The sequence below is a fragment of the Pleurodeles waltl genome, chromosome 7, assembly GCF_031143425.1.
Source record: "Pleurodeles waltl isolate 20211129_DDA chromosome 7, aPleWal1.hap1.20221129, whole genome shotgun sequence".
Taxonomy (NCBI): Eukaryota; Metazoa; Chordata; class Amphibia; order Caudata; family Salamandridae; genus Pleurodeles; species Pleurodeles waltl.
This window is the reverse complement of record NC_090446.1, coordinates 657,046,937-657,191,115: the sequence shown is the minus strand read 5'-3', so window position 1 is coordinate 657,191,115 and position 144,179 is coordinate 657,046,937.

Sequence of the window (144,179 nt, the reverse complement as noted above, 5' to 3'; positions counted from 1 at the left end):
TATAAGCAAAGAGAAGGCTTGGCAAGAGGATGTCCCACTTACACCTCATGGCCTCAGGGAGGCCAGTGATCATGTCTTTCAGTGTCTTGTTGAACCTTTCAACAAGCCCATTGGTTTGAGGATGGTAAGGGGTGGTAAACTGGTAGCTTACCCCACACTCATCCCACATGGACTTCTTGTATGCTGACATGAGGTTTGTGCCTCTGTCAGACACAACCTCCTATGGGAACACCACATGGCTAAATATCCCCATTAGAGCTCTGGTCACCACCGGTGCAGTCACTGTCCTTAGAGAGATTGCATCTGCATAGCGGGTGGCATGGTCCACCAAAACCAGGATAAACCTTTTGTCTAGGGAAGATTTGGGATCCAAGGGACCAATGATGTTGATGTCCACCCTTTCAAAGGGGGTGCCAATGCTGGGGAGTGGGATAAGGGGGCCTTGAGCCTTTTCCCTGTCTTCCCACTAGCCTGGCAGGTTGGGCAGGACCTATAGAAATTATCTGAGGCTACCCACATTTGAGGCCAAGAAAACTGGGTGACAAGCCTGGCAAAGGTCTTGTCTTGCCCCAAATGTCCTGCCAGGGGGATGTCATGAGCCAGCCCCAGTAGGAAGGCCCAGTAGCACTGGGGGACCACCAGCACACGTGCTGCCCCAGCAACCAGAACCTTAGGCTCAATGTAGAGAAGATCATTCTCCCAATATATGTGGTGATCTCCAGAGGCTTCACCTGCTGCTTGGGCTGAGGCCTGTTGCATCAGACCCTCGAGAGTGGGGCACTCTTTCTGCGCTTGGCAGAATTCCTCCCTGGTTGGCCCCCCCTATACCCACCAGCCGGCAAGTTCAGGTAGGTTACCCAGGGCAGCAATGTCTTCCCCAGTTGGCTCATGGGCCTCCTCTTCTGCGACCTCGGCAACCACCCGGGAATATCTGGGGCTAGTTTCCCGCACCCTTTGCCCTTCCTCTGTGCAGCTGTTTGAGCCATTGTTGCAGGCTCCAGACGCCCTTGACTCCCTTCCCGGGCAGCCATGGACCGTGTGGTCATTCAGACCCATTCAGGCACACCTAACATCTCCAGGTGGGATCTGAGCTCTACCTCCTTCCAGGTAGTGTGCTCAAGATCATTGCCTAACAGACAATCTACAGGCATGGCAGGACTCACAGCTACTTTTAGAGTACCAGAGACCCCCCCTACTCAAAGGGAACCGGAGCTAGCAGAGGTCGCTCTCGCAATTGTCAGCAACTATGACCTGCTGGAGTGTATTAGGGATGACCTGCTCTGCTGACACCAGCTGCCCCTGACAGTAGTTATACTGGATCATGTGTCAAGCAGAGTCTCCACACTTTGCCCATTAATGGTGACCCACTGCCTATACTTGGAACTATTGGCAGGCATGTGTGCTTTTGGCACAATTTCCTCATCTCCCAGGGACACTAGTGATACCTCTAACAGGTGCTCAAACCTAACTGGGACCATCTCCATCCTGAGTGCTACACTAGCCAACCATGCCCTCCAGTCGTGGGCTGTGCCCTCTTGGGACACTGGGAGTCACCCTAGGAGTGTCCATGTCTCAAGCACTCAAAGCATTGGGGTATAAACTTCCCTTTTTTTAATCAAAGTACTTTGGCTTCTTCTCAAATTCAGGCGGGGACTGGTTACAACCTCCGCCTGCCCAGGAATTGTTTTGGGGGCCTTTTGAGAACTCCTTATTTTTAAGTTTTTCTCCCCCCTCTTTCTTCTGGTGGTAACCCTTCCCATATTTGTGGGTGTCCCACCCAGGAACCTTCTTGGACACTCTGGTGCTAACCCAGAGGTCCTCCTCCTCAGCAAGCTTTTTAGGATCAGTCAGCTTACTGTCAACTAGGTGCTGGCACAAGCCTGTAAAGCAAACACCGAACATATGCTCTTTCAGGATCAAATTATATAACCTCAAATAGTCATCTACTTTACTGCTCCGCACCCATCCATTCAGTGCCTTACTGGAGAAAGCAAAAAAGTCTACCCAGTTCTGTGTGGAGAGTTTTGTGCTGTCCCTAAACCTCTGACGGTATTTCTCAGGTGGCAGCCCAAACTTGGCAAGTAAAGCAGTTTTCATGGGTGCATATGTGTTTTGATCCCTTCGATCCAATGCAAGGAGTATGCCCCTCCCCACAACTGGTACATACCACCACAAGGCTGTCCCCAGCAGCCAACAACTTATCAATGTCATCTCCCACCACATATTTGGGTATACAAACCTTCCTTTCCCCAGCAGGTCCTTCATGTATGCTGCAACCATCACTGCTGGACTCAGACTGCCTCGCCTTGATATCCAGCTCTTTGAGACTCAGTTCATGAGCCAGAAGAATCTTCACAGCCAAAGCCATTTCAGCCTCAGCTTGTTTGGCTTCTCTCTCTGCTTTCTTTTCCTCTGCCTCCATGTTTAACTTTGCCATTTGCAGTTGAAATTCACTCTCCTCCCCCCTTTCCTCTGTGGACAGGCCATGGCTAGAGACACTGAACCCTGGTTCAGCAGGGGGCACAATTCCAGGGGTAACAACCTTCACTGCTGCCAAAAAATCATCTTAGGGGCCATCCTCTGGCCCCTCCTTCTCCGTATTCTCTTCCGAATGGGCTTCTGCCCAGGCCCTCAGCACCTTTTGGAATTCCTCCTTTCTGGAGGCACCCCGGGCAGGTACTCCCATCCCCTTGCAGAACCCCTTCAGCTGGTTAACAGTGTATGTCTCCAGCTTGGCTAGGTCACAATCTTCAGCTCCTGCTTGAGACCCAGTCAGAGACATGTTGAATGAGGATAAAGTTAAAATGTCAGGTTGAAAACGAAATTGCAGAAAAATATAAAAAATCAAGTTGACCTTCAACTGTGGGTAGGTAGTGAACACGTAGCTATTGTATGTCACTGCACTAATACAAGTCCTATCCTCACCGCTGATCACCAATGTTAGAAACTGGGTCTTCGGTTGGCACTCATGTTACCCCCTGTCCAAGCAAGGACCCTCTCTCTAGTCAGGGTAAGTCACGCACAATCCAAGTTATCCTGTGTCCACCCTCTGGTAGCTTGGCACTGAGCAGTCAGGCTTAACTTAGAAGGCAATGTGTAAAGTATTTGTGCAATACATCATGCAATAACACAGTATAAACACCACAAAAATACACCGCCCAGGTTTAGAAAAATATAGAATATTTATCTGATTAAGTGGAGGTCAAAATGATCAGGATTTGATAAATACACATTGAAATATCACTTGAGAAAATGATAAAAGGAGTCTTAAGTTCTTAGCAGCAATAAGTGTCTCTTGCAAGCACAAATTACTTTGTTTGCATCCCAATTATCGCAGGGGACAACAGAGGAGGAGATGCATGGAAAATTGGGAGGTGTGCGTCTGTTTCTCTGGGTGCACACAGATGATGTGTTGATATTTTATATCAGGGGCCACAAGGAAGCAAGGGCCTTGCGTCGATTTCAGGCATGTGGACTTGGATCCTCTTTGGGTTGTGGGGTACTTGTATGCCCCGGGGACGATACGGAGAAATCCTCGGCGTGCGGGTCAAGGTCACAGGAGCTGCAATGATCCGGTGGGTGATGCAGGGAAATTTCTGTTGCACGGCAGGCACTGCATCGATTCCGCTTCACAGGAAGTTGGTCTGTGTTGGCCCCGTTCAGCAGTGCATCTATCTAGTGGGCTGTGCGTCGAAGTTATGGTCGCAATGCTGGTGCTGCGTCGATCTCCACATGGGGAGCCAGGCTGAGTCATTTCTGTTCGGCGTGCAGTGATTTTCTCATCGCTGTGCAGGCTGTGTGACAATTCCAGCAGGTTGTGCATCGATTTGTCATCGCACAAGGAGTTCTTTGGAGAAGTCTTTTTGGTCCTGAGACTTCAGAAAACAGGAGGAAAGCTCAATCCAAGCCCTTGGAGAGCACTTTTCAGCAGAGCCAGAGATCAGCAAGGCAGCAGGACAACAGCAAGGCAGCAGTCCTTTTCAGCAAAGCAGTCAGGTGAGTCCTTTGGGCAGCCAGGCAGCTTCTCTTATCAGGTTGCAGGTTCTGGTTCAGAGTTCCTTTCCCAGTAGTTATCTTGTCAAGAAGTGTCTGAGATGGTAGCACCAGAGTCCCTGGTTAAATGCCCAAATGTGCCTTTGAAGTGGGGAGGCTTCAAAGAGTGGCTTAGCAGTGCACAAGGTCCCCTTTCAGTTCCATCCTGTCTGCCAGGGTCCCAGTAGGGGGTTTGGCAGTCCATTGTGTGAGGGCAGGGCACTGTCATTTGACTTGTAAGTGTTAGGCCCTCCTCCTCCCAGCCCTGGAAGACCCATTCAGTATGCAGATGTGTGCAGTTGTGAATGAGCATCTTGTGTTTGGGGTTGTCTGAGTGAAATGCACAAGGGAGCTGTCAACTAACCCAGCCAGATGTGGATTTTAAAGCACAGAAGGATTTAAGTGCAGAGAAATGCTCGCTTTCTAAAAGTGGTATTTCCAAAATAGTAATATTAAATCCAACGTCACCAGTCAGCAGGATTTTGTATTACTATTCTGGCCATACTAAATATGACCTTGTTACTCCTTTCAGGTCAGAATCTACTTCTCAGACAGTATATGAGGGTAGCCCTAATGTTAGCATATGAAAGGAGCAGGCCTCACAGCAGTGTAAAATGAATTTAGGACTTTTACACTACCAGGACATATAAACTACACAGGTACATGTCCTGCCTTTTCCCTACATAACACCCCGCCCTTTGGGTTACCTAGGGCCTACCTTATGGGTGACTTATATGTAGAACAAGGGGAGTATAAGGCTTGGCAAGTACTTTTAAATGCCAAGTCGAATTGGCAGTGAAACTGCACACACAGGCCTTGCAATGGCAGGCCTAAGACATAGTTAGGGGGCTACTTATGTGGGTGGCACAATCAGTGCAGCAGGCCCACTAGTAGCATGTAATCTGCAAGCCCTGGGCACAGGTAGTGCACTTTTACTAGGGACTTACAAGTTAATTAAATAAGCCAAATGGTAAGAGCCAATGTCACCATGTTTTAAGGGAGGGAACATATGCACTTTAGCACTGGTTAGCAGTGATAAAGTGTGCAGAGTCCTAAAACCAGCAAAAGCAGTGTCAAAAAGTGGAGGGAGGCAGGCGAAAAGTTGAGTGTGACCACCCTAAGGCTGTCAGGTCTAACAGGATCCCTGAATGTTTCCATTTCAACAGTAGTGTAGGGTTCAGGCCCATCTAGAAGACAAAAACACAGTACATTGCTCTGTGAATTAAGGACACGTACACTGTGTACATCTGAACCACAGTACCTTGCCTTCACAAATGTGAATTTAAGTCTGTAAGTTGAACATGTAGCAAATCACAAAGTTGACATGGCTTAGTGATAAACATAGGTATGTCAGGTTGCAGTGTTTATGGATAATGTCAGGAAAATCATGTCTCATGCACAGAGAGTGCGAACAAAATTCTAAACCATCACTCTTTACCTAATGGTGCAAGGGTGACTGCCTTTGATGGCTAAGTGAACAGAATGACTTGACATATTGTACTTGCACAGTATCAATTTAAATGAAATTTCTTAAATCAATACATGTTCATAACAATGCTAACCATATCAGACAGTAGCCATTACATGTTACTACTTCACAGAAAATAAACATTGACCATTCATGCCCTGTACAGGCTCGTTAATGGATTGTGACCAATTTAAAAAAAACATGTATTTGGAATTGTTTTGTGTGCACTAAACAGTCTGTTGAACCTTTGGCGTGATGACATATGAGTGTGCTCCCCTGCAACATACATAGAGGGTGGCTGACACATTTTAGAGTCAGTAATGACCTGGCGTGTCAGGAGACATCACTTCCTGCACAGGGCTGGTGGGTCCCCAAGCACCACTGGGCCTCACATGCACTGCATGGTCTGTGTGGGCTAGTGCCAGGCCACTGTGAACATGACTCTGTTGCATGATTAATTTTCTTAACAGAGTTAGGTTGTAGCATATTATACTAACCCAAAAACAAATATGACCATATGATCATAAAAGCAGTGACAGATTTTTTCTAAGGCGAGCACAAAAAATGATACAAAATGCAATTAAAAACACAAAAATACACTTTTGGGACACAACAGGGACAGAACAGACATCAACAACACCAGAAAACTCTACAACTCTCACTACCAAAGAACAAACACCTCCACCAGCCAGCACAGACACAAAATTGTTAGGCAAAGTGAAAGTAACTTCACACTTCCTGGTTTGCTGCATGGCAGAGCCATTGCATCTTTTCCTGGGAAGATGTGTCCCATTTTCTACTCATGCGTCATTTTTTTAATACATAGTTGAAAATTTAGGCAACGCATAAATTACGCACAACGGATGCCTATGCGCAGTTCATCATTTTTTATGCATTAGCGTGGATTCATGGCTTGTGTGCAATGCGTAGGGTGCAATGCATCATGCAAGAGGCTAATGCATGTAATTTAAATGATGCAATGGGCCAATTGTGTGTTCTACAGTGTTGTGTATTTTACAATGCAGGTAAATACTCAAAGGGATCAGCTATTTTGGTCAAATTTACTGGGCTGGCATGCTTAATGACTAGGAATGTATTGCATGTGTGTGTTAACAGTGCACATATGTGTGAGTCTTTGCTCTGATGGTGCAGACAGTAGGACACACAATACATATCTGTGAAATATACTGACATATTGTGAATTATTGAGACCTTGACATTATTTACATGTCTTACAGTTTGTATCATGCTTGGCTGGATGTAGTTAGCAGTGAAGATTTTTTTTATTTTTTTTTATTTCCACAGACATTGCAGTCCTATGCAAATGTGACACACATGTCAATACATGATTGAGGCACAACTTAAGGAACATACTATCTTTCTGTATTCCTGACATAGGATGTGTTATAGATGCAATACACACTCAGGGAATTGCATACCCTAGCTGCTTCAGCCAGTCAACAGTCTATGTGGCATCTTGGTCACACATTGACTGACTAGATATGTAAGGTATGTGATTAGGCCTACATGACACCGGTTGATATGTGCAAAACAACATTTACCATACAGAAATGACCAACAACCACCACATAATTTTGTGGGACACAAACATCTGCTGTCTAGGCTTAGTGTCAGGAACAATATGTGTAGCACATGCACTTTAAAAGTGTTTGTTGAGTAGCCAAAACAACAGTGATGGCTTCCAAAGTGGTATATGTTTACCATTAGCATGCATCACATTATTTGGCAATAGAGAGCGATTTTGTGAACTTAGAATGGGTAGCTATTCACACCAGATGCTCACCTGGTCAATTAATGATACATTATGCCACTCTAACCTGGAATGTGTTAGTGCATGTTACCTTGACAGAAGTGATATTGCATGTAGTGATACCATCACATCTATTGATTTTTATTGAGCAGTGTCCTGTGTGTTTACTAGCACACATAAATGGTGCTATAGGAGTGACAGCATTGCTTTATCGGAGTGAGACACACCAACATGGTCACATACATCCCAGCAGGTAACAGTTGCATCCTTGCCTAGTGGGGCAAGTGTGCCAGCATTGGTCCTAGGTATCCAATCCCGGACTGGCACGTATAAGGAATTCACATTCATATGTGTTATGTGAGATACCACAATGATTTTGTTGTGTGCTTACAAATATTGATGTAGCATATGGTGACTCTATAGGTTGCACTGTGTTCCCATGCACAGCATATGTTCCTCTGTTCACAGTCATTGGACTATGAGTACACTATACTAGCCTCCACAAGTGTAAGGCAGTGCAAATTTCTATATACACAACATACACCCATGATCATTGCGTACTGTTTACATTTGCACACCCTTTGGAGTGTGGTAAAATGTCTGACAGCAAACAAAGTCACAACATGTCCAACTCTGCCACCTTGCTAGCTTTGTTTGGTGTAAGTCTTCCCAAAGCACATGTGTTGGCACATGTTGTTGGCATGCACACATAATTTGCTACACATGATATTGTCCTGCAGTATTTGATATATATAGCTACATAACTTTGTGATGTGATGGGCTACAAAATATTAGGTGAGGTGTGAGATTGCATACACAAAGGTAGTGTTCATTATTTTATTGCAATTTTAAACACTCTTTAAAAAGTAAATATGTTAGTGTCCATCAAGCTACTTCATGCATCTGTGAAACAGTTATGGACAATGTTGTTTCTTCAGGGGGTACTGACAACTGTGGGTACATTTTGTCCTTGAGCCCCATCTGCATCCTCATTTTCATCTGGGCCTTCCCAGACCTCACGGCCCTCATCCCATGAGACATTTGTCTGTACCAATAGGTTGTTCACTACACAGCACACATGGATAATTTGGCATACTGTAGGGGGGAGTAGAGCAATATCCCCCTGGACATGGTGAGGCAGCGTAAGTGAGATTTCAGTGTTCTGAAAGTCTACTCTACTATACCCTTTGTCCTGCCAAGTGTGTTGTTGTAGTTGCGCTCTGCCTCGGTCTGGAGGTGTGCAAATGGGTTCATGACCCATGGCTGCAGACCATATGCTTGGTCATCTGAAAAGACAGGAAACAAAAAATTAGTCAATTCTCATAATGGTTGATGGACATGTCTGTTATGTGTACCAAATGACTCATACACATTTCCACCAGTATGTGACCTGCACTGGGATTGAATGGCATACATGCCCTTTCCTTTTTCATATAACTGACACTGAACTACACATGCAATTATGCTGGCATGTGTGATACACTTACTAGTTTGAAAAGTTTGTCTTGGCAATAGCATGAACATAGTGAGTCTTTACTGATATGGTGATGAGTTTATCACTAGGGAGACACTTCTCTCACACTTCTCTATTGTGTTGAATTTGGACTAATCTTGGCATTTCGGCCCTACTACATATCTTACATTTGAGTAGTTAACCGGTGCATATGATGTGGTCCCATTTGTTCACACAGAATTGGATGCAACAGTAGTAGTCACCATTGTTCAGTAGCTACTGCCATGGATAGATGAGTGAGTGCATGTCAATATGGGATATTGTCTACACATAGCAGTGCATTGGGTCCACTATGTTGACAGGACACAATGGCACAGAACTATAGGAATCATGCACTGTACAGTGCAACCAGTAAATTATCAGAACCGCACTCCCTCAATAAGTAAGGGCAGTGTAGGACATATTTTAGTCCATCAGGACAGTCCTAAGGTTTCAAGCTAAAATGGCACACAATAGGCTGCATAGCAGCAAGACAGACACATTTGCAACATGGTGAATGTGTAGCTGCATTTCCTGTGAGTTGTACTTTGTGCTTACGCGACTACCTTCCTGCACAGTATGAACCCTTGGAGGCCTGACAGTATATGTATGTGTGCTACAGAATGCACCACACATAGGTGGGAAGAGTGTTCATGATAATGAATGTTCATTTTCAGCAGGACACATATCTGGGGAGGGCAAATTATTTGAAACATTTTACAGTTTAGCTGGTGTTAGATACATGATATGCCTCATGACCATCATAGTTACATGTAGATACAGACAACAGACATAGAACCCTTCCCTCTACACAATGTTGTAACACAGCATTTTCCAAACCATTGCATTGCTCAGGATCTTTACACCATTGCAAGAAACACACAGTGGCTTAGCAGGTCTTAACATGTGTGACATGCAGGGTTGAATTGATCATGTGCCATGGTGTATGGTGCAAGTATGAGGCAGGCCCCTCCTTCATATGCATTTTCTTAGTCACCAAACACAGAGATGTCTATTTTATCATACATTATTTACTTTTATTAGGTCTGTCATGTACTTCAGATGTACTTACCAACCAGTAGGCCATTCCAGTATTTTCCATTTTGTAAGCACCCATTGATAATGGAGTGCCTGAAAATTTAGGCATCATGAGCACTCCCAGGGTAGTTTGCAAACACATTGACGAACATCCCCAGATGGTCCACTAGTCCCTGTACGTTGAAGGAATATGTGTGCTTCCTATTGCAGTACAGGTGGGATTTAGCTAAACGAGGCACAAGTTGCACATGTGTGCAGTTCATTGTCCCCAAGACATGTGGGAATCTAGCTATGGCATAAAAGCCTTGCTGTACTTCCAGTCGCTGCTGCTATGTGTTGGGGAACATGATGTACAAGGGTGTCAGGCTGATGATGGCATCCAGGATGGAGGATAGGAATGCTTAAAAGGATGGCTGTGAAATTCCTGCACTCTGGCTGCGGTGCTTTGGAATGACCCAGATGCCAAAATGTGGACAACTACTATGAGCTTGAACTGCAGAAGGATGTTGGTACACCTCTGTGATGTTGCCTGCAGCCTTGGTGAAAACGGGTTCAGGAGCTGTCCTGAGCCTGAACTAGGTGATGACCTCCTCCTCCCTGAGGTCCATGAGGGTAGTCTTTTGGCAGTAGACACGCTCCCTTCTTCTGTGCTGCCTACGTGGTGGTGATGGTGGTCTTCTCGCTGCTGTTAGCTAAAGCATTAGCACCTCCATGGCACAATTGAGTTTGCCAAAATGCTTTGAGTATGTTCTGTTTATACCCCAGTGCCAATACATAATTTTTATGCCTGGGTTGCCGATGTTCAGAAATGTTGACACATTTTTGGCTATGCGCGCTGCTTGCCAATAATGCATTACTTTTGCATGGACTTGTAAATATCACTGGGTCTGTCCCACATTGGATTCTATGAAGGAACGCCCATCTTGTAAATATTATAGTCACGTGATGCAGCTGGTTCAGGCACCGAAAAATTCTGATGCAGGCCACCAAAAAGTGACACATAAGTTTGTAAATATGGGGCACAGAATGTGCAGCCGCTGCATCAAAGAAAAATGGCACAACAGGGACACAGGCTCATTGTAAATATGCCCCTATGTGTTTTCACTATGGATATCTATTTTTAAGGTATGTGATTGGTCTCTCAGAAGGGTCACGAGATTGCACAATTATACATTTTGTTTTGATGAGTTGTACAGAGTTATTTTTCACCTGGTCAGTTATTATTGAATGATATTGTTTAATAATGAAGTCAGTACAGTATGTACATTGTAATAATTATTTTGTTTGGAAATGAAAGGCTCTCATGAGACGATTGTAGGAGCCAAACACACAATACCCTGTGAAGGCTAGGAAGGTGCTGTACTTCCTGTCTGCCTCCTGCGAAGAAGATCGTACATTTACAATTACATTCATAGCAGTGTATGTTTGGCATTTTGAAGAACGTAAGACAGAAGAAGTTTTGTTTAAAGTAGAAAAACGTTTGAGGTATTGTTACATTCGAGATATTAAGAAAGTTCTCTGTTTTTAATGATCTTGCAGGCCTCTTGGGAAACACCCGTGAGATGTCTGGGAGAGGAGGGACATCCCAAGGAAGGATTGTGATTGGTTCATATGGATGTCTTTATTTAGAAAAGAAATAAGATTCATTCCTTGTTGCATCATTTTTCTGTGATTACACCTTTTTGCCTACCTCTCTGACTTTGCTAATTTTCTGGGATCAGAAAGTCATCTTCTGATTCAGAGGCGAACCCTACTCCTATTCCTGCAAGTCAGCCACCTCAGCCACCAAGAAAGTCCTTGGTATGACAATTTTTTTCAGATGAGTTCTGGTGGGAAGAAAGTGTCTGCCAAATTTCTAATGAGAAACGTATGCAAACTAATTGTTCACAGTGGAAGCCGGAATAAACAATATTCCATGAGTACCACTGGGATGTGATGGCATTTGAGAGTTATGCATCCTGAATACCTTGCCTTGGCTGAGTTAGCACATGCAGCAGAGTTTGATATCTCCTCAGCAGCATCCGCATCTTTTCAACCTGGTGACAGTGGTGGTCATTCTGACCCTGGCGGTCTTTGACCGCCGGGGCGGAGGACCGCGGGAGCACCGCCGACAGGCCGGCGGTGCTCCAATGGGGATTCCGACCGCGGCGGTAAAGCCGCGGTCGGACCGGCACCACTGGCGGGGTCCCGCCAGTGTACCGCGGCCCCATTGAATCCTCCGCAGCGGCGCAGCTTGCTGCACCGCCGCGGGGATTCCGACCCCCCCTACCGCCATCCAGATCCCGGCGGTCGGACCGCCGAGATCCGGATGGCGGTAGGGGGGGTCGCGGGGCCCCTGGGGGCCCCTGCAGTGCCCATGCCACTGGCATGGGCATTGCAGGGGCCCCCGTAAGAGGGCCCCTACATGTATTTCACTGTCTGCTGTGCAGACAGTGAAATACGCGACGGGTGCAACTGCACCCGTCGCACAGCTTCCACTCCGCCGGCTCGATTCCGAGCCGGCTTCATCGTGGAAGCCTCTTTCCCGCTGGGCTGGCTGGCGGTCTGAAGGCGACCGCCCGCCAGCCCAGCGGGAAAGTCAGAATTACCGCCGCGGTCTTTCGACCGCGGAACGGTAACCTGACGGCGGGACTTTGGCGGGCGGCCTCCGCCGCCCGCCAAGGTCAGAATGAGGGCCAGTGTGTTTGCCGAGGTACTCACTGTCCAAGCAGATAACAATCCAGCATATCTGAAACAAAGCCCATTTCAGATTCTTATGTAAGGAGGTAATTTTTTCTTCTGAGACAAGCAGTGGCACATGGGACAGACTTGTCCACGCTCACAAACACCCATCTAGGCATTAACCTTTTTTTAAAACATTTGTTCTACATTTTTCTCCCCTTTGTTTCAAAGGAGGTTTTTTTTTAATTACCAGTTTCTTGTTTTTGTTATTTCCCCTTTCAAAAAGGAAAAACAAAAACAGTTAAAATGTTAACAAAACAATAAATAATACAGTTGTTCAAAATATTATTTGAAAAAGCCCTTTTCAGAGATACCCTGTACTTTCATTATGTATTTAGTTTGTATTATGTACCCCTATTTTTTCTTCTTGGTGACTCTCGTAAGGCACTCACAAGAGCTTGACACTCCTACAGAGCATAGGATATTCTTGCAAGTGTCTTGTAAGAGTCAAGCGCATAGTCCTCTGTGTCCACCGCGGGGACAGTGTTTACTGGTTTGCATTTGCGAGTTCTCACAAGACCAAACTTTTATAATAGAATGTGCATTTTCACTGAACATATCTTTTGCAACAGTATTAATTTATATGCACCACATTTTTCCTACTTTTTGTAATACAATCTCATGAGACTCTTGCAAGATTGTAGCTTTTTAAGTTGCATAATGTACACTCTGATTCATTACAGTACATGCAACTTTTACTTCCTTCTAGGATTTTAGGAAAAAGTGACCACTCCAATTCCATCTGTCTACAGTATGGAAGCAGTATATAGTAGGGAGTGATGAGAGACTAGACTCTTTAAAAACACCTCACCACAGAATAACCACTCTTCATGGTAGGTTATAAAAGGGACTGGCCATTTCACTAAGACCTCTCCCCAGGACAATAAGAATGCACAATACTGTGTGAGGAAAGACTGACCTCAACACTGAGAACTCTCTCTTGGTTGAAGAGTGTGTGTATCAGGATATAGGAGGAAACTAGCCTCTATACGGAGACCTCTCTCAGATCACAGGTGTATGTAGCAGAGTGTGAGGAAGTAATGGCCTCTCAGCTGAAAGCTTTTTCTGGGATGCCGGGTTCGTGTAGTAGGGTGTAGCAAGAGACTGGTCTCTATCATTAGATCTCTCTCTTAGATGATGGGTATGGGAAGTAGGGTGTTGGTAGAGACTGGCCTCTCTTCTAACACATCTCTGCTGAAACATCTCTGTTGAATGACAGACGTACAACTATGATGCAGAGAGAAATTAGGATCTATACAGAGAAGTTTCTCTTGGATGACAAGTATACAGATGAAAGTATAGATAGACTGCTGTGTCAGTTCAGATATCTCCGCAGAGTAATACATGTGCTCTCTTTGCTCATACTACTCTTTATAATAATGAATGTCATTAGTAGAGTATAAAATTGGAGAATCCATGGTTGTTGACAGCTATGTCTTGGACAACAAGTGTGCATATTTGAATGTGAGGACATACTCACCTCTCTCTCGGTCACCTACTTATGGGGACAGGCATGTGTACTAAGGTGTACACCTCTGCGCTGAAACTTCTTTCCAGAGTGGCAACCATATGCGCTAACATGTACAACAGAACTGCGATCTCTACCAGCTGACAATAGTGCGTAGTATACTATGAGGATGCATTCGCCATTGTGCCAAAACCTCCCTTTTGTATAGAAATCTTAAATTTTACAGTGGGAAGAAGCACCAATTTCTTTACAGTACCTTGTACATACTTATAAATCAAGCAGCATGGTTACACTTCTGGAAGCTGGAACTGCCACTGTAAGTCAACAGTGCAATGCTGTAATAATATTAAAATATTTGAAAGCTTTTAAGGAAAGAAATCCATAACAACTTTAAACTTTTTATTGCAAAATCAATTTAACAACATTACAAGCAAAAACAACCATATTAGCAAACTATAACAACAACTGTAAAAGAAACAAAACAACAAACTTAATAACTCTATAACATTTTTTTCTCACTCCGGCGCCAACACCTTCTCTCTTTTTGATCCCTTTGTGTACTGGATTTTGATGTATGTAGATCTTCTTTTCCTTTGTTACAGCCACCACAGCCTGTCAACAATATCTGCTTCAATAGTCATTTTCTGGCAGGTTAGTTGGCAAAAGAGTCATTTAAAATAAAATACAATTTGCTAAAAGGTGTTCAGCAGGGAAATTAAAAACAGTCACTGTGTTACACTATTACAGAAATCTACACCTGCTGAAGCAGATATCAACTCTCCTTTTCTAAATAAAGTATGTTTCTACTGTTTAACTAAGCAGATCAATTTCTCATCAAAAACAAGTACAGCTACACAGAACCAGCTTCTTCAAGGGCTGCAAATGTGGCTGTTGGCAGTAACAACATCAGCTGTGCAATTAATTTTCTTTCCTGGCTTTCCACACAGTTACTGTTTCCTCTTTCTTTCAAAGTAAAACATTTTCTCCATATACTTTGTGACATGATACTTCTGTTTTTCAAAACATCTGTTTTCCATTTTCCACCTAACAAAGACAGAGAAAACTGAAAGTTACATACTGATCAATACTTGGCGCCCGAGTAGATGCACACCATTGGAGCTCCTCTGGCTGTACATACACTAGGGCAGAATTAATGGCCTCAAAGCCCCCCATCAGCACCTTTTGTAATCGAAGACCATAAATAAGCAGTGGGGGACCAATCCAATAATAAAGCATTGCCGCTCTGCTGTGAAAGCGAGCAGCAGAAGAGATAACATCTAGGTGCCAGCCTGATATGGCAGCCGCTTTGCAGCGTTATCCTCCTGGATGGCCTAAGGCTGAAAGGTGGGGAAGACGGGATCTCAGGAAACACAGTCATACACCGTTTGCCTGGTGTGACCCCTGATTGCTGCTAAAGTGACTCCGGCACCTAGGACAGTGGCACAACCCATGTGCGCCGGGTGAGGGCCGAGGAGCCTGTCCTCGCTTTTGTAATCCAAATCAGAGGCGGCCCTGTTTGAAGGAGGCATGGGAGGCATGGGGGGGCCATGGGGGGCCATGAGGGGAATGGGGTGGGTGAAGACGTGCCCTTGGGAAGGAGAGAGGTGAGTGGGCAGCACACCACATTGGAAACCATAGTTTGAGCAGCAGCAAGGGAGGCACTGTTACAGCCCCTGGGAAGAAGGACCTCAAGCCCCAGCCCCACCTTCTGAGGAGCAAAGGTACTAGCGCTAGCATCGCATGTGCGCCAATACCCTCTTCTGCTTTAATCAAAATTGCCTGCTGCTCCACACAGACTGGGGACTTCAGGGTGATGTTGGAAAACTAAGAGCATCACTACTCCTGGAATTGGTGCCTGGAGAAGAGGCAGCTGGTAGAACCTTGAGTGACTGCACAGTGCACCACGCATCACAGGGTGCCCCTTTCTTTAGTGGAGGCCTGTTGTCACCTGACTCCAAGAGGAAGCCCAGTTTCTCATCAGAGGAGGAATGGCAGGAGGTGATGCCCAACAACGTCACCCAGTACAGTGTGGTGGGGGGCCTCTGTGAAATCCCCCCACTTGCTTGCTAGCCAGGCACTGTGGATCTGATACCTCTGGGACACCCCTGTGGTACGTCCTTCACACATACGCCACCGCCATTGCACCAAGCCTCACCTTCATTGTCAGGAGGGCATACTGTTCACTTGGAAGGACCCCCCAGTCACACGCCTGCACCCCTGTTTGCACAAGAGTGGCTTTGGAGCCTGAGCTGCATTCTTCCATCCCTGCTGAGACTCTCCTCACCAGCAGGTCTTCCAATCACAGTGGTAAGAAGGATGCCACCCTGAAAGATATGTTTGATAAATCCCATGCTAAGAAAACTGACCAAAGCGTCAAAGCTGCACACCCACTCCCTGTGCCTCCCGAAGTGGAACTGAAAGTGGTGGATGATGCTCCAGTAACTTGGTCTTTCCTCAAGCACTTGTTTGGCACCCTGAGGGAAGATCGGGCTAATCTCAAGACATTGCGGCAGATGTCAAAGCACTGAAAAAAGTCTCTAATGAGCTGGGCCATTGGAACAAGCGGGGGACTTCAGTGACGAGGAACTGAAAGCACACAGACAGGAATTCATGACACTCAGGGACAGAAACACAAAGCTTCTCTATTAACTGGAAGACTTGCAAAACAGGACTTGGTGATCCAACATTCAGATTGAAGGGGTCCCGTTGATGGGGGGCTCTGGAAGCCTGCAATCCTATGTTCTTTGTCTGTTCCACCATGTACCAACTGATCTTGCATACAAGGACATAATATTGGACCATGCACATAGGGCAGGGCCCCCAGCTAAATACTCTGGAATGCTGCAGGACATACTTACCTGTTTGCACTCTTATCGCCAAAAGGAGATGATTATGGTGGTGGTCTGTGACAAGAACACTATTGATTTAGAGGGCAACAATGTCTGGTTGTACCAGGACCCATCCCCGATAACCCTACAGTGTTGCAGTTCACTCCGCCCCTTCACAGAATTCCTCAGGGAGCAAGGGATTGGCCACAAGTGGGGACACCTGTTTAGATTGACATTTGTCTGCAATAAAGAAACAAGGAGTGCCAGAACGCTGGAAGAAGCTCGCTGGCAGGAGGAGAGAAGCACCGCCTACCTGCCGAGAACACTGACAAAACCAAGAGGAGTACGCAGGCCTCCTGGCCACCCAGGAAACAAGTTCTGAAGCCTTCAGGCACTGAAAGCCATAAAGGGAGAGCCACTTGCGTCAGCTGCAGCAACAGGTCTCCAGACTCCGATTGATGAGCTACTAGCCTTGAAAAATGTAGTGTTTACTGGACCATTGCAGCCAGCCTTCATTTGATTACTGCTCCTTTCCTTAAGGCCCCAACTAGTGCACACAAACGCATATCTCAATGATTAAGATCCTAAGCCTTAATGTCTGAGGATTTATTGTCCAACCAAAAAAGTCCAGTTGGTTTGACTGCCAATACTTTTCCTCAGGGCCAGGGAAGAGGGCAGGGGTCACTATATTACTGGCCACTCATTTTCTAGGTACCAACCACCACAAAGTTCTGAAAAACTCTACAAAGTGACGCAGAGCAGCGTTTTTTCTCTCGCTAGCCAACATTAAGTTGGTGAGCGAGAGAAATCGCTAAGTTGGTGTCAGAAATGGCTTCTCTGGTTGGCAGTCAGTTTGTACTCTTTCCAAGAAGGGACCCTCAATCTAGTCAGGGTAAAGGAGAAACACACCTTGGTAACCCCCCACTGATGGTAGCTTGGCAGGAGCAGAAAGGCTTATCCCTAGAAGCAATGTGTAAAGTATTTGTACCAACACACAGAGTAATACAGTAAAAACACTACAAAATGGACACCACACCAGTTTAGAAAAATAGGTAGTATTTATCTAAATCAAACAAGACCAGAATGACAAAAATCCAACATACACAATTCAAGATATGAATTTTCAAAAATAATTTGGCCCACATTTACACTTTTTTGTGCCGCATTTGCTTAATTTTTTGTTGTGAAAGTGGAGCAAACATACAAATTACAATTATATTTTCATATCTACAGAAAACAGTGAGAACGCTGTTGTTACACAAAGTACCTTGTTTGCCTCAAAATAAAAGCTGCTCAGGCAAGCCTGAATTGGAAAAGTCAGCGATGCATCAATTCCTTACTCGCAAGTGAGGCAGTGCGTCATTTCCTTTTCCGTTCGGATCGGCGATGCGTAATTTTTCTCCCTCACAAGAGAGCGATGCGTTGATTTCTGGACAGGCACCTTAGATCCGGGCAGGCATGGTGTCCACTTTTCATGCCCAGCGATGTTGCACGGTGTCTGGAAAACACGCTGGTGGGGTTTGCGTTGTTATCAGCAGCCGCTAGGACATGTTGTGCATTGTTTGTCCAGCCATGATACATCGATCTTCCAGCCCCGAAGCAGGCGGAGCGTTGATTTCAGCCGTGAGGCCGGCAGGGCATCTTTTATCAGCCACTTTGCAGATGGTGCATCAAAAATTTCCACACACAGTGGTCTGTGCATGGATTTCTATCCTCTTCCATCAGCCTCACCTTTCAAGGGCCCAGGGACCTGATGGGGCACCACTTGGCAGTGCAGGAGTCTCACCAGAGAGTCTAGGTGCTGGCAGAGGAAGTCTTTGATGGCCCTGAGACTTAAACAACAGGAGGCAAGCTCAACTCAAGCCCTTGGACATTCTTCTCAAGCAGGAAATGCACAACATAGTCCAGTCTTTTTGCCCTTTCACAGGCAGAGCAGCAACTGCAGGATAGCCCAACAAAGTACAATCACAGGCAGGGGCAGCACTTCTCCTCAGTTCTTCTCCTTGGCAGAGGTTCCTCTTAAATCATTGAAGAAATCTGCCTTTCAGGGGCTTTGGGTCCACTACTTATACCCCTTTCTGCCTTTGCCCATGCCAGGCTCCAGACTCACACCAGGGGGATGGAGACTGCATTGTGAGAGGGCAGGCACAGCCCACTCAGGTGTAAGCGACCACTTCTCCCTCCACTTTAGCACAGATGGCCCATCAGGATATGCAGGCTACTCCCCAGCTTTCTTTGTCAGCCTGACTCAGACAGGGAATCCACAAACAGGCAGAGTCACAGAACTTTACCAAAAGATGTATCTTTAAATTGTGAGTTCAGAGACATCAAACTCCATATTTCTATCTAATCCCAAAAGGAAACTGCGCTTAGAAGTGATTTAAAGGCATGCCCCAGGTTAACCTATGAGAGAGATAGGCCTTTTAACAGTGAAAAACAAATTTGGCAATATTTCACTGTTAGGACATGTAAAACACACCAGTATGTGTCCCATCTTTAACATACATTGCACCTTGCCCATGGGGCTACCTTAGGCCTACATTGGGGAATGCCTTACATGCATAAAAAGAGAAGGTTTAGGCCTGGCAAGTGGGTACACTTGCCAGGTCAAATTTGGGAGTTTAATACTGCACACACAGACACTGCAGTGGCAGGTCTGGGCCATATTTACAGGTCTACTCAGGTGGGTGGCACAATCAGTGCTGCAGAGCCACTAATAGCATTTGATGTACAGGCCCTGGGCACCTCTAGTGCACTTTATTAGGGATGTACTAGTAAATAAAATATGCCAATCAGTAATAAGCCAATTACACAAACAATCTACACAGGAGCACTTGCACTTTTGCACTAGTCAGCAGTGGTAAAGTGCCCAGAGTACCAAAAACAGCAAAAACAGTCCAGCACTCAGTCAAAACATGGGAAGCAGAGGCAAAAAAGACAAGGGAGACAACGCCAAGGATGAAAGGGCTAACAGTTGGTGAGCGAGCTTTCTGAACACTAGCGGTGATGGTAGGCCGCAACCGCTTGTGATGAGAAAGCTGCTGCTCATGTTGAGAAAGCTTCTGCTCATGTAGAAAGTCTACTTGAGTGGCAAAAAGAAGTTAGAGCCCTCTAACGTATTGTGTGATGCTATTCATGCTGATCAAACAGCACAGGAGAAACTCCTGCACTTAAAATCAGTGTTCTGTGAGCAGCTGAGTTTAGACACTTTGCAGAGTTCTGCATAGCAGGGCTCCGCAAACACCACCCAGGCCTATTTAAGAGTGACGAGGACAAAAGCAAGAAGCTAGTGATAATAGCAAAGAAAGAAGGGATGCGTGCATGAGAGTCTGTAAGGTCTCCGAAAAGGCCTGAGCAGACTTGCATGGAACTGGGGAACCAAGTTCAAGTCCTGTCCTCAGCTCAACATCCTTTGATTCTGGCCAAATCACTTACTTCCCTTGTGCCTAATAAACTGTCCTTGTGTAATGTAATCTGGTGGTGCTCATGAAAAGCACTCTGATACCTTTGGGCCAGGTCTCCGCTATGTAAAACTGCAAAGGGGGAGAGGGAGAACACCATGCAAAGGAGAAAAGGGTGTAGGGCTACTAGTAACAGAAGTAAAACACGGCAAAGACCCAAAAAGAAAGGAGCACAAGTTTAAGTATTGCATACAATAGAGTAAAAATGTTCAACCAATAAATTTTAAAGAAGGGCTTACAGAATTATTGGGGCCGAGACGAAGAGGGAAGTGGTAAGAAAGGGGTCTAGGGAACAGAAGGAAAGAGGAACACAGGAAAAAAGTCAAATAAAAGAGAGAAAAATGATGAAGGCCCCTTTCCTATCATTCAAATGGGCTTCACACACCCACTCACACACCAGATCCATACAGCCGCTCAAACATCCACTCACAGACCCATACAGCCACTCACACACCCACAAAACCACTCACACACCCACTAACAGACACACACAGCCATTGCACACCCATAGAGCCACATAAAAATTCACACGCCCATTCACAGACACATACAGACACTCATACACCCACATAATCAGTCACACACATACTCACAGACCGACACAGCCACTCAAATACCCACTCACAGACCCACACAGCCCCTTACACACCCACTCCCTGACCCATACAGTGTCTCACACACACTCATCAACCCTTACAGCCACTCATACACTCACTCACAGACCTATATAGCCACTCACACACCCACTGACATATTCACATAACCACTCACACACACACTCACATCCACACATACCCACACAGCCACTCAAACACCCACTCTGAGACCCACACAGCCACCCACACACCTACTCACAGACCCACACAGTCACTCACACACACACTTACAGACCCATAGAGGCAGACACCCACTCACACATCCATACAGCCACTCACACACCCATTCACAGACCCATACAGCCACTGACACGCCCACTCACTCACCAATACAGTCACTGATACATTCACTCATAGACCCAGAGAACCACTCACACACCCACAGAGCCACTCACACAACCAATGTTATAGTTTAGTGTGTTTTATTAATACAACTTTATTTGAAAACATAATATGCAAATTCAGGCAAAAAATAGAATAGAGTTAGGAAATCTATTTAAAAAACATACAACTTCACTAAAAAAACAAATGTTTTTTAGGTGTTATAGTTTCAAATACCACTACAAAGCCATAGAAATTCACTGAAATAAACAAAGGTTACTCGAACATTATAGTTTGGCTTAGATTTTATATCCACAAATTTAGAAATACAGCAGTTATAGTTATCTGACCTATGTATAACTTGCACCCACACAATGCACTGTTTCTGACCCCACTTTTACATATGGCATCTCAAATGCTATCACTGATGACATCATACAGCAAAGTAAACTTCATAAAATACAACTTTCAATTCAAATTAATTACAAGACACAGGTGAGAGACAGATACCACAGAGCTCACTGTAACCTGATCAAATGCTACACACACTTATCACCTAAGAGACACTTCTCAGTGAATAGTCCTGTTTCTTCTGAACCACTACTCTAAACAATAATGAACATTGTAAACCATTTGCCCACACTGGCTAGCCTTTTGCAAACCACAACAACTCTATAAGTGAGCCTGGAAAAAGGTTTTAGAGCAATTGTCAGATATGCAGAAACCACTAAAACAAACAACCACTACAGAGGTCAGAACATATAGGCCACTGTGCCACAAACCACTTGTAAAACTATTCTTCATCCTGGAGTAAGGTGTGAGCACAGAGGAGAGTCTGTTGTAAATGTGTACTACACTGAGCCATCACACTAGAGAAAGGTTTTAGCGAACAGATGAATTTATTGCAATCTACAACTACAGTCATTCATCACAAGGAGAGAGGTCTAAGGAAACTGGTATGTATGTCATAAAACAGAAATATACACAGCCATCATTGTAGAGTAAAGTCTCAATGAACAACTTTGACTATTGTAAAGCGCTAACATACATATAAATATACATTGGGAGAGAACATGTGTCAGTGTAGAGACTGGTTTACTAATAAAAAGTACACCTGTTTTAAAAAAAGGATAACAGATGAGATGACATATCTTAGAAATAGTATCACTCATTAGTATGCAGAGAAAGATTAGAAATTTAAGTTTTGCAGTAGCTTGGTATATACCTTTAAGCCTCAGAAACCTTTACGAAACACACTCACTGAATGAAGTCATCCGTGATATTATCAGTGATGTAATTTAAGATGTAATCAGTGGTGTTATTAACCATGTCATGAGTAATGTAGGATATGAGATTGCTGTGTAGCCATTTTAGCTATAAATTTATACACGTTATTTTAGCAAACTAGGTCTACCGCTGTGCACTTTAACCTAGATATGTTTTATTTTAGCTTTGTTATGTTATTTTAACATTAGCCACATTTGCGGTCTTCTTTTATTTTCTTTATCTAGCTGTTCTTCGCCTAGGTCAGCACTACATGCTTAAACAGGACATTTCTTTAACTCAGTGCTTTTCTCAAGGCTGCAGTAAGATAGGTTCCCGGCAAAAGTGGAACGCTTTGTCTCCAATGTTCACAGAAACATACACACTCTTACGTGGGGAACCTTTTTTGGAACACCAGCTGTTTTATTATAAAAACACTACTTTGACCCAGCCAGATGACCATGGCTGAATGCTGATTGCTTTGCTACAGCTGCTTATGTAGACTACAGGCCTCTTCCTCAGGTATGAGGGATGATGTCTTCCCAGGGGAAACCTGAAGGGCAGAATTAGAACTTGATAGAGCGTTACGACCTAATAAATTACCTGTATCTGAACGCTCTTAGGCCGATGAATCTTTTGACCAAGTGGGGCTCTCCTCACCCGAGAGTAATCAATTCGATCAAATCAATAATCAATAACGAACATAAGCAATGCCCTGATCAACATAACACTTCACAATTAATCCAGAATACATTTCGACGAAACCATGACCTTTCGGTCATGAATAATCACACCAGTTTATTGCAAAGTTAGTGAATTTATTTCCCTATATTAACAAAGCTAGCACAATATAAACATGTCTCAACACCAAATGATATACGTAAATGAACATTAATAGCTGTCCATAACGACGAAACAGATGCAATCTATGCAGCATTTGAATAACAATGCATTCGATAATAGCAATGCAAATCACTAAAACTATAATCTGTAATGAGCTAATAGCATACATTGGTCAGCATAACAAGGTCTCAAATTGCATCGTGCGACAGATGAATCCTCATCTATCCTCAAATTAGCATCTGCATGTGGGACTTCATGCAAAAAACAATTTAGCAACATTAATTTGGAAAACTCCTAACTAGGGCTCTTATCAAAAATCAGCAGTTGGTTACCTAAAAAGAACACAATGCAATTGTACAATTTCCTTTCATATTTACCAAATCCAATCAGCATTCAAGGAAGTCTTCGTCTCACAGGTACCAGTTTCGATCAGCATGGGACGGGGCAAAGGGGCAGGGTGGACGGGGCAATTGCCTCTCAGCGGCAAAAGGACAAAACTATTACTTCATGCACAGGGACGAATCAAAGTTAAAGTCTCTAGGGCGAGAATTACTTAAAGTCTCTTTCTCTCGATTAGAGAAAGCATCAAAGTCTCTTTCAAAATGGCGTCGCAGCAAAGTGGGCCATAATGGCTGCAATGTCATGCAAAATGGCGGGTATGGGCGATGTCCAATAATAGCTGCTTTCCTCTCGTGCACCTGGTTTAAATAGACAACAGTTCAAATCCAGCAGGGTCTTCCATTGGAGGGTTCATAGGTTGGCTTCAAATTGTCCAATCAAAAACTACAGTTCACAAGCTTCTACCTAAGCATACATTATCCTTGGAGTCGGGAACGTAAGTTGCAACATATTTTACCAATTAACTCACTTTCAGAGCGTCCATTGTCTGCACCTGCAGATTGACCTTGGAGCAAAGAAGAAGATGCCAGGCTGGCACGAAACCTTAAAGATAAGCATGTGAACGATCCCACTGGAAAAGTACAGCTTCAAGCAAGAATACACTTTTATTAGCACGTTGGAAAAATACGAGCATCTAAACCGTGAGACAGGCAACTAGGCCAAAGCCTCCACTAAAGTCATGCTAAGCTAAAACATTTCTAACAAGCAAATCATAGCACACGTTTACGATTATGTCAGATTCGTGCAATTCTAATACATCACGTTATATAAAGCACGCTTATAAATGTTGGCAAACTACTCTGAGGGCACATTTGTCCCCGAACAATCTTTATTAGTTCGGTTAAAGTCACACTTGATTATTGCAGTGCTACGTATAAGCGCTAATAAATGTAAAACCTTCATTTCTGCGTCATCAATCCCTCCTCTGATGACTACTTGTCATCACACAAAACTATTCCCACAAATTTTATTCCATTAAAATTCTGTCAGTTCTCTTTGCCTTTTAGTTCCCCTTGTTCTTGCTTTGTATTCTTCTGCCATTCTTTTCATCATTTTCTCTTCCTTCCTTCTTTTAATTCTTGCCATGATCATTATTATTCCCCTTTTTATTCCCCAAATTCCAAAAATACAAATCAGTACTATTAGTATTCCCTGTATTATTTTTAATAATATTCCATTCCAAATGCCACCAAGCCAATTTCCCACTGAAGCAATTCCCTTTCCAACTTTCTCCCACACTCCTGGTTCTTTCAATTCCTTCAAGTCTGCACTCTCTTTTGTTAGATTTGCAAGCATAATTTTAATTTTCACACTGTTGTCTGGAATATACGTACAACAGTGACGCGCACCAAGCATTTTGCAAACGCCGCCATCCTTTGCTAAAAGAATGTCTAGGGCAAGCCTGTTTTGAAGAGTCATAGCTCTTTCCGCTGCAAGTTCAGGATCTATCAGGATTATAGCACCTGAAAACTTTGTCAACATGTTATCCACTATAGTAGACAACTTTCTTATTTTGATGGAATTCAACACAACTCCCAATGAAGGAATCATGGCTCCAAATATATCTCCTACCACAGCAGCTGCGGTCTCTCTTTTCTGGATACGATGAGATCCAGACGTCTTTGGAATCACTGATAGGTCATCCAGTTGATAAACCTTTGGGAACACTATACCCAAATAACATCTCCCCCACCATCCCTTTGGAAGACGATAATAGGCATTATGCCCACAAATGTAATATACACCCGGTATGACAGGGTCAAGTCCGTTCAGCATGAATGTCCATTTGGCCTTAAAGATAAACGTATGTTTGCATTCACTCGCTCCTACAAAAATGTTGTCATAATAAGATTCACCTCGATATATACAAAACTTCCCTACATGCCAAGCATCTAAAGCTATTCTCCCTTGTGTTTTTATTGCGGCAAAATCATAATGATCTACTGAAGTCCTCTTATGTAGCTCTTTTTCTAATTTCGCATTCATTTGTGCCCTTCTATCATCTGTGCGATCTAAAAAGCTTATTTCTACTGCAGTGAGCGAGCAGGTAAGATTTTCCCTATGTGCGTGAGCTGTTTCAAAAGGTTGCATTGGCTCGAAAAATTCCCTCATTATTTTAGCATCCCAATCTTTAGCAATCTGGCTTAGCTGTGTAATTATAGGAACATATGCAAAAGTAACATCATAATTTGAGTAAAAATACTGTATGTTGGTTTGACCATAAAATCTAGAAGTTACTATACTACATGTAATCCCATATGTAAGAGGCATGTGATGATAAGTCACCCCTTCCTTTACCGATGTCGGTATCTGTGTACACACATAACAATCTTTCGCATCCATAGTCTCAACATATTCTGTTAGCAAGCGATAGAAAACATTATACGAAAGCTCCTTCTTATCATGCAAGTGTCTCTCATCTAATTCTAGTCTTTTCAGTGCGGTTAGTTCAGTGACAGCAATAGGAGCAGAAGTAGAAGCATCAATTTTCTCATTCTCACTCTTACCACGCGTTGCAAGCACTATTGCCATTATTATTAGTACACATGCAGTTATCAAGCCTATACACACATATTTACAATATTTCATTCTACTGTTCTGCGTCATGATCTGTATAGAATCAGAGAGCTAGAAGCACCTATAAAAAAACGATTTAGCAATTCAGTTACAAAGCTGAACGAGCGCAATGTTCACACAGTTTTCTTCAGGAGACCAGTCACTTATCGGTTAGCAGCATTTGTCTCAATTCGGCAATAACTCAGTCTCTCTTTTTTTTTTTCAGTTAGCAACGTTGTCTCAAATCGGGTTTTAGAGTCAATCAGGTTTTCAAAGTCTTATCAAGTTAGCAAATGTCTCATCCGGTTTAGCAATGTCTCAGCTGGTTGTATCACGTTAGATTATAGCAAGCAATGACATTTATCAGTTTTTCAATCAATAGTGTCCATAAAACTTTTCTTTTCTATTGGTATCTCTTCTTCTTCGTTCTCGAGGCTAAGAGATACAAATTCGTCAGTCCAATCGTCATTGACTACATATGCCCATTCTGGACCGGAATATCTCCTATTTGGTATTCTTTTCCTTTTCAACTTTGCCTCTCTCTTTGATTCTGCCTCACTGGTACTTTCCTCTTTGGTCAAGTCTTTTTCTTCACTTGATGTCGGTACCACGACAGACACTTCCTTTCTTTTCTCTTTCACTTTTGGCCCTTCACTGTCGTTCAACGTTTCTCTCGTTCTTACTTTTACTGGTGATATACTTGGTCTTTTCTTTGCACTGTGTCCACTTGATGGACCTGCGATCTCCCCTGATGAAGTTTGAACAGTTTCGTTCTGTTCTGCCTTGTCCCCTCCCTCTGGGGAGCCAATCACGTTTTCCTTTTCTTTCTCTGTACCGTCTGCTTCTGGGAAAGCCCTCCTCTGATCAGGCTCTCCTGCTTCTTCACCTCTTTCGAGCCCTTTGTCACCGTTACTTTCGTCAGGCTCTTTGTCACTTTCAGCTGCTTCAGGCTCTTGGTTACCTTCAGCTGCTTCAGGCTCTTTGTTACCCTCAGCTGCTTCAGGCTCTTTGTTACCTTCAGCTTCTTCGTCACTGTCTGAGGTTTCTCCTTGGTCTTCCCCAAGTGAATCGGTTGCTTCGTCCTCAGAGAATATCTCTCTCTCCTCTATTTCTGCCTGTTCGCTTCTAGTTCTGTTTTGCTCTGTCTCAGCGCTTGGCACTTTGTTATCAGGAACTGGCAGTTTCAGCGCTTCAACTTCCTCATCTGTGGGACACAACACTTTCTTTGTAATACTGGCGTGAATCCAGTTGGGAACTCCCGCACACTTCACAGCGGTAGTTGTCGTCAGGATCACTTGGAAAGGGCCTTTCCAACGGGGTTCCAGACACGACTTCCTCACGTGCTTCTTTACCAGGACCCAGTCACCTGCTTTCAGTGTGTGTCCTGGACCTTGGATCGGTGGCAAGGTGGTTGCTTCCACCTGGTGAGAGAAAGAGCGAACCACGTCAGCCAGACCTTTGCAGTAGTCTAACACCATATCATCTGTAATATTCAAAAGCGCGTTTGCGGGAACTGCAGGAAGTCTCATGGCCCTGCCCATGAGAATTTCGTGCGGGGACAATCCAGTCTTTCTGTCAGGGGTGTTTCTCATTGACATTAACACCAAAGGCAATGCGTCAGGCCATTTCAAATTTGTCGATGCACATATTTTCGCCATTCTTGATTTCAGTGTACCATTCATCTGCTCCACCAGTCCTGATGCTTCTGGGCAATAGCTACAATGCAGTTTTTGCTCAATGTTCAGCGCTGCGCAAAGTAACTTTATCACCTTGTTATTGAAGTGACTTCCCCTATCTGATTCTAAAGAGATCGGGAATCCGAAACGTGGTATTAACTCCCTCAACAATAGTTTTGCAACTGTAAGGCTGTCATTTCTACGTGTGGGGTATGCCTCAATCCAGTGACTAAAAATGCACACAATCACCAACACATACTTCAGACCTCCATGCACAGGCATCTCAATAAAGTCCATCTGCATTCGGCTGAACGGGCCACCTGCCCTACCGATGTGGCTCACGTTCACAACCGTTCCCTTTCCTGGGTTCATCTGTTGACAAATGACACATCGGTGGCAGACTGCTTCTGCAACTTGACGGAATCTGGGGTTAAACCAATCAGTTTTGAACAATCTTATCATGGCATCTCTCCCTAGGTGAGCCTGCCCATGATAGAACCGCGCAAGCTGCGATAAGAGACAATTTGGTAAGACAAATTTTCCCTCACTTGAAACCCATATCTCATCTGGTCTTTTTGTACATTGTGCTTTAATCCAGGAAACTCTTTCATCCTCCCTGACGCTATTCTGTAATGCTTTTAGTTCATCCATTTTATCCACGACCTTCAAGGCAAAAGCTTCAGCTGGTTCGAGCTCTGGCTCATTTATCGAATTCCATTCATCCCTGAGCAATATACAGTTCAAGGCACAAAATCTTGCGACTTGATCGGCATATGCATTTCCCAGGGAAACGTAGTCCTGTCCTTTTGTATGAGCACTACACTTTACCACTGCAATTTCGGCTGGCATTTGAATGGCGTGTAACAATTCCCTTATTCTCTCCCCGTTTTTCACTGGGGACCCTGAAGAAGTCAGGAAACCTCTCTGTGACCATAGTTGCCCAAAGTCGTGCACAATTCCAAACCCATACTGACTATCAGTGTAAATGGTAACCTTCATCAATGCAGACAGTTGACATGCTCTTGTAAGGGCTACAAGCTCTGCTACTTGTGCGGAATAGACTCCTTGAAGCCAGGACGCTTCCAAGACACCTGTGACAGTACATACAGCATATCCTGCTTTCAATATTCCCAATGCATCTCTTAAACATGACCCATCAACAAAAACAATTTGGTCATTTTCATCAAGCTTAGTATCCTTGATGTCAGGTCGGGGTTTTGTGCAAAATTCAGTCACCTGAAGGCAGTCATGCTCGACGTCTTCAGCGTTCTCAATTTCAGCATTTTCACCAGGAAGCAAGGTTGCTGGATTCAACGTAGTGCACCTTTTCAGCTGCACATTCGGTGAGCCCAGAATTATTGTTTCATACCTTGTGAGTCTTGCTCCAGTCATGTGTTGCGTTCGGGAGCGGGTCAAAAGTATCTCAACTGAGTGAGGGACCATGACTGTTAATGGATGTCCCATCACTATTCCTTCACTCTGAGTGAGGCTGATACCAACTGCTGCTACGGCGCGCAAACACCCAGGAAGTGCTGCTGCGACAGGATCCAAAGTAGCTGAAAAATACGCTACTGGTCTGTTTATGCCACCATGGGCTTGGGTCAAGACAGACAAAGAACATGCATCACGTTCATGACAAAACAATGTGAAAGGCTTTGTGTAATCAGGCATACCTAAAGCTGGAGCCCTGCACATGCATTCTTTCAATTCAATAAAAGCATCCATTTCATCTCCTTTCAGCTCAATTTCATCCAATGCATCCTTCTGGGTCAGTTTCAATAAAGGCTTTGCTAGAGTTGAGAAGTTGGGAATCCACTGGCGACAGTAGCTCACCATCCCCAAAAACTTCCTCACCTCCCTCCTCGTCTTTGGTGGACTCATTTGAAGTACACTTGTTATTCTTTCCTTCATTATTCTCCGTGACCCTTTCTCTATTTGGTGACCCAAGTATTTCACTTTCTTCTGACAGAACTGCAACTTTGTAGGAGACACCTTGTGTCCATTCCTTCCCAGATGGTTCAATAGAGCAATGGTGTCGGCTGTGCAGCCATTTTCTGTCTTAGATACAATCAGTAAGTCATCAATGTACTGAACTAGAGTAGACTCGAATGGCAATTCTAACACTTCCAAGTCTTTCTTTAGAATCTGATTGAAAATTGACGGTGACTCGGAAAACCCTTGAGGAATTTGACACCAACTGTAAACTCTGTCTAAGAATTTGAAACAAAAGAGAAATTGGCTGTCCTCGTGAAGAGGCACCGAAAAGAATGCTTGTGACAAGTCGATGACTGAGAACCACTCGGCATCGCAAGGGATTTGAAACATTATCACAGCTGGATTCGGTACCACAGGGCAGCATTTGACTATGATGTCATTTATTTTCCTCAAGTCCTGCACAATTCGGACCTTTCCACTCGGCTTTATCAGTCCCATGATTGGTGAATTACATGGACTGCTTAACACTTCTTTCAGTACTCCCTGTTTTACAAACTTGTCAATGAGTTGGGCGACTTTCATGAGGGTGTCTTGTGCCATGTGGTATTGTGGGGTCTGGGGAAAGGTTACATTGGGTTTTACGGTCACTTTCACTGGTTCCACTCCTTTCACCAATCCCACCTCTTTTCCTGTCATATCCCACACTTCCTTTCCGACTGTTTCCCGTAATTCAGCTGGAATATCTTCTTCAGTTATCATCGGAAGAAGGTTAATCAGAGGATATTTTTCATCGACAATTTCCATCTCGTCCCCTTCTACACTGTCCTCTTCTTCCCCATCACTGCTCGTCTGAATTCTGATTCCATCGTACGAACACATAATCGAACATCCCAATTTGCACAATAGGTCTCTCCCTAACAGTGCTATCGGGCTTGAGTCACATACCACAAAATTATGTAACCCTTGATAGTTACCAATGCTGACTGGTATTGGATCTGTGATTGGGTTTGTCAGGTACCTGTTTGCTACTCCCACTACCTGAACTGTTCTCCCTGAGAGTGGCAAATTTGGTACTTCAATGCTCCTAACAGTTGAACGTGTGGCTCCTGTGTCAACCAAGAATGAAACTCGATGACCCATAACTCTTCCCTCCACATACGGACCCTTTTGATCAACTTCCAAGGATGCTGCAAGCACACAATTTCCTTCCTCATCTGAACTTTCACTCTCCCATGCATCGTTTATTCCATTCTCACTGTGTAATGGGAACTGTTGTACTGTGCCATTTGTACTCATCACCTGACTCGAGACCTGTGGAGGAAGCATCACTTGCTGCTGACCCATTGGTGCCAAAGGTATTTGCATTTGCTGATTAGGTACCATTGGTAACTGCTGTTGCATTGGCTGCATTTGCGTCATCTGCATACGGGGCATCTGCATCTGCTGCGGCTGCATAGGCTGTAATCCCTGCAGCTGATTTATGGTCTGAAAATTTGGGTTTGGACCTCTCATTTTCGGTCCCCTCATTGTCTGGAATGCATTGACATCATTGTTTTGCTGACCAACACCTGCACCTTCCTGCACCACCATCGGGCACTCGCGTTTCCAATGACCGACGATTCCGCACACGTGACACGGCATCACCTTTTTCATTGCCTGCACACCATTCGGAATCACAACAGTGTTCAAATCCGGACCATTACTCCCAAAACCTCCTCTGCCTCTACCTCTCGCCTGTGGCTGAAACACCATATTTCCCTGCGGTTGCAGCTGCGGCTGCAGTACCTGCTGTTGGAACCCTTGCAACCCTTGCAAACCTTGCAGACCTGTCTGAGCTGCCTTAAGTTGCATCACCATCACTTTTTCTTTCAACCTCTTCTGTTTCCCCTCAATTTCATCGCTACAGTATTTCGCATAATTCAACACCTCATCAATCGGTTTCGACTGCCAACAAATCAAATGCGACTTTATCATCTGACTTATCTCTGGTCTCAGCCCTTCCACAAATCTGAACACAAAATGAAGCATGTCCTTCGCCTCTATTGTTTCCGTGCCACTGTAGTTCTTAAACGCCTTCAACAACCTCTCGTAGTAACCATGAATCGACTCTTTAGCCTCTTGGGCAGTTCGATCAATCTTCTGCCAATCCACATTTTTCGCGGCAACCTTCGTCTTCAAATGCTCAATCACCTTATAGTACAAGCTCATCACCATAGGTGATGGTGCACCCGTATCCCTGTCTCTCTCTGGTTCACTTGTCGGCCAACCTACAGCCCTTTTGCAGTCTTCCCACAAATCTGCCGGAACCACAATCTCAAAGAGGGTGTTCAGGTCTTCCCAAAGACATTTTGCAAGCTTCACAAACCTATCAGTCTGTTGATACCATTCAATCGGCTTCTCTCTCAGTTTGGGAAAATCATCCGTAAAAGACTGAATGTCTCTTCTGTGCCACGGTACATGTATTAATTTTCCCCCTGCTGTCTCCCTCATTGGTAACATGGTTATTGCATCACTACTCTGTGGTCTTTTCTCGTTGTGCTCTGGGACACTGTCTTTCTTCTTTTCCTTTTTCTTTGTCCACCTGCTTTCCCATTTGTCTAAGCACCTCCACACTTGTGCACTCTGCAACAATTCTCTAAGGTGCGTTTTCATGCCTGCTGACCTCATGTGTTCAAAGTCTGTGGACCTGAAATCCAATCTATAGCTCCTGCTCAAGTGTTTTGTCTTGTCTATGTCAATCCCGTTTTTGTCAGCTATTTCTTGCAAGCTTCTATGTACCTTGTTCACTTCTCTCGTAATCCTGGGACACAGATACCTCAGCTCTTCTTCCGAGTAGGACTCTAACCTATTCACCCCCATAGTCCCTTCCACCAATTCTTCTGCTTCCATGTTCAACCTGATCCTATTCAGATAGTCCTCTTCTCCCTTCCCACTGGCTGAGCTTTGTGTAGAATTTAGACTGTTGAACCACTGTGTCAGCTGTTGCGCATTCAGCCCCATCAATGTAGCATTCACATCAACTGCCATCGATGGTTGCGGCAACTTTTCAGTGTGCGATGATAGCGGTATCATCAATGGGGGACTCGACCTCACCACTGTTGACTGAGCACATATGGGACTAAACTCCATCAAGGACCCAGATCCAGTTGGCTGAGCCGCTATCGGAGTTATCTCTGGAGTGTGTTCTATGCACCTCCTTTCCGTCCCATTCTGCACCATTGATCCTTGACCGCTCATACCTGAGTTAGGCTGAACGTACAAAGGTACCGGTGGACCCACAGTAATGGGTAGGGATATCGCATCTGGGTTCTGTCCATTCCCCATGTTCTGAGGCATGTTCATTCCCACATTATGGGTCATCATTGCCGGCATGCCCGTCTGACTCCCTGTCATCTGAGCATGTGCGGTTCCCCCCTGCATCTGCTTTTGAGGCATCAAAAACTGAGTTGATTCAGCTTGTGCCAATGTTGGGTTGTGACCATTCTGTACTCCCATTACGGTTGGATCTAGAATCATTCCCGTACCATTGTCACTGCTGTAGTACCTTGGGACCTGCGGCTGATAATTTTCTGCTTCTTTCAATGTAGGCACATCTGGATATATTCTCCTGACCTGCGGTATCTGCGGGGTGAACAGTAAACTCGGGTCCTTAGATCCCGATGGCGTTTCTGAACTCTGAGTTTCATTATTCTGTACCGGTGCCGGAGGGGCAGAACTGGTACTTGGACCTTGTCCATTCTCTGCATAAGGCGGTGGACGGTCATTCAGCAATTGCATGATGAACTCCTCATCATCTGACTCGTCCTCCCTATCTTTGGAACACCTCCTGTTTGTCTTGCAGGTAGCCTTCTTGCCTGTCGCCTCTTCTTCTTTAGCAATTGCGGGAAACAATTTTATCCCCTGCAATATATCTGACCTCCACACCTTCTGTGCATTATCCCACCTAGCGTCCGCTAGTGTCTTTTCTGCCTTTCTTATCCTGGTCTCGAACTTCTTTTGCTGTTGCTGTCTAGCCATTAGTTCCCAAATCGCTAGAGCCTCAAACTGTGCTGGCCTTGGAGGTACCTTCATGTCGTACATTGCGAATCTCAAATTCTCTAGGATCCATATATATTGAATGTCCCATGGATTGGGAACGCTACGCTCCCATGTTTCTCTGTCAGCTTGTGCCATTGCTTTAACCAAAGGCACGGAGCTACCCCCCTTTCCTCCATTACAATGTAAGCTGGTGTACCTTCGGGTGGCGTCTCCTCTCCTACGCTCGCTTTAATGTAAGACTCCCCCTTCATCGCACTCTTTAATGCTTTAAAAAATTTCATTTTCTCGTCTTTTATTTCGCAAAATTTGTAATCAGTAGGTGACTTTAATTCCCGGAATACTCTTCGCTTGCCTTTCCCCCTTCCAATCGAGTCCCACGGACTGCGTCCAATCCGTGCGCAACCCTTCTCTACAACCAACCTATCCCAGCGCGGCTCCTAGTGACGTCACACTCACACACACTGCGGCTGACAAAGCCTCGCGGCTTGTCCTCCTTCACTCAGCTCCTCTCGTAACAACTTCTAGCATGTATCGCGAGCAACCAAAATAATAATAAAACAGATCTGTCGGTTTACTACAGGAAGGGTAACACAATCGCTTCAGGACCTTAGGGATTTTTCGCTAGCCTCGGCAGTTATTCCATCTTTCTCGGTCCCCACTTTCGCAAGCAAATCTGACCCGCAGACCTACTCTCAACTTGTCAATGATCTATTCTAGTGCACTTAGAATTTGTCAAAGCCCGAAGTCGAAGTTTCTTTCACTCCCTTAACACACGTACCGACTCGTTGACCACGCCCGATCAACCTATTAAACTGCCCAGACCACAACATAAAACAAGTGTCTCATACACTTTTCAACATACTCCGGAGTCTCTTGACCTCGCAGGGCCCGTCTCAACAACAACAACCACGTGGACCTTTTTCTGCACAAAGCGCCACATACACATGAAGTTCAACGACTTCCCTACTCTCACACTCGGAGTCGCACCTCCGCTATTCTCTATGAAGTTCGACGACTTCCCTACTCCTACACTCGGAGTCGCACCTCCGCTATTCTCTAAAATCCTCGCAACCTTTTCACACAATCTGCGGCAATAAGCTGTGCAAGCACAAAATTCTAACTTCACTCATACCATCACTAGTACCGCCGACGCTGATCCCACACCTCCATTCTCTCCATTCGCAAGCTCCGAGATCCCGGGAAAGTCGCGGGGGACTTAGCCCATCATCATTTTCTCAATCTGTTTTACCCAAGAAAATCTAATTCAACTTCTCGAGTGGGGTCCCAAAGAGCGTAACCGTTAATTCAACACCATGTACCTCTCGAATGGGGTCCCAAAGGGCGAAACCGTTAATTCAACACCATATACTTTAAGAGTGAGGGGTCCCAAAGGGCGTAACCGTCCTCTGCTACCATCAACTGATAGAGCGTTACGACCTAATAAATTACCTGTATCTGAACGCTCTTAGGCCGATGAATCTTTTGACCAAGTGGGGCTCTCCTCACCCGAGAGTAATCAATTCGATCAAATCAATAATCAATAAAGAACATAAGCAATGCCCTGATCAACATAACACTTCACAATTAATCCAGAATACATTTCGACGAAACCATGACCTTTCGGTCATGAATAATCACACCAGTTTATTGCAAAGTTAGTGAATTTATTTCCCTATATTAACAAAGCTAGCACAATATAAACATGTCTCAACACCAAATGATATACGTAAATGAACATTAATAGCTGTCCATAACGACGAAACAGATGCAATCTATGCAGCATTTGAATAACAATGCATTCGATAATAGCAATGCAAATCACTAAAACTATAATCTGTAATGAGCTAATAGCATACATTGGTCAGCATAACAAGGTCTCAAATTGCATCGTGCGACAGATGAATCCTCATCTATCCTCAAATTAGCATCTGCATGTGGGACTTCATGCAAAAAACAATTTAGCAACATTAATTTGGAAAACTCCTAACTAGGGCTTTTATCAAAAATCAGCAGTTGGTTACCTAAAAAGAACACAATGCAATTGTACAATTTCCTATCATATTTACCAAATCCAATCAGCATTCAAGGAAGTCTTCGTCTCACAGGTACCAGTTTCGATCAGCATGGGACGGGGCAAAGGGGCAGGGTGGACGGGGCAATTGCCTCTCAGCGGCAAAAGGACAAAACTATTACTTCATGCAAAGGGACGAATCAAAGTTAAAGTCTCTAGGGCGAGAATTACTTAAAGTCTCTTTCTCTCGATTAGAGAAAGCATCAAAGTCTCTTTCAAAATGGCGTCGCAGCAAAGTGGGCCATAATGGCTGCAATGTCCTGCAAAATGGCGGGTATGGGCGATGTCCAATAATAGCTGCTTTCCTCTCTTGCACCTGGTTTAAATAGACAACAGTTCAAATCCAGCAGGGTCTTCCATTGGAGGGTTCATAGGTTGGCTTCAAATTGTCCAATCAAAAACTACAGTTCACAAGCTTCTACCTAAGCATACATTATCCTTGGAGTCGGGAACGTAAGTTGCAACATATTTTACCAATTAACTCACTTTCAGAGCGTCCATTGTCTGCACCTGCAGATTGACCTTGGAGCAAAGAAGAAGATGCCAGGCTGGCACGAAACCTTAAAGATAAGCATGTGAACGATCCCACTGGAAAAGTACAGCTTCAAGCAAGAATACACTTTTATTAGCACGTTGGAAAAATACGAGCATCTAAACCGTGAGACAGGCAACTAGGCCAAAGCCTCCACTAAAGTCATGCTAAGCTAAAACATTTCTAACAAGCAAATCATAGCACACGTTTACGATTATGTCAGATTCGTGCAATTCTAATACATCACGTTATATAAAGCACGCTTATAAATGTTGGCAAACTACTCTGAGGGCACATTTGTCCCCGTACAATCTTTATTAGTTCGGTTAAAGTCACACTTGATTATTGCAGTACTACGTATAAGTGCTAATAAATGTAAAACCTTCATTTCTGCGTCATCAAACTTAACATGCCTTGCTCTAACGTAGCCTAGGTAGGATCTATCTTTTCAAATTCTAGTGACAATATGGTAGCGTTATTCTTGTGTTTTACTCTCCTTGTCACAACTGAGAGAAACGGATGGGATCTGAGTGACCACAATTCCCCTGAGGAGTCATTTATTTCATGCACCTGTTGCCCTAATCATCCCCGCTCTTGAGTGGAGATGAGGCACTGCTAGTTAGCCATAACAAACCCGGATTAGGCTGATAGGTGTCCCATAGTGAGGGGTCAGACTCAGTGCCCCTCAGTACAGATGATTCTGCTGCTCTAATCCAGTAGTCTCAAACCTATGTGATAAGGTCATAAGCAGTGTATTGCTGGGGCGTAAGTTATAGTTTTATGTGTGTGACATCTGAGACTTACTATAAAGTCCCTGCAACCTTTTTTTCACAGTGAATTTCTAAGGTTTTTTTAAAATTCTATTTCCTAACTATAACATCCCTGTAACCTTTGTTTTTTAGTGAATATATACATGTGCATATGACCACAAAACAAGTTGAGAATACAGAATGTGATGTGGTTTTAGTAAAAAAGACCCTGGTGTAATAGGAGAATAAGATCACCCATTTGCTCTAAAACATACTTATCCATTAGGTGGCTTAGCGAGTCAATGGCATGCTTAAAACATCTGGTATAGTTTGCCTTGCTTTAGAGGTTGATACACTCAGTACTGACAGACCGGGTAATGGTGACACCTGGTATTTACAGAGTTTATAAAATAACCTTGGAAATAAGTACTGAATAAAAAAGTTATATAGTTAATAAGCTTGAACATCAGCTTCTGCATACATCGCTGTATTTACCTCGGTTATAGGATGGGCATCCAAAAGCAATGGCCGTAGAAATATTTTCCAGAATTCCAACGGGACAGCGTGCCTCACAGAGGTAATTGTCTTGTTACTAAGCGGGCCATTTCCCTGCCTGTGACTTTCTGATTATGATGTTCAGCACTGAAATGCCCTTTCAGAAAGGCATTGTAAGTAGTGTAAACACACCTTGATATTTATGGAGCTGAACAGATTGATCTCTTTAAAGGTCGGAGTGATATATAAACACGCATTCCCCTGTAGTGTAAGCCTGTGTCTACGGCAGCTGGCACATTCAAGGTTTTATTTCAACTGAAAGAGCTTATTTAAGGAGAAAAGGTATTCATAGCCATTTTGTGAACCCTTACTCCTACCTTACGCTTACGGATGAGTGGATATTAGGTGATCAGTGTTAAAAACCACCGGCATCCCCTTCTGGTGAGCGTTGTCCAACAAAAATGTAAATTCAACTATAACTTTCTAGTGCAAGATTGGCTTACAATACTTTAGTCTTCAGTGCTTCATTTGTAATTAAAAATGTGCAGGTGCCCATACCCAACCTCTGAAACACACAGCTGCTTCAATTAAATGTGTGAACACAACATACTGAGGCAGCGTAATCCTGAAGCCATCTCGGGTCTCTTCAATCCATTTAAAGCCACTCCCTGCCCCTTCAGCTCACTATTGCCGCTTCTGCTTTCTCCCATTGTGACGCATTTTCGTTTATCTCTTCCTCCGTCTTTCCAATGTGTGTCTTTTGCTCACAATAAATGCTTGAGGCAGAAAAGTGAGGGCCAACCCTTCAAAAATAAGTGTTGGTGCTCTGCAAGCAAACAACAAGCACAAATTAAGCACTTGGGTCAAGATTTATACTCTGTTTGCAGTGAACTAGCGTCATTTTTTATGCTTATTCATCACAAACTTAACTCCATATTTATATTTTGGTGCTAGACAAGTCTAGCACCAAAATATTGGAGCTAAAGTCATTTTTGGGATGTGTGAACCTACCTTGCATAAATGAGATGCAAGGTAGGCGTACCCGCCCAAAAAATGACTCTACGGCCCTAGCACCTTATTTATCCTCCCGTGCAAAAATGGTGCACAGGAGGGAGGCAGGCCTAAATAATGGTGCTCAAAGCAGGGTCAAAGCAGGTGTTAGGTGACCTGTGGACCCATTTCCATGGTCAAACACCGTGGATAGAGACCACAGCTGCCCTAACCAAGCCCCAAGTACACTCCCACCCACACCAGAGGGACAACAGACTTTGGGGCACCCCATCCCAGGTAAGTATAGGTAAGTAGAGGTAAGTATTTTATTTTTATTTTTTAAGTACCATGGGGCCCTGAAATGGGCCCCCATACATGGCACTGGGTGTAATGGCCATGCCCAGAGGACCCTTGTCCCCTGTGCTGTCCATTGGGGTGGTGGGCGGACTCCTGTCTTATATAAAAGATATAAGTGTATAAATAATGTGGTATGGATGGTTTTGCATCAAGAAATTATACTAGGCTGGTTAGAGTCATCTTTTTTTACTCTAACCAGCCTAACATCAGTTTTTGGTGCAAAACACCCTTCTCCCATACCTCATTTTCGATTACGTCAGCCCACCTTTTGGGTCGGATTGCACCAAACCATTCATTTAGCGCTCGGCTGGCGTATAGAATGGGTCAAGCTATACTGTTTGACACAAAACTGCATTTGAGCAGTTTTGCGTCAAAAAGTGTAAATCTGGGCCTGAGTCTTACATGTTTTCTCGAATTTGACTTTAAGCAAAATATAACCCTGAAGATGTTCAGACGTTTTCTCCCAGGAGCACATCAGTATTACTCCCAGCGGACAAAATATATTTGCAGAACCTTCATGGCCAAGGAAAAACTGTCAATTATATATATCGATAATATATACTTATTTATGCAAATTCAAACTAATATTAGCAGTTTTTCTAACAGTTAATCTTACAAATAAGAACACAATAAACAACAATGTGTTTCATGTATACTGATAATTTATGTGTCATTCTTTTTAATAGTATGTTTATTTTTCTTTTCTTCTTTTGCATTTTTGTGGCTCTTTCCTCACTGATGTGTATTATTTCTAGGTTTTGATCTGTACTTTTTAGTGTCTGGATGCTTTAATCCTTTCCTGGAAGCACTACGAAAAGAGAACACCTAAATGCTTTAACAATTCACTACATAGCTCAATGAGATCTTGCATATGTTGCAGGGAACTGTGAGCAGCATGAAGGTCAGGTGGTGAAATTATAACAAGAAAGAAGTAATCTTCTTTCCAAGGCCAACAAAATGAGAACCGTTGTGCTGGGAAATTATAAATACTGGAATAAACAATTAGAGATTTGGTACTCAATATGATTCGTTATTAATCTCATTGTAATCTTCATGGGTTAATCTTTTTTAATCATCTAATTGAGACGGCAGAGAACATTTACCAGGCAAGTTTAGCAAATAGCTGCAATCCTGAGAGATAGGCCTTCCACGTTGACAAAAGTACCTATTAAGTGGCAGCGAGTACCCATTTCAATTAACTGAACAGTCTTTCTGAACATTGTGTGGCTTTTTCTAATTCCAAGACAGCTTTTAATCATAATCAACTTCTGCAAATCTTGTTAAAACCTTAAACACGCCCCAAAAATGGCATTGAGCATGGCAACAACATGAGGTAAATAAAACCGAAGGATTTATAGAAATTTTCTAAAGGTGCGGAAAGAACAGCTTCCTTGCAAAATCTCTGGAATTGAGTTTCAAGGTGTACAGTACATAGTGGAGAAATGTTTCACCCATAGAAAATTTTTTGAGCCCCATCCATCAAGCAATATAGAGAGGAAAACCTATGTTTTCTGTGAAAAAAAAAAAATGCCGTCATTTACTGTCTGTTACGTATTCATTAAAGGGTACCTGACAGGTGTAAATGGTTTACTAATTGTACGCCACAACTGCATGTAATTATGCAATAATAAACCCAATGCAAACAGCAGGGAAAGGGTGTATACAAGTAGTGCGGCTTGTGAGTTAGTTGACACTGGCAAACTTGTGAGACGGTTGGTGTTCACAAAATCACCTCTGACACTTTCTCATCCTAGAAATTAGATTTGCTCCATCAGAGGTCTGGAGTAAAACTTCTTCCAGGATGGGAAGCAAAACAGAAGCTTCCAAATTTTGTGGGGATATGAGTAAGGGGTTTCTCCACTGGAATTTTTTCCATGGAGAAAACAGAAAAAGATAGAAAACATGGACAGGATAGGAAGCGTTTTTCCAGTGCTGAGATCGGCACACCCCTCCACGGTATGGAACAGCAGATGTCACCCGACATCTTTACTTTAGTTGGTAAGTGCTTATTGGCCTGCCACCTACTGGACCAGAATCAATTGAGCAGCCTCTGACTCATCTCCCTTCTTTCCTATCCAGCCAAAGTATTTAGAAGGCCATCAACAGACAACTCACAACCCACCTCGAACTTTACCATCTTCTATACAGTACTCAATCAGGATCCAGGAAGAACCACAGCACCGAAGCAGCATTCATCACAGCCACTGATGACAGTTGAATCATGAAGTGAGGAGAAATAGCTGCCCTCCTCCTGCTCGACCTCTTTGCGGCCTTTGACACTGTCTTTCATAACGCCCGCATCAGAAGACTCCACAAGATTGGCATACAAGGATCCGGTCTCAAATGAATCTGTTGCTTCCTCACAGGAAGAGGTCAAAGGGTCAGGCTACCCCCCTTCACATTAGAGATGAAGAAACTGATATGCGGAGTTCCACTGGGATCATCCCTCAGGCGCTTCCTTTTTTAACATATATATGAGACTGCTAGTCACCATCATCCAATCACAAGACACCACTGTCATCTCTTACGCAGATGACACTCAGCTCATCCTTTCCCTGATGGACAAAACATTCAATGCCCAAACCAACTTCACCAACTGCATGACCATGGTAGCAATGGCAGAGGAGCGTCTTCCCACTGGCTAAGAGCCAGCAGCTGAAAAATAAAACAATATTTCATTATGGTTTTATTTTTCTGCTGCTGGCTCAACCAGTATGTGTAGTGAGGGGTAGGGCTGGGCATTGGGAGAGGCTGGGGAAGAGGAGTGGAGTGCATTAAGTGTGCATGTGTGTTTGGCCAGCCAATGTAGACAGGCCAAACACTGATGCGCACTTAGGTTTCTTCAGCCTGGCTGTGTTGCGCAGCCAGGCTGGAGAAACTGCACAGTCCACAATGGACTGTTTGGGTGGCAGAACAAGCGTCTCAGACCACCAGTCTCATAATCGGGCCATTGGAATATTCTAAACAGTGCTTAATTTGTAAATCAAAACGTGCTGGTTCTCCTCTAAAACACGTGGCTGTTGCAATTAAGAGTGTGAACACGGAATACTGAGGCAGAGTAATCCTGAAGCCAACTCGGGCCTCCTCAATCCATTTACAGTCACTCCATGCCCCCTTCAGCTCACTCTTGCAGCTTTCTGCTTTCTCCCATTGTTATGCTTTAAAGTTTTTTTCTTCCTCTGTATTTCCCATTAGTGTCTTCTGCTCGCAGTAAATGCTTGAGGCAGAGGAATAAGTGCCGGCCTCAAAAAGAAGAGCTGGTGCCCTCTACCAGAAACAACAAGCACAAACTAAGCACTGACTTTAACATACAATCGGAGGCAACGAGACGACTCTCTGCAGCTACATTGTGTGGCTTTCACAGGGACTGTTTTTAGTGGCCCATGCACGTCTCTGAGGTCGATAGGTCCCGCGATAGTTAAACAATCTGATTTCTTGGGTTGAAAAGGAGTGTAAAAGATGAATACTCCCAGGAAGTTTCACTGTAGGAGTTCTACTTATTAAGTATGTTTGAACATGTATGAGTGCTCACACATGTGCTTATACGTGTATGTGTGTGACTTGCTTGTTCATGAAAGAACAAAAAATGTCAGATAGAAGACAGGAAGGACAGCTAGGTGAGGCACCTGCAAGAGAGAAAACAAAACCTGCTTCTCCACATGATAGCAGCTCCTGTGATTCCCAAGAATGTTCATAGTCCAACATATCTCATTGGTTGTGCTTTGGGTGTAGGGCTTGGTTTATTTGTCCAAAATGGGTGCTCCTACGGGGTGCTGTGTTCTGTGCTCATATAGGTACAAACGTGGCCAATGATATTGTACACTGGTTTGGCCTGGCCAGTAGTGATGGTAAAGATGACTGCACAAACAAAGGAGTACTGTGCAGGAAGCTGGAATTTCATTAACATAAGAAAAACTATTGATGAGTAGAGCTCAAGTCCCAGAGGTGCATGTGAGAAGGTGAAAATTGTTAGAGCAAAGTAGATGGGATTACAATGCCTTGCAGCTAGAAAACAGTTTGGATAATGGTACAAGTCACAATCTGTGAATAATCACCAGGATCACTAGGAAAGGTTTACTTAGAGCAAAACTAATTTTCAGGGATTAAAAAAACGTGGAGGAAATATTATGTTACCCACATAGAAAGAAAATGTTTTTGTTTAGAAAATAAAATAAAAACATACAATTTCTCAGATATTGGGCCAGATGTAGGAACACAGCAAATTGCAACTTGCAATTTGTGAGTCCGAGCGACTCGCAAATTACAACTCGCAATTTGCAATGCCGAAAGGTGTCTCAGACACCTTCTGCAACTCGCAATGGGGTCGCAAATACCCACCTCATTAATATTAATGAGGTGGGTCGCAGTTTGCGACCCCATTGCGAGTATGGGCACTCACGGGGATGGTGGCCTGCTGGAGACAGCAGACCTCCATGTCCGTGACTGCTTTTTAATAAAGCAGTTTTTTTTTCTATCTGCAGCCCGCTTTCCTTAAAAGAAAACGAGCTGCACTTAGGAAAAAAAACCTAAACCTTTTGTTTCGGTATTTTTCAGAGCAGGCAGTGGTCCATAAGACCACTACCTGCTCTGAAAAATAGTTTTTGTGATCATTCACAAAGGGGGAGGGGTCCCATGGGGACCCCTTCCCGTTTGCGAATGCGTTACCATCCACTTCAAGTGGATAGTAACTGCGAGTTCATTGAACTTGCATAGCGTTGCAAATCACAAATAGGAAGGGAACACCCCTTCCTAGTTGCGAGTCAGAAACGCATTTTGCGAGTCGGAGCCGACTCGCAAAATGCATTTCTGCATCGCGGAGAGGCTTTTGCGCCTCGCAAACGGCGTTTTTCGCCGTTTGCGAGTCGCAAAACCCTTGCTACATCTGGCCCATTGTTCCTTCATTGTGCTCTTATTATTTGGGGCTGCGGAGATGTCATATCTTTCTTCCTCAGGCCACACTAGTCCAACTGGTGCAGATCCTTCCTCTACAAGGAAGAGTATTCCAATTTCTTTTTAGAGCACAGGAAAGAGAAATTCAATGTTTCTATAAACAGGAAAGAAGGAAACATTATTTGTTTGCTACATCAACTCTGCATTTTGCGGGGTGAAAGAGATGGCAGGAACGGAAAAGAAAAAACTATCAACGTCTTTGCGTTGATTTCAGCTTGTTGAGAGGAACAGCATGCACGAGTTTGCAAACATGCATTTGGTTACAATACGTGAAACACACAAAAGGTGATGGGAGGAATAATTGAAATTTGCCTAACCACTGGCAATTGCTTTGGATAGCAGCCCAACGCGCATCGTTCTTTTGCTCATCACTCCACCTCAGTTGGAATCCAGCTATATGCAAATCAGCCTTGACCCTGCTCCATATGGAAGCTTAATGAGGACAAAACAAAGATTATGCTGCTGGTTAGCAATCTTAGCTATCCCATTTCCAACCCTCTTCCAGACTACCTATTTGATCAGCCTAGTCCCAAAGAGTCAATAAAGAGCCTTGGTGTATGGCTCAGAATGGGATTGACTATGGATCATCATGCAAAAAGCTTGCCGCCAGCCGCAATGGCACTCTGAATGTGCTACGCAAGGTCCTTCATCTACTTCTGGTCACTGCTAGATGGATTACTGTGCAGGCTCTTGTGCTAGCCCGTTTTGATTTTGGGACTGCTTTGTTCCTTAGCTCCCCATGCTATGTCATCAGGAAGCTTCAGACTGTACAAAATGCTGCAGCTCACCAGCTGATGACTTAACACATGCCAGCCTTCAAGGCTCTGAGAGACCTACATTGGCCCCCGATGGAGTGCTGAGTACAGTGTAAGACCCTCTGCAATATGAACAGGGCTGTTTACAACAAAGGCCCCTCCCTGCTACATTCCCTTGGGTGCTCATATCTTCTGGAGAGAATTCTTTGTTCTTCCTTTGCCCATTTACTAAAGGGCCACTGAGTCCATAGGGCATACTGGGGTGGCCGTTCCAGTTCTTACCTGGTCCCCAGACTCTGGGACACTCTGCCATTGGAATTGTGCTTTTTGAAGTACAAACTTTCCTTCCACAAAGACTTGAAGACTTGGCTTTTCAACATCTGAACCTGTAGCCACTCTCCAACCTTCTCTTTGTCTTCGGCAGCGCTGGGAGGCCTTCGGGTAGCCATGCCCTGTTTAAGACTGCAAGAATACAATAGAATAGAATACGGGAACAGTCCAGCCTGAACTGCCACACCAGGTCCTCCCTGAAGTGGAATTGCCAGTGGTTAGACAAATTGCAATTTGCAATCATTCCTCCCATCACCATTTGTGTGTTTTGGTTATAAAAAAACATGAACAATTTCAAGCAGTTCGGTAGCAATTCATTAGTAATCAAAAGAGAGCTCTCCATTCCTCCCAGTATGACACCATCTGGGCATGTGACATAGTTGCTGAACAAGAGATAGCTTCTGCGGCCTACCCCAACCTCTGATAATCCTATGTTGCATTTAGAATTGTGTTTGTAATCTATGCAGCCGACCACCCTTGGGGGCTGTGGTAATCATGTGTATGCTGGTGGCAATTGGGTTCTCCAGAACTCCACCTGATCTTTCTCCATGCTTCCCTAACTTACTCTTTCAAGGCTCTTCTAAACTGTCACATCAGAATGTGAGTGGCAGAAAGGTTGCATATTTTAACATCATCAATCAATTCACACTGAGACCGAGAAGGCCATTTGTCTTGGCCTGCCCACACACCTTTAGGTAAATGGGTTAGATATGAGGCTTCCTATGGATCTGGGGACCAGGCACACAAGGTCCCCTTGCTGCCCAAGGCCCATTCAACTAAGGGCCTACTTGATGCTGAGAAGGGGGCATTTGGGAGCTTCCAAGATCTGGCAGATCCCTTGGAGTGTGGGCCCAAATGGTGCAGAAATTTGTTCCACTCTGCAGCCTTCTTTGCATGAGCTTTGGAACCATAAGCTAGATGGCAATTGAAGCAATGTTCGAAGGGCTGACTGTTTACACTGCCCATCTGTCAGTATTAAGGCACCTCAAAGTAACATTGGGAAATGGTGCACAGCATAGTGTTATGTTCACCACAATAATATCAGGGTCACACCACTAGATCCCCTTAATCCCAAAAGGAGATCCACTCTTTTCAGAGGAAAAAAGACTGGTGGGCTTATCTCACTCCTCTAGTGAGTTGTGCTGTAGTAGATGGAGACAAACCTGTCTGAGAATTGCTTGTCTGAAGGTGATGATAAATGGTTGGTATTTTACTGTCATATGAATATTTATTTTGAAGTATTTGTTGACAAATCATGTGCGCCAGAATGATCAATATTATTATAAACAACGTAGCAGATAATATGCAGTTCGAGGCAAATATTAGCTAGGGCCCAATCATATTTAGTCATACATTTCTAACATGTTAACAAGTTAGACTTTTCCATTCCCAAAGTGTCTAAATGCTGTCTAGCATCTACCCTAAATGGCTGCATGTATTTACCAAGCCTAAAGAATGCCAGCCAAATCTTTTGCTGTCATCAGTCCCGCAGTCAGAAATTCAGCACTTCAGCATCCCCAAACAGAAATTGGTCCACGTCTCTAACTCCGCCTCTGCACCTGTACCTTTCATATATCTATTTTCAATTATGTCTTATGGAGAAAGGAGAATTCACCCATGCTGAGCTACTGCTTTGCTGCAGAAATGTGCAAATAATGCCCCTTTACTGAAGCTAAGAAAGATAATGCTAGTCCTATCTTCCAAGACAAATCTCTACTAGGTCATCTTTCATTACAAAACACACACCAGAGAAGCAAAGAGTTTTCCTTATCTGTCTTGTCATTTTGAACAATGGCAGAAATCGTGACGTTTCTAAACTGAAAACATGGAAATCTTGTTTGCTAACATTACCATTTAAGCAGTCCTCTTTTCTAGACCCTTACCCTATTGTATCCCTGCTCTAGCATTAAATGCAGTCACGTTTGATTAGTCAGCCTGTCTTGCTAGAACCATGCATTATTATTCAAAGAAAGCCCTGCCTCACACAACACATAGGCTCCCTGACAAACTGCTTGCAGCTTGTGAAGATCACATGGTAAGATGTAGCTATCTAGCTGAGTTGTTTGTTCCTTTGGAATTGCAGTGCCGCTTTTTTAAAATATTTTTGGAAAACCATGTACGGCAGGTCAGGTCCCCAAATGTTGGCATTTTTTCAAGCCCTGGAGAGAACAGAAAGTACCACAAGGCAGAGTTTATTTTCTTTGATTATTTCTCAAAACTTTATAGTGGTGGGCAGGCCCTTTTATGGCAGTACACCTTATTTTTAAAAAATACCCTCCTAATATTCTTCTTATAGTGGCTCATCCTTCATGGACAAATCTGAGTGACTATATACCAACATAAGTACATAAGTAGGCTCGGCCAAAATTTTAATTACGCTGGCATGATTCATGTAATTTCAGGAATCTTGCATTACACTTGTTACAAGAAATTCAAGGAATGACACCATTACCCAAGTTCATGTAATTATGTGCGATTCGTGGCAAAAGTTTGGCATAAGGACACAGGAAGAACACAAATGGCCAAAACACCAGCAGTTGTTGCTTGTAGCACTGGTTTTTGTCGTTCAAAGTCATAGTCATAGTCATAAAATCTGTAGTCGGTCCAAATATTGATCATAAAAGTACATACAATATAAATAAATAATAAAACAAAATATATTTTAACACTGTATCATTTGTTAAAAATAATCTCCAAAATCAATTAGGTGCCATAATATTTGTATTCTTATTGCTGTCATAATACAAATCACAATGGAAAAATAGATTTCTGGTGTAAACAGATTGCACATAAATAAGGCCATCTTTATAACTTGTAAAGTGCTTATGCTTTAAAATAGGGCAGAGGAACTGTGTCTGCTCAAGGAATACAATTTACAAAAAAGCTTAAAATGAACAGTTGATTGTAATGTCATGTTATCACATGGGCAAGGAGAGGAAGAAGTCACTCTCAATCGAGCTACAAGAAAGGCAACTAGTAGTAATCCATAAAAAATAAGAATTCAAACAGGAGTATTTCAAATCTGAATATAACAAACTATAGAATCCATTTTGAGGGACCTTGCAATTTGCCTTTCTTCTCTATAAGCTAAAAAGCATTTCTTGACCCTATCCTTCACTTGGGGGCTTATTTTCCATGGAGAATCAAAAAGAGAACACATACCAAAGTTGTAAAAATGTAGCTTCACATAAATCAGCCATCGGATTCCATACCTGTTATCCAGGGTTAGGCAATCCAAAATAATTTAACAAGAAAAACCCACCTTAGGGGTACTCCAAATCTTGATCCACAACAGCAAGGGGGCCATGCTTGTGAAATCCTCCAAGAACCCCATCCCTAATTCAAGATGAGTTCTAAAGCTTACTGTACTGGGTGGTGTAGCTAAAAGACTGCAGAGAAACTTTTTTTCTGCAACCTGTAATTTCCCAGAGCCTACACAACCCCATACACCTGTCCCGTACACACCCAATGAAAAACATTAACTTCTATATAAATAGGTAATTTTCCTAATGGGTTTACAACCTAGCCTGTTAGCAAAGCTAAATATAAGGTCTCAGGCAGTCCCCATTTTTAAAGCTCTTTGGGCAATAGGTTTCTCCCAAACGAGAGAGGTGTTAAACAATTGAAGCATGGACTTTTTAAATGATTGCCCCCAGTATAAAAACATATGATTTAACATTTCTGGGCCCGCTGGTCTCTACAAATGATTTTAAATGATTTACTTTCAATTTTAGTCTTGTCATAAAATCATCGAATCCATTTCAAAGATTTTGCAAGCCATTAGCGTTAGTGCCAGAAGAACAGCATCATCTGTGTATAACATCACTGGAATGGCTTGTACACCAACCGGGGGGAAATCTTTACTGTACAATTGTAAAAAGGTACCTAAATGGTTAATACACAATAAAAACAAAAAGGAGCTAAACCACAACCTTTTCTCACACCTCTTTAGATCCAATTAGATCTTTAACATTCCCCAGGGAGTGTGAAGCGTACCTTAGTAGATGTATCTGTGTGGAGTTATTGCACTAAATCCAAATGTCCCAGAGTTGGACTCATCAACAGGTATGCGTAGGCAGAATAGGCCACATATGGCCAGCTGTTTGGCTCAGTTTGCCAGTCTTTGGCACAATGGAAATCCACTTGCCTGAGAGTTCTCATGCTACTCGGCTAAATGTAACTCTGCATCTAGACTTGATTTTTTTCTTAGTTCACTCAATTTGCAATAAAAAAATGACATGCGTGTCCAGAACAGATTCTCTGATCATGCTCTGGTTAAAATGGGGTAGCTGGTGTTAAGGTTGAAAGGGTACGATTCAGGTGGTTTTTAGCAGAGTAAATTTGGAAAATGAAGAATGGTGTAGAGAAATAGACATAGAAATCACATATTACTTTAAAATTAATGCAAATTCAGCCCAGGTTGAGAATATCTGGGAGGCCTTTAAAGCAACTATTCCAACAATCCAACATTACTTCTAAAGAAATTGCACAGTGCAGAGACCAGCTGGCCCAGAGGGCAGCATTGGAGACAGCATTGAATATTGTGAGTATTAATGATTCACACTATAGAACTCCAGCTCATAAAGCAGCGTATCACCTGTCAAGAAGTGGCATGCTGGATTGTTATCTGACACAAAGCTATGTCACCAACTCTGCCTATCTTCAGCAAGTATATGAAGAAAGTGAGTATGCAGGAAGGTTTCTTGCATAGCTGGTATGGGAGCAGGCTTCACAAAATAAAATCGCTTTCCTTATTGAACAGGGCACACATCTTTTTGTAACGGATCCAGTAGAGAGTCATTAAGCTTTCCTTAAACACTATACAGAAGTCTACAATAAGCAACAGCAGGTAGATGCTGCCCGATTAAGGTCTTTTTAAAGCAAACTGCCGCTCCCCAGGCTAAAAACAAGTAAAGGTAAGCAAATTTACAAGATGGCCTACCAGAATAATTTTTTAAGAAATTCAGGCCAGTAGAAAACCCTGGATTACTAAAATGAACAAATCATATTCTAGAAGGGTGGAAATTTCGATGCCCTTTCGCACAGCTGTAGTAGTAAGCTTCATAAAGAAGGGTAAGGATAAGGGTAACATCAGTTATTACAGACATATCCTGTTAAATGTGGAAAACCACATTTTCACTAAATTATTAGGCAATCACATGCTGACCAGGGTAGCTTTGTGCCAGATAGGCAATTATTCACTAACACCATGTTCTCGATTAAAGCTTTAGACTATTTTACACAAAACAAAATACCAGCTCAGATAATATTTTTAGACTCTGAAAAGGCTTTTGATTTGGTCTGCTAGGAAAGTCTTTTTATCATTCTTAGAAAATGTGTCTTTCCTTCTAGTTTTATACAGATTGTAATGTGCCTGTATTGGGGCGCAATTGCACCAATAATTGTAAACTCCACTAAGGTCGGCACATGCTAAGTGGGCTGGAGCATGTGGCAGGGTTGTCCCCTGTCACCGTACTTTTTGCATTGTTCACTAAACCATTAGCGATATCTATTCACACTAATACAGAGGTGGTACAAGTGGCATGATGGCTATTAAACTCTATGCGGATGACATTGCTTTGTTCCTAGAGCCCGACATAGAAACCCAAGAAAAGGCCTTTGGAATTTTTCAAGAATATCAAGAACTTGGGGGCTATAAAATTAATAAGTCCAAAACAGAGATTTTGCTATACAACTGTGCAGCCAATACTCTACTTCCTGAGTATCGCTTGCTAATTAAAGCTAATCCTAAACGCTACCTCAGAGTGTTTGTATCTGGCGATATTAATGATTTTTATGTGCTAAATTATGCCCACCTGATTGCTAAAATTAAGATACTGTTTTCTAAATAGACCGATCTACCACTATCGGTCTTAGGCAGCGGTGCCCTGATTCGTTTGTCTATTCTTCTCCTATGCAACTTTCAGTTTGCCACCCTCCCTCTGGCCCTGCAGATACATTTCTTTAAGGAGCTCGAGTGAATGTTTTCTGCCTTTTTAGGGGCCAATAACATTTCTAGTCTGTCTCTGAGTACATTATATCATCCTATAAGGGAAGGCGGCCTCGGCCTCCCTGACTTAATGAATACTAGTTTGCAAATTTTGCAAATATTACATTCACATTCTGTAACTCCCCGAATGTAAATGTAAATTTAAGTGACCATTTCTTTTTTTTTTCATTTTTCAAGAATATAAGATTTTTGATTTGCTCAGGCTCATGAAAACCCCTAAGAAAGTGAGAGATAAGACTTTGCAGTGGCTGTTAAAGCATAAGACTCAATTATTTAAGCAGTACCATATGCCAATAATGGTGTTACCCAAATGGCAGATATACTCGATGAGGATCAACCCCTTCTACAGAAAAACATTATTTCCAAATTGGAAAGCATTGGCTTCTGCACAGTGATGAGCTTTATTCAAAGTGAATCCTGGATGGTTTGGAGTAAAGTTGAGATTAATATTAGACACTTTAAAGCTGTGTTAGAATGTTCTTATATCCAAATGCGACATTTTTGTTTTAAAGAAATTGACCCAAAAATTGTGATTTCGAGTCGAAATTCAGTGGAAGATCTGCTGGAGTTGAACTCGTAGGGCTATTAGTTGTTGGGTTGCTCTTTTTAGACAGCAAAAGACCAACATATTATATCTAAATGTTCAGGACAAATGGCATGCCAAAGAAGGTTTGCAGCTCACAGCCGCTCAGTGGAATAAGATCAACAAGTTTAATACCTCTTTACTGAAGGGTGTGAATCTTAGGGGCATGCTGTTCCATACTGAATGGCTTTTATATAGAACCCCAGGTTTCATGCATAAAGTCTATCCTCAAATTCCGACAGATGTTTTCGCTGCTCATTAGAAGAGGCGGGTGGTGGGAGGCATACAATCTGGGTATGCTCTAAAATAAGGCCACTATGGGACAAAATTGCCTGATGTTGCACTGGTATGCTGGGAATAGAACAGCAGTTGAACGCTTTAATAGCAGCACTTGGAGTCTCATCTGAAATTAAAATTAGCTCCTTACAAGCAAAACGTCTCTATATCATAGCCCTAATAGCTAGGTTGTTAGTTTTGCAGAACTGGCGCACAGAAGTGGTTCAACAATGGTGGTCTAAGCTAGGCAAAATTAAGGAGAATAAGAGGAAATGTGCTTTAAGATCTGGATCCTATAATAAATATATATGAAGCTTTGGGAAGATTTTGGATGGGGAAATCGTATGTTGTAATGGATTTTCTTTCATCGGGAAGGGTGGAGTAAATTAAGTTTGACAGGTAATGTGCAATGATAACTTGCAATGTTCTTTGACATCTTAAATTTACGGAGACAGATTGTTTTTGTCTTAGATGATATTAAACGTAAAATTCTGATTCATGAATCTTTAATGAGTAAAGACTAAGATGTTTTATGAATTTAATCTTCTAATGATTTTTTTCTGGAACTCTCTCAAAAAACAATATTTAAAAAAAACACATCTACCATTGAACTATGTAATTATTCTGCCACCTATGATCTAATTTCCCACCTTGTTATTATGCACAGTTTCCGACATTAATGTATCGTCCATCAATAATTGAAACATAAAAACTCTCCTGTTATGCAGAATAAGTTGCAGCTGTGAAATTGTACACACATGAATAAAGGTAAAACATGTAGGCTTTACTTACCAAATTTGTGCAAGAGCTCTATCGTGTCATGACTCCATATTTTGTCTTATGTGCAGAGACTTTTACTCACCGGGCAACATGACATTCCTACCCTGTGGCACCTTTCCATCTCTAGTACTCCATGGCTTCCTCCTCCCAGGAAGCCTGAACCACTGACTCTCCTGTTTTGTTGCAAAGCAAGTTTTGTCTAGTTTGCACCTGCATATATCACATGTCTATTTAGAATAGGCATGTTTCCACTGTGAATCAGTGGATTATACCATCATGCCCTTGGGGTTCTGCTGTACTTGGTATTGCTGTCAATTACTGATTGCACTTGCCACCTGCTAGGCATCATACCTATGGTTATGTAACACATGATTTTCCCCAGTGTTGGCATTTTCCACGCTTCCAGGAGGGACACATGCCTTTCTGGAACACTCTTGGCTACATGTATAAATACCTCCCTCTGAGCTTGCATTGGTGCTTGGCCTTGTACCTTGTGGTCATGTCCATCCTGCGTATGCAACGTCCCTCCACTCATATGCCAAGGCACCTTGATCTTCATGCATTCCAGTACAGTGCAAGCTTCATCCCAGCACGCATCTCTTGAGTTGCCCGGAACTTTAACGCTTCAGTCCTGCACCTCCCTTGTCCCTGCCCTCATCTTCTGAGTCTCCTGGAAACTCCAGCGTTCTAGCCTCCCAAGCCTTTCTGATGGTTCTGTAATCCGACTTGTGACATGCTTCCAGTGTCTCTCTTCTTGAGCTAAGATTCTGCCTCCTCTTGAGCTTCTTGCAGGAGCCGCCTGCTGTCTTCAAACTCTTGTGAAAGTACTGAACAAAGGCTAAGTGCTTCTCCTTCAAGGTTAGTGTGCACTAATCTTTTATAGTAGCTGAGCAGGGCTGTGTTTCAACTTCTTCAAAGACTATATACTTGTCTCCTGTTCCTTCTCCGTGATATTTTCTCCAGCGCTCCTTGCTTGCGTTCCCTCCATACTTCCTAGGTGTGGAGACTTAGGGCCTGATTTAGAGTTTGGCAGAGGGGTTACTCCATCACAAACATGACAAGTACCCTGTCTTCCATATTACAAATTCCATAGGCTATCATTGAATTGGAATACAGCGGACGGGATATCTGTCATGTTTGTGAAGGAGTAACCCCTCTGCCAAACTCTAAATTAGGCTCTTAACCTTTTCGGTGCGGGTCTCGGCCACTGGCTGACGCCCACACACCCTCCCTGGTGCGGGTCACGACCAGTGGCCGACACCAGGAAGGGTATTAATAAATCCTCGGGTGCGTCGCACCCGAGGATTTATTATTTTTTTAAAACTTCCCCCGGGAGACACGGAAGCTTCCGTGTCTCCCACCGCCCCCCACCTGCCCCTTTGTGACGTCAGCGCGCCGCGAGGCGCGCTAACGTTTCAAAGGTGTTTTCCCCATCAAAGCAGGAAGCAGCCTTGCGGCCACTTCCTGCTTTGATGGGGAAAACGGCCTTTCCCACGTTCGGAAGGCCTCGTAAGAAAGGGGAGAGTCTCCCCTTTCTTACGAGGCCTTCCTGAAAGTGTTTCCTGGCCCCCGATCGCAGCCCCCCCGGCCTAATTTTTATAAAAAAAAAAAAGGTAGGAGCCCCCTGGGGGGGTGGGGGGGGGGTGCAATCGTGCCCCCCCCCAGGGGATTTTGTTTTTTTTCTCCAAAAAATAAATTAAATAAATTAAAATAAAATGACAGGGGGTCGCCCGTGGGCAGGGTGACCCCCTGTGGGGGCAATATTGTTTTTTAGAAGTTGTAGGGTTTCCCTGGGGGCCATTTTGGCCCCCAAGTAAACCATACAACAACTAAAAAAAATAGATGTATATATAGATCTATATATATCTATGTAGATAGATATATCTAGGTACATGGATATATCTATAGATATATCTATGTAGATAGATATATATATATATATATAGAGGTAGATCTATATCAATCAAAGAGATTTATAAAGCGCGCTACTCGCCCGTGAGGGTCTCAAGGCGCTGGGGGGGGGGGGATGGGGGGAGGGAAAGGGGCTGGGAGGTTCACTGTTCGAAATGCGAGGTTTTGAGGCCCTTTTTGAAAAGAAGTAGGTTTTGGGTCTTGCGAAGGTGGGTTGAGAGGGCGTTCCAGGTTTTGGGTGCAATGTAGGAGAAGGATCTGCCCCCGGGGGTGGTGTGTTTGATGCGGGGGACAGAGGCGAGAGAGAGGTCAGCTGAGCGGACGTTTCATGTGGGGGTGTGGAAGGTGACTCTCGTTGAGGTAGGCAGGGCCTGTGTTGTGGAGTGATTTGTGTGCGAGGATGAGGATCTTGAAGGTGATCCTTTTGTCAATGGGGAGCCAGTGGAGGGGTTTGAGGTGTGGAGAGATGTGTTCGTGTCGGCGGAGGTCGAGGATGAGTCGTGCTGCTGAGTTCTGGATGCGTGTAGTTTGCGCTTGAGTTTTAGAGTGGTGCCGGCGTAGAGGGCGTTTCCGTAATCAAGCCTGCTGCTGATGAGTGTGTGAGTGACAGTTTTTCTGGTCTCTGTGGGGATCCATTTGAATGTTTTTCAGTATACGGAGTGTGTTGAAGCATGAGGAGGTAAGAGCGTTGATTTGTTGGGTCATCGAGAGGGAGGAGTCTAGGATGATGCTGAGGTTGCGTGCGTGGTTGGCGGGGGTGGGTGCAGGGCCTAGCGTGGTGGGCCACCATGAGGGGTCCCAGGTGTTTTTGTGTGGGCCAAAGAGGATTATTTCGGTTTTGCTTGAGTTGAGTTTCAGGTGGTTGGCTGTCATATATATATCACTTTTGTCAATATGTGTGTGGTTTCCCTGGGGCGAAAAGGGTCCGACTTGTCTAGTGGCAGTTTTAGTGCCATAAAGAAGCGCAGAAGGTTTATATGCCTACTGCAAAGAGCAAATCTGTATTTTATGTAAATAGCTGAGTACATTAGTAAAGTCTATGGAGAGATGAAGGGCACTTTTGCTGGGTGGTAATGAGGGAATCCGAGGAGGAGGGAGTGGGAGCACCAATAATGATTGTTGGACTGGGCGCAGGAGGTGCTAAAGACTGTGACGAATGGTATGTGACAAGGTGTTTTTTGAGTGTCTTGAAAGTACGTGCTGATTGAGGGAAGAAGTGCAGGTAAGGTGGCCTCTACTGTTGCACGTATCTCACACACACCATCGATTTTGTGACTGTCTACGTAGGCTAGTGTTTTAGAGCAACAGTTTAGCCAATAGCAGAGATGGCATCTTGATGGATGACTGCTGCCTGCACTCGGGTTATAGAGGACCGCTCTGACATAGGATCAGAGACTGAGACATCAGATACTGAGACAGCATCTGAGGGATAGGACAATGGCGCAGACTCTGGGAGTGATTTTTCAGTCAGAGGAGTCCCATTCGATAACTCCTCTTCCAGTACATTAGGAGGGAGGTGATGAGGACAGTCCTGCTGTCCCTTAGCAAGCTGTTCGTGCAACTGGGTAATAGTGGGTTAGGCCAACCCAGAGAGCAGGTGAATGCGGCGGCAAGCAGAGAGAGAGTGCTCTCTTGGGAGCTCCCCAATTTAGTTCAGCCCCAAATTCCACCACCCAAATCATATTGTGGAGACATCAAAATTGTCTATGGCAAAACAAACTGGTTTTGTAAGGCAGGCACCTGTGTTTTTGGTCCTGGATTCGGCAGCCATATAGAGAAACACACTAAACCCAAACATTTCTGGAAACTAGACATTCGGGGGAGTCCACAGAGGTGTGACTTGTGTGGATTCCCCAAAGTTTTCTTACCCAGAATACCCTGCAAAGCTGAAATGTTGAAAAAAAACTCAATTTTTCTCGCATTTCTGTCACACAAACTACAGGAATATGCTGGGATCCACAACATTCCTACCACCCAGTGACTCCTCACCTGTCCTGATAAAAACACTACCCCACTTGAGTGCCTACACCTAGTGCCTGTGTCAGGAATGGATCACCCCAGGGTCAACAGCTGCCTCACGTAAGGACCAACATTGACCGTTGTGTGATCTATTCCTGTCGCAGGCACCAGGCCTAACCACACAAGTGAGGTATCATATTTATCGGGAGACTTGGGGGAATGCTGGGTGGAAGGAAATTTGTGGCTCCTCTCAGATTCCAGAACTTTGTGTCACCGAAATGTGAGGAAAACGTGTTATTTTAGCCACATTTTGAGGTTTGCAAAGGATTCTGGGTAACAGAACCTGGTCCGAGCCCCACAAGTCACCTCATCTTGGATTCCCCTGGGTTTCTAGTTTTCAAAAATGTGCTGGTTTGCTAGGTTTCCCCAGGTGCCGGCTGAGCTAGAGGCCAAAATCCACAGGTAGGCACTGTTTTATATGAAAAAATGTGATGTGTCCACGTTGTGTTTTGGGGCATTTCCTGTCGCGGGCGCTAGGCCTACCCACACAAGTGAGGTATCATTTTTATCGGGAGACTTGGGGGAACGCTGGGTGGACGGAAATTTGTGGCTCCTCTCAGATTCCAGAACTTTCTGTCACCGAAATGTGAGGAAAACTTGTTTTTTTAGCCACTTTTTGAGGTTTGCAAAGGATTCTGGGTAACAGAACCTGGTCCGAGCCCCGCAAGTCACCCCTCCTTGGATTCCCCTAGGTCTCTAGTTTTCAAAAGTGCACAGGTTTGGTAGGTTTCCCTAGGTGCCGGCTGAGCTAGAGGCCAAAATCTACAGGTAGGCACTTCGCAAAAAACACCTCTGTTTTCTTCCAAAAATTTGTATGTGTCCACGTTGCACTTTGGGGCGTTTCCTGTCGCGGGCGCTAGGCCTACCCACACAAGTGAGGTATCATTTTTATCGGGAGACTTGGGGGAACGCTGGGTGGAAGGAAATTTGTGGCTCCTCTCAGATTCCAGAACTTTCTGTCACCGAAATGTGAGGAAAACTTGTTTTTTTAGCCACTTTTTGAGGTTTGCAAAGGATTCTGGGTAACAGAACCTGGTCCGAGCCCCGCAAGTCACCCCTCCTTGGATTTCCCTAGGTCTCTAGTTTTCAGAAATGCACAGGATTGGTAGGTTTCCCTAGGTGCTGGCTGAGCTAGAGGCCAAAATCTACAGGTAGGCACTTCGCAAAAAACACCTCTGTTTTCTTCCAAAAATTTGGATGTGTCCACGTTGCGCTTTGGGGCGTTTCCTGTCACGGGCGCTAGGCCTACCCACACAAGTGAGGTATCATTTTTATCGGGAGACTTGGGGGAACGTTGGGTGGAAGGAAATGTGAGGCTCCTCTCAGATTCCAGAACTTTCTGTCACCAAAATTTTAGGAAAACTTGTTTTTTTAGCCACTTTTTGAGGTTTGCAAAGGATTCTGGGTAACATAACCTGGTCAGAGCCCCACGAGTCACCCCATCTTGGATTCCCCTAGGTCTCTAGTTTTCAAAAATGCACAGGTTTGGTAGGTTTCCCTATGTGCCGGCTGAGCTAGAGGCCAAAATCTACAGGTAGGCACTTTGGAAAAAACAGCTGTGTTTTCTATTAAAAAAATAGGATGTGTCCATGTTGTGTTTTGGGGCGTTTCCTGTCGCGGGCACTATGCCTACCCACACAAGTGAGGTATCATTTTTATCGGGAGACTTGGGGGAACATAGAATAGCAAAACAAGTGTTATTGCCCCTTATCTTTCTCTACATTTTTTCCTTCCAAATATAAGAGAGTGTGTAAAAAAGACGTCTATTTGAGAAATGCCCTGCATTTCACATGCTAGTATGGGCACCTCGGAATTCATCGATGTGCAAATAACCACTGCTCCTCAAAACCTTATCTTGATCCCATTTTGGAAATGCAAAGGTTTTCTTGATACCACTTTTTCACTCTTCATATTTCAGCAAATGAATTGCTGTATACCCAGTATAGAATGAAAACCAACTGCAGGGTGCAGCTCATTTATTGGCTCTGGGTACCTAGGGTTCTTGATGAACCTACAAGCCCTTTATATCCCCGCAACCAGAAGAGTCCAGCAGACAAAACGGTATATTGCTTTCAGAAATCTGACATCGCAGGAAAAAGTTACAGAGTAAAACATAAAGAAAAATGGCTGTTGTTTTCAGCTCAATTTCAATATTTTTTTATTTCAGCTGTTATTTTCTGTAGGAAAACCTTGTAGGATCTACACAAATGACCCCTTGCTGAATTCAGAAATTTGTCTAGTTTTCAGAAATGTTTAGCATTCCGGGATCCAGCATTGGTTTCACACCCATTCCTGTCACTAACTGGAAGGAGGCTGAAAGCACCAAATATAGTAAAAATGGGGTATGTCCCAGTAAAATGCCAAATTTGGGTTGAAAAATGTGGTTTTCTGATTCAAGTCTGCCCGTTCCTGAAAGGTGGGAAGATAGTGATTTCAGCACCAGAAACCCTTTGTTGATGGCATTTTCAGGGAAAAAACCACAAGCCTTCTTCGGCAGCCCTTTTTTCCCATTTTTTTGGAAAAAACAAACTTTTCACTGTATTTTGGCTATTTTCTTGGTCTCCTCCAGGGGAAACCACAAACTCTGGGTACCATTAGAATCCCTAGGATGTTGGAAAAAAAGGACGCAAATTTGGTGTGGTTAGCTTATGTGGACAAAAAGTTATGAAGCCCTAAGTGCAAACTACCCCAAATAGCCAAAAAGGGCTCAGCACTCGGGGGGGAAAAGGCCCAGCAGCTAAGGGGTTAATCTTGTATATAATCTATGAACCAAATGTAGCTTTGTTTTTGTAGATCTTGGGAGTGCCCTCTATTCCAACCATGTACCATGTATAACCTTGTTTCAGGCATACCTTGTGACTGTCAGTAACACCAAACCTATGCACCAAGTGTAATCTTGTTTCTTCTATATCTTGGGAGTGCCCTCGACTTCAACTATGTACCAAGTATAACCTTGTTTCAAGTATACCTTGGGAGTGTCAGTAACTCCAAACCTATGTACTGAGTATAAACTTTTTTCTAGCATACTGTAGGAGTGTCAGTAACCTCAAACCTATGTATTGAGTGTAACAATGGGAGGGCCAGTAACTCCAAAACCATGTTCGAGTATGACCTTGTTGCTAGCAAATCTTGGCAATGTCTAACTCCAAAACCATATACTAGATTTTAACCTTTTTCTAGCAAATCTTGGAAGTGTCTTTAACTCCAAGTGTAACCTTGTTTTCCAGCATACCTTGGAAGTATCTTTAACTCCAAACCATGTACCAAATATAACCTTCTTTTCCAACGCACCTTGGGAGTGCTAGTAAACTCCAACACGTTACAATTGTAATTGCAGGAGTGCCAGAAGCTTCAATTTGTACTCCAAGTTCTTCTTTAAGAGTTTTTAGATTCTTATCCAAGAACTTGGTTATTCTGCTCTAAGCTGTGGTTTAGAAGCAAACTATAAGTGTTGGTTGCTGGTGTAAATGCTTTGATGACGTGTGTAGAGGTTTGCTGGTGCATCCATAGTAATTGCCTCTTCTTGTTGTTCCCAGGGTATTGTGTTTTCAAAGAAACATGAGGTTCTGTTCCATAAATGCCCACCTTTGAAGTCCCAGAGGGTCTCAGGAATGACACAGTTTGTATGCAGTGTAGTCACAGCGAAAGCAGAACTTTTATCACAAGTCTCTTTTATTATTTTGTCCTTTCTCCTACTGAAAGTAAGCAGATTTAGGTGTGCCTTGCCAGGGTTTTAGTCTTTCTGAGAGGGAGTGGGGGTTCACCATCGGCACCAGTATTTTGTCCACTGTTTGGAACCAGGTGAGTATGTGACATAGGGCCATATGTAGGAACACATTTTCCCATAGACACAGAATGGGTAAAACCCTTTGCTACATCTGGCCCTAAGTGAAACAACACAATTTAACACTGCACATGTAGCCTTGATAATGTTTAATAAATTAATGCTGCCTTTTGCAACATGTTAGTACTGGTACAAAATGTTAGCATATAGGTGCTGAAGAGTATGTTAGTAAAGGGATTGACAAGTGATGAACTCATTCATACACCTCACAATTATTCATAAACAGAACTTGTGACTTGCTGTTCCAAGAAGACAACCATTTACTCTTGGAGTACCAAAAAAGACTCTGCCTTCGAAGAGGCATGGAAAGTTGACAAAACCCTGTAGCTGCACTACTCTTTCTAGATCCATTAGCAGCCTTCAACACAGTTCCCTACCAAACCCTAATTCTCAAACTCAAGGAAATGCGTATTGATGGTACAATTCTTGCTTGGATCTTCTCTTCTCTTGGTAATACGGATAGCATGACATATGTGCCCTTCTCATCGACCCAGTAACAATACAAAAACAGGAGTTCTATAAGGAATTATCAACTCTTTTTTTCACTTTATAAACAACCCATCAAAAAAGCTTGTCAATAAGTTTGACCTTACCTACTACAATTTGGATTTGCTAAAATAAAATTTATGCTGGAAAACCTCAAAGACATAGGGCCTCATTACGAAGCTCGCGGTCTTGAGACCGCCAGCCTCGTGGTAGCGATCAGGACCACCGCTGCTATTGCAGACTGACTGCCACATTAAGACCCTGATAGCAAGACCGCCAGGGTTCCGCCGCCTCCGTTGGCATTGGTGATCCTGACAGGTGAACTGCAAGTGGAGGTCGCAATCAGCCAGGGCGGCGCTGCATGCAGTGATGCCCTGCTGAGTACAACCTTGTTCTCCACCACCTTTTTCATGGCGGTTTTACCACCATGAAAAAGGCTGCAGGAGAACAAGTGCAGGGGGCCACAGGGGGGCCCCTTCACTGCCCATGCACTTGACATGGGCAGTGTAGGGGTCCTCCTGCTCAGCACCATTGCAATGTTCACTGTCAGCACTGCACCAAAGTAACTTACAGTGGAACGACCTAGGAAATATAGTGCAAACAAGATGAAGGCCCACACAGTTGTAACTTTTCCAAAATTCAAGACAATTTTTATATAATTGCCATATTTATTGGCATTTCCAAACCCACATCTGACTCATGTTTAACCATGACAGTGTGGAAAAGTGCATTTAATTACCCCGTTTTTATAAGGTGTGTGATGGAAGCCAATAGATTTCATGAAGAAAATCACTGATTTAGAAATATGTTTTTGCAATTTCACTCTTTCCTTATAGCTGTGTATGGAAAATGTATACTATACAGTGTGTCAACACAGGTACTATTAGGGAAGACAGATATGCTAGGACCTGTGTTAAATACCATACATTTACGTGGGTAAAAAAAAAAAAATCATAAATAATTATTGCACACATGGAAGCTTAGCTTATCAGGTAATGAAGCTGTTCTTGTTGATAATGCCTATGCATAACCTCCGCATCCCATCAACTATGATTCTTTTTGTCAATCAACAGCATAATTGCTCCAAGCAATATGTATAATACACAATATATAGCTAGTGCATAGTTTTGTACTTTTAAAAACAAAATAGCAACGATTAATTTTATCATAATTCACAGCATTTGAGAATTAGAAGCCTTTAATGCTAGCTCGGCATTCTGGTGATAAAATGACCCCTTGCATGTATTGCATTTTTACCTGGTAGCCAGAGGTGCCTCCTCCGCAATAGTGAAGGAGCATCGCCCCCCTGGCCAAGAGCCAGGAGATGAAAAATGAAACGATAGTTGCACTATCATTTCATTTTTCATCTGCTGCCTCAGCTAGCAGTGCAGGGAGGGCAGGCTGGGTCAGGAGGTGGGAGGGGTACAGAGAGCACCCAAGTGCGCATAAGTGTTTGGCCGGCCGTCTCAGGTCAGCTAAACACACATGCACACTTAGGTTTTTCCAGCCCGGCTGGGTTTAACAGCCAGGCTGGAGAAATGGCACAGACCCCAGGGCAGTGTCTGAGCTGCAGTCCAAGCCGCTCAGACCAATTCTGTTGCTGCTTTCATGCTAGCATTAGCATGAAAGCAGCACCAGGATTGCTGGGAGCCTGTGCTGGTGTCCCATTGAATGGGACACCAAAAGAAGAGGAACGACAAGCGAGGTGCAGGAGACGGCAGTGGTGGAAGGTAAGTGTTTTTTTATTTTTTTATTTTTTGTTCTTCCCCCCGTTCCCTTCGTCTCTCCCCACCCCCCCATTGAGATAGCTACTGAACCTTTATTCTATAGTACAGATTTGAAAACACCAATATGTACAGGTGCTGAAAACCTGTCTCTTTGAGTGAAACCCTGGATTCTGCCACCTCCTGGATACCCTCAGAGGTAACAAGTCTCGCTATATGAGTTGAGTGATTATTTTTTTATTTGAGGCACCAACACAAAACGTATCTATCAATTTAATTATGGGCCATTCTCAGACAATTTCTGCCTCACTGAATTGTCTGTCCTTTAAACTTCCTTAAGACTGTGAATATATCCACCTATGGCCAACACTTACGAAATTACATACTACCAATACATTATTACAAAGCTACAAGACATGATTTGTACACACTAAAACCATCATGAAAAAAAACCATACAAGCTGCAGAAGACAATCGTCAAAAAACATATGCTTCTTATTCTTAGGGCCTAAAAGAAACATGAAAGAGAAAACATACTCCAAGTTGTGCTGTGATAAAATAGATAACAAGCATAGCCTGACTACATCCTAATTAACTGTGAAATAAAAAAATAACAGCCTGTAGAAAAAGAATCAAGAGCCACAGTGTGCAAAGTAAAAATATCTTTTCCTGGAAAGGAAACGTGTTACATTCTCAAGGAAACCTTTGTTTTAACTTTCATCAGATTTGGGGGGGTGAGCTTTAAATTTCCCAAAAATAGGACAAGCAGGGCACATGAGAGGGGCTAACGCAGCAGTGGAAAGGGAGACGAATGTGGGTTAACAGAGGTCGTAAGCGAGAGAAAACACAATGATCCAGATTTAAGATGCTCTAGCGCCACATTAGCTTCATTTTTATTTTTATGATAGTGTGGTGTTAGGCTTCAAAAATCGCCACGCCAGATTTACAGAGTGGCAAAAATGCTTTCATTGCGCCACTTTATAATCCTCTGCGCCACAATATGCCTGCGCAGGGCATAATGTATGCAAGGGGGGCATTCCCCCTTAGGGGGGACGAAAAAAATGGTGCAAAGAAATCTAAAGGATTTCTGGGTGCCATTTTTTGTGGCAAATTTTTTTTGTTTCGTAATTCTTTATTGAAAATTGTAAGCATGGAAATAGCATCATACATAACAATATAGTGTAACATAATAAGCTTTCTTCATTGGTACACCCAAAGCATTAGCAATATCCATAAACCTCAGCAGAGAAATACAATGCCATAGATTGCAAAAACTTAACAGGGTATGCATGTGCGTGTATGGTTACTAGTACGGGGCACTAAGCATATGTCAATTGGGGGAAAGGCAAATTACCGTAAGGTGTCAGGGCCGACCACAGACAAAGGGGTAGGATGAGAAACAACGCTAGGGTTTGTATCTTCAGTGAGCCCAAGTGATCAGTATTTTGCTGACCGGGTAAGGGGCCTTTTATTGTCTGGGGGTCATTGGTAGGTTATTATCGCAGCGGGGTCACAATGGTACAACAAAGGGGAGTGGGTGTTGTAGAAGGACAATATCTATCACTGTGAGCTCTTACCTTATTATGGAAAGAGAAGAGATCTTTATGCATTGGATGAAGAGAGGAGAGAAATGGAGGGTAAGACGCCTGGAAGAAAAGAAAAGGTGGGAGAGAAGAGGGTCAGAGGAGAGAGATGCGAAGGAGAGAAAGGAGAAGAGGAAGAAGAGGGATAAATGGAGGAGAGAAAAGAGCAGAAAGAGCAGAGAAAGAGAAAAGAGAGAGAGAGAGGGGAAGGAACAGAAAGAGAGAGAAAGAAAGAAAGAAAGAGAGAAAGAAAGAAAGAAAGAAAGAAAGAAAGAAAGAAAGAAAGAAAGAAAGAAAGAAAGAAAGAAAGAAAGAAAGAAAACGACCGGAGGGAGTGCAGCAGGGGTTGGGGGTGAGTAGAAGGGGGGAAGAAGGACAGAAGGAAGGAATGGGGGGCTGAGCATCTGAGCATCTAGGGGGTGGGGAGGTTATCACAAAGGGGTACTTTGTGGAGACCCAGAGGTTGCGAGGTGGGGGCTGAGAGGGCACTCAAGTGGTAAGGGAGAGGAGGACGAGGACAGGGTCTGAGTCGGAGGGGGAATACAATCAGCCATCAACATTTCGGAGGAAAGGGGCCCATGTTTGCAGAAATACCTCTGTCCTATCATGTAGGTTATAAATAATGCATTCATGGGCAGCTGTTTGGAATATTGTTGACAGCCATTCGTCGTGTGAGGGGGCAGTCGTTGCTCGCCAGTGTCAGAGAATACAAAGTTTAGCCATAGCCAATGCTGAATGCAGTAGGCAGAGTTGCGTGTGAGACAGGCCTTGGGTTTCACCAATATCATGTAAAAGGAGCAGAGTTTTTGGAAGAAAGGTCGGGAGTGGCAAGATCCCCTGCAGCATATCCCACACTGCTTCCCAGTACCGTTGTATATTTGGACAGTCGCAGAGTATATGTAGTAGGTTGGAATGTGGGTGGGGAAAGCACAAGCAATTTTCATGGGGCAGTAGTCCCCCTGCTCTAAGTTTCTGGGGCGTCCAGTACCATTTGTGCAGAGTTTTTAAAAGACATAGGCCCTCATTCTGACCCTGGCGGTCTTTGACCGCCAGGGCGGAGGACCGCGGGAGCACCGCCGACAGGCCGGCGGTGCTCCAATGGGGATTCCGACCGCGGCGGTAAAGCCGCGGTCGGACCGGCACCACTGGCGGGGTCCCGCCAGTGTACCGCGGCCCCATTGAATCCTCCGCGGCGGCGCAGCTTGCTGCACCGCCGCGGGGATTCCGACTCCCCCTACCGCCATCCAGATCCCGGCGGTCGGACCGCCGAGATCCGGATGGCGGTAGGGGGGGTCGCGGGGCCCCTGGGGGCCCCTGCAGTGCCCATGCCACTGGCATGGGCATTGCAGGGGCCCCCGTAAGAGGGCCCCTACATGTATTTCACTGTCTGCTGCGCAGACAGTGAAATACGCGACGGGTGCAACTGCACCCGTCGCACAGCTTCCACTCCGCCGGCTCGATTCCGAGCCGGCTTCATCGTGGAAGCCTCTTTCCCGCTGGGCTGGCTGGCGGTCTGAAGGCGACCGCCCGCCAGCCCAGCGGGAAAGTCAGAATTACCGCCGGGGTCTTTCGACCGCGGAACGGTAACCTGACGGCGGGACTTTGGCGGGCGGCCTCCGCCGCCCGCCAAGGTCAGAATGAGGGCCATAATTTCATTCGAGCCTCCCTAGCACCCCATTCCTGTGCTTCCAATAGGGCAGTCCAGTCTTCCATATCATATTCTACCTGCAATTGGTCTTGAGGGTGGTTAGAAGGGGCAAAGAGAATAAATGCCGGTTTAGTATGTTGTGCAGACCCGACGTCACTCCCCGGAAGGAACCCCGGTTTCCAAATAATCAAGCACCGGGGAACGCTGTAATGCCCATGGACGGGTCCCCATACGGCTATGAAGGTAGTGCGAGAGCTGCCGGTATTGCCAGGAATAGTGGCTGGGTAGTTCAAATTCAACCAATAACACCGGGAACAGCTTCATCTTCCCCTTATGCAGGAGTAGATCGATGTGTAAGATGCCCTTAAATCGCCATTCCTCTGAGTCAATCACTTTCCCCCCATTAGTAAACCGGCTTTGTCCCAGAGTGGCGAATGAGTATGAATCCGAGGGTCCACTTCTAGCTGACGGAGTTCAGCGTGACCTGCAATACTGGGTTAGCGGGTGGGAACGGAGGAGCTCTGGTGCCATAAAGCACATCTAGTGCTTGTCGCACTTGTGACAGAGTGCGTTCTGCCTCCACCAACAGTGGGGGGAACTGGTATACCTGGAAGCATGAAGGCCAGTTGAGAAAGATGTAGCGCTACTGTGTAGTGTTCCACAGAAGGTAATCCTAGTCCTTCGCATTCTCCGTGAGCAACGAGTTTAGCTCTGAAGAGCCGTGGTCTCATTGATCCCCATACAAAAACATGTATACAACTATCCACCGCTCTGAGCACTGGTTAAGGTGCGTGTAACAGTAACATCCCAAAGGCATAGGTGTATTGTGGTAAGGGTACCATGAATACAGCCTGCACCCTCCCCCAAAAGGAGAGCCCCAGATGGGACCATTTCTCAAAATCTTGTTTGGTGCGGGCAAGCAGTGGCTCCAGGTTATCCTGCACCATCTGATCCAAGCCCCTAATAAATCCCTAGGTATTTAAGGCGTGACTATTTCCAGGAAATTGGAAAGTCCGCTAGACCTGCGCACGTGGTCACAGGGGGCAGCGGGAGTGCCTCACTCTTATCCAAATTGATTTTATACCCCAATATTGCTTCAAATTCTGCCAAAATAACTATTAAAGGTGATAGGGAGTGTGTAAGGTCCATGAGTGTGATCAATATGTCGTCGGCATATAAATAACTCGTGAAGCGGCCTCCCGGTATGGGGACGCCCGCAATGAGGGGTGACCTTCGGATGAGAGCTGCCAGAGGCTTAACTACCAGGAGGAATAACAGCAGCGACAGTGGGCAGCCTTGCCGGGTTCCTCATTTAATGGAGAACATGTCTGAGAGGAATCTCCCACAATTGACCTGTGCCGTGTGCGAGTCATATAACCAACGGACTTTGTTAATGAACCCATCACCCAAACTGCAGTGTTTCAGGGTCTCAAAGAGATACTACCATTCTCTTCTATCGAAGGCTTTCTCAGCATCAAGGAAGATAGCTAAGGCCTCATCCCTGGAGTCTCTGGTGGTCTAAAGTGCGTGTGCTAGGGTACGAAGATGGTTCCTAGAGGACCGCCGGGGTACAAATCCCACCTGGGTGTGGTCAATGAGGGACGGTATAACCATTTTAAAGCAGGTCGACCAAGACTCCAGCCAATATCTTGACATCCCCGTTTAGAAGGGAAATAGGATGATAGCTGCCACACTGTAATGGATCCTTTCCTGGTTTCGGTAAAACCGCTATGGGCGCCCTATTAGAAATAGGGCTCAAGGAGCCTGTACTTTCTGTTCCCCAGAACGCTTCATATAAGGAGCTCACTGTTTCCGCTCCTGACTATTTATAGTATTCTGCCGGGAACCCGTCCTGCCCCGGGGCCTTATGGTAGGGTAGTTTGGATATGGCTTGTATTATCTCCTCCTTGCTGATCTTCCCCCCAACAGCCCTCTGCCCTCTGCAGTGAGACTAGGTATACGGGCCTCCTCAAAAAACACAGCAAGTCTGTCGTGGTCTGCCTCCGTTTCGGGGGTGTAGAGTGTCTGATAGAACTGCCCAAATGAACAAGCTATGTCCTGAGGGTGTGTGAGGATAGTACCATCCACATCACGTATGGCAGGGATGGCTAGGGCTGCTTCCTGCTGGTGTAGTTGGGCTGCTAACAGAAGGCCAGCATTTTTCTCCTTGCTCGTAATATCTACCCTTCATCCTTTGCAGTGCATACTCTTCCTAGGAAGTGTACAGAGCATTACGTTCCATTTTTGCCTTTTCAAGGTGACAGCACATGGATCGGGAGGGAGACACTGTGTAGTCGCGGGTACAAGTCACTATAATTCCCTCCAGCTCTTGCTGATGGGAACGTCAGGGCATTAGCGAGGACGGCGTCCCTCATGTCCCATTATTGGCGCCTTTGCCGCAGCCCACAGAACCTGAGGGGAAGAGACCGAGCCCTTATTTTCAGTCATGTAGGCAGAAATGTGGGAACGCAGTTAGTCCTTGCCCTGTGGCGAGCAGTATCGTGATGCCTTCAGGCAACATGGTTTATGCCCTGGAGAGGCAAGGCACAAGTCTAACCCCAGGAAAACCGGGGCATGGTTTGATAATGCGGCCTCCAGTATCCAGGATTCCCTATTCCCTGACCAAGGGAACCATTTTGTGTGAAGTGAGGAAGTAGTCCAACCAAGACTGTATCCCGTGGACCAGCGATACTAAGGTATACTCTCGACTGAGCAGATGTGAAAGACGCCCATGATCTATCAGCCCATGGTCCAATAGTACGTCACTCAACAATGCTCTGTCCACGTTATTGCTGATATCCGTTTGGTCAAGGACCACGTCTCAGGCCAGGTTCCAGTCTCCACCTAAGAGATGTTGGAAGACTCCAATCTCCGTCAAGAGACGGTTGAGATGTAGAAAGAATAAATGTTTACAGCCTGTAGGGGCATACACGGACCAAATACGGATTGTGCGATCTCCGAGTCTGAGTTTGGTGACGATGTATCGACCATCTGGATCAGATCCTGACTTGAGCACTTTAAAATGTAAGGATCGGCGGAGAAGAATCGCTACCCTGCATTTGTGCACCAAGCTTGAACCCCCCACGGACACGGTGGACTACCGCCATAGAGCACTCAACCCATCCAGTCTCAGCGCACTTTTTCTGATTCTTAGGATGATAGCTGCGTTTCTTGCAAGAGGGCAATATCTGCACGTTTGGACTGCAAATAGTATTAGACCTTCTTTCTCTTAATATAGTGCGTGAGACCATGAACATTCCATGATATGGTCGTCAGTGGGAGGGTAGTCCCCATACCTGGAGTGGGCATATGGGTCAGACTATCTTGGTTGGAGTAAGGAGCAAAGAGGGAAGTAAAAAAGGGGGGTCGTAGTAGGGATCCCACGGTCACAGTGGGGAGAGACAGACCAGTGCGAGAAAACAAAGAAAAGAAAAGAGAGGGGAAAGAGGAGAGAATGAACAAAAGAAGCAGAGAGAGAAAAAAGGAAAGTAACGAGGCTCACAGAAAAAAAGGGAGAGATAGTCTAGGTTTGCTTCGGGACAGAAAGAGGCACCTCGTGTGAGCTAATCCCTGTTGATCTGCGGGTCTAATCCTGTGAAGCCCACAGTCCGGATGTGCACTGGGAGGCACGGAACCGACGGGAAGAAAAGCTAGGGCAAACCAATACCAGAATGAGGGTGGGGGTGCTGGGAGTCAGATGGGGAAGAGGGGTAGAGAGCCGGCAGGGTGGGGAAGTGGAGGTGGGGTGCATCCTGGGGGTAAAGGCACTACTAACGAGCTCGCACATGAATTGCAGCATCATCAGCAAGGGGGGGAACGATATATGAAATGATATAAACATGCAGTGTACTGACACGGGCCAGGGATACTGATTAGCAGGTGATCCTAACTACATGTCAACAATGGGACCTTCCATATGCTCCCACCTGGATCTACGTGGGGGAGGTACAGGATGTTGATAGCCACAAAGTCGAAGAGCCTGGGGGTTACAGGGTACCATGTTTCCGTAGGGCTGCAGGGGATATTCTACAGCAGGGCAGGTGGGTGGTATTGGATGCCCAGAAGGGTTGTGCGGGAGTTGGTCCCATTTCGGAAAGTCAAGTTCAGCTTATGATAGGATTGGGAAGGGGTGACTACAGGAAAACGCTGGCGAGAGGGAGTGGTGGTGGGATAAGAGGCGAGTGATGCTGTTGGTGGAGTGGAAGGAATGGGGAAGGGGGGACTAAGGGGAGAGAGAGAAGGGGAGTGAGGGGGGGCTAATTTCCATCACATGTTGGTACCTATGTCTTGGTGGTAATATGATTTATGCCAGTCCAAGGCTAGGGGGTGTGCCACTAAAGGTGCTCTCCGGCTGTAGAAATGCCCTTACAAATGTACACTAATGAATAGATGCATAAAGATGATTAAATAGAAACAAAATCTCAAGAACATAGGAGAGCTCCTTGTGATCTCCAGTCAGACAGGACTTTGACATAAATAGTCCAGCAGGACCGAATGAGCTAACGAACACCATTCCTTACATGAGTACAGAACCCTGACCATGTAAGCATATAGCACTCATGGGATACCAGTAATATAGGCATTAGACCTGAGTCAAACAGAATGATAGATTCACTTTGACTGCTATGAGCTGGTCCTAAGTAAGTCCAGAAATGGGACAGGAGGATACCTGCAACAGGGCAATTGACACAGCAGTAACAACAGTAATAACAGTAATAACAATAATAACAATAATATGGCAGTGGAGACATATATGAGTGATATTTAGCATTTATTTGATGGACAGTCTGGTTGTCCTCAGGTGGCCATCATGTGATCCAGCGATTGCCCCTAGGAAACATGCAAGTCAGTTAGCAGGAGGCAGAGACTTCAAAGGGGACAAATTTGTCTCTGTGCAACTCCTGAGTGAGGGCTGCCACCGCTTGAAGGGCAATATCCCTGGCATCTTGAGACCTCAGTGGGTGGTCAAAAATCCTGCCATATTCGGGCCAGCTCGAAGAGTCCCAATTTATTGTTTAGATGTCTTATTTGAGACCAGAGTGCTAGGAACACTTTCTGCTTTTCATTTGTTTCACGTGAGAGGTCTGCGGCAAAATGGATTTCATGGCCTTCGTGGTTGTATGGGCCATGGGCTCTCGCAGCCATTAGCAGCTGGCGTACCTGTTCATGCTGGAGGAAGCACCCTATGATGGGTGGGGCCTTCCGGTGTTGTTCTTGTGGAAGGGGCCAATTCTATGGGCTTGCTGAAATTCCAGCCTGGGAGAAAAACTAAGGCCCGTGAGAGTAGGGATGAATTCTTTAAGGAAAGCCCTCATATCTGCACCCTCCTTGCTTTCCAGTAGTCCAAAAAAACAGACATAGTCCCCCGGCTCCTACTAGGTCCGTGAGTCCGTGTTGAAGAAATTGCAGTTCTGATCAATTGTACGGCAGGACTGCTATCCTGCTTTCGACGGCATTCAGGCAGTGGTCCAGATCTGTGACTTTATCCTGAAAACTAGCTATGTCTGCACGGATCAACTTGAAGTCTGTAGATAGGTCCGTGATCTTGGAGTCCATGGCTTCCATGCGACGGCCCACTATGGTGACTTCCTGTAGAATGCGCTCCATGGCAGGTCTGAGTGGATGTCACAGAGATGTCTGCAGGGCTGGGGCCAAGAGTGACAGCAGATGAGGCCATTGGCTTTGGTCGTGAGATAGCTTCAGAGAAGAGCAGCTGACGTGTAGATTTACCTGTCATTTTGCCGCAGGGCATCTCCACAAAGAAGAGGACTGACAGCGCTGTGAAGTCAGTCGAAGCTCAAAGTCAAAAGTCCAGCATCAGAAGGACGGCTGTGTCATGATGAGCTTGAGGGCTAGCTGAGCTCCCCAACCCTGTCGCACCTGCAGTGTGTAGCTGTGTCACCTATCTGCACTTGCTTCACTTTATGAAGGTGGGATAGGGTGACTCAAGAGTACGGAGGGCCATACATTCGACAAAGACAGCGTCAATAACAAACACAGACCACGGGTATGAGGATTGCTGGTCTGCAGGACTATGATGACTTAGAAAGGGGGGTGCAAATCGTCTGTCCGTTTGGTGTGTACCGCCCCGGATCAAAGGGTGTAGAGTTAGAGGTGCGTCCCAGCAAGACTGCCCAGTTGTCAAAGAGCCATATGTAGATCCCAGCCGCCCATACAAGGTTGTGACTCCGGTCTTGTTGAAGAAGAAGATGGGGGGCAATTAATCCCCGGGCGGGACAACTCCAGGGCAGGACTGTTTCAAATAAGGCAGGAAGAAAGAAAGGGTGCATCTCACTGCCTAGGTCCATTAGCATGTGGGAGCCATGTTTTGTTGTGGGATACAGGGGCAAGACCACTACCAGTGGGCTTCTGAGCAGGCAACCGAATCTTCCCCCAGTAGCTCCACGGTGCTCACAGTCTGTAATACCCTGGCAAAGAGGGCCAGCGGCTGTACTCTGTGCAGCCAGCCTGCGTGTAATTCACTGGATGGCAGTGTCCACACCAGGGTCCTTTGGCAACCTTTAAGGCTTCAGTGCCATCTTCTGAGGGTGTGGGGGGCAAGACACAGGAAAATCATACCCCTAGACGGACCAGAATGCGGTTTGCACGCTAATCACTTCCTCTGGTCTATTAGGGGTGTCTGTTGAGAGAGGGGGCTCCCAGCATGGTCTTTGGGCGGGTCTAGGAGTGGGTGTCCAGCTCGAGGCGTCCGGCGTGGCTTTCCATGGATCAATTCAGTCCTCCGGAAGGGGGAAAAACATTAAGGGGCACTCCAGGTCATCAGTCGGCCCCGCCGGCCGTCAATCTGTTCTCATGCATCCTCGTTAGATGAGGATGGCGTCTGGTGGGTGGAGATGAGGAAGGAAGCGAGGAGGAGAAAGAAAGGTATCCGACCCGCAGGTTCCCACAGCGCTGCGGGGACTGGCAGCCCCTCCGGGGTGAGGTGTGTCTAAAGAGGGGAGTTGCGGGCTCCCAGTGACGTACCAGCTGCGTGCGATGCCGCTCCATCGGATCTCCTCTGATGTGCACGGCTGTACTGTCGAAATCAAGCCCATGGCTGCTTTTTGTGTTGCAGGCTGCGGGCTCTGCTGCCATTCCTTGGGCCTCCCAAAGGCCCCTGCGTCACCCATTGGTTGGCCCCTACCGTCCAGGGGGGAGGGAGTAAGGGTGAGGCTCCCCCAATGTCCCATCAGCTCTGCAGTCCCCCCAAGCACATACTATGCCACGGAGCTTGGCGATCAGGCAGCCATTTTCCCCACAGCCAGACCACCCCCCTCTTTTTGTGGCATTTTTAAGCCTGAAACATTTTTGATGCTAATCCTGCAAAGCACCAAACTAGCGTCCAAAATTTTGATGTTTGTTCCGTAACTACCACCATGGTGCACCGTACTTTAAATACCGTGCACACATAGTGGCATAGGGGGGGCACTAAGGGCCGCATGAAAAATGGCACTGCATTAGATGCAGCACCACTTTTCTTAAATCTGCCCCAATATGTTGTAAAATAACCAACATTTTGGACGACTTTCAAAGCAGGGAGGGAGAGAGTGTGTGTGATTTTTGTCTGTATTTAAGTCACAATACCTGGTGGAATCCGACAGACACCTCACCATACTACGCCCCCCTTCCACACGTTATGCCTGGCGCAGGCATAATTTGGCGCAAGGAGTTAGAAAGTGGCGCAATTCAAGCATTGCACCACGTTATGAATAAGGTGCAGCGTTTTTGCCCTTCCAACGCCATATTAGCGTAAAAACAAATTATCCTAATGTGGCATTGGAATGGCACTAGGCACCCACAAATCTGGGCCTTATTTTTGACAGTTCCCCAACACAGACAGGGTCGAAGATGTGCTGTGGGAAAGGGTTGAGATAAATTCTCATCTAGGGTGGGAAAAGGAACTTAACACCCCTCTCTAGCGGAAGGACTTGGGAAAGAGGAGTTTAAATGGTGAACCGTGTTTTGCAATAGACAAATAAAACTAGTGATTGTGAGCATTGGGGGTCTGTTTTCCCATTGTAGAATTGGATAGTGCTTGAAAACATGAGGCAGGCACACACTTCAAGGCATATTCCTGTAAAGGTTTGAGTACAGGCATAGATTTATACATTTTCTTTGGCATTGGGCCCGACATATTGAAGACGTACAGGAGAATTGGGCGCAGGAATAGACTTTTAATGGCACTTGTACAGTAAAAAAAAAAAAAGCTCAAAGTGTGCACATATCAGCATTGCTAAATGAAAAAGAAGTGATGATTGGAAAGTTTGAATTCATTTAGCCACTATCAATTGCAGTGGGTTCCATTCCATTTTAACTTTTTTTTGTTTAGTGTGCTATTGCAGACAAAGACAAATCACATGAAAATCAAACTTGGCCACCCCCAAAGTGTACACTTGGACCTACAGCGCTGGTCCTAGGCTCTAGGAATAAAAGCTAAACCAACGCCTAACAAGTTTTAGCCTCTAAGCGCCTCATGAGGGTATATCCTTGCCACCTTGCATGACCCACTGGGAAAAAAACCTGATGGATGAAAGCGCTTGAATTAATCTTAGTAGCTGGTAATTGTTGCCGTCAGCGTTCCATGTTTTTGCTCAGTGTGCCTTAACTGTCATGGAGCACGTTTCAACTTTGCTGGACCTTGTCAGTGAGGTGCTCTTTAACATTCTATGTTAAGGAATAAATAGAAATAAAAGATAGGTCTATACCTAGTGTGCTATTATGAACAGAAATGATCTGTATGCATAACGGTCTTCGTCTCAACATAAAATTGAGAGCTCAATTTAATCTTCTAAACCCAACCACTGTAAACAGGAACACAGTTTATATCAAATATATTTACTGGGACATATGAGAATAAATGTACTACTGAGATAAATTAGTGATAGATTGAAATGCTGGTATTAATAGAAAACACCCTTAGTCTAAACATTGCATTGTATCATTCGTTTGCACACTGTAAATATTTAGATCATACGCAAATCATTCTTGGCCTTCCCCTAAGATCCAGCAAACACCACTAGGTTGACTCCAATCTGAACTGGAAGACAAGCAGCACCAAAGGTGCTTCAACCTCATTGACCCTCAATTTGCTATGTGGCCCGAGTCTGGGCACATTTCTGTCACTTCTCGGAGTAAAGCAATATGTGATGATTGGAAGCACTTGCAATAATGTTAAATTACCTTATCCACGTCAAGGCTGGGCAACTGAGACCAAGAAGCCTCGATAATATTAGACCTGGCTGGATCTCACGTGGCACTCCTTTGTTCAGTCTGCACTACATCCCTGTTACAAAAATAAAAGCCCTGCACTGGAGTAAGCCTCTGTATATGAGTCAACGGCCAAATAATGGAAATATGCATGAACGCTTCATTGCCTTCACACTTGATGTGCAGAGTCCCACAGGATAATACTCTCTGTCAGGATTTTTAGGATGTGTGCAAAGACTTTTGGATACCTGAGATGATCCACAGAACTAACCTACAATATATTTTCAGATAATACTCAAATATCCTATTTCATTGCTATGTTCGGAGGATAATGTGACAGTCATACAGATTGTCAGGTAAGCATCTAAATGTAAATTAATCAAAATTGTTTAGGTCTTCAGGCAGCCCAGTAAATTAATTGGTGGGCCATGTGGAATACTGCAATGAATCTATATTAGATACCCTTGGGATGAATGTAGTGATATGCACCAAGCAGAATGCGAAAACTAGAGGGGTTGCCATACTAGCTTGTAGCGGAAGTTCGCTTGACAAATTGCAGATAAATATGGTAAATGGGCTTTGGCAGAGTGTCGATATAGTAATGGGTGTTTTACTCTGTGTTCCCTATATGGCTCAGTGCTGGATGATCCAGCAGTGCTTGATTTCTTGGTGGTTGGATTAGCGGAATGGCCTGCCCCCTACATAGTATGTGGAGATTTAAACTTTAATGGATCCTGGGATGGTTTGAAGGAATTAACAAATATTAACCCTAATAGCTATTTTGGGCATAAACCTGGAGTCTTTAAAGCTCTCTGCAGCTTGCAAAAAACAAATAGGATTGGTGGATATTTGGCCAAAACTGAATGTATATAATCCTGGGTACACGTATTATTCAGCTCCACATAGGAAATTGGCCCGACTAGATTATTTTCTCATTCCTACTGAGTTGTTAACAGGGGCACATACAGAGTTATACCCACGGTTTATGTCAGACTAGAATCCGCTAGTATTAGAAATAACTGTGGAGGGTCTAAAAAATAAGAGGAGGGGTTGGACCTTTGAGAGGACACTTTTGAATTACACTGGATATGATGGAGGGGCTCGAGGCGGCGATCCGAGGGCTATCCACCAGAAAAGCCATAGGAACGGATGCAATCCCCCTGGAATTTTATAAGAACTTTAGTAACAGTACTGCTACCAGTAATGCTAGAACTTTTCACTCAGATACAACAAGTAAGTAAATCTCCCACTTCTTTGGCAACTGCTAACATAGTGGCATTTCTGAAAAAGGGGAAAACTCCGCAAAATCCTCCTAGCTCCTATAGGGCCATTACATTAATAAATAGCTCTGTTAAGATGTATTCTGAAAAATTTGCATCCAGTTTATCTACTGTTATTAGTAAATTAGTTACACAGAATCAACATGGGTTTGTCCCAGGGTCACTACGCTGTTCGATGCCAGCAACGTTGCTAAAAAACCAATGGCCGTGGCCTTATTGGATACTGAAAAGGCTTTTGGACTGGGAAGCAATTTTATTATGGCAGTAAAAGCTATTTATTGGTACCCGAATGCCTCGATACAATTGATGGGAGGTCAATCCAATATTATGCAATTTTGACAGGGTACTAGACAGGGGTGTCCATGCTCCCCGTTATTGTTCGCACTGTATATTGACCCTCTGCTCCGGCAACTAGAAAATAATCCAGCTATTATACCAGTAAGTTGATGTGACACCAAAATTCTAGCTTATAGAGAGGACATAGCTGTGGTAACAGCTAACCCAGGTGATGCTTAAAGGGAAATTGTGGCATGCAACTTTGGAGAGTTTTCCGGGTATTTACTGAATAGAGATAAAACCCAGCTGGTGGTTTATGAGTATACCACTACACAGGATACCCGAAGGGTGGACCATGCAGTGTATTTAGGGATCGACATTAGTTCTACGATTGAACAGATAGTCAATCTAAATTTGACACCAATATTAAAAAAGCTAAACAAGATGTTAGTAGGTGGAACAATCTGCACATCCATAATGGGGCCATGCAATATGATTAAACTGCTATTCAGTCCCAAGGTCTTGTATCTGTTTCAGGCAATCCCACTTGAATTCGAAAAGTCATGGTTCACAGCAATGGATCAGTTAATAACAAGATTTATTTGTCGTGTTGCAAGATCAGAAGAGCAAGCAAATATCTGACTTTACCTAGGGAGATGGAAGGATGGTCCCTACCAAATTTAAGAATATATCAACTGGCAGCTGCCTTTCAATATATGCGCCTGCTAGTGACAAGTAGTGAAAGTGTGGCAGGGGAAACGCCAAGTATTTATGAACTATTAATAGGCCCGATGTCTAATGGTGGATAGTTGCTATTGTTAGAGCCCAGCTACTATAAGAAAGTGTGGTATAAGGTATCAGATGCTGCTTTTAAATGCTGGAATCCTGGGCGAAAGAAATGAGGACTTGGTAGGTTTAACCAGTACATGCCAATTCACAGTAATCCCTCCCTCCCAGAGATATTTAGGGATAGATGCATAGCAAAGTGGAGTTTTCAGGGTGTTCAAAGGCTAAGAGATTTTTTTGAGAAAATTGGGGTGAGAATATTTGAAGACCTCCGGAAAGGGTGTGAACTTGAGCAAAGAGATTTCTTTAAATACCCACAAGTGAGAGATTTTTTATGTAAGAAAACTGGCGGGTCGGCAGGGTTTTGCAAAGAGTCCCATCCTTTAGATGATGACAGGTGGTGCTTGGTTGTCAATAAGCTCATTGTATTCAATATTTGTATCAGAGCAGCCCAACGATCTTGAGAAGTATAGCGGGAAGTGGCAAACTCGCTTAAATATCAGAGAAACTAAGTTTTACGAATCTCTTGAACTCGGTTGTGACACAACATTCTAAAACAATATACAATTTGTATTTCACTCCATCTAAAATAGCTAAGTGGGGGAGGACGGATGGAACGTACTGTCTGAGGTTTCACGCTTTCAGGGTAGATCTCATACACATGTCTGCCACTTGTATAAGATTAGATTCACTAAAAGGGAAGATTAAACATTTTTTTAAAGAGGTGGTAAAACATAATATGGAACTCTTTCTGGATATTATGGTTTTAGGAGTATCGGAAGTGCCAGGAACTGTAGGACAAAAGTCTTTTATTTTTGTGTGAATGGTTGGACCCACAACCCCCATCATTTCAACAATGGTTGGGATGCCTCCTTTAAATATGTCATCTAGAGATAGTGTTATACCAACGTAAGGGGAGAAAGGCTATATGTAAGGGACAGGTAATATGGGGGCTGCTCAGAGACTGGGTCAATTCTAGGCAGTTGGTAATTACTGAATAAATGGAGTTGGGGAATAAAAAAAGAAAAAAATACATAAATAGAGCTTGACATACAAGTGGGGGTTTATTCTGTGTTGTTTAGGATCTGTTCAGGTTAGCTACCTCCTCTGTCGATATTACATGCACTTTTTCCTTTATATGTAGGTATTTTGGCACAAAAAGTACTTTATTCTCAATATAATGTACTGTATTGTAGTGTATAGGAGTTTCTTTCTTCCCTTTGTTTTAGAAATGAATTGTTTTTCATGCATCCAATAAAAATATATGTGTATATATTTTTTTTTAATGAATTGATTTCTGTATTTCTTTTGTTTTTTGTTTAAAGCAAATTCGTGGTTAATCCATCACATATTCATTCACTCTTTCTTCAGAGTATATTTACTCAACAATCCTTTAATTCTGAATGCATGTTTTTTTAATATTATTAAATCAGGTGCTCACATAAATTAAATAGAAACCCACACTTATTATCTACTGACTAAGGAAAACACATATCCATACAAGTTGTAAAAAGTATGAACATGGTGCCATTAATTCGCAGTATGAGATTTATTAAACACAGTTTCCTCCAAATTAACTTGATTCACAAAACAACTAGTCTTCTGGGGAACAAAGTATTCAGATGTGACATATTACCCACAACCTCCTATTTAGGGTCAATTCTTTTTTTTGCAGCCTTTCCATACTTTGTATTGTAGTTCTTTACTAAAATTATGTTATGCCCCGTATTACATTCAGCCCCTTGAGTCAGAATGTGTTTGGGTTAGAAATTCAGTACCCTATGTTAGAGTAATTTAGAATATAAGGGCCATATTTATACTTTTTAATGCAAAACTGCGCCAACGCAGTTTCACGTCAAAAAATTTACCGCCGGCTAATGCCATTTCTTTGCGCCACTCGGGTGTCAAATTTATACTTTGACGCACGGCGGCGCAAACCACTGGCGTGAGTAATTTTTTTTACTCAAACCAATGCGTCAAGTCGTAAAGAAAAACGACGTTAACGCGGCGAAAATGACTGTGAGCCGATTTACAACGTCGCAAACCGGATACGTGCCATTTTTTGACGCAATTGTGTCAAAAAGTGGCACAAACACAGCAAAATGTGCTAAGGAGAGCCAAAATGGATCCCAGATGCTTGCACAGACCCCAGGAAGATGACAACATACCAGGAACCAGCCAGGAGGACCCACAGAAGACCCCGGACAGGGAGAAGAAGAAAAGAAAGTGTCACTTCAGTGAAGAGGAGCAGGAAATTCTGGTGAAAGAGGTGACGGAGCACCAGCACCAACTTTTTGTCACCTCAAAGTTGCCAATCAGTAGGAGAGAGGAAATATGGCAACAAATTGTTGACAAGATAAACAGTGTGGCAGAAGTACGGAGAACAGTCATTGAGTGCAAGAAACGCTGGCATGACTACAAGCGTAGGACCAAGGAAAAGATGGCCAGGAACAGGAAGGCAGCACTGCAGACTGGAGGTGGGAGTCCAGCACCTCAGGAGGCCCTGGACCACATGGAGGAGATGGTGGCAGCCGTCATCCCTGAGAAGATCGTCACAGGGATTCAAGGACAGTACAGCGCAGACTACCAGGAGACAACACAGATGCAGGGTAAGTCGCATTGGGAATTAAAATACACAAATGTTAGCTGTAAGCAGGGGGTGGACATACCTACGACACAATGCATGTAAGTCATGATATTCAGGGAGTGGCATGGGTAAAGAGGCACGGCACAGGGGCATGGCCCATTCAGAGGAAACCTGGGGCACAGTACTACACTACACCAACAATCTTTGCATGCGGGTATGCTGCCATGCCAAGGATGTTGGAAAGGTAAAGCCAGTCCAGGAGGGTAGGGTACAACGTAAAACTGGCCTGCTGTCACACGTCAGCTGGTATTCTCCCTACATGAACCAGGGCTCAATTAACAGTCTCAGGCCATATCTGCAAGTGGAATTTAACATTGACAACAGTTGCCACTACTACCTCTGCTGTGTGTGCAGGTCAAGTAGCTAATGGCAGTAACGCCCCCATGGATAAAACACACCCAACATACAGGGTTCAGGATGACAACGTTGTCAATCCCCTGTAATCAATAAAAATGTTCCAATCCTGTCAAATGTGATTGTCCATAATTGCTACAAACGTGCCATTGTCATAAACATTATGAGGTACAAAGCACAAATGTCATACCCATGCTGCATATGTCAGGGCCCACCCTGTGCTGTGTCACAATAGCTGCAATGACATAATGCATCATCCCAAATGTCATACTGCTCAGACAACAGCATTGAGGGGGAGGACATATGTCCCTGGCTATTGAAATTCACCCTCACAGTCAGAAGAGGAAATGGAAAACTGCTAGGACCATCAGTGCAATCCAATGTAGCACACATTCCCCAACATCAATATTACACACTACCAATGCTGACATCTGTAGTGGGCCATGACAATGCTATACATAGGTATGCTATGCCTCAGCAACATACAGCTGGATGTGAAATATCTGAGACTGGGTCAGTTCCAGATTGTGAAGTGTGGTGCTAGTGCCATCAGAACAACCACAGTCAGTGCAAGGCCTCACCATGAGAATGGAAGTAGACGGAGGGTTGAGTAGGACAAGAAGGTGGCAATTCACAATTTGGCCAGAACCAACACCTAGAGGATGCGATGCTGACAAGTCCCCAAACTGACCACAATACATGTGATATGCAGGTGGGGCATAGGCCATGGGAGAACGCTAATAGGAAAGACATGAGTAATGAACCGGAACCAAGATCACAATGTGCAATTAATAGGAAGGCAGGCAAGTCACATTACAAACCCACAACACAGACACTCTAATTGTACCATATCTCATTGCAGAGGACGATGGCTCTCCTGGGGATATGCCTGTCCTGGACTTCCCTGATGACATGAATGACGAGCTGACAAACATCAGCCAGCAGACCCTCCAAGATGTCCTTGGGACCCTCCAGACCCCACCTTCAGTAGCAAGGAGGAGCACAGAAGTAGCAGCCACGAAAGAGGACACACCCACCACCCCAATTGTACGACCTGCCCGCTCCAACCCAGCTGAGGACTCTGACGACACTGGCCCCAGCTTTGAGAGGACTGTAGTTAGAGTGCAGCAGGAGCTGGCCAAGGCGGTGCGGGTGGGGATGGAGAATATGGTGGCCAGCCTAGAGGGGGTGCATTCGCGCATGATGTCAGCTGCAGAACAGGCAGCAGCCATGCAAGGGTGAACATCAATCTTTCATGAACTTAAAAAAAGTGTGAAGGAAATCAGCACAGATGTAAGAGAGTTGACATAACACCTCCAACAACAATCCTGTCAACGCGTGCACAAATGCAATATTGACCCCCTCAGGGCCGACCTGGCTGCCTACCACAGTGATGTGGATGCTATACTTAAGAACCAGCAGCTCATCTTTGCTGCAGTATTGCCCATAATAGCCCCACAGTTGGCATCTACTGGGATGTCTAACTCCACATCTTCAAACACTGAGGTGTGTGTTTCCCCTTCACAGCCACCATCACCAAGGGCATTGGAGACAACACACACATCAGAGGATGAAGACGTGGAACAGATCACCTTCACTCGTAAGAGTACCCAGTAGCACTAGTCCCTGCCACATGGCCACCTATGACCAAGGTCCTGTGATTTGTAACATGCCAGTCTTGCAATAGCTGCTCACAAGCACTGTTCTCCAGCCCACTGTTTATCTTTTCACTCTGCCCTGTGATTGTCTCTCACTAACTCATTGGCAAATCCTGTCCCTCTGCACTGTCTGACGCTTCACCCCAGCATGTCCAATGACATGTCCTTTTGCACTTGTGTAGGATTACAATGGAAGGTGTCACACTAATGGACTCACAATCGTGGACAATGTAAATATAGCACTACAGCACTTTAAAATAAATAGCACTTACACAACAACTTTGTCTCTGTGTAATGTGACACATCAACCGTGATGGTGATCAGTGATGTTTACCTCAGGTCAATGATTATAGGATGTCAAAACAACTGACCTGAAAGAATGTTGGCTGATAACTATGCACTGTGGTCTGGATTGTACCATCATCCGCCCTTCCTGAGGGTTAATTATGAGGGAAATAGAAACTTTACAGTATAATGCTGTGTTGGACAGAATAACGCTTCCTCAAGGGATGTCTAAGCCAAAAATTATTGCCTTCAACTTTTTCTTCAAGCCAATATTTATGGACCCATAATGTTTCCTAACACACACCATACAGCATGAATGGATTTGTCTGAGTGTACGTACAAATATGTAACCTGGCTGAAGACTGTAACAAATTATAGGTGTGAGTTATGTATACCATACTACATGAGATCATACTACCACTCATCCTATGAGGCATCACTTGAACATCAAGCTGCAGGCAGTCTTAACACAGTGTCCTCAATACCAAATCTGGGCGCAAAGTATGTGAGATTGAAAACATACATAAAAAATTAACAACACTTTGGGATCCATAGTAACCTTGAGTGGTGGGTGCAATGGATGGCAGATTCTTAGCAAAGTAGCTCTGGTGTAGCTGCCGATGTAACAGCTCAATTGGGATTTGGTTGCAGGATGGGACACAAATGCAAATCTTAAAGAGACACTGTTCACTCATGCCAAAGCCCTGATCCCCAAGCATGTGACACATACTGTAAAGGATTACCTAAATATTTATTTAACAGTAAAAAAGGAAGCTAAAACCCGGGTAAACACCTTACCAAACCTAACCTATCCTAACTACACATTACCCACAACTGGCCCTAACTAACCTAAGCTAAACGTACTTATCACATTTAACGAAACAATCTAAACATCAACCCTCCACCCCTCTTATAAGACGGGACACATGGATGACAACATATGCTAACCTAAACACATACTATCTTGTACTAAACAAATATATATTTTTGTTGATTTTTTTTAAATATATATATTTTTTTTTTAACACCAAAACCCCAACATCATCCGACACCCACACACACACATAATAAAAACCAGATATTAAAAATATCATACCCCCACTCTCCCACCCACTACTACTAACTAAACTAACAGCCTATTCTAACCTAACACTAAGCCCCCTAAACCCACTAATGAAAAGAACCAGGAAAGAGGAGGGAGGGGAGGGAATCATGGCTGAGGGTAAAATGTTTACAAGTTTGCCCTCAGCAGGGTCTTCTTTATGGCACGCACCCTCCTATTCACTTGTGCCACCTCCTGCTGCAGCCTGTTCATTTTCCTCAACATACAGTCAATGTTACATTGCATCCGCTGAAAATCTGCAGGGTCAATGACTGCAGCAGGGGTGGTCTGGGTGCCAGTTGAAGATGTATGTCCCCTTGTCGGTGCCATGCGTGTAGAAGGAGGTGCAGGTGGTGTTGTGATAGGTCCTGGAGCAGTGGAGGTTGACGGTCCAGCAAAGGTGCCTGCTATGGTTGGTGCCACCTGGGTGGTAGTGGTGGTGCTGGTGGTGGTGGCTGTGGTGGACACGGAGGGGTTCCCTTGAGCAATGTTCATGGCGATAATGCCTTGCCATGTTGCGGAACCCAGACTCCACACTCAGAATGTGGTGGGAAAGCATTGCCTGGTGCTGAAACTCCCGAATCTGGATGGGATTCATATTGGCAGCTGTTAAAAAATATATAAAACCAAACATTAGGTACTTCATTATGTGATATGACTCCAGAAGTAAATCAGACAATACATCTAATGTACCAGAAATAGGCCATCTCATCAGACAGATCACTGATTGTCCCTGAGAAAGTACATGCCTACGCAGCCTACACATGTCGTATCAAACAGCACAGCAATGCTCTAAAAGATGTGTAACAACTGAAATGACCACTGCATCATTGTTCAGCCATTTGTCACGTAAAAAATGCTGCAAGTCCTCTACATGTGACAGGCCAACTAATGACTAACTTCTGGATGTAATCAAGGGCCACAAGATCTGTGAGTTGTAAATGGAATTGCCAGGATAGAATGCCTGTAAAGCATGGAAGGGAGAAATGTGCTCAATGTCTGTGCACTGTACAACACTTCCAAATACAATTACTGTGTGTAAGATTAAATCAGAAAGTCAAGCCTGTCAGGCATGATGATACTGCAACCGACCTACCACTGCAAACATGTACAGACCCGGGCCCTCCAGTGAGTGATACACACATATCTGCACACATGCAGTGGCCCTAACTATCATGTGGTGGCAAACATGTTCCATCATTTGTTTGCAGACTCATTTATGGAGTGTATTCCTTTCATCATGTGTATCAATGAGAGAAATGCAAAGCCACTTTCCTGGAGGACTGCAATACCAGTCACTCAGGTATTGTGGCCTGGGCATCAAAGGACAATCCTTTACTGTGTGACACACCTGTGGGTTGAATTAAGGGCATGATTTATCATGCTTTCTATGGTCCCTTACATGTAGGGCCTGTGTTGTGTCTAGGTTACATATGCTACATTAAAAGGGTACCCTGAGCCACATATGCCCCATATGACACCATAATGGCAGGGATCCTGTGCATTATTTGGTGACAGTTTGAGGCTAGCCATGGTTTGACCAGTTTTCATATTTGGATACATCAAGGAAATATATGTTGACAGTATATATTGTATTCATCCATGACAGTCTGCACGGGCACAGGTGTAGTCATTGCACCTGAAATGTGTCTCTCATTGCCCTGTTTACCCAATATGGGTTTCGGAAATCACAGATGAGCCACATTCATCATCTTTGCCAGTTTGGTTGATCAGCTTATATATAGCAAACTGACACTGTGATATTACTAATACATAGTTTAGCAAATGTACCAGTGTGTCAATCATGCTGATGTAGTTTTCAATTTGTATGTACCTTCGGAATGAGAGCAGTCACAGGAATGCTGGTCTACTGATCTTAGCATACACCCATGTCAGTGATAGCCTCCATACTGGGAGGTTAGTTATTAAACATATACCGCACTTGATCAGCATGGGTGTGCCAAACTAAACTAGTTAAGTATGAGTCAACTTTATATGTATGATGGAATTGGTCAGTGGTCCCTTGCATGACATCATGCACTTAACCCATTGTGATCATGCATTCCCCAACGTCACGTATCCCAGGATGATCCCATAACTTATGAGAAGTACATGGTAATAGAGTAACACAGATGGAAAATGCATTAGCTCGGCCAGCTATTGTGACTAAGACCAATGTAAAACACACAGGTACAATGTTCAGACGGCCATGGATAGTTACCCCTCAATTTGTATCATTTGCTTCATTTTATGTGCCATAGCTATGGTAAGTTGCACCAAATAATTTGATATGAACCGTGTGTATTACTTTTGGCATCCATCCCTAATTTATTTGCGGCACAACTAAGTCCAACTATCAACCTAAGATGTTACCTGAGATCAGATATAACTTGTTATGTATGTGTCAGAATCCAGTTTAGACATGTATTAGAAATAATTGAGGGACACATTATTTCTTTCAAATATCTGGATTAAAAACATGTCTTTCCTGGTACATTTACAGACCATGTATAAAACATATGTTAGAGCCACATTTACATCATCTATTGATGTGAAGGCAGCACTAATTTACAGGCTCCTGTTGTGTTTTGTAAGTTAGTTCAGCTGTTGCATCAACAAATGACGGTAATGTGTAGGAATTATTGTATAACTCACAGCAACTGTATGTTTAACTTGCATTCCACATGTCCAAAAACATTGCCTGCAGCATATGAACAAATCTGCTACTGTCACTACAGAGTGTTTAAATGTGCACATTACTCTGAATTGTTCTCACCAACAGGGCCACCAATCACAATCCCCAGGTGGTCCAGCAGGTCTTGCTCCCTGGCAACCAGATCAGCCCAACGGTGTTTCAGCTGGTGGTCATTGCACGGTGTGTTGTAGATTCTTTTTTAATGATTCAGGACCTTTGCCCACCGGAGCCCCCTTGCCTCTGTGTGATCCCCCTGTATCACACGGCGACCTGCTTCAATCATTAATGGGAGGAAGTGGCACACCAGCCAAACAAATCCCCCAGCTCCTCCTCTCCCATCCTACCAAGATGTGCCCTACCCAACATGCTTGAAAAACAAGATGTAATAAAAGGGTACAGAGGATAATGAAGGGAAAGTAGGAGAGGAAAATGAAAACTAATTAACAGTAAAACAGCCCAACTATCCCAAAACTAACACTACCCACAACAGACTCCCAACAGTACAAAGACAAAATTAGACACCAGAAATGACAAAAATACACTTACACAGGATATCACAGACACTTAGGAAACACCAAAAGACAATTTAAAGACCACACAGGAGACAATTTCACAATATGCACAGAGAGACAAGTCCAAACACAGCCACACAGTCAGGAAAAATCACAGACTGCAAAGTGAAATTGAAAGTACACCCCCTGTACCAATTCTGTAAACAGGATATCCTATTACATCACTTCCTGCCTCAAATGCGGTGCGTTTTTATTCTTCTGCGTCAAAATATTATGACGCTTACAGTCTGTGCGTCATTTGTTTTTGACTCACATGCTTAGAAATTACGCAGCATCCATATTTTCAATTATTTTTCATACTTAACCAATTTCATGGGGTACAGTGTGGGAATTACCACTCAGGGCCAATGGATGTATCATGGCAGTGAGCGTCATTTTTCCACGCATATGCAGCATTTCTTGATGCGTGTGTGTCTTTTTTGACGCGTATGTGTCAAAATTTCTGTCTTTTACTGGGTTTGGGTCATTTCTCAATTTTAATAGTACATGACAGGTGTGACTATACAGAGATAGGCTGTTTGCACCTACATTGTGCATTCCAGTGTATGGGCACATGTGACAGATCATACTACTGCGGACCATGATCCTCTAGTTGTTGTACCGGATTTGCACTCTTCACTGATGCAATAGATGGCCAAATGTGTGGAATACAAATTGGTATTACCCAATTTGGGCATGTTGTGCGTCAATAGAAGATAGCAAAGCTACGCAACTCAATACAGTAACTCATTGCCTGTGTGTCAATGTGTGTGAATTGGCTCTTACTAATGTAGTTGCCCCACTGTGTGAACATCACAAGACGCGTTTTCTTAAATGTGCTTGTATGCACGTGTTGTCAATGTGGCCAACCATCAGGTGCAATTCAGTGTGGAAATGCAAAAGGAAATGTGTTTGTCATACACGTAGCAACAAATGCTGTGTGAACTTCCCAGGTTTTTTGTGACATAAGCATCGCCAATGACAAACCATTCACAGTATAGATAAAAGATGGTTGATCATGGCAAAGTTCCAGGACTAGGCCATCACATATCCTGGAATGTTGGATACCACTTCCTGGGCACTTGTTTCAATACTACCCATGAGTCAGGCATTGGAAAATGCTATGTGGGTACGGTGTTTGTGACACCGAGTCCCAAAACCAATCCACAAATGTAATGTCATGCCACAGTTTGAGTCATATGAATAACCTGTGTTTCTCCTGTGGCAGTGGAGGACCAGCAGACCAAGCAACACGTGTGCACATATTTCCAGTGGTTAATTGCACAAAGGTGTCCAGTTCAAGTGTGTGTGGCCATGTGTAGCCTGTGTCATTATTGGGGTCCATGTTGTCACAGTTATGTGCAGGTTTACTCATGAGTCTGTAGAGCCATTTCCTGCATTTACAAAGTATCCTTCATAGCTGAATTGAAGGAAAGCCGAAGAGGAATTGAAAACACACATGAGGGTAGTCCAGCTATGGCACTGCAGACGTTTTATGAGACTGACAACAGGGCAACCTTGGTGTGTTGACAAAGTTAATGGATCAGGAATCTGAAACCAGCAGGTTTCATCAGAACATTTGTACACAGGGTGGCCTCTAAAATTCCCACTGCAGCTGGGAACATCAGTGCCTCTGTGCTGATTAATCTCACAGCTATTCACCACGCAAGCCTCATCAATATGTTGGGGGGTAATGTGAATCAGTGTGTGGACTGTAGGGTACAAACGTGTTGACATTTCATGCAGATTATCTAGAATTTTTGTTGTGCTGGAGGCATCATACCCAATCCATGAATACAGCCATGGTACACTGTCACTATTTGTCACTCATGCATACATGAAACCCAGACAAGGGATGGGCCATGATTAGGCTATTTGAAGACAAGTCCCCCCCCATGATACGATAAGTAAACTGATTACGCTATACAATGTATTTGAGTATTCATTGTAGACCTACATGACACAATACCCCAGAAGGAGAGTGAGGGCATGGAAAGCAACTATGAGACAAATGTAGCCACAGGGAACCTTTATGGTGACGCAAAGACAAGAACCAGTCAGGCTAACAGGATGCAGGGTCAATCAGGTACAAAAATGAACAAGGCAAATACACAGTGAGCAGACTGAGTCAGGTCAAAGCTGGAACAACACTGTGGAAAATGAAAACTGTATTTGTCCTGTGCTTTGGAACGTATCACAATAACCCAAGGCCTGTGTTACCCAGTTGATTTATATGGCAATACATAACAGTTTTATACATATAATGGCAGTTTCTATGCCGTTCCTAGCAGCTGCAAGGGCAGTGCATGTTCAAATGGCTGGTCTGCATGGAGGTGCACACAGGTGTGTGCAGCTTCAGTCTCTCACAAGTCCTGTAGGTGAGAATCAAGTTCAAAGGGCCAACAGTACCTTTCACATTGGAAGCAATGGACAGGGGATTACAGGTCCCACAGACTACAAGGCAGTGAATTATTCAACCAGAAGTCCATGCAGACAGAAGAACAAGGACTATGGCATACCATACTAAAGAGGGAAGCACACTGGAGTCAGAATGTGAGTCTGGGTGTGTGTAGATGAGGGATTATCTGGGTACAAATATTCCATTTCCAGGGCCCCCTGAAGAAGGGTGGGGTGAGACAGGGAACATGGCAGTGACAGGACTTATGACCTGGGATGGCATGTGCAGGGGATGTATTGTGAGCAATGCTAGTCATACCAGGGGCACTCATGCTATCCATTTGCTGCTTATATGGATTTCTTGTCACACATACTCTTTGCAAAGATAGCTGATGTCACACTTACTGCTGTCAAGGCTCTGATCATACCTTCCTGTTACCAATGCCATAGCACATCTACTGCCTCATGCATGAGGCATTTTTTTCCTTAGTGAATGATGGTGTCTTAGTTGTGTGCCATATGCTGCAATGAACCATGTTGCCAACATGTATGTGTGAACTAGCTGTGCTCCTCTGCTATTGCCCTTAAAATGTGAAATGGACAGGATATATGTCATTTTACAGTGTGTAAATGGGTGTACATTCATATACATCAAATATGAAGTGGATTTTTCTGTATCCTATATGTATTTCTGCAATGCTCCATGAGGCTACACTCTGATTTTGATTCTTAGGGATAATGTTATGCAAAAATGATTACCCAGACCATGATATAGTGATTAGAAGAGGTGTTTATTGACATATGGTAAGACAGTGGTGATGGTGAGTAGAGTTAAAAGAAATTTAGGGCAATGTGTTGTCTCCGACGCAATCCTGCAGCTGTGTTTGGATGGTCCCCCTCATGTTGATGGACAACGTCCTCCTCTTCCTCCTCTTCAGGCATTTGTGGGTCGGGTTCATATAGGGGAATGTTCCTCCTTACACATATGTTGTGCAGGATGGCACAGGTCAAAATGATCTTGCAGACAATTTCTGGTGAGTATAGGAGGCTGCCTCCAGTGATGTTGAGGCACCTGAATCTTGACTTCAGGATGCCAAAGGTCCTCTCTACTATGGTGAGTGTCCTCCGATGTGCCTCATTATAGGCATGCTCTTATGCTGTGCTTGGGTTTGCAAATGGGGTCATGATCCATGGCTGGATCCCATACCCCTGATCAGCTGAAAGAGAAATTGAGTGAGAAAATGTTGATGTTGCTTGCACCATGATTATCACTTTGCATGGCAGTTGTTCTCTTGTGTTGTCTGTGACTCATCGGTGTTTGCGTTATTGTGTGGAATCCTAGGATTCTAGGATGTACCATCAGCATTGGGTTGTTTCATTATCTGAACTGGTGTTTGGCTGATTGACCGGATGTCAGCGGTATTTTTGTAGAGTTGCAGTACATTGTGTACTCCCTTGCTTTATGTCATGTGAAAGAGGTGTCCATGTTTCTTAACTGGGGGTTACATGATACTTCCATACACAGAATTAATTCCACAGTGGTGGTAACACGGTTGCATGTATATGGCCCGGACATCCCATCCAATTTAACATATGCAATAGAATTAGTTAAACATCAGTGAGGCCCTTAGATTTGGCAAGGTGACAATGTACAACACATCTCCATAAGTTGTAAGCACTGACGTGTTGACAATTGACTATGCACAAATATCCCATGTGTGACAAGTTCTCTGCCGACCTATTTCTCTGCCCTTGCCGAGTCGACTCAGGTTCAAACGTGTACTTATACTACTGAACATGTTCTAGTTCAGCTGTCTAACTTGGTTGTGAGGTTGTCATTTACAGTGTCAGAAGGTCCATATGCATGTACATCTGTTGAGTATATGTGTAATTGTCTCAAACCGTATGTGTAGGAATGTGCACTTTCAATATTGTCAAATCAATATGTGTTCTTAGCACAGTCCACTTGCTTATTGGTAGTGGGCAATGTCAGAGCAGGAGTGATGTGAGATATTGGTACTGCCTCAATGATTCCATGTCACCTTCATTGTAGTCATCATCATCATGCTATGTGTGCCATGGTGCTTGACCTGCAGCAAAACACATTACACACCCCTTACACAGTACTTATTGCTTGGAAGGGTGTTCGATTGAGTATTATTGATGTGATATTGAAAGATTAATCTTCCAAGTTGTACTGCCGGTTGAGGCCATGTCATTGTCATTGTGTTGTTTTAAATTGTTCCCTTGTGTCTGTGGAGTGGCATCTGTTGTTATTTGGAACTGTAATTTGTCCATAGGTGTGTATTCTATTGGGTGAGGATATCAAACATGCCTAGCAGTGTCACAACCTCAGTGTCTTCCTGGCCACGTCTCAATGTAGTGGTGTATGTGGTGTTTGTCCTAGAGGGTTGCTGTGCAGTGTGCATATAAGTAGGTTTCTGTACTTACCAACAAGTAGGACATTTCCATATCGTCCATCCTGGAAGTGTTGATTGATGGTGCAGTGACAGAAGATGAATGAATCATGTACACTTCCAGGATTCTTTGCCATGATGTTGGTGATCAATCCCCGGTGATCGACAATGGCCTGCACATTGATGGAGTGTGTGTGCTTCCTGTTGCGGTATAGATGTTTGGTTGCAGCAGGTGGCACAATGCGTACATGTGTGCAGTCAATGGCACCAAGCACGTGTGGGAAGCCGTTGATTTGGTAGAAGCCCTGTTTGGTCTCCTGCTGCTTCTGCTGTGTGTTGGTGAAGCTGATGTGGTGGGGTGTGAGGGAGATGATGACATCCAATACCTGAGGGCTGTGAGATCCCGGCAACCAGGGCACCAGTGGTTTGAAAGGAGCTACTTGCCAACATGTGGAGTGCAGCTAGCAGCTTGGTTTCTGGTGGAATGGTGTGGGGTGTCTGCAAGCTGGATGCCAACTGTGGCTCAATGTTGCGCAGCAGCTGCTGAATGGCTTGCCAGTTGAGTCTGTACCTCTGGATGATGTCTTGTTACCGGAGTCCCAGAGGCGTTGTCCTGGTGCGGAATATCCTCTCCTGCCTTCTGCGTTGCCTTTGGGGTCCCTGCTGGTGTTGTAGAAGCTGCTGTTGTTGGTCCTGTGCTCTGCGTCGGCGTGCATGCTAGATGAATAGCACCTCCATGTCTTCCTTTTGGAGCTCTGCTGTCGCTTCTGTGTGTTTTCCTTAAGAACTTGTGTGTTTGCCCCATTTTAACGCCTGCCCTGACCCAGGTGTTATTTTTTCATGCAAATCGGGCTGTGCGTCATTTTCTGACTCTGCCTCCCGGCCGTGCGTCATTTTTGCGCGGTAGCATAAATATGGAGCACGGGTGCTTAAGTCATTTTTTAGACGGGAACGCCTACCTTGCATGTCATTAACGCAAGGCGGTTTCCCGCATCCAGAAAATGATGCACACGGTGGCTTTTGGCGTTCGGGGGCTCGGGCGTCATTGTATAAATATGGTGCACGGTTTGCGCCGAATGTGCGTCAAAATGTTTGGCGCACATTCGACACAAACAGAGTATAAATATGCCCCTAAGATTTAGATAGATTCCTTCTATTGTTGTTTGTGGGGCTGTCTCAATTACCTGGAATCTCAATTGATAAAAAGTGTGACCTCCGTAAAATGTTTAGCTAAACGTTCTTAAGTAACTTTTATGTTAATTTCTGCCGCTTTTCATTTTGCTGTTTATAAAAAACACACAAGTGTTTTATCGTATATATGCAATCATTTTTATCACGTTGCTTACTACATGGGTTTCATTAGCGTGATATTTAGCTTCGATGCTAATTAGATTGTTACAGCACCTGAAACTGATATACATATATTGACCCATTCATGCACTGCCGAATGTCTCTGATCTTTTGGTGTTTTTTCCATATCTGAAGAAACGATTATGTCCTTCCTTTCAAGCAGATGTTTATATATCTTAAAATATGTTCATAGCAAAGTAAATGTAGCATTTCTTTGCTATTTGGCTGTTTATATATCATAAAAGATGTAGTAATAAAGTTTATTGCCTGATAACTAAATCGCTGCAAATAACAAACAATAAAATATACAAATATACAAATGTACTGCTATACATAAAAACAAAGCAATTAGACAATCACTAAAATAGGTGGATACCCACAGACTAATATTCATAAATTCCTATCAGGACAATAAAGGAAAACATTAGAATTAATACACAATGATCAAAAAGAATTAAATTGTGAACATGGTCTCAAACGGTATAAACATGCTTATTACCACCATCCAAATAAAGCGCCTAAAATCAAGTTAAAAAATGCGGTTAGCAGACGCAAACATAATTGTAAACATTCTTTCCACTGCCCAAATATACTTATTGTAAGAAAAAAGAGTGTGATTCAAAAATACGTGGCAGAAACAAGTTTAACTATAATCATTCATCCAAACAGTATAATTAAACATTTGGGGGAAGATTGATGAAAAGTGGTGCTGCACCTAGTGCACCACCACTTTTCATGCGCCCCTTAGCGCCCCCTAACACCACCATGTGTGCGCCATATTTAAAATACGGCGCACCATGGTGGTAGTCAGGGGTACTAACATCATAATTTTTTACACTAGCCCGGTGCGTTTCAGGATTAGCGTAAAAAATGTTGACGCTAATCCTGCAAAGCACCCAGAGGCCTATGGAAAACAATGGGACCCTCCCTTTAATGCCTGCTCTTAGGAGGCGTTAAAAATGCCAATAAAGATTATGCAATGAAATCTCTTAGATTTCTATGCCCCATTTGTTTAGCCCCCCTAGCTCTGGAACGCCCCCTTGCATACATTATGCCTGGCACAGGCATAATGTGGAGCATGGGATTACAAATTGGTGCACTGCAAGCCTTGCGCCACTTTGTAAATATGGTGTAGCATTTTTGGCCACCTAAGGCCACATTAACATTAAAAAAAATGAGGCTAATGTGTTAGGATGGTGCTAGGCCCTCTTAAATCTGGGACTAAGAATCTTGTCCACTGCAGGTTTCTAGGTGCAAATATCAGAGTGCAAAGTGCTCATGATAACAATGTAAACCTTCTTTTCACTACCTCCAGAAACTTCACAACTCGGCAAATCAATGATATTAACCCGCTAAACATAACATAAGGGCATGTCCACATGTTCTTACACCTGCTTCTAAGAATAGTGGTTTTAGAAAAATGCGGCAAGCATCAAGCAAGTTGGGACAGACACAAATCATATGCATTAAGGTTTCCTGAGTGTATTGGCAAAGCCTACAACAATTAGATGCCCATTGTTCTGACCATTTTGGAGTGCCATCTTTTGTTGGATACCTGACACAGCGTAATTTCAAAACTACATCTCTTATACGTGATGGAAAGTAAATAGCCAAATAGGACTGGATCTCTAGATCATCATAAGAATGTATCACAGAATGTATAACAGTCCAAGCATGCTTCTTAGCTGCTATTGTATCAGAAAATATGTTCATAACAAAGTAAATGCAGCACTTCATTGTTATTTGGATGTGTATCAGTACTTCGCAACAATCTTTTGAATAATCTTCATCTCTGCTAAATATTTAGGAAGATATGACATACACTCTGTTGGTTTCTTTCTCTTTATGCACATCAGGGACCATAACACAAAACGTTTCTGACAGGCAGTATTTTATGTCCTTGGTGATAAGTAATGGCAGTATTTGCTCCAACCACCCTCCACCATCATATTATTAAAAAAACGGTGTTTGTGCATATTTGTTGTATGGCATTTTGTTGGGGTGGTGATGTGTTCTATTGCTTTATATTGTGCTGTGTTTTGTGCTGCATTTTTTTTAATGTAATTTGATTGTATTGTACTACAGTAGTTGTATTCTGTTTTAACTACTTTTCTATTGTGATGTGCCTTGGTATATTTCTTTGTTGGGCTGTGTGTGTTGCTGTGTTCTATTGTTTGGTTTAAATGTTCACAAATGCTTCTGCATTTTTATAACCAAATGCAGCAGAGTACTTTAAAGGTTCCTTGGCAAGCAACCAATTACAACTGTCTTAGTTGGTAAAATATCTCTGCTCCCACTTTTCAAGTACTTAAGACACCAGCGAGCCCGAAACTCTGACAGAGTCTGAGTCAATACTAACTTCCCACAGTGCCTTGTGTGATAGACGTCCAGATAATTCAAGGTGTGCCACTCTACAGCTTTTTATTCTGTGTAATTGATCAGATATTCTCTATAATGTAATTTTTGGAACATACATTTATTTGTGTTTATAAATGTTTTCTTAGGTGACCCCACCAACACCAAGACCAACTTCCACAACTGCATAAAGAATTTTGCAGTATGGATTATGGACAACTGTCTGAAGCTCAACACGGACAAGACCGAAGTGCTCATCTTTTGCAACCGTGCCTTCATCTGGAATGACACCTAGAGACCTGCTGAACTAGGACTCACCACAGAACCACAGCCTCAACCTCAGCATCATCCTTGACAGCAATCACAGCATGAAACAGCAGATCAAAACAGTGACCTGCTTCCACACTCTGCATATGCTCTGAAGAATCTTCAAATTGCTCCCCACAAGCACAAGAAAAACAGTCACACAAGCTCAAATCACCAGCCATTTTGACTACGTCAATGTAGGAACCTGAATCAAACTCATTAGAAGGCTCCAGACAACACAATTTCAGCGGCCAGACCGATCCTCGACCTGCCCAAACAGACCTACATCACTCAACATCTGAGGAACTTCCACTGGCTCCTCGTCCAGAAAAAATGCCATTTCAAACTACTAACACATGTCTATAAAGCCCTTCATGACCAAGACCAGGATACATCAACCACCGCCTGAACTTCCACCAACCAACCAGAAACTTGCAATCCGCTTCCCTTGCCCTCACATGGACAGAGGGCATCCGTCAGAGCCACACCCGTCAAGTCTTAGAACATCCTGCCTCTTCACCTCTGAACATCATTGTCACTGACGGACTTCAGGAAAAGACTTAAGACCTGGCTTTTTGACTAAGCCCACAACACAGCACCTAGATACCCTCACGGGCGATAAGCCCCATTTTACAATTACTATTTGATTGATTGATAGATTGATAGTGTTTTTTTGCCTTTATTAGCTGTGAGTAAGGCAGCATTGTTTTCGAAGCAGGGATTATTCAAGATTATTTTGATATGGGTACTTGAAACATATGGTGAGCTTATGTTATGATCATTTTTTCAAGTTGTACATCCAAATAATATTTTTTTATTTATCAGTTATACTTGAGAACTGTACACTATTATGGTTCAGATTCACAATAAAGTCATATTTGTACACTGTTTTTCATTCATTGCTATCTACAATATAAATGCATCATTAACAGATCTGATTTAAATAGTCAGAATTTCTTTCCATTCATACTTAAGTACCATAGTATCTTCTCAACTGTATACATGAACAAATTTGATAGTACCATATTTAGTAAACTGATGTTCTTGTTCTTTGGCGAAAAAGATATAATTGGAAATTCGCTATTGTACTAAATCAGGATCAACGGTTTTACTTATAGATACCTTGTCAGTATGTTCAATGCCATACTGGAAACTAATCTGTTGGAGGGCTTTTAACCCTTCTTGTTGAGGAATAATTGTACACTGTGATTTAGCACCTCTATGAGTTTGGCAGTCCACGGACCGCCAAACTTGCGGTGGAGATTGGACCACCGCACTCCTGGCGGTCTGAAGTCAGATTGTGATCCTGGTGGTCGGACCACCAGGAGACTGCCACCACCGCCATGATCAGGGATCCCGATGGGTTGACGGTAGTCAAAGTCATGGTCAGCCACAAGGGTGCCGATTTTCATATCATGAAAGGTGCCATCTTGCCCACATTGTCTCAGACACAACTGAGAGTCCCTCCTGCCCAACTGATGAAGGAGCACCCTGGAGTAGTGCGCCCTTTGTAGAATTCTCAGTTGAATCAATCTGAAACAAGCTTGTATGGCCACCTCCCTAGGGCTTTGTAGCACCTCCTCCCAGTCATAATCCTCAAGCCCTCCCAGATCTCCCTCCCACGCCACCCAAGGGGAAATCCACGGATCAAGGGAATTATTAATCAGCTTCTTATAGATCATCGAAATCTCTTTGACCTCCAGCGGTTCAGAGAGAAGACAATCCAGGCCCTCGTTGAAGATATCTAAAGCGCTCAAAGTCCGCCAAGTCATACCCTTGCCTAAGATCTTCAAACAAAACATATGCCTACTCCTTCCACACATCTCCTAGATGGTCTATTCACAGAAACTCCCATATTTTTAACCCATTCAGTCCTCCACTTCTCTAAGTAGATCACTGTGCCACAAGGGTGTATGAGCAGTAAGGGTGTTTTCCTGTCCCAAATATCTTGTAGCCTCCTTTTAAATTCATGTGACGGTCTTGGTAAGGGGCCCCTTGGAGCGCCTATATAGTGCTATTTCATAGCTGTTATTCCCAAAGACATTTCTGTCTACCCGAAATGCCGGGTCCCCTTGCTCTGCACATACCCAATCATTGACCGTCACTAAATGTGCCACCCAATAATTTCTGGTAATGTCTGGGACAGCCAGGCCACTCTCATACAAGCCTCACTGCAGATTACTCAGTAGGATAGTAGAGCCACCTCTATCCGCAATCTGACTTCTTGCTCGATTCATCAGAACACCACCTTTGGTATATGGGGTGTTATGGAAGACATTTAGGAATCACAGAACCAACATAATTTTGTAGAGAGCCACCCTCCCCATTAGTGATAGTGGCAAGGTGCGTCATTGGTCCATGTCCCTGTGTAGCCTGTTAAATTGTGGGAGGAGGTTAGCCTCAAAAATATTCTCTGGGTCTCTGGTGATGTAAATACCCAAACATGTGAACCGTTCCCCGCCAATTAAAAGATGAGGGATTTATCCAGTTGATTTGCAAGCTGAAATGTTCCCTAAAGGTATGACAAATCTGTAGAATCCTGTCTTTGAACCAGCACTGGTTTGTGACATACAATAATACTTCATCAGCGTAGAGAGCAATACGTTCCTCCCACACCCTGTACACTCTGAAGACCTATATCAAGGGATCTTTGTGAATCCACACCGCCAGTGGCTCTATTGCAAGTGCAAATAACATGAGGGAGAGCGAGCACCCCCATGTGTGCTCCTACGCAGAACAAAATTCCTGGAGAGTGTAGCATTGACCCATACCCGAGCCATTGATTTCTGATAAAGGAGAAGGATTCAGCTACAAAACTGAGGTCTGAATCCCAGCCGTTCAAGAAGTGCAAGTATATGGGGCCATTCAGCGCTATCAAAGTCCATTTTGGTGTTAGGTGACAGGAGAGCTGCCTGTTCCGTGTCCAGTGAATTAGTCAAATGTAAAACTCTGTAGCGTCATCTCAAATTGAGACCTGTGCTCCTGTACAGCATGAATTCAGATGCATTTTACTTTGGTGACAACCTGCCGCAGCCCAATCGCCAAGGGCTTCGCCAGCACCTTGACTTCTGTGTTTAATAAAGAGATGGGTCACATTCCTTGGGGGACTTCCCCCTCTTTGGAAGCTCTACTACTGTATGGTTGCGACTCTCTGATCCAGTGATAAACACCCTTACCTCTTGCATCTAAGAACACGTCTTACATAGGTTTCACCAGTTTGTGCGTCATGCATTTAAATATCTCTGTTGTTAACCCATTCGGTCACACTGCCTTGACTGACTGTAGACTTCTCAAGCCCATCGCAACCTCTGCATCGGTTAATTCATCTTCTGACAGTCGTATCATCTTAAATATCTTTCAGGAGCTCTCTGCAACCCAGCTCAGTCTCCCGAGTCCCCTACACATACATATTTTCATTATACAGAGCAAAGGTCTCTGCAAAGTTTTCATTCGACACTCAGTGCGTCCTCTCAGTGTCTTTAATCTCTCTCAATCTCTTTTATCTAACACGCTAACAGTTTAGTGGCTTTGTCCCCAACATCGTAGAGATGTGTCTGCATAGCTAAGGCATACGCTCGGCGTGTTGTTACCCCACCTTTCTCAGCTCCTGCAATTTAATAAGTAGTTGGTGTTGGAGGTTTATTGACCCCCCCCCTCTGTTAATGTCTGAGTCTGTTAAGTCTCGCCCAAGTGCCACACACCGCTATCGGTATTCCTTCTTCTTACCCCCATTAGAGCTTGCGCATGGCCTCTCAGCACTGTTTTGAAGGTCTCCCATAAGACACAGGCTAATTCCACTGAGCCACTATTCTCCTGAACATACTGGTCTGTCCTTTACCTCTGCCTGTCCCTGAAGCTCTTGTCTTAAATGTGCCAAGGATCCAACCTGGTGGGAAGGGCATATGTTTGGGTTGGCCCTAGGAGTGTTGTGGCTACAGGGGAATGATCTGAAATCCCTTGTGACTTATTTAGGACATCCCTGAAGTACCCTAAGGGTGCCCGAATAGTATTTACCCAGAGGATTCCGCCAAGTCCGGGTCAGGATAAAAGGTATTGATTTTTTAATGAGAAAACCTACTCCAGTAGAATCTGTACTATAGTGCATACCTGGTCCATTCTGCCACTGCAAAGTTTGCACCAACCCACCCTTCTGACACAAAGTTTAAAAAAATTCTTGCCCCTTCCTGGCAGGGCCATATCTTCGGTCTATGTTACTTTCAGATCAGAGACGCCCACCTTCCATTTTCCTCAAAGTCCAAAGGAGTGCCCCAGTTCTTGACCCTGTATTGTCCTGAGTTGACTGCTTGGCGAAAAGCACAGGCATTATGATGACGTTGGGTGGTCTGGAGTTTGTTCACTATTGTGCTCCTTCAGCGTCTCTCCTTCCTTTCCAGTGCTATGACACCTTGTATTTTATACCCATTTGGATATGCGTCCAGGGGAGCACCATTCATCCAGCCACTCCCATGCCACCTCTGTTGTGATGAATTGCCAGGTCTTGCCTTCTGAGATCACGCATAAGCAGACCTGATACAGCATCATATATTTAAGCTGTCTGTCTCTCAGTGTTCTTTTAACATGCTAAAAATTGTGCCTCTGTCATTGAACTTGAAGAGTTAAATCCGGAAACAAATCTGGATAAAAATGAATAGTTGTGTTTTCATACTAGAGATTACTACTCCTATCCTGGCTGCCTGTAAAATCGCATCTCTGTCACGGAAGTTATAGACCCTTACAATTTTGGCTTTGGAACAGACCCTCAGTTTCAGAGGGGGGATAGGCGCTCTGTGTGCCTTTTCTAAAGTGAAAAAATTGTACAGTAGCTTGGGACAAAGGGTTTTAGTATTGAGGTATTCCATGAAGAGTTTGACACTGTGATCCTCAGCCCCCTCTGAGATCCTCACCACCCTGCTATTGTTTCTTTTGGCCCTCCCTTCCTGGTCTTCAAGTCTGGCAGCCATTTTCTCATACTCCCTGTTAGGAACTGCACCTGACTCTCTAGATGTTTAGAGGTGGACTGCAAATGCTCAATGTCTGTTCTGGTTACTGTGACCTTTTTGGTGACTTTCTTAAGATTTGCACATAGGAGTGTGACATCCACTGTCACAGCGTCCAGTTTCGATTCTAGCCATCCCCTCAAGTCTTGGATAGCCGCCATGATCACCCCCAGTGACGGCTCCCCCACAGGGATTTGCTCCTCCTCTCAAACACCCCCCTCACAGTGCCACCAGCCTCATTGTCCCTTACTGGCTTGGGGATCTCATATTTGTCCATTTTGTTGGTCTGTGAAGGTATCTGCCCCTTGTTCCTCATCATGTAGGTTGAAGCACCACACTGCTGGTCTTTCAAACACTCCACCCCAAGCAGGCCGAACCGCCCACAACTCCAGCCACTTGACATCTGGCACTTACAATTCCAGCAAGGGGGGGAGGGGATGGTTCAGCACTCCAAGCAGAGTTTCGCTGGCACTCCCAGCTGATCGGCTCAAAGTGGTGTGCTAGATGTGGTGCACTTTTGCTCGCAGGTTCTCCCCAGTCACACCTCCTACTCACTGTGGCCCGCAGCTTCTTCACCTCCCTGAAATGTAGTCAATGACCAAAATTAGGGGGGTAGCAGACCACGTCCAGGGTCAAAGCAATAGCAGTCCCTCCGGGCCTCCCCCTCCACTCAGCAATACAGCATGTTTGGTAATATAGTTCTTCCTGTTTTTCAATGTGCTGTAGGGGCCCCATGGCCCTGGACCACTTCACAATGTTCTCCTTATAAGGCGTCACCACTTCCAGGGCCACTTCCATCCCATGCCTGGTCCCATGGGATGACCCCGATCACCTTCCCAGCTGTGTTTCCCTGGCAGCTCACAGGCTGCTTCTGCTGATGTTAGTGGCCTCCACACCTGGGCTCGACCGTGGCGCCTCAAGGGGAGGGAGAGCCACCCCTATCTCCTCCCTCCAGCAAGCACACCCCATCTGAGGCTCCAGGAGGTGCAATATGTTCTTCTCCTTTGCTTCACTGGGTCGGCACCTCTTGGGTGCTCTACACTGTCTTAGCCTCCTGGAGCCGTAGCGACAGTTCCCTCTCTGCTCTGTGCTGCTGCAGCTCAGGGCCTAGCTCAGCCCAGTGCGCGACCCTCCACAGCCCTTCCACACAATGCAATGTTCGGGGAGCGCCAGTCATTGGTTTTCACCTCTTCTGTCCCCAGACACCTTCAGTGGGTCAGACACCTGTAGCTCAGGCGATGCAACTGAATAAATAGACTGATTTATGAGTCGATTTCGCTTTCAGCTATGGAGCTCCCCCACAATGCGCCCATCTTGGCTGGCCAACAGTTCAGCATTCTTGATTTCCCTGAAATCAGAAGGCATGACTTTCTAATTTCTTACCCTAATTGCTGCTAATATGAGACCATCCATAGAACCTTTACTTTACTTTGGGGCTGTGCTGTTATGAAGCATGTCATATATCTTCTCTAAATTCCTGGCTGCTCTCTTAAAAGTCCATAATTGTTTTGCATTTGGAATTATTGAGACACCAAAGCAATTTAACATATTTTTCCTATTCACTTCAATAGCCTTAATTTTACTAAGAGAATTATCATTAGTTTGTAAAAGCTCACCTTTAATCATATCATTGGGAGGGTCCCATAGGTTTTAAATGTCAGCAATGTAGGGGGACAATTACGAGCCTGAAGATCACAAGACTGCCAGACTCACAGTGGTGATCTGACAGCCACGGCTGTGTCCACATTATGATGTTGGCAGCTGTGACCACATTCTGAAGTTGGCAGGCAGACCCACCACCTTTTGTAATCTGTTTGTGTTCCTTTAGTCTTTTTTCCCGGGACCCAGCTGCTGTAAGGTACTGAAGTTTGTTGGAGCAGGTAGGTCAAAGCCGACCGCCAGACCCGTGTGGAGGAGACCGTTGTCGAGGTGGCGGTCTCCCCACTGGCCCTATTGCACAGCAGATAAAGCGCATTTTGAGGGTGCTGGGCAGGGGGGGGCCTGCCTTGCCAATGCCACAGGTGTGGGCAGTAGAGGGGCCCCTCTGTGGCCCCCTGCATTTGTTTTCCCCCAGCATTTTCATGGCAGTTGAATAAGGTTGTAATCGTCAGGGCAGTGCTGAGTTCAATGTCGCACTGGCTGAATACAGCCTGCACCACTGTCATCCCATTGGAGATACTAGCGGGGACGGCGGTAGTTTGTTTGGGCCGCCCGCTAACCTCATAATTTGGCAGCCTATTGACCGCCAGACTTGTAATAAGGTCCATATTGTTGATTGTGGGGGTTTTGTATATTTAGATGTATGGTATCAGTAATGTTTTTAACTAGTTTGCAGTTTGGGGTTTTCGTATACAATTTTTTAATATATCACTATGTTCTGTTAAATTGTGTTATGTTAATTATTTTTTGATCATTAACTGTGGTTTATATGTATTTTGGGGGAATATAATGTGTTTTGCCAAAGGTTTTTCCAATTTATTTTAGAGGTTTTTGTCTACGAATGTGTCCTATCGGAATTGGGAGTTTACTTTTTTTCTTACTGAAATTTTTCGTTTATAAAAAACCAATGCTTTTTACTATGATGTCCTTTTTTGTGATCCTTACACTGCATTGTTTGTTTTGGCTTCCCGTGCCGAGATGATGTCATAGATATTCCTCCATGATGTTTGGAATTTGGGTTGCCGTCTGTGTCTGGAGCGATGCAGTGTGCCAACTCAAGTGTCTTGGTAATATTCCATTAGGGGGTTTAGGGCTTCATTACGAGTTTGGCGGTCTGTCTGCCAGACCGCTGCGGTGGCAGCCACCAAAAGACCACCATCTAGGCGGACATACAAACTGCTGTATTACGAGTGACACAGCCAGCAATGCCAAAAGACAGACAAAATCCCTACACCAGCAGGACTCTGGTGGGCGGTAAAAAGGCGGTCCAGTCACTGGCACCACCACCCCGTCAACCAATCACAAAACCTGTTACAAGTCAAAAATCACCATGCCAGTCTTGCCATGTTGGTCTTCCAATGGCAGTGAGAAACGCAGAGGTTGGCGGTCACCAAAGTAATACACAACACCACATTGGATAGATTTAAAAACAGCACTGCTGAGACACATTCGCACACTCAACACACCTACCAAACACACTCTAAAACAAACCCCTCCACAAACCACAATCCTTTTCATCCTCCACGCCAAACATAGAAGCCAGAGTGTTAGACTTTTTGCTTACGCAGGGTCATCCACAGTCTTTTTGCCTCCTTCCTCCCGGTTTTTCTGACCTCTCGCTGTTGGCTCTAGGACTCTGAGCACTTTATCACTGCTGACCAGTGCTAAAGTGCAGGTGCTCTCCCATCTAAAGTTGGTATGATTGGCTTATACATAATTGGCATATTTAATTTACCTATAAGTCCCTTGTACAGTGGTATCTCTATACCCAGGGCCTGTAAATTAAATACTACTAGTGGGCCTGCAGCGCTGCTTGCGCCACCCACTGAAGTAGACTTTCAAAACCTGTCTCAGGCCTGCTAGCGCACGGCCTGTGTGTGCAGTTTTCTGCCACCGGGACCTGGCATCTAACTTTACTTGCCAGGCCCAGAACTCCCGTTTTACTACATGTAAGTCACCCCTAAAGTACGCCGTAGCTAGCCCTATGGGCAGGGTGCCATGTATGTAGAAAGGCAGGACATGTGCCACATTGCATGGCCTGTCCTAGTAGTGACAAACAGCCTAACTTGGTGTCTCACTGCTGTGAGTGCTGCCTTCTCATAGGATTGCATTAGAAATGCCCTGCCTTATGTGTAAGGGGTATTGTCTGATTTATGAGGGGTAGCGTAGGCGTGTTTGGTATGGTTGTGATGGTGATAATAAATGCTGCTTACTTGTGTGGGTGTATTTTTTATTACTATCACAGAAATGCCACTTCTAGAAAGTGCATATTTATCTGAGCTTATGACTCTGGTGTTTTGCAGCTTGACTCCAATCCACGTCTGGGCAGAGTGACAGTTGGGGCTTTGTGCATACTTTTCAGACAGCCTGTACACAGGGAGGGTGGAGGTGTCACAGAGGTGCATCTGCATACTGAATAGTCTTCCTGGGCTGTGAGAAAGGAGAGGCGGGGCACACCTGCATTTGTAAAGACTGTGCCCTGGCCTCACACAATAGGGTCGTTAACCCCCCACTGATGTTTGGAGCCTGTGCTGAAAGGAGAGAGGGGGCACTCCCAGAACCAGTTGTAACTGGCTGGAAGCTCCTCTCCCTACCATTGTAAAACACTGTATGAACTGACTATAAGCACAGGGGAATTTTCCCCACAATTTGGAGACTCTTGGAATCATCTTGGAACTGGACACCAAAGGCTGAAAGGACTCACCAGGAACCGCCATGGACTGCTGCTGTGCTGACCTGTGACCTGCCTGGTCACTGTGAAGGACTTGCCACTTGCTGCCTTTCCCTTGTGCTGGCCTGTAGCTGGGCCCTCCACCTAGGACCTTGTCTTAAGATTCTGCTCCCCAGGGGCAGGGTGCTGTGGCCTCTGACCCCTGCATCTATTTCTTCACGAGGGATGCTTCTCCGTGGTTGCAGGTGCCATAGCGCTGATTGCAGCGCGCTTATGGATCCTTGGGAGCTCGTAGGCTACTTGCTGCATTGTGCCCCTTTAAATAAGATCACTGCAGTGGCCCAGGAAGCTGGAAGAACACTCGCGCACCGCATCGGGTGCAGGTGAGTGTCTGCTCGGGCCCCAGGAGGGGTCCGATCTTCTTGTGTCTTCACGGCAGGACCCGGGGAAGGCGCGGGGAGTGCCCCCTTCCCCCTGGCCTCTGCGTTAGGAGCAGGACACTCCTTTTCTGCTGTTAGGTAAAACAGGCATTATTGTGGGCCCCCCCTTGGTGTTAGGGCCAGTGGAGGCCCGGGGGGGCCCCCATAGATCGCGAGTCCCGGGAGGGGCCTGTCATTAAACCAGAGGGGGTGCGTGGTGCCCCCCTCCTGCCCTAAGTTGTTTTTGCTGGCTTTGGCCCTCCTCGTGAGGTCCGGTTGAGGCCCTGGGGGGCCCCCAGTAATCACGGTCCCCGGAGGGGCCTGTCTATAAAAGAGAGGAGGTGCATGTCGCCCTCCTCTGACCCCAGAGTATAAGGGAGGCCCCCGTTTTGCACATAGGAGCTCCGGGGGCCCCATTGTTCGCCTTCTAGGCACTGGAGGTGCCTTCATCCAACCAGGTACTGTTTAAAGGACCAATATAGTTGCAATCCAAAGTTCTTTCTACAGACTTTTGTTTGATTCATATATTACCTACCTGCGTTTGATGTTTTTACATATGTGTATGCAAATGTTCCTTTTATGGGCATGACTTGCTAATATGTTTCCCTAACTTGCCATATGTTTTCTAATGTTCCTACTACGGGCGTTTTATGATATTCTTATGACAAGTGCTTATGTTGCAGAATACTAAGGGGGTTATTCTAACTTTGGAGGAGTGTTAATCCGTCCCAAAAGTGACGGTAAAGTGACGGATATACCACCAGCCGTATTACGAGTTCCATAGGATATAATGGACTCGTAATACGGCTGGTGGTAAATCCGTCACTTTTCCGTCACTTTTGGGACGGATTAACCCCTCCTCCATAGTTAGAATAACCCCCTAAGTAACCTGTGTGCTATGTGTGACTACTGCTAGTTTGCAGAGTAACTAATGTGTAACGTTCTGACAACTGCTAAGGTAGCAGGATAGTACTGATATGTGATGTTTGGTCTGATAATTACGTTGTGTACAATACAGTATATTTTCATATAATCTGGTGTTGTGTTTCCTTTGTGGTGGGGATATTGCGTCACATGTGTTGTGCAAACGCTTTACACATTGCCTCCGGGTTAAGCCTGACTGCTCGTGCCAAGCTACCAAGGGGGTGAGCAGGGGTTATCTTGGATGTGTAACTCCCTTGCCCTGACTAGAGTGGGTGGGTTCTGCCTGGCTGAGGTGCATACCCTAGCCAACCAGAAACCCCATTTCTAACATTGGTTGTCAGCGGTGAGGATAGGACTTGCGCTTGCACAATACCATTGTGACTCATTATTTCACTACAAGGATTGCGTTTAGACCATCACATGTTTGGATTCTATTAACTTTCTCTCTTTGGTCATTTTTCCTGTTTTCAGTTCTCACGCTTGGGTATTGTGGTTGTCACATTTGAGTTATTTGTACCTTTTCAAGATGGGGCTTACCTTTGATTTAGAGGACCTGACGTTTTACACGCAGGAGGAATTAGAGGGGTTCTGTAGAGAGAGAGGGCTACCTGTAGAAGGGGACCTCAGGAGATCTCTGAATTTCTTTGAAAGGTTTGTGACATATACCCAGGGAGGGAGTGTGCTTAGGGGGTACCCAGAGGATCTTGAGTGTAGCGAGGGTTCCCAATGGGAGGGCTCCCAGACCTCATCCCTAGAGAGTGGTAGAGAGACTGATCAGGAGGGTGAGAATGACCGGTTGGGGACGCCAGTTGACAGGGAAGGCCCCAGTGATAGGGAGTCCCTTGCTGGGTCCAGTGTAAGAAGCAGGGCTACCTCTCATTCCTTGACGCCTGATGAGCTAAAAGATAGGCGGGAAGAGAGGGACCTGAAGTGACAGTTAGCGCGCCTAGCTGTTGAGGAGAGAAGGGCTGAGGTAGAGAAGGCCTTAGTACAGGAGAGGATGGCAGAGGTGGAGAGGGCCTTTGCCAGAGAAAGACTCGCTCTAGAGCACAGTCTGAAGGTTCTGGACTCACCAGCGCTGCAGGTGGAGTCCAGTGGTGGCAGCAATATAGAGTGCTGTAGCAAAGATGTTCCTCACATACCCATAGATCTGGTACCTAGGTTCCAAGAGGGGGGTGACATACGTCAGTGGTTAAAGGAATATGAGAGGGCCCTGGTAGAGCGCAGGATCCCTGAGAAGGATTGGGGAACTGGCCTAGGGAGTTTTTTTTCCTGAGGAGGGGAGGGATGCCCTACTGACTCTAGAAGAGAGTGACAGGGAGGGGTACTCCGCTGTAAAGAATGCACTGATTATGAAGTATGTTTTTTTCCCCTGAGGAATACAGAAAAAGGTTTAGGGGTGGTAAGAAACTGTCCCACCAGTCTTGGGAGGAGTTTGTGGAGGATTGCTGCATTGCACTAGATGGATGGGTGAAGGGTAGAACAGTAAACAATTTTGAAGGTCTGTTTAATCTGATTGTCAGAGAGCACCTGCTTCATTGTTGTTTTTCAGAGTTACGCCAACACTTGTCAGTGTGTGAGCTCACTGACCCCAGGGAGCTTGCAAAGGAGGCAGACTTCTGGTTGCGTACCAGAGGGTCTGGTGTGGCATTAGGGGGTGTTCCTAATGAGAGTGGTCTAGGTGTTTCCCAACCAGGTGTGGTGGGAAAGGCTTGTGTCCCAGGTAGGTCCCAGTGTATTGGGGCGGGTAAGGCACCCCATGTCCAGTCTCAGAGGAGAGGGAATGGGGTTGGGCTGAGGCCCAGGGTACCTGAGCTCCAGTCCCAGGTCCTGGAAGGTTCCATGAGTGAACGCCATGAGGTGATCCTAGCCTGTGCCGTAGGGCCAGCTGTTCAGAAGGATCCCATTTTGTCATTAGGACTTGGGCGGGTGGCTGGTGATAGCGTTCCGCCGGTCCTGGTGTCTGGTAGTCTCGCTCTACAGCGGAGGAGGCGGAAATCCAGGCATAGGGTTGAGAGGGGGCTGCGGGCCCCAGTGGAGAACCTGGAGGGTCAGGGGTCAGCTCTGAGAGCAGAGCCCCCCAGGAATGACCTTGGTGAGACCATTTCTGGGCTGGGGGAATCCTGACTCTGTCAGATGGGCAGAGGTCAGGAGACCTGCGCCAGCCAGACTCTTGTGTGGCCCTTGGGGAAGGTGTTTCCCTGGTGGGGGGTAGGTGTGCCCCCCAGGAAGTCCTGGTGCGCCAGGCAATGATTCAACCGCAGGGTGGTGACTCTGGGTTGGATGATCAGGTTCAGGGGTAAACTCTGACCTGATGGGGAGTAGGTGTGCTCCCAAGGAAGTCCTGGTTAGCTGGGCAATGGTCCAGTCAAAGGGTGTCGTCCCTGGACTAGATAGACAGGTTCAGGGGATAAACTCTGACCTGGTTGGGGGGGGGGTTAGTGTGCTCACCCCCGTGTGAAACTTCTGGTGGCTTCTCCCGAGGTGGGGAGATGCAGGGCTCTGTAAGTGGGGTTCAGGGAGGGGGAAGCCCACCCCGGACCCCGGTGCAACCCAAGGGTGTCGCCCCTAGGTTGGGTGGTCAGTCGCCAGTTAGTGATCCTGGGCTGGCGAGAGAGTTGTGCAGGGCTGCTGTACCCAGCACCCTGGCAAGTGTGGATTCTGGTGATACCCCTCCTAGAAGAGGAGGGCGGGATCCTAGAAGGAGGGGTATAGGGAGGAGAGCCTCGCCTCTAGCCCCTGTAGAACCTATCAGTGCAGACCCTAGGTTGGTGGATCAGTGGCAGGGTAGAGCCCCTGAACTGATTGGAAGTGGAGTGGAGACAGGTTGCTTTGCACCTGGGGCTACCGCCCCCCACTCGTAATGGTTTTAGAGACCAGAGGCTCCTTGATGGCCTGGGGCCTGGTTCTGGCCATTGGCAGCTAGAGAACCCCCGTGGGTTGGTCTAGGCTGCCTGGGAAGCATTGACGGAGAGATCCAAGTGGAGTCAGGAATGCGTAGAACTGGATCATGCCCCTGCTGTTGTGGGCCTGGGTCCTTGTTCTATCGCCCCAATCAGGGAAGTACATCAAGGTATTGATTGTTCTCCCCTGGCTTTTGGCTGGTAGGGGGTTGTGTTGGAATTTTTGCCTTACGCATGGTCATCCCCAGTCTTTTTGCATCCTTCCTCCTGGTTTTTCTGACCTCTCGCTGTTGGCTCTAGGACTCTGAGCACTTTATCACTGCTGACCAGTGCTAAAGTGCAGGATCTCTCCCATCTAAAGTTGGTATGATTGGCTTATACCTAATTGGCATATTTAATTTACCTATAAGTCCCTTGTACAGTACTATCTATATACCCAGGGCCTGTAAATTAAATACTACGAGGGGGCCTGCAGCGCTGCTTGCGCCACCCACTGAAGTAGACTTTCAAAACCTGTCTCAGGCCTGCTAGCGCAGATCCTGTGTGCGCAGTTTTCTGCCACAGGGACCTGGCATCTAAATTTACTTGCCAGGCCCAGAACTCCCCTTTTACTACATGTAAGTCACCCCTAAGGTACGCCGTAGCTAGCCCTATGGGCAGGGTGCCATGTATTTAGAAAGGCAGGACATGTGCCATATTGCATGGCCTGTCCTAGTAGTGACAAACAGCCTAACTTGGTGTCTCACTGCTGTGAGTGCTGCCTTCTCATAGGATTGCATTAGAAATGCCCTGCCTAATGTGTAAGGGGTATTGTCTGATTTATGAGGGGTAGCGTAGGCGTGTTTGGTATGGTTGTGATGGTGATAATAAATGCTGCTTTCTGGTGTGGGTGTATTTTTTATTACTATCACAGAAGTGCCAGTTCTAGAAAGTGCGCATTTATCTGTGCTTATGACTCTGGTGTTTTGCAGCTTGACTCCAATCTACGTCTAGGCAGAGTGACAGTTGGGGCTTTGTGCATACTTTTCAGACAACCTGTACACAGGGAGGGTGGAGGTGTCACAGAGGTGCATCTGCATACTGAATAGTCTTCCTGGGCTGCGAGAAGGGAGAGGTGGGGCACACCTGCATTTGTAAAGACTGTGCCCTGGCCTCACACAATAGGGTCGTTAACCCCCCACTGATGTTTGGAGCCTGTGCTGAAAGGAGAGAGGGGGCACTCCCAGAACCAGTTGTAACTGGCTGGAACCTGCTCTCCCTACCATTGTAAAACACTGTATGAACTGACTATAAGTACAGGGGAATTTTCCCCGCAATTTGGAGACTCTTAGAATCATCTTGGAACTGGACACCAAAGGCTGAAAGGACTCACCAGGAACCGCCATGGACTGCTGCTGCTGTGCTGACCTGTGACCTGCCTGGTCACTGTGAAGGACTTGCCACTTGCTGCCTTTCCCTTGTGCTGGCCTGTAGCTGGGCCCTCCACCTGAGGACCTTGTCTTAAGATTCTGCTCCCAGGGGCAGGGTGCTGTGGCCCGAGACCCCTGCATCCATTTCTTCATGAGGGGTGCTTCTCCGTGGTTGCAGCTGCCATAGCACTGATTGCAGCGCTCTTATGGAGCCTTGGGAGCTCGTAGGCTCCATGCTGCATTGTGCCCCTTTAAATAAGATCACCGCAGTGGCCCGGGAAGCTGGAAGAACACTTGCGCACTGCATCGGGTGCAGGTGAGTGTCTGCTCGGGCCCCAGGAGGGGTCCGATCTTCTTGTGGCTTCACGGTATGACCAGGGGAAGGCGCGGGGAGTGCCCCCTTCCCCCTGGCCTCTGTGTTAGGAGGAGGACGCTCCTTTTTTGCTGTTAGGTAAAACGGGCATTATTGTGGGCCCCCCCCCTTGGTGGAAGGGCCAGTGGAGTCCCGGGGGGCCCCCAGAGATTGCGAGTCCCGGGAGGGGCCTGTCATTAAACCGGAGGGAGTGCGTGGTGCCCCCCTCCTGCCCTAAGTAGTTTTTGCTGGCTTTGGCCCCCCTCGTGAGGGCCGGTTGAGGCCCTGGGGGCCCCCCAGTAATCACGGTCCCCGGAGGGGCCTGTCTATAAAAGAGAGGAGGTTCATGTCGCCCTCCTCTGACCCCAGAGTATAAGGGAGGCCCCCGTTTTGCGCATAGGAGCGCCGGGGGGCCCATTGTTCGCCTTCTAGGCACTGGAGGTGCCTTCATCCAACCAGGTACTGTTTAAAGGACCAATATAGTTGCAATCCAAAGTTCTTTCTACAGACTTTTGTTTGATTCATATATTACCTACCTGCGTTTGATGTTTTTACATATGTGTATGCAAATGTTCCTTTTATGGGCATGACTTGCTAATATGTTTCCCTAACTTGCCATATGTTTTCTAATGTTCCTACTATGGGCGTTTTATGATATTCTTATGACAAGTGTTCTAATGTGATAACGTGTTTCCTGACTACTGCTTATGTTGCAGAATACTAAGTAACCTGTGTGTTATGTGTGACTACTGCTTGTTTGCAGAGTAACTAATGTGTAACGTTCTGACAACTGCTAAGGTAGCAGGATAGTACTGATATGTGATATTTGGTCTGATAATTACGTTGTGTACAATACAGTATATTTTCATATAATCTGGTGTTGTGTTTCCTTTGTGGTGGGGATATTGCGTCACATATGTTGTGTGTGTTTTGCAAACGCTTTACACATTGCCTCCGGGTTAAGCCTGACTGCTCGTGCCAAGCTACCAAGGGGGTGAGCAGGGGTTATCTTGGACGTGTAACTCCCTTGCCCTGACTACAGTGGGTGGGTTCTGCCTGGCTGAGGTGCATACCCTAGCCAACCAGAAACCCCATTTCTAACACAGAGCAACATCAGAGTAAACCAAACCATAGATTAGGTAAACCATCATCTTACACAAAGTGCATATCATACATCCTCACAACACCCCAACACAAATATTTGCACCCCATCACAATATTTACCCACTCACCCCCTCATCACACAGCACCTGCGATTTATTTTCTTCATTACTTCTTTACCACCATCCTGTCACCCCAAAAACATCCCCGTTTCACAGATGACGAGTTAAGGGTCATGAAATCATTAGAGTAGAGCCACATAACTTTGGACCCCAAGACCAGCAGACTACTATTGCTAGGAAAATGGAATATAAGGATAGTTGATGGAGTGAATTCTGTAGGCAGCTACCCCTGCACAAAGGACAACATCAGGAAGAGGTGGAACAGCCTCAGGGGGAAGGTACATTCCATGGCATCCAGGCACCAGCTGGCGGTCCAAAAGACCACCATGTTTGCGGTTATACAAACTGCTGTATTACCAGTTACACAGCCTGCAATGCCAAAAGACAGAGCAACATCTCTGTATAATGGGTGTAATACAGTGATTGTCAGCACTACAACTCCCAGCAGGCACCGTTCAAGTATCACTAATACCAGAACAATGTAGCCCAATCCAAGTCACCACCTTTGCAAACTCCACATTGGGGTGTACCCACCTGGGAGCAGTTACACTGTACAGTGTGTGGTTAGGAGAAGCAAAGACAGCAATGCCAAGGTCAGCAGGCACTGGTAATATCACTCCACTCAGCCAATACTATGTTCACTGCTACTAGGACCATTATCCCTTTACTCAACCCTTGCCATGTACTCACATATGGGGATATTAACTGGATAGGGTGTGGGTAGCACAGGCAAAGACAGCAATGCCAAGGTTTGCAAGCAATTGTAATAACACTCCACTCTGCCAATACTGTGTTCACTACTACTAGGACCATTCTCCCTGTACTCAGCCTTTGCCATGTACTCACCTACAGGGATATTAACTGGGTAGGGTGTGGGTAGGACAGGCAAAGACGTCAATACCAAGGTCAGTAGGGACTGGTGATATCACTCCACTCAACCAATACTGTGTTTACTGCTTCAAGGACCATTCTCCCTCCACCCAGCCTTTGCCATGTACTCACCTATGGGGATATCAACTGGATTATGGGTGGTAGGATAGGCAAAGACAGGAATGCCAAGGTCAGCAGGCACTGGTAATGTCACTCCACTCATCCAATACTGTGTTCTCTGCTACTGGGACCATTCTCCTTCTACTCAGCCTTTGCAATTTACTCACCTATGGGGATATTAACTGGATAGGGTGAGGCTAGGACAGGCAAAAACAGCAATGCCAAGGTCAGAAGGCACTTGTAATGTCACTCACTCAGCCAATACAGTGGTTTCTGCTATGACAACCATTCTCGCTGTACTCAGCCTTTGCCATGTACTCGCCTATGGGGATATTAACTGGACAGGATGTGTGTAGGACAGGCAAAGACAGCAACGCTCAATGCAAAATAACATACTCACTGTGTATCTGTCCTAACATCTGTGTACATCAACTCGCAATGAAAGTCTAGTCAACTACGGGATGATTTATGTATGCTGTGTATAGTACTTGGTGTAACATGACTGTAAATCCCAGAAAGAACAGTCCCTCTAACTCCAATAACCAGGAATCTGTCCTCAATTACATTGTACTGCTGTCTGTTAATTCACAAATGCAGGTTACCTACCTATCTGGGAAGGACCAACATACAGATACATGGTACACTCTGTGATCTGACTAATCAACCAGCTCCATCTTGAGCAGATAATCCAAGAAGAAAATAATGCGGAGAGGAAGGACAGCCCAGCCTATGTGCCCAATTAATGTAGGACACTGTGAGGTACCAAGATACATCATCTAAATGCTTGTGACAGAACACATATGCACAGTGCATTGACCACGTTATGACAACTAATGTATACAATAACAAGGAGCCAGGTCTGCCTGCATAACAGTCTACTAGGCCTTGAGATGCCTTGAGATGCCCTAAGCCACATCAGGCACAGCCACTGTTCTGACTGCACTGCTATAAAAGTAGGAGTACAGGAACAAACATCCAAGTGCCAAGATACTCAGACATTCTATTGCAAGGTGACTTGAAATGGAATTGGACTGTTCCCCAAATGTCAGGTTTATACAGTTGAAAGCAGGTGTGACTCTCACAAAAGGGAAAATGCAAAGCCAATGTGTACATTGCCTTAATCAAAAGTCACTGTAAACTGTTGTAGGTACATGTCACAATACAATCTGTAGCATACTGTCTCTCACTTCAACAGGTGTACCTGCCACTGGGTACACAGACACCTATCAAGAGAGTGCTGCTCCCTCAATAGATGAAGCCCTCAGTGAGGATACCACTCCTGGTTGTGTGTGGATGTTGAGGACAGCGCTGGCCCTTTAGGGAACCTGGTCAGTTGACACCTGTCAGCCTCACCCTGATCACATCGTCTCCTCCCAGCCCTGTTGCATCAAGAGCTCAGGCAACCAGTCGCCCCAAACCCTGGGACCAGAGGACAGATTCAACAATCTAGGTACCAGAGTTAACATCTAGACACCTCTGACAATGATGGACATGGACCCAGTGGTAGGGGCCAAACTATGCCAAGAGCACGAGTAGGGTGCATGGGAAGAATGGTGTGGGCCAGCTGAATGAGGCTGTTGGGGATGGGTCTGGCCAGGATACCACCCACCAAGTTTTGGGAGCCTACCTACAATCTCAATGCATGATGGACCAGGTATTCACCGAACTCAAGGAGATCAAGCAGCTTCAGATTGATTACCTCCATGAAATATTGCAACAGTGGGAGGCCCACAATGCCACCTTGTCCTCCTTAACAGAAGCAACATGAACACCACTCTGAGCAGGTATCGAGGGCAATACCAGACTCCTTACAATGGCCTAGTGAAATCTGCCCCTTCGACCTATGTGGCAGCCAGTGGAAGCGAGGCCCTGCCAGTGGAAGACCTGCCTCAGATACCCCTGCCTCTGTAGCTGAAGACCCACCCCCTTCAATCAGGGACATCCACCGAAACAACCAGGAGGTGCAGAAGCCAAGATCTCAACCCCTGCCAGGAAGTGACCCCTTCCTGATAGAGCCCCTTTGTGTCATAGAATCACTCTGTTGACTGTTCTTCACAAACTATCAATTTTAAATGATAGCAGGGCACTGGACTTTGGACTTCAAATGTTGTGGGAGCTACTACAATGAGAAAACCACTATGACTGATTCCTTCACTATTAAACAAATTCCACCTTTATGTTTAAAGCACATGTGAATTAACACAACTAACACACAATCAATACCTAATAGTAATTTTCCATCATTGTGGGATGCACAATGTGAAATGCATGTGATGCAAATGAGGGACTCTTAAGATGGTAATGTAAAGAGGGATATGTCACAGGCAGTTTCAGGCTGAGGATTACTAGAAACACAATATAAGTGGTCATGCACACCAATTTTTTTATTTACACTGTACAGCACATAGGCTGCTAATATGTCTGGACTGTCATCACCAAGAATAAGTAAACATTGTTGCTTCCGGCTACATAATTCACAGTACCACCCGCTGTCCACAGAAAAAAGGGCTGTGTCAGACCCTGTCCCGTAGTATAGGCAAACAGATTGGTGGATGTTGTCACCAGCTTGACCCTTATTACATTCCAAAACCAGGTCTATCCAACTTAACATACCCCATGACACAGACAGAGGACTTTACAACAGCCCCTAGCCAGAGGCCCATCCTATTACAATGGTTAGGCATCTAGTGGCATGTTACACACCTATGTCAGTGTTGTAGCACAGACACTATGGCCTGCAATGAGGAAACACAATGACATCTACGTACAGGGCATACAGGATCATTATCAACACAATGTGGAGGGAGAATGGATGGATTGCATAGGATGACATGCTACAAGCCACATGATCACACACATGAAACCAATGGACCAACATACCAGAGCAAAGAGGTCTATTCTGCAGTTCATATAACTGCCCTCCCATTGTCCAGGCAGCCTGGGTATGGAACTCGCACAATCCAAATTTGCGACAAATAGTACCTGAACCAATTCCATGCCCCCTTCACATGTCAGACCAGCTATATCCACATGCCAATGATGCAACTCTGAACTCACATAAGGATGGGAGGGTTAAGAGACATGGAAGGAAAAAGTGATATACAAGGAGTTTAGGCAGGCAAAGGCATACGTAAGACACAAAATTCATTTCAAACTTCTGTTGTTTCTCTGACAGTGCAATGTGACTACCTCAAACAAAGGAGATCATCAAGAGAAGTGCATCTTCAAGTCAGGTGTAGCTAACAAACCTGGCCTGCATGATGCGCAACATAAGCTGTCCTGTCTCATGGTGACAGAGATACCCTTCTCCATAAATCCTGACCCCTACAGTACCCAATGCAGTCACAGTAATCACAGAACATCACATACTCACACTCAAGTGAAGTACTGATTGATGGGATCTGCCCGCATGTCTCCACCTTCATCCTCATCACTATGATCTCCACTTGACATTTCAGGAGGCTCACCCGGCGGCATTGCCAGCTCCCCCTCATCAGGGATGTATGGAATGTTTTTCCTCAGGGCAAGGTTGTGGAGCATGCAGCAGGCCACAATGATCCTACAAAAGTTTGCTGGTGAATAGAGGAGGGCTCTGCCTGAATTGTCTATGCTGCAGAACCTTCCCTTCAGGAACCCAAAAGCCCGCTCCATGACACAGCAGGTTCTTCCATGTGCCTCGTTGAAGCCGACATTCCATGGTGTAGTTGGGTCCCTCACTGGTGTCAACAACCAGGGATGGTTAAGGTAGGCAGAATCCCCTGTAAGGCAATGAGACATAAGTGCAACCATCAGTCCAGAGCAATGTCTCACTGTCAGCAGACATAGCATACAAACACACATGACATATGTAACTTACCAACTAGCCAGGCCCTTTCTGGGAACAGTTGTGTCATCAGCTGGGGAATTGCACTGTTACACATGAAGAAGGCATCATGGACTGAACTGGGTACCGGGCACAGACTTGAGAAATGTAGAGGGGGCAGGGCCATACTCTGTAACTGATGTGCTCATATTATCTCTGACAATGTGTGTCACATAGCCTTGACCAATCCCTTGATGCCACCACCCTGTTGTCTCTTTCATTCAACTCTGATGTGTCCATTGCATGCACATATTATTTTGGACATTGTATATCTGCAGGCAGTGTGCTGTTGAGTGATGTGCCATGATATTGGACTCTGCGGTTATGGCCATAAAGCAGAACGTGTACAATGCAGGGCCAGGTTTCTCTTTCAGTACTATAGCTTTTGTGAACACACATGTGTGGATGTGTCCCCCTAAATGTTGTCAGGACACACAGACTACCACCACCAGAACTAGAAGGTGCCTGCATCTGAATCTGCACATTTCCACACATGGACAGACTTGCCTCTTTGTGTGTTCACGCCCTTCAATGTGGTCCAAACACAAAGAGTCTGTATGTAGGCTTGCTGCAACATGTCAGGACTGTATGCAGTGGGTAACATTTAGAGATAGTGGATATGGTTGTGCATTGTTTGCATTGTGGTTTGCCTGTCAACTGCCACTTTGTGAGATGTGTTCCATCATGTTATTGGTGAATGTCATGTGATTAGCTCATGTCCCATCAAAGTCATTGCTTTTCTACCTGGTCAGTGCAGGGTCTGAGCTGAGGAGTGTGTATTGTGCTCCCTAATAGGGAGTGTTTACAGTCATCAGAAGAAGGGGCTATGGAGAGTCATCACCAAGAAGGTGTGGACCCCAGTCACCACACCACAACCACAGACACACCTACATGCAGCACATCCACCATACCTGCTGTCATCACCCCAACAGACACTCATCCACACACCACAGCATCCCCCAGCACCCGACCCCTCTTCATCCCCCAAAAAATAAATGCACTAATTTACCTACCCAGCAGACACCCACCACACACAGTCACATCTCCCACAAACACACACCCAAAACAGCCACACCTACACCTCAGACAACCACTCCCTTAACCTCCAAATCCAGAGCCTCTTCTGATGACCGTTCCTCTGTGAACTTGACCTTACCCTTGTTCTTCTCCCCAGCGCACCACCCCAAAGGTCTGTTTCCCTCCTCAAGGCCATCCTTTCCACCTCCAAGGCCTCCCCCGTCTCCCCTGGAAGCACCCATGGCACTCCACTGCCAAGAAGAAGTCGCCCCCTCCCAAGAAGGTTACCCCCTCCCATGCCCATCCCCCAGCCCCTTGCCCCCAATAATCCCTGAGGTGCCTACCTGCCCCCTTGATGCCCCAACCTGTGGAGGTTACATGTCAGTCAGGTGTCAAGTAGGGGCCCAACACTGTGCCTTTTGGGCAGACATTTTTTGACTGGCCTATGGCCTTGGACTAAAAAATGTGTCTTTAATAAACCCAACCAGTTGTTGGTGTTTTGGGTACCCCTTTGTCCTGCATTCCCTTACCTAGCTTTCTGTTGTTCCTGTCTGACATTGGTTGCGTGTCTTTAGTTGTGTGTGTGTTTGGCCTGCTTGCTGCTCCATGTGGTGTTTTTGCAGTATGTGGGTTTGTGTGCAGTGCTGTTGTCCCCCAAGGGAAGGGAGTGTGGTGTATGATGGGTATGAGTGTGTTGCTGAAATGTTCTTGTAATGGCATTGTGTTCTGTTTGTAATGTTGTAGTGTAAGTGTCTTTCTTTAAACTGCTTGTTTCCACCTTCTGCTATGTGGTGGTAGGACCGCAGCGGTCACATTAGCAGTGTGCAACCTCATAATAGGTCAGGCGGAAACAGAACGCTGGCAATCTTCTATTTCTTTGACCGCCAAGCTCATGATACGGCGGACACTGGACCATCAAACTCGTAATCAGCCCTTTAGTTTGTCAGCATTTTGTTGGTTGAAAACACTTTCTATTAGTAAATTGTAGTGATTGGCTACCTTTGTAATGGACATAGGCTTGTGCTATCCTTTTTTTTTTATTTCAAAGTGAAATTGTCTGTAGAATATTTTACACTTAGTGCAGATTTTTGGTGATATCTCCATATACTTTGATTGAAATGACTGTAACAGCCTTATATGGCTGTGTGGGGGCAATTTTTTTGAATGGTTTAAATCATGGCTTGCTCAAAGTCTATGATCGTTTTTTAGGGGTAGTAGTTATTTATTTTATGTTGTAAGTGTTGTTTTGTTTGTTTGTTAGTAGCGAATATATAAAAGGGATATTTGTGTTTTGATATTCAAAATGTATGATGTATATTTGAGTGAATGCTTTGGGACACATTTTGAAGGTACTATCCATCATCCACATTTGACACTGGCTACATTTTAGTAAGTTATCTGCTGCTGAGAATATTAGGATTTATTAATTTATCTTTATTTAGGAATGCATTCAAAAGGGAGCTGAGACAGGAACAGTGCTATGGTATTGGCCTCGGCTTCCTTAAGGGAGCCGAGGCCAATACCATAGCACACCAGCACCCTCAGAATGCGCATTCTGAGGGTCCTGGGCATGAGGGACCCTGCACTGCCCATGCAATGGGCACACACATTTTGAAGGTATTATTCATCATCTGCAATTGACACTGGCTACATTTTAGTAAGTTATCTGCTGTTGAGAATATTAGGATTTATTCATTCCTCTTTATTTAGGAAGGCATTTAAAAGGAAAATGCTCCATAATATGTGTAATTGTTAAATGCTTAGGTATGTCCTGGTATATTATAGGGACAGCTTAGTTCATGCAATTAAACATTTTAAAGTGAATATAAGTGGTAGTTGGCCTGTTATGTGTGTGGGGACTTTAAGTAATATATCTTTAAGGATTTTGGTTGTGGATTCCTGGCAGCTAGTGCTTGCCTCTCTTATAACCAGCAATATTTACCTTACTTATATTTCTGTCACATTTGGTGTGTAGTTGTTCTCTCTTACATGAATTGCAACATTATCTTTGGTAGTTGCCCTCCCATAGCATGCATGGGGAAAATAATTAGTACATTTCCAGTTTATATTTTCTGTTAATGCACTTTCTTGTCTGTAGATGTAGCTCATGTAATTCAGTATTTGCTTTCCTTTCTGTGAAGTAATGTACTTTACAGCATCTGTCAATGTATCAGAAAGGAGTGTAATAGTATAACTATTTATAATATTTTATAGTATATGACTTTGTTATTTACATGTAAAATCTGCAACTGTTTCTATTTTGAATACTTACATATATGTTCTGTTTAGATGTTTCACAGTGTTTTGCATCTTTACCGTTAGGGGTTTTCTAATGTGGAGCAGGTCCTTTCTTGTCTGTTAGATATAAAAATGTAAGTTTCATTTTAAATGTCAATTTCTTGGTAGTTTGTAGAGCTTGGAATTGTTAGGTTTACTTTAAATTGCTATTTGGGTTAGCTTATATATTTTTTTCATTAATTTATGTATACCTACTTTCTTATCTCTTTTTGGTAGCTTGTCATGGTTATTTTTTCTGGCAGCATATCAGTTTTCCAAGGTGTATTATGACGTTTCTGTAAGTCAGACTGAAGGGAACAGTGTTACGGTATTAGCCTCGGCTCCCTTAAGGCTAATACCGTAGCATACCAGCAGACAGTGTGCATTCCAAGGGTGCTGATCAGGCAGGACCCTGACCATGGGCATGGGCAGTGCAGGTGCCCCCTGTGGCCTCTTGCACTGTGTTTTTGCAATCCTTTCCATGGCGGGGTCCCAGCCATGGAAAGGCTGGCAGGATCAGGAAGAAGTTATTCCTGACAGTCACCCCCCTGCTTTCCACCCCAGGAGCAAGGATAAATATGGCAGAGCTGCATCCACACCTCAGATCCCTACAAGGAACAAGGCAAAGAAGAAGAAGGACTGCCCTGCTGGACCCCTGACCTGCACCTGGACACTGCATTCTGCAGGACTTACTTACTGAAAGTAATGGGAACAGTGTTACCTCATGGGTGGCCTGAACTCTGGACTTTGTCCCTGTCCAGTGTGACATTTTTAAACCCTTTGAGCGCTATTTACTTCTATGTGCCAGAAAACATTAATTCTTTAAAAATTCATATCCCCGGTTCCCCTTATCCGATTTTAATAATTATGGTGTCATTTTAAAGATAATAATATAATCTATTTCTGTACATTGGTTCTGGATTTTTATTGTGCTTTGTGTTTTACTTATTTACTGTTTTGGGATTTTTAAGCCTTGCCACTCATTGACAAGCTACTAAGGGTTGAGCTGGGTTTAATTTATTGAGACCTAACTGGACCTGAGTGGGGGTTAGTTGCCACTTGCTAGGTGTAGCTACTTACCTCCCTTTACCAATAATCCAATTTCCAACAGTGTTTTATTATTTATTTGCTAGATTATGTTTTTAACTTTATTAACAAGTTTATTTTAATTTAAATATAATTTAATTAATCGGTTAGGTAGTTGTTGCGATATATATATTTTTTCTTTAATGGTCTAATGAGTGAATCTGTCAGAGATTCCTCGTCTTGCAGCATCTGTCATTTTTGAAGTATTTAGTTGGCTAAATTAGTTTGCCTTTTATATTATTTATTTACTTGCTTGTTTGATTTTAGTGGTTAAAGTTGTTTTTAGTTTTATTTTATTGGTGATGTATGATAAGTAGATTGATACTTTTGAATATAAATATGTATATATTTAGTTATAAACCAGAGGTTTCAAGGACGTTATAGCTAGGCTCACATTTTAAACGTACAAAACCATAGAAATTCACCTGTCACAGTTAGAGTTATTTCAAATAACTATAACTCGCACCCTAAGGTATGCCCCCCAATGCACAATTATCTGATCAATAATTTTACTGCAGGTGTTACAGCAACATTATCAATGATGTTATCAAAGATGTCATGCTTACTGTAATTTGTGGGATAATTAGCAGTGCATGGCAAGGGTGCAAGTTATGGTAACCTTAGGCCCCTTTTCTTTATTTTTCATTTTTTTCTGAGATTTGGCTGAAGCCCCTCTGCCCAAAATAAATACATATATTAACGCCGGGCTGCAGTGATGGGGTCCCCAGGGTTCAAATCGTCCAGAAGAGGTGGCCTCAAAAAAATTGTTTAGAAAGGTGGGCACTATGGTATCGGGTACCCGGGGTGGCAATCGGCCAGGACAGAGGGCCACACAGACCTGCAGCCAACTCCTGCTGCGAATGGCCAAAGGCCGTGCACAGCTTGGGGTTGGGTGGTTAGGGGAGTTGGATGCAGGGTCAGGCTGCAGGCCAAGCCCTGTGGCCAACCCTGCTGTGCTTCACAAGTTTGGGTGGTTATAGGGTGTTGGCAGCAGGGCCTGGCCACGGGGCCAGGCCCTGCGGCCAACTCCTGCCGTGCATGGCCAAAGGCCATGAGCGGCAGTGGTTGGATTAATGTATAGTAATGAAAATTATTTTACATTAAAATAAACATAGACTTTCACTGAAAAAAACAAAGGTTACAGGGGCGATACAGTTAGGAAATAGAATTAAAAAAACATAGAAATTCACTTACAAAAAGCAAAGGTTACAGGGACCTTATTCACCTGTTAGAGTTATATCAAGTAACTATAATTTGTGCCCTAAGGTAACTATAACACTCGCGCCCTCACCATGCACTGCTAATTAACCCACAAATTATGGCATTCATGACATCTTTGATAACATCATTGATAATATCAATGTAATATTTGCAGTTAACTTTTTGATGAAAAATCTGAGATTGGCGGAGGCGTGAGTTACGGTTACCTTAGGGCATGCGATATAAATACTTAAGATAACTCTAACAGGTTAATTTCTATGGTTTTGTATATATATATATATATATATATATATATATATATATTTCCTAGTGGTGTTTGCCACTAGGTAGTTATAGTTAGGACCTTGCTTCCATAGACGGAGTGTTTTTTGTTTTGCTAATAACTTTGGTGCCGCTTGACAAATCTTCCAGAAATTTCCAAATCTTATACTTTGATAAGTTCAGCTGCTGTCTTGAAAGTTTCAGTGTGATCCGTCAAGCGAGGTCTGAGAAAAAAGGGGAGTCCCAAAACACGTTTTCCCCATCCGTTTTTCCATAGGGTCTTTAGACACGCCTACATCCCAAACCGCTGAACTGAATTACACCAAATTTGGGAGGAAGCTAGATCCTGTTACTCAGATCAAACTTTGTATGATTTGGTGTAAATCCGTTCAGTGGTTTTGGCAATATTAAAGGTTGAAAAATATAGATATCTGGGTGGGCCAAGTCCCGGGGGCATTGGTGACTTAAAAAAGGAGGGGGGTGCATGGGACTCTCCTTCTAGGGTTTCCATTAGCCTCAGTGGCATCCAACTCCCCAGGGCAGTAGTAATTAGAATGCAGACTGGCAGCTTGGCACCCCGCGTCCCAGAGACCACCACCTCCCAGGGACAAATTCCATTGTTTGGCCAACACCCACTGCACCGGCCAAAGGTTGGGTAGATATAGGGGTTGGCCTCAGGGCCTGGCCATAGCCCAGGCTCTGTTACCAACCACCACCGCTCATGGACGAATGCCATGAGAGGCGGTGGTTGTATTAACATATAGTAAAGAAAATTACTTTAAGTTAACAAACAAAACATTGAAGTTCACTGGAAAAAAAACAAAGGTTCCAGGAATGTTATAGTTAGAAATGAGATTTATAAAAACTCACTTAAAAAACAAAGATTACAGGGATGATTTTAGCCCCGGGAACCCCTTCCCCCAAGGCTCGGACAAGTCCACCTGGGGGCTCTGGCCCCACCCAGGGCACCCAGTTTACAGTGATGAGAACTGTAGGTGAAGCCTCAAGGCCCCCTTGGTCCCACCTGGCTCCCATGCATTGCTCCCACACGCAGGGAACTGCTAAATATGCAGCTCCCTGCATGAGGTAGCAATCTTTCATCTGTTTCCCTGCCCCGATCACAGAGGGCAGGGAAACAGATGAAAACTCCACTCCCAGCAAGCAGGAGCGGTTTGACAGCTCCCACTTGCTGGGAGCGGAGTTAGTGTTTGTTCTCACTTGGCGGGAGCTATAACAGCTCCCACCAAGCAAACAGCTATCTCCTGAGGGTGTGCACTTTGGGAGATAGCAGGAGCTGGTCCTGGGGTCATTAAGGGCTCCAGGAGGGCCCACTTCTTTAATTAACATGGGCTGGCCCCAAGGAGGTGGTGGTTTCTGGGTCCTTATATGGCCCTGGAGGAGGGGCCACATGGCCCCCTCCCTGTTTAAATTTTGTAAGTGATTCCTTGGAAGTGGTGGCCCCCAGGGCATAATAAAGCCCCAGGAGGGTAGTCCGCGGCCCTCATCCTTTTTTCAATAAAGCCCTGGGGAGGTGGCGGCCCCTCTCCATAATATAAATCAAGCCATGGGGAGGTGATGGTCCCTAGAGCACATATGAGTCTCAGGAGGGGGGACCTTGCGACCCCTCCTTTTTTTTTATTCACACATACCCCCTGGATCTGGCCAACCCCGGGGCTAAATTGAGACCAAGCGCTGGAGATTGTGCATGTTTTTTTCTTTAAATCATTTTTTCGGTGGGTTCTCTGATCCTCTGCGAATTTACACATAATTCAAAAATGAACAAAACAAAATGTGTTTTTTGCCCTGGTGGGGTTCCAGTGGAACCCCAGCACCAAGGCTAGGGGTCAGGGTATTCCTATCCTGCCCCTTTTCTTTTTACATATTTTTGGGGACTCGGCTGAAGCTGAGTCCCAAAATGGCTCCCAACACTTCCTATTTGAAATGTTGGCAGCCAATCCGATCTCAGCATGATCCGTGGAGCCTCCGTGTCTCTATATATGTATATTTATTTTCCCTTTAATATCTCTAAAAATACTGAAAGGATTTACACCAAATCACAAAACGCACACTTTCTGGACCAGATGCTAGCTTTCTGCCAAATCTGGTGCAAATCCATTCAGTGGATCAGTCTGTAGTTGTGTCCAAAATCCCTATGAGAATTGCATGGATAAAATGTGTTTTGTGACCACCTGTTTCTCAGCACCCATTGAATGAATCACCCTGAAACTTTCAACACAGCAGCTGCACGATTGTTTTGAAAATGTTGTGAAGATTCGTCACACGGTGCCAAAGTTATTGACAAAACAAAAAACGTTTTCCTATGGAAACTAGGGGGACGATTATGAATTTGGCAGTTGTACCACCCAAACTCCAATACGGCGGTGGTGAGGCGGCCGTCATGCGGAAGGCCTCACCACGGCTGTATTATGATGTTTTCACCAGGCTGACCGGCGGAAACGTATTACGATGTTCCCGCCGGTCAGCCCCTCAGAAACAGGGAGATGAGGCGAATGCCGTTGTACACAGCACCTTCGTAATGCGCACTGTCTGCCATAGAAGACAGTGCCCATTCTGAGGGTGCTGACAGAGGGGCCTCTGTACTGCCCATGACATAGTCGTGGGCAGTGCAGGGGCCCTCCTGTGGCCCCAACTCTGCTTTTCCACCAGCTTTTTCATGACAGTTACCCTGCCATGAAAAGGCTGGCAGAAAGGAAAGTTGTGTTCTGCATTGCAATGCTGAACTTGGCACCACCGTGGTTGACCGTGACTTTTACTGCCACCAACCTATTGGGATCCCTTATCCCGGTGGAGGCCGCAGTCTCCTGGCGGTCCGACGGACAGGACTGTAATCTGGCAGACGGACCTCCAGGATTGCGGTTGTCAGACTGCCACTGCATGTTTGGCGGTCTCAGGACTGCCAAACAAGTAATGAGGCACAAGATTCTCACCAAAACTACCTACTGATGATATAATTTATTGGGGTGAATAGTAAAGAGTTTGTTGATGTCATGTATTTATATTTAAGTTATATATTTGTTTAAAATATTTTGGATTTATTTGAAATAAATGTTCTATGTAAAAGGTGTTTTTATATTTAGTAATTACTATTTTAATGTTTTGGCGGTGATATTGTAATCAATATTGTTGGAATCGTTATTTTTTACATGTATTTTTTTAAAGATAATATTTTTAACAACGATATTTGTATTTTCGATACTTAAACTTTCACTAGTTAAGTGTAGGAAGTTGATATTATTGTTACCAATATTTAATTTCTGATAATTTTGGTTTCAGTATTGTGTGTGTCAATATTATGTCAGTGATTCCAGGGCAGCTGTCCCTTTTAGAAAAGGGTCTTACACCCAATCCATGTTACCTAATGGTCAAAGTTGGGAACAGGTCATGTGAGCAGGTGACAACAGGATCAGTCCTCCATGCTCCACAGGCCAAAAGAGGTGTGATGCACTTTTTTGATCCTTGCTCACTCTCGAATGTTGTAGGGGCAATTGGTGAATGCCTAAGTTATATCTTGATGCAAGAAGGGGAGCTGTTGATAAACAAGTATATATACAATTTCTGCCATTGCCTTGCCACTTGTCAGTGTTGTTCACCTCCCTCAGAATGCTCCTGAACACAAATAATCTCTGTCTAGTGGCAACGTACCCAAAAAAGTCAACAGCAACATTTTCCAAGAGATTATGAGGCACTCCTCACATCACACAACTTCAATCCAACAAAAATAGACTAAAAGTAGTCAACAGCTACATTCTCTTCCAGTTTGAGGTGATAGAGGCATCTCAGGTTCAGGTGTTGACTGCTGGCTTAGGACTTGGCAAACATGATAAGAACTTAGGGTCAGATCGACTCTGCTGTGGCGGTCCCACCACCACATTACATCCCTGGTGGTCCAACTGCCGTCTTCACCGGGATCGGTGATCCTGACAGGCGACCAGTGGGTGCAGGTTGCAATCAGCCAGGGTGGCGCTGCTGCTAATTACAACCTGGTTCTCCACCAGCCTTTTGATGGAGGTTTCACTGCCATGAAAGGTCTGGCAGAGAATAGGTGCAGGGGCACACAGGGGTGCCCTTGCACTGCACAGGCCCCTGCACTACCCGTGTGCATAGCATGGTCAGTGGAGGGTGTCCCCTGCCCAGCACCCTCATAATGCTCACTGCTGTGCAGACAGTGTGCATTATGAGGGTGCTGGTGCTCCCTGCAGGCTGCAGCATTGCCTCCAGCTCAATTACGAGCCAACGACAATGCTGCCACCACTTTCCTGCTGGGCTGGCAGCTGTCAGCCCAGCGGGTAAGTCATAATGGGGCTAGTGTGGAGGTCACCACTGCAGTGGCGGCCACCCTGTCGGGAGTTTGGCGGGTAGGTGTTCCTGTCTGCCAAACTCAGAATCAAGGCCTTAGTATTTCTTTCTGTGAAGGGTTGGATGCTGTAAATATCAGTTAAGTCTCCTTACAGATTACCTAAGGAAATGATAAGTCCTCCTAGAAGCCACCGTACCACCTTGCAAAGAATAGTATACTTAAAAAGATTCACATGTCTCCTTAACAGGGTCCCAGTGAGGAGGAAACAACATATGGAGATAGATCCCCTTGACAATATTAGAGGTAAGGAATGAAGAGGATGAGTAAAACTGAAGAAATCAACGAGGCTGAAAAATAAGGAGAAAAGAGTTTAGGCACAGAAAGCCAGAAGACCAACCTGTTGAAACCGGAACAAAATTAGTAGCAAATGGAGGAAAATATATTAATCAGTAAGGGAATATATGTATTGTGGTGCATTTTTCTCTAGTGACTGTCCCTCTCATATATGACTAAACAAGAACTGTCAACAAAAGAAATGTTCAAATCAATCTCATATTGGGAATGTTGAATCACATTCTATCGTCAACCCACCATTTTAGACATGACAAGTCATAAAGCTTGTCTACACCCCTTTCTAGAAAATCACAGCATGGAGATTGAAGAAGACACCCAAGTTATACTTCCTCCATTCCATACTGCATTTCAGAACTTCTTTCAGAGGTTTTAAAATTGTGTGAAAGTCAATGAAAACCTGGAGAAGAAAATGGCAGGAACTTATGCACAGTGTTAAAGTGATAGATTTGAAGTTACATGCCTTGTCATTCTAGTCAATGTGGCATCATAACATTTGAGTTGCCAAGCTAGTCAAAGGAATCCGGTGACTTAGATGAACATATTCCTGCAGGGTAGCCAGGCTGTTCTTCTCTTCCAGGATGTCTGCCATGTCCTTCTTGGTCAGAATTCTGCTGGTGTAGGTAATGATATGCCTTGGTATCTGCAAGCCAGAGTGATGCTGAGTAATAATGGCTCCTGACCCTACAGGGCAGGTATCAACAAGATAGAGTGAAAAGCAGCATTAAAGTGCATCCTGCAGTTCACATTGACTATGGAAAATACAATTGTAGTTGTAGAATGTTTGCAAAATGTCCCAGTCATTGTCAGTAGCTAAGTTTAGGTTCCAGTCCACTGTTTTCCCTCAGTTTGTCACTTGAGACAGAGACCAGCCATGTGCAAATTAGCCTAGTATTGGCCCTGCTCCACTGTTCCTATTAGAGCAGGATAAGTACTAATTTGTGCATGTCTGTCTCAATCTCCATACAGAGTGTCATAGTGTGCAAGAATAAGATGAAGTGGCGTGCCATCACAAGTAATTACCAGTGACTACGACTAATTCAAGCAATTCACACAGCAATGATTTGGTTTTCAAAGCGAGACCCCCAGGTGTGAATTTCATGCTCTGCGTCCCATTGTACTCCAGCTCCACCTCACTGATGAATCTGAAAAGGCCAAAACTATTCTGGGGTGGCTTCCATTCCCATCTGGCAGACACCAGGCCTGGCAGTTCAGGCTGGACTGTTCCTACTGGAGCATGGTTAAGACTGATTTGCATATGGCTGATCTCTATCTAGGTTGGCATAGTAGGAAAATAATGGACTGGAATGCAGTCCTGCATCACCTGCTGCTGAGATTATTTTAAAAAGAACAGATTATGGATGGAATGCAGAGCAAATCAAACATTTACCCCCAATCACAAAGAACTGGGTTTAATCCATTGTTTTTTTGCTCACCCGCCATCCCAGGTTGGACCAAGCCATATGCAAATCAGTCTTAACCCTGTTCCTCATGGGAACAGTCCAGCCCGAACTGCCAAGCCAGGTCCTCTCTGGACCGGAAACAAGCATCCTAGGACCGGTTTCAGGGTATCACCCTTCATCAGCTAGGCTAGCTTGAATCCAGTGGCGCAGTGAGCACGGGACCCACGTCTGGGCATACCCTTCCCGCTTGGGGTGACAAATGCAAAAAGAACAGATGATGGATGGAATGCAGAGCAAATCAAACATTCACCCCCAGTCACAAAGATCTGGGTTTAATCCATCATTTTTTTGCTCACCACGCCACTCCTATTGGACCCAGCCATACGCAAATCAGTCTTGACCCTGTTCCTCATGGGAACAGTCCAGCCCGAACTGCCAAGCCAGGTCCTCCCTGGACTGGAAACAAGCATCCTAGGACCGGTTTCAGGGTATCACCCTTCATCAGCTAGGCTAGCTTGGATACAGTGGCGCAGTGAGCACGGTACTCACGTCTGGCCATATCCTTCCCACTTGGGGCAACAAATGCAAAAGGAACAGATGATGGACGGAATGCAGAGCAAATCAAACATTCACCCCCAGTCACAAAGATCTGGGTTTAATCCATTGTTTTTTTGCTCACCACACCGGCCCAGGTTAGACCTAGCCATATGCAAATCAGTCTTGACCCTGTTCCTCATAGGAACAGTCCAGCCCAAACTGCCAAGCCAGGTCCTCCCTGGACCGGAAACAAGCATCCTAGGACCGGTTTCAGGGTATCACCCTTAATCAGCTAGGCTAGCGTGAATCCAGTGGCGCAGTGAGCAAGGGACCCACGCCTGGGCATACCCTTCCCACTTGGGGCGACAAATGCAAAAAGAATAGATGATGGACAGAATGCAGAGCAAATCAAACATTCACCCCCAGTCACAAAGATCTGGGTTTAAGCCATCGTTTTTTTAGCATTATTTTAAGCATTCCATCAATTGTTTTATTCTTAGTAAGTAAAATTCAGTTTAGCAGATGTAACCATTCATACTCTTGTCCTTTCTTTGTGAGTTCCTTTGTTATTGCCCTGGCTCAGGCAAACCCTGAATATGCCTCATATAATAAATGCATAAAGACATTTGCAGAGTCATGTGCTGATGCAGGGGTCTACACCTCCTCAGAATCAGGTCACGTACCCTCTTAAAAGAAGATGTGACCTTACATTTCTGTGCAGGCTCATAGAAATCTAATTTCTTTTCATTAATGGGTAAGGTTGATGTCTGCAAGTGCATGACATTATTTCATAAGGGTGTTGCCATGATTTTTTAGTTTATCCAGACACCAAAACACTGTCAATATACTTAAGAAAACCACAAATTCTTGAAAAGTTTTTTACATTTCATCTTGGAAAAGGTCAGCTGCCGACATTACACCAAAATCTCAAATGCATTGTGCACGTGGTGCTGTAGCATGAAGAGTCAAATTTCTCTGATGACAGCCTTTGTTGCAGTCAAGTTTGGAAACAAATGTATACCATATATTTCTTGGTTGCAAAGCAAAGCACAGTGATTGCTTTGAACGGCACAGTTTGGTTGATGCATTTCCTCTCAGATTCCAATGTGGTCCATCAATTTCATTTGGACACTGGAACAATTGGAGATATCCAATGAGTGTTCACCACCCCCGTTAAAATAATTTTCTGTTGTACCAAACTGTTGATCTCTGTTTCAACCTGCTGCACAGTGTTAGATTGAATGCTACAGGAATAAAGAGCAATATGCTGTACAGGCTCATCAATATAAAATGTGTACCGTCTGTTCTTCAGTATGACTAAACTTTCAAAATGTTGTAGCTTTTGACTTCTCAAACCTTATATGCTCCCAGCCTTGCCATTAGTCAGTGGTGTATCTTAAATAAGCCAAAGTTCACAGCAGATTTGAAAGTCAACAGACACCCCATATCAGCCATTGCGTCTATCAAATAGGCAAAAAATAATAATGTAGGGGGCATCGCAGAATACAATTGTTTTTGATTCCAAGTTTGAAAAAATTATTTATGTCATATGAATAATTCACTTAGCAAAATGATGAGATTAGGGAAAAAATCCTCTAACCCTATTATTTATATTCCTCATTTATAACTACAATGTAGGTACAACCATAAGAAAATCAAGTAACTGATGAAATTACAAAAAAATATATAGACCCTCATTTCAACATTGGTGGTATTGACTGCCTACCGCCACGGCGAGGCCCGCCAAAATACCGCCGCCGTGGCTACCAGCCGTCTACCGGTATTTTAACCGCTGATGGTATTCCGCCAGAATGCTGGCGGAACACCGCCGACGGTCATGGTGGCGGGTGGCGGTAAGGCGGCGCTGCTGACAGCAGCACCACCACATCAGCAAAACACCGCTGACTGTATCATGACCAATGATACGGCCTGGCGGTGTTTTACTGGTGGGCCCCTATCAGTACTTCCCTGGCACTGATAGTGCCTACCACCATGGGTTTCGTGGTGGTATATTTGGCACGAAAACCATGGTGCTAGGCCGGGCCGCAACCCTGAGGGTGGGATTGTGGCGGCCGCAGGGCTGGAGACTGAAGTCTCCAGCCCAGTGGCCTTTTCCACCCTGGTGGCCGGTGTGTTAAAGTGGCGGATTTGGATGGCGGTAACCGCCATGGTCCAAATCCCATTTTTTTTATTGCCGGCCTTTTGGCGGTAATACCGCTGCTTTAAGACCGACCGCCAGGGTTGTAATAAGGGCCATAATCTCTGCATTATCTGCATTGTATTCCTTCAGTGTAAATATAGTCATCCGTCGCTCATTTCTTCAAAATTGGTTCAGTCAACATGTGTTTTGTGATTTATGTTTCTTTTCAAAGGCTAATTCATACAGCTAAGACAATATGACATCACTATTATATCCAGGGTACTGCTCACCAGATCCTTGTGTTCTATACTTCAAGTCACAAAACCGCACTTCTCATATATATGTCACTTCCTTTGTACACCTATTATTCAAAAACATCCTAATCTTCCTTTCAAAAATAGACGTACACACAGATGAATTCATCTTAGAGGTTCTTTTCTCCACACACCATGATAAGGTGTAAAAATTCCACCGTCTCCCACATAATGAAGAGCTGGAAGGTGAAGGAGACATGTTTGCATCTTATCATGGTATACAGAACTTTTCTTGCATGTCGTTTTGGCCTTCTCTTCTGTTTTAGTTACATTAGCCAACTTCTCAACCCTGCCCATTGCTTGGAGGCAATGGACAGGGTTTATATCTGTCTGAGGTAGGATTGAACTTGTACATTCTTCAGAAGTGACTTTTTTGATCACAGATTTTCCATTTTCCTTCACTGCTGGGCACCCATTTGTGTCCAGAGTTCAGCAATCACACTGACATTCATTGGTGCTTTATGTTACTGGCATTTCTTGCTTGGAGTTGTATGTACAAATTGCAAATAACTAACATGGCTGTGGTCACCATGTTCCACATCAGAGTGCCACCTGTGGTCACCATGTTCCACATAAGCGTGTCTGGAACTGCCTCTGCCTGGGTATGAGCATGATTCACTGAATGCACCATGCTCAAGATATTCTCTAGACTCCTTGGTTTCCGCAACAGTTTCTTCTGAAATTCAGGGATCTGCATTGTCTATTGATTTGGGACTTCATTGCCTCTTTGCAATTGTATTGATGATTGTTGAATTTTCAGTCTTCTGAATGCACATTCAATAGGCCAACTAAAAATCTGGGACAGTGAAGTTGATCAAATCCTTTATCAGTTTATGATGTTGTAGCAGGATAAATCTGGGTTAGCATAAACATTGTACAATTGCCAGCGGAAATCAGAGCCACAGGTGAAGATGAAAGTGCCATCATTTCTAAACGTTAGAGACGGAACACGGTGTCTTCTAAGCATTGCTCCTACAAATTATGCTGAGATGTTGCTTCACCACCAATGCCAGATTTAATCAACTTCCACAGTCTCAGTTTTTTATGTCCTGTTTTGGTCTTGACAAAGGCAGTCTACACTTTCTAGTCAAAGTACATTCACTTTTACACGAACAGTGTTGATTTCCCAGCCAAAGCACTAAAAGCATTTAGGTAACTCTTTGACAAACTAATAAAACTGGAAACAACAAGAGCCGGAGTACTGGTGACTGCACTTACAACAAAACCGAACACAGTGCTTACTTTTAAGTGCATTTGGGAATGGATGGATAATGTGTTATGTGAGTTAGGCTAATGAGTATATTAATGTGTATGGGAGTTCAGACAATGAATGGTTAAATAGAACAAATAATTATATATCTGCGTTGCTACTGATAAATATGAACATTTGGGGGTACAAGAGAACATTGTGCTGACTTTTTCCATACAAATGTGCACATTTATGTTTTTCTTCTATGGTATCAATAAATTATAACGCTATTATGGAAATAGGCACCATGGTGCGCCGTATTGTAAATAAGACGCAACAAGGGTGTTAACAGATTGGGCATGGGTGCCGCAAGTAAAGTGGTGCTTCGGGCCCGATGCACCACTTTCCTGTAGATCTGGCCCCTTGTTTCCATTGATGCTGTCACTGTGCTGGCCCTTTTTGGCTTACCCTTCTCACCCCTACACTTCCTGTCCATTTCCTGGGACAGGAAGTGGTGTCCAGTGGCCTGGTTGTAGTTGTTAAAGAATTCATTGGTGGAAGAGTGTATTGTTCCCCTCACAACATGACATCTATCTCCTTTTAGACAACAATAATGCATCTCTGCCTGATTATAAAAGGCCCAGGCAAACATATTCAATTTTCAATAAACAATTTTCAGTTGTGAAGCTAATTTGGCCACATAAAGAAGACCAGGAATCAATATTGAAGTGAAGTACATATATTACAAATTAGTTATCATTCCAATGTATGTGCATACCAAAATCAGATTATATAGATACAGAATTAAAACCAGCAAGTTGAAATGCCAGAACAAATTCAATCTCAATAGCATAAGGTATACAGAATTTACAGTCACAGTAGTACAGCTAGTAAGGAACAAGAATTAACATTCCTTAAAGGACATTGGATTGCTCCTTCTCAAAATGAACACATTAGAAATCATCTAGCTTAGGTTCTAACTAAATGAGGAATTTAGTTCAAAGGGGGTCTCAGTGAATTCGGGAATGAAGCAAGGTTGGTGACAACATTGCAAAATTTCCGGTAGAAGTCTTCTGAAAGAAGGAAACCAGTGCTAGTATGAAGCTATGCAGTATAAGGGGTAGAGGGATCTGAGAGCTCTGTACCTCTCCAGGTCTGAAAGAATCTGCCATAACTCTAACAATGTGAACATTAAATTAATGTTAAAAGTGCCAGGAGCACCTGTATCTTCTGAACACATCATCATTAACTCAAGTATTTCCTGTTCTCATGAAGCACACTCCCAACATGGAATGATTCTCCCATCCCACTGCACACTAATGACCAGGCTAGAATAGAGTTTCTTTTCTTGAGATAGCCAATGAATAGGAGGCTTCTTCTATTCATTAAATTGTCTACTCTCTGCCAAGATCTCCTTTCTCAAGCCTTTCTATTTCTAATACAACATACTCCTTTTACTAAGAAATCAAGGATGTGCACCTGCAAAGGGAAAACATGCAATGCCCAGCAAAATCATTTTGCACATTAAAAAGAAGGCCTTCTCATGCTACCTTAATAAATTACGATTAATGTGCACTTATAAGCAATTGATTATAATTGCAAGCATAAAATCAAAATAAATGCAAAACACCAACAAGGAATTCATGATTATATATGCAATGTGTTTTTCAAGAAATGCAGCATTTCAAAATACAAATCTAAATATGAATGAGGACTACAAATTTTCATGCTAAAGCTAAACATTACAACACACATCCGTAAATGAAAACCCTAGTTTCTACAGTGAGTGCACCTTCAGAAATACACTTTGACCCTTAACTTTATGTTAACAAGGTTAAGGCACACAGAGTATATGATGTTGATTGGATATTCATGTTACTTCTGCAGCTTGTAGAGGTGCAACCAAAATTACGCTACTCCAATCCCCCATTTGATGGCAAATCAAGTCATCATATCAGGTGGATTAATCAAAACCTCATATGTTTCATATATTTTCATCTAGTCTCCTCCAGATGTTTATCTCATTACAATATCTACAGTGACGCTTCTCCTATTCAATCGCTTCCCTCTTCCTCTTTACTCCATTCCTTGCTTTTACCATCTTATACACTTTAAAGATAGCAACTAAAAATATTGCACTCAAAGTGATCATCACAAGTGGTTTCAAAACGGCAACCTGCTATTTCCCTGCACAAATTACCAAACCATTTACCAACTTCAACAAATCCATTTTCAACTGCTTCCCAAGTACCTGTCACTCTAACTTCTAATCTTCTTCAAACCCTGAAATGTTCTTAATATATGCCTTTAAATCCTTACTTTACTTTTGTTGGGCATATCGATACAACACTGTCAAATTTTTATCATCATGCAGACTACCCCCACCCCCTCTCCCCCCTTGGAAAGCAGAATGTCTAACACAAGACAATTCTAAAAAAACAACAGCTTCCTAATCTTTATGTCATTCAAAATTACACATCCAGATGGAATCATCTGCACAAAGATTACTCCCACTACCTCTCCTGCACTAACACCTCGTCTAGGCCTAAAATTATTTTCTCGTATAGGATCATTAAAATGCACCACATAATATACCTTTAGGAGAACTACAGCTAGATAACATTAGCCATACCATCCCTTAGAGAGCTTAAAATAGGTATGTTCTCCACAAATAAAATAGACTCCAGGCGTAACAGGATCTTCTCCATTGAGAAACAACATCCAATTTCCTCCAACTTTAAATGTATGATCGCATTCACTCATTCCCTCAAACACAGTGTCAACTATAGATTTCTCTTCAAGTAAACACAGTTTACCCTTGTGTTTCCAATCAAGTGCCAAAGCAGCTAGATTTCCTGATACTTTATGTTCAGTCTTCTCCTAAGCCCATCTATGCTGACTTTTAAGGTCTTTCTTTTTCTTAGACTTAGGCTCCAAATCCCTTCTCCTGTCTTCAACCAAGTTCAACATTTTGTTCTCAACATCTGTCAGGCTGCAAATCAAATTGTTTCGATGAGCATAAACAGTATCTAAAAAATCTTGCAATTATTTCAATTAACTTTGGAGTGGGTTGATGGTTCAAATGCTCCAAAGTGGAAACGTCTGAAAGAACCAAATCATAATTCGAAAAATATTATTGGAAGTGTCCTGTCCCATTAAAAAAACTTAACAAAATACTACATGTAACTCCATAAGTCAATAGAATATGATGGTATATTACATATTCTACAGCTGATGCAAGTAACTGTGTACAAATATAGCAATCCCATGTGTCGATAGTGTCAATATACTCATACAGCAATTTGAAATGAGCATTTGAAGAAAAATCATCTCTAGATGCATCTATGTGTAACTCCTTTTCAGTTAGTGAAAAATGCCTATTATTTTCAGCAGGATGTGAAGGTGTGGGATTAATTTTAGATTTGTCTTTTCCTTCACTAGATGTGGGTGAAAGTAACCCCATAAGCAAATCAATTAACATTACAATGGCAACTAATAGTGTGCCTACCAATATGTATCTACGTCTACTTGTGTTGTTAGTTCTTATGACTTCTCTAAAACCAAACCGTTAGTTGGACTATAGCAGCAGCAGAGTCTTCTCTGTCAAATTCCACCTCTGCAAATGGCAAAACAAAGTCCAATAAATGTGGTGATTTTATTTACAGAATCTTCATGAGACTACCATAGCCCTAGTGCATGTTCTTCTGAATGACACACTTTCACTCCTTCAGCTACCTCGTAGTACTCTACTTAATTCCCTATCGGAGTTCATCTAAAGTCTCTAATATGTACACAGTTCAGAAATCACAGTAATAACAAATTGAACCAGTCTATTCAGTGATAAAGTACTTTCAAAACACAGTCTACCCACAAAGTTCAATTCAAGGTGGCTCAATTGTATTTGCACTGTTATTCTCAAAATCCAAAAGTTTACTCTCTCCTGCATCAGAAACAAAGTTTGCCCATTCAGTTTTGGAGTATCTATGACAAGGTACCCTTACTCTTTTTGATCTCTTTCGTGTGTATCTTTCATCCTCACTGTCAATCAAGCCAGAATCAGCAGTAGCCTCTGGAACAGATTGAGGTACATGTCCCTCAGGCAGGCTCAGTCTTTCCCTCTCCTGCCTTCTTTGCCAGCGGTCTCCCACTCCCACTCGTGTTCTTACAGCACTGGTTCCTTCATCAGGGTCTGAATGCGGCTGATCCATCAATACAGGAGGAGGATCTCTTGTCTCAGTTTCAGCTGCTGACTCATTCAGACCCCCTCAGACCAAACAAATGCTGTTTCAGGCTCAACTTGGTCCCTAACAGCTTGACTGACCTGCTCCCTCTGTCTCTCAGTCACAACTGGCACTTCTGGGAGAGGTGCTGTCACATCATCAAGGAGGCACTCAACTCAGAGATTATGGGAAGCATGGATCCAGTTGGAGAGACCTCCACATTTAATAGCTGTAGTTGTTACCAGAATAACTTGGAAAGACCCACACTAAGATGGTTCCAAGCATGACTTTCTTTCATGTTTTTTTTAGCAGGACCCAGTCTCTGGGACTGAAGTCATAGCAGTGCTCCTGATGTGGTGGGACTGTGGCTGCTCTGACCTGGTGAGACACAGAATGCACCATGCCAGCTAGTCCTTTGTAGTAATCAAGAATCACATCATCTGTAATGTTCACAAGTGTATTGGCAGGCACAACTGACAGTCTCATGGCTCTGCTGATGATTACCTCGTGGAGGGACAATCCTGCCCTCCAATCAGAAATACTTTCAACACTCATCAACACAAGGGACAAATCATCAGGCCATTTCAAAGATATCAAAGCACATGCTTTAGCCAGTCTGGATGAAAGTGTGCCAGTCACTTGTTCCACTATCCCTCAAGCCTCAGGTCTATAGCTGCAAAGTAGTCTCTGCTCCACCTGCACCATTGCGCACGACAATTTCAGGACCTCAGTGTTGAAGTGGGTCCCTCGGTCTGACACTAGAGAAGTCGGGAAACCAAACCTTGGTGTGAGCTCCCTCAAAAACAATTTAGCCACTGAGAAACTGTAATTTCCTATGGTTGGGTAAGCTTCAACCTGACGCCAGAAGATACACAGCCACCAGGACATATCTCAACCCATTGCACACAGGTTTTTCAATGAAGTCCAACTACATCCTTTTGAAAGGACCTCCTCATCTTCCTATGTGGCTTAATGTCACTGCAGCTCTTTTCCCTACATTCCTCTGTTAACACACAACACACCTCTGACACAGCCCTTCAGCCATCAGTCTAAATTGGAGGTTAAACCAAGTCTTCCAAAACTAACAAACCATGGCATCCCTTACTACATTGGCAGGACCATGAAAATGTCTAGCAACAGGGGGCAACAAGCTATTTGGCAACACAGGTCTTCGATCTGCTAAGACCCAAATGTCATCATCCCTTTTGACACAACCTGCTCTGATCAAACTTTGCTGTTCTTCTTCTCAAGAATCAGCTGTAGATAACAAAAGGTTGTAATTGGTCTCATCTGTTTTCTTGTTGCAATACTTCCGATTGAAAGTACAAGCTCTATGGGCACAGTATTTTGTAACTTTATCTACGTATTTGTATCTACTGTCACATTGTCATCTCCGCTATGGTGCACAGGGCATTTTACAACCACAATCTGAGTTCTTACTTTATTCAGTTTATTTCAGTTGCAAATTTGAACATAAAAGCACACATAAAAAACACAGGAGTCATCACATTAAAGAAGAGAAGTTAATATGCAATTTTGATTAAAAAACAGCACCATGCAATCCCCCAAATTGCCATAAATTGATTTACATGGCAAAGACAATAAATGACTCACTTACTATTGTCTTAGATAGCATGCTGGTACATATAAAATGCAAAGAATAGTGCAGTGGTCACAAAGTTGTTTGAAAAACATGTGTGTTGCTTTCACCATAAAATATGACCTTCCAGTTAAAACATCAGTGATTTCTTCTGCTAATTGCACTTTTTAGGATAGAACAAATGTTAACACCATACAGTTGGAAGTCGAGTTGTTGCAAATACACCAAGGCTAGACTGGACGTTCTAATCCTCTGCTTTCATATAACCAGAATTAGAAACCTTTTTGTAAGATCAATATAACATTTACAAAAGAAAATAAAATGGAACAGACTTTGTGGGGAGGATTCGTCATGGGAACATATCAATGCCTTTGAGGGCTTGAGCTGGGCAAGGTGGGGGACCGAAAACCCACCTCTCAAATCCTACCCTAAATCTAGTGAGCAATTACCTATCCCAGGAGCCATCAGTCCATTCACAGTATTGTTCTAGGGATGGAGAAGCATGAATCTCTGTATACTCTTTGACAGACCATTTGTTAAATTTGTGGTCCTCTCTGTAGGCTTTTGACCTTTTGATAAATGTGGATTTAACCCAAGCTGTATCTGTTTTTGTTATAGTGAAAGGGTTTGTAAAAAGGGTCAGTCTACCCAGCTTTGAGAATTCAGATTTTAGGTATTTGAACCAAGGAAGATTCATGTCTCTCTCACATGCAAGGCAGTCATCAATAATCTCTCTATTTAATGAAGCATGTGGATTAGCTCAGATAGAACACCACAAAAGCAGAGGAGCCAGTGTAATGGTATCTTCAGCATACTCCAACCCAAGTCTCCATGTGTATGATATAGGTAGAGCATGCAGGTAGAGCACCCAAAAGTCACCTTAACATCCTATTTTGCTCAACATGGAGGAGGCTTGCATTGAGTAGCCCCAGATTCCTGAGCCATATGAAACCCTGGGGTGGACCTACAGGTGTTTTCCAATACGTTTAGCCAGATTAAAAATGTAGCCCACTGAGCTTTAGATTTCTGCCTCATCTTGGTGGTGCAGGGTCCCCAATCACTTCTAGCATCCATTACTCCTCCCAAAAATGAAAAATCCTCCTTCTGGGCAACAGGATGATCTTGTACAAAGATATCCCACATCTTGTAGTGTCTAGGCTTGCAAACAGTAAGAAATGTCTTTGTTTGATTTGTAACCGGGCCCAGTGTCCCCATAAAAGAAATAGATTCTTGGAATAAGACATTAAGATCATTACGGATTCCAGGTAATTAAACTGAAAAGTTTGCATATAATAAAACTGGGACCTTTTCCTGACAATTGAGGGGGCGTTGGATACTGCATTTGAGAGGGCTGTGCTACAGCTTTTGATATACAGGAGGAGCGATCCAGGATCCAGGATGCAGCCCTGTCACACCCTTCTCCCTAGCTTAAAGTTATCTGCCTGTTCACATGACGGGCCAAACCTCATTGATGCTCACAGGTCATAATGTAAGGCCTCAAGAACTGCACCAGGTCATCCTTCACCACTAGGCCAGTAAAGATCTCCCATAATTTTGACCTGATCATGCTCTTGAAAGTGCAAGAAAGATCCATGAAGGCCAGGCAGCCAGTGCCCTGCCTTACGACAGTATACCTACTTACCAACAGATGTAAGTTTAAGCATTGCGCCATCATGCTGAGCCCCTCAATTAACCCATACTGCACCTCCAACAGCATGTCCATCACCTTAACTAAGGTTAGGAGGCACTCTAGAACAGCTTTCCCTGCCAGCTTCCCAGCTGAATCCAGCAGGGATATTTGCTGATAATACCCAGGGGACTGCGAGTTCTCCTTCTTAAAAATGTGCACAATTACTGCAGTGTGGCACGTCTTCGTGAGACCCACTTTCCAGGTAGCATTAAAACAATTACATAAGGGAAAGGCCTACAGATCCGGTGGAGATTTATATAGGTCAATAGGGACACTGTCTGGGTCTGGGGCCTTATAGGATTGACCCTTGTTAATTGCCTCCAAAATGTCATCATATATAATTTCCAGGGCTAATGGAATACCACCACCTCCACCTCTTCATAATGGTCGGAGGCCCTCAATCCATAAACTTCTTTCAAATGGTCTACCCAAACTTCCAGACTGATGGTAGTGATAACAGAGCTGGGCTTGGCACACACAGATCTGATGTTATTTGCCTCAATCCAGAAGCCCCTAGTGTCCTTCAGCGTACATGCCCTAACCAGCTTTCCCCAGGATTCATTTTGCAATTCCTTATACCTGCCTTTCTATATCTAATACACAATACTATGTTCACTAACTAAGAAATCAAGGATGTGCACTTGCAAAGGAAAAACATGGAACACACAGAAAAATCCTTTTGAACATTAAAATGAAGGCCTAGTCATGCTAACTTAATAAACTATGATTAATGTTCATTCTTAGACACTCAATTGTAATTGCAAGCATAATATCAAAATAAATGCAAAACATGAACAATGAATTCATGATTACATATGCAGTGTGCTTTTCAATAAATGTAGCATTTCAAAATACAAACGGAAATATGAACAAGTACTACAAATCTGCATGTTAAAGCTAAATATTAGAAAACACACATATAAATGAAATCCCTAGTTTCTCCAATAAATGCACCTTCAATAATACAATTTGATGCTTCACTTTACATTAATATAGTTGAGGCACACAGAGTATATCATGTTGATTACATTTTCATGTTACTTCTGTAACGTGCAGGGGTGCAATCAAAATGATTCTACTCCAGAACAATCTTGAGGCCTGATGTTAGATCTTGGCAGAGGGGAATACTCCGCCACGAACGTGATGGATATCTGCCGTATTTCAATCCCATTATATCCTATGGAGATTGTAATACGGCACACAGGGTATCTGTCACAATTGTGACAGAGTGTTCCATCAGCCAAGATCTAAATTAGACCCTTAATGTCAAAAAGTTTGCTAATGTTGCAATTCTTCAGTAAAATCTTACACCACAGCAGTAAAGGGTGGACAAACTGAATATCCTTAAATTAACTAGCTGCAAAGAGGGACCACAAAAAACTGATCTGTATGGGCTTGTTTTTACTAGTAAGGTGGTGAGTTAAATTAACCTACATTGCACAAAGATTTTATCCAGGTGACTGAAATCTTTGGATGCTGAGGTCAGTGGCATAACAAAGGCCCCCGCAGCCAAGGAGACCCCTCAGCACAGTACTCCGGCCTGAGAGCTTCTAGTGAGTCCGGAGGTGGTTCCTCCATGTACTTTGCAGGGGGACCACCTCAAGTTTTGTTACGCCAGTGGCAGAGGTCCTCATATGTGAACCATTCAACAGGCCAGCAGTTTCAACACTTATTTTCATTTATTAAATGTTCTTATATCTCACAGTAAAAACTGACCTGCCTGTGAATACTTTTTCTAGTGGCCTCATTTGGAAATCTCCCAATATAACAATATTCTACTCCACTCAAGATGCCTAATTCTTCAATTTTCTATAAATGTGATTCTGAAATGGCGTTTTATTAAACTTTCCTCTGAGATTTTCACAATACACACATCCACAGGGCATGGAACGAGGATTATATTTTGTTCGGAGGCTTGCCCAGGGCTAGTTATTCAAGCATAAACTACGCTATGGGTGAAAAGAGGCAAAAATGACCAACCCCTTTAAAAGCACAGCTCAGACGGCAGTGCTTTTCCCTTTACGGAATTTTGTTTCAGACGCAGAGCAAGACATATTAACTGTCCCCGCCGTCAAGCAGCAATTTACTGCTTTTTTCCCGACCTTGAAGCACTAATTACAAGCAAGTAAAACACCCAAAATAATGAGCGACTCGATGGCTTGCATTATTCATAAGCTGCTGCAGGGTGGGCGGAGAGTCCTGCGGCAAGTATGCTACCAATGCGAGCCCGATGCAACATTTTTACACCGCTCGCGGGAAAACTGTAAGCCTTGTTAGGCACCAGACGTAAATGCTTTAAAGTCCAATCACTGTAAATGGCGCAATCTACTGGTCACTACCTAATAGTTTACGCACGTTTTATACACAGTGCAACCAAATTGACTAAGATTAAAGGGGAGAGTTTCACACGCAGACGACTTTTTTTTAAATTGTTTAATTTTGAGGCAGGCCAGAGCCTCCGAAAGTCACTGCAGTGGCGTGACACAAAATGACTTCCCCCCAAGAACAGGATTAAGGGCCCTCTGCGTCTCCCATAGTTTATCATTAAACGCCTCGTGAGGGGAAGTAAGCACTGTATAAGTATTAATCGGACTTTGTCATCATAGGCGCCCCGCTGAAGGTATGGAGGCCCCCTGAGGGACTGAGGACCCCCTGCCCCGCATGGCCTGCGTTAAACCCCTGCATCACTAGGATCGTGGAAGGGTGACACGTCGGTCGCCCACTTCCCTAAATTCCCTTTCAGAGAAGAAGGAGGAATATAAAAAACATAAACATTTATGAAAGGTCGGACAATGGCCAAAAGGACAGTCTGCCCAAACAAACTAAAGAGAAAAGGGGCCCCCTATCTTGAGCTGTTAATTTTTGGTCAATATTTCTTGGGCGGTCTAGAACGGGCTCACCTTTGAAGAAATGTGAGGTGTGTAGGTAGTTTTAAAGAACATTGGTCAGGACTGGATACTTCGTTACTCTCACGGAGTTATGAAAACGAAAAAACTGTGCAAGGAGTACCCAGCCCACATGTGCAGTTTCCAGAACATTAAGGCCACCCTACCTAGGCTTAGTCGTACACAGACCAGCTTCTAATCGTTCTACTCTTGATAATGGACATGTGCTACTCCCAGTGTGCACAACAGCCAGCGGCCTCAGTCAGCTGTAGTTGGCGCTCCAGTCACACAGAGCAGCCTCTGAAAATAAATCAATAATCATACTTATTGAATTAAAGATGCTGGTTGTTGAAAAGACCAGAACCTCAACCATCTCATGTATTGGGTCTCTCTGAAGGCGCCTGATTGCTCATGTGGCTGATCCTGCTGTTGGTACATGAGGCAATGTAGATTACCAATTAACATCAGAATATCTGGATTTAACACTTTTAAACGGAATTGTTACACAAATATTTTAGCTGTTATGGTGACATTTC